This window comes from Choloepus didactylus, chromosome 8 (genome assembly GCF_015220235.1).
Source record: "Choloepus didactylus isolate mChoDid1 chromosome 8, mChoDid1.pri, whole genome shotgun sequence".
Taxonomy (NCBI): Eukaryota; Metazoa; Chordata; class Mammalia; order Pilosa; family Megalonychidae; genus Choloepus; species Choloepus didactylus.
The window spans coordinates 12276376-12393597 of record NC_051314.1 but is presented as its reverse complement, the minus strand read 5'-3'; the positions used below and the strand labels follow the sequence as shown (position 1 = coordinate 12393597).

Here is a 117222-nt window from a genome sequence, read left to right as displayed (position 1 = left end):
CTTTTCTCTCTTTGAGTCAGCTCATTTATATAGCTCCACCAATCAAGGCCCACCCCGAATGGGTGGGGCCACACCTCCATGGGAACAGCTCATCAAAATTATCTCCCACAGCTGGGTGGGGCACACTCCAAGCAAATCTAACCAGCACCAAAATGTCTGCCCCACACAAGACTACAAAGATAATGGCATTTGGGGGACACAATACACTCAAACTGGCACACATGCCATACTCTTTATTTGGATTTTCTTGTAAAAGCACTTGTCCTCTTTCAATAATTGATAGCCAGCTTCAAATAAGGTCTCGTCTTTTGATCATGACTTGGAAACCATTCCAGGCATAAATGAATTCCATAATGGGCTGTGCTGTAAACCAGCCTGAGGTAGTGTCATAGCACTTACTCTTCTCTGTAACAAACTTTTCTGTTAGCACAGAAGTTGCTAAAATCTTTATTCTCAGGCTATCCACTTTTTTTGTGTGCTTTCATTTTTTTTAAAATACAGTTTGAGATATATTCACACACCCTACAGTCATCCACAGTGTACAATCAGTTATTCACAGCACCATCATACAGTGGTGTGTTCATCACCAGAATCAATTTTTGATCCTTTTCCTTACTCCAAAATGAAAATAAAAGCAAAAAAGAACACCTAAATTTTTCCATCCCCTCCATCTCACCCTATTCTTCATCTAAATTTTGTCCCCATTTTCCCACTCATCTGTCCATACACTGCATAAAGGGAGTGCGAGCCATATGGTTTTCACAATCACAGTTATACAATCATCTTCAAGAATCAAGTTCACTTGGTTGCAGTTCGACAGCTTCAGGTATTTCCCTCTAGCCATTCCAACACACTAAAAACTAAAAAGTGATATCTATATAGCACATAGGAATACCCTCCAGAGTGACCTCTCAACTCCACTTGAAATCTCTCAGCCACTGGAACCTTATTTTGTTTCATCTCTGTTCCCCCATTTGGTCAAGAAGATCCTCTCAATCCCATAGTGCTGGGTCCAGTCTCATCCCCAGGAGTCGTTTCCCGCGTTGCCAGGGAAATTCACACCCCTGGGTGTCATGTACCACGTAGAGGGGAGGGTAGTGAGTTCACCTGCCGAGTGGGCTTAGAAAGAGAGGGGGTCACATCTGAGCAACAAAGAGGCTCTCTGGGGGGACTCCTAGGCACAATTATAAGTAGGCTGCTATAGCCTCTCCTTTGCAGAAACTAGCCTCACAGGGGAAAGCCCCCAGATCAAAGGCTTGGCCCACTAAATTGGCAGTCCTCAGTGTTTGCGGGAAAATCAGCAATAATCCAGGTGGGGAAGTCCAACATTTCTGCATTTCTCCCCAGTTCCTTGGGGGGGCAGGTTGGGGAGCCCCACAAATACACTTTTACTCTCTGCCCATGTCACTGGGTTGTATCAGGATTCCATCCCAGTCAGGCTATCCACTTTTTTAAAAATTAAATTCAGTTTTATTGAGGTATATTCACATACCATGCAATCATCTACGGTGTACAATCAACTGTTCACAGTACCATCATATAGTTATGCATTCATCACACCAATCTATTTTTTAACATCTTCCTCATACCAGAAAGAATCAGAATAAGAGTAAAAAAATAAAAAAGAACACCCAAATCATCCCCCTGGTCCCACCCCATTTTTCATTTAGTTTTTGTTCCCATTTATCTACTCATCCATCCATACACTGGATAAAGGGAGTGCAATCCACACGGTTTTCACAATCACATTGTCACCCCTGGTAATCTACATTGTTATACAATCGTCTTCAAGAGTCAAGGCTACTGGGTTGGAGTTTGGTAGTTTCAGGTATTTACTTCTAGCTATTCCAATACATTAAAACCTAAAAAGTGTTATCTATATAGTATGTAAGAATGTCCACTAGAGTGACCTCTCGACTCCATTTGAAATCTCTCAGCCACTGAAACTTTATTTTGTTTAATTTCATGTCCCCATTTTGGTCAAGATGATGTTCTCAATCCCATGATGTCGGGTCCAGATTCATCCCTGGGAGTCATAACCTGCATTGCCAGGGAGATTTACACCCCTGGGAGTCATAACCTGCATTGCCAGGGAGATTTACACCCCTGGGAGTCAGATCCCACATAGGGGGAAGGGTAGTGAGTTCACGCCAAGTTGACTTAGCTAGAGAGAGGCCACATCTGAGCAACAAAGAGGTTCCCTGGGGGAGACTCTTAGGCACAATTTTAAATAGGCTTAGCCTCTCGTTTGCAGTAACAAGCTTCATAAGTGCAAGCAAAATCAAGGGCTTGGGATACTAATTGGCAGTCCTCAGTGTTTGTGAGAATTATCAGTAATAACCCAGGCAGGGACACTCAACATTTCTGCATTTCCCCACCAGCTCCTCGGGAGGGGGGCTGCATATCTATTTTTCTTCTCTGCCCAAATTACTTTGGGATATATCGTTATTTTGCACTAACCTGTACAGGCAGACCTACCAGATCTGATTTCCTATTCAAGGTTCCATGTAATTATGGTGTTTGAATAAACTGACTGTACAAGTTAAATTAGTGTGCTGTAGAAGATATATAACCTGCACCAAATAAACATCTCTTCCCTTGGTCTCACACAGAAGTTGAAGTTTTAAACAGTCAGTATTGTCCTTTACCCTTTGGCCTGATTTGCCTTAGTCCTAACCAGATCTGCTTCCTTCATATCTCTAATTGCAGTCTGGACTCTTTTCAGCTTTTTTAACAGTTGCTGTATGCGCTAATACTGACATTTACATCTGCCAAGCTCTAGCTCTGACTCTAACGTGTCACACAGATACCCAAAGTTCCAGAGACTGACCAGGTCATACACGAACGGATCAGCATCTCAGAATCTGGAGATAGCCATTACAGTTCAGGAACAGATGTGACTGCTATAAGAACTTAGAATCTAGGGACCGTTACAATACGCATTCCCCTGATAAGCTGTTTGCTAAGGTTCAATTCTGAGTTTACACATTGTAGTTCATCCATATTGGTGAGGCATTACAATGTTTGTCTTTTTGTTTCTGGCGTACTTCACTCAAAATGCTGTCTATGGGATCCATTCACCCCGTTGCATGTCTCACAGCTTCATTCCTTCTCACATTTGCTCAATATTCCATTGTCTGCACACACCACAGTTCACTGTTCTGTGCATCAGTCCTGTACCCTTAGGCCACCTCCACCCTTACCTTGTCTTTTAGCTTCATGATTTGGAGGGGGTGGGATAGGGCAGTTTTTCATTTTGATATAAATTTTCTTTATGATTTGAACTTTCTGTGTAAAAAATAAAAAGTTTTTTTTTAAATACGGATCTTAGTTGCATGGATTTGGATCAGTGTTGAGTCATACCACCAGCTCATTCTGTCTCCCCCACCCCACCCTAGGCTAACGCCTACTCTGAATTCTTTTATTGGTAGTAACAGTAGCACACACATGTATGCCCAAGCATGTCCAGTTTACTTGTTTTTGAACTAACGGTATTGTACTGAGACTTTCTTCACTCGGCATGGCTATGGAGTTACCCGTCTCCCATGTAGCTGCAGTTAATTAATGCATTCTCTGTTGTATATCCTGACACTGTGACATTTTATTACATGTTCCTGATGCTGTCTTGAGCATCTGTCACCAGCCATGCTCCCTGGGTTCTTCTAGCCCAGAGTACACACCCTGGAGTGGAACTGGCCTACTGAACTCCCGGTGGTGGGCCCAGCCTTGTGCTGAGACAGGCCCTGCTGCAGGCCCAGGCCGCTGAGAGCCCAGACGTGGTCCCGGGGGACCTGGAGTGGGCACATACAGGGCTGGCTGCTCTTCCCCCCAAACACTCAGAGCCCTAAGGACTTATGTAAACCTGAGTCTGGGGAACATTCCAGAGGCCACTGCTCTGTGAGCAGCAAATCTCGGGTCTCCCAGGCCCGTCTCTCTACCTGGGGCTGGTCAGGAGCCATAACCTGTGGCTCGTCTGAGGGCCCCCTGCAGGCAGAAGCCTCCACTCCTGGGACCAACAGGACCCTCCTCCCTGTGAGGACTCAAGCCAGGCACCGCACGACTGTCAGGGAGTCAAATGAGGGTGCTGCTTCTCTTCTCAGTCCGAGGTGACGCTCACTCCAAGGGAAGGCGCAATTAGGCTGGAGACTCTCCAGGCCTTAGATTTGAACTTCAATACTCAGTTCTTGCATCCCTGGTTCTTGAAGGATTTCTTTACCTCACCACTTCCTACCTCCATGCTGGGCCACAGCTGTTGGCCTCCTGACCAGGAGCTCCCCAAGCGGTGCCTGCAACCCGAGCTCACAACAGGGCCTGGCAAGGGCCAGACACCCACCTGTCCCTTCCTGGCACACCTCACATGGGTGGGAGGGGGCAAGCCCCAGGCATCTGCCCTGCCACCCCAGCCAGGTGCCCTGTTCCTGGGCACCATCTGCCCAGCTGTTAGAGGGGAGCTGCCAGGCCCACAAGGAAACATCCAGGCCAAGAGAGGGAAAGGCCTGCTCAGGTGCTGCTGTGGGGTTGGCACAGGGCCTCTTCTCCAAGACAGACTGTCCTTTGTAGACTGATGGGCGGCTAAGTGCCCAGCTGAGGTGGGGCTCCACGTAACGTGGCCCCAAAAATGTCCCACGCTGGGTGAAAGATGTTTCTTAGTCTCTGTTGCTGCCATACATGACTTTATTTAAGCCTCTGGGCACAGCCCAGACACATAGAGAGCATGAAGGGGAAAGCCTAGGGGGTCTTGGGGCTACTAAAGGAGATCAAATGGCATCTTCAGTCCAGTCCAGCCCCCAGCCCTCCCCGGCCCCAGGAGGGCCTTGGGGAACAACCCTGAGATGCAGCTCAGGCATCAGAGGACCCTGTCCCCCACCACCTGGGCTAGAGAACAGGCCTGGGCAGGCCTGAGAGTCCCAGATACTCTCAGCAGTCAGCAGGGGGCTCCAGTGTATCACCAGCCATTTCCGCTCCCGACCACCTGGAGTCTGCCCGCTGGGTTCTCTTCCTGTGCGCACGCCAAGGGGCCCAGGGCCGCAAACTTGGCTGACAACCCTCACATCTCCATCCATATCAATCTCTGTTCCAGACGCTGAGCCGCCTGCATAGCAGGGACGGATGGTGGGGATGGCGGTCGCTGAGTACACGGCCCCAGGTAGGGTGGGAAACACGGCCGGACCACGGCCCAGAGGGAAGGGACAGCACTCCCCGCAGCTTTGGTACAGCCCACGAGGAGGGGAAGGCAGGCAAGGTGGGTCCACCAGGGCCTGGACCCTGAGCCACAGATCAGCAGAGCGCCCTCAGGTGGCGGCAAGTTTAATGGCAGAGCAGCTTTTACCCTCTCCGCTGGGGGCCAGCTCCCCAAAGTGGGACCAGGGCCAGTCCGGCAAGGAGACACTAAGAACCCAAATCCAGTCAGGAAGCACACATCTGCACATGCACCCACACCGGCACACACACTCACGGACCACACGACACATGAAACAAAGACCCTCCCTGCCTCTGGCCAGAGTCCCACCCACAGGGACTGCGGGATGGGCTGCAGCTCAGTTCATCCAAGGCCCTGCCTCCAGCCACTGGTCCAGGCCGAGGACAGGGAAGAGCCAGTTTCACGTCTAGACCTTGTACAGCGTCTGCAGCAGATTGTGGCGGGCGAAGGAGCAGGATTCCAGGGCGCCATTGGGCCTGTGAGGAGAAAAGAGCCACTGGGTCGGAGAGAGACCGCCGGGGCACTGGGAGCCTGGCTCTGGCTGCGCCTGTTTCCCATCCGGGAAGCAGCAGGTGAGGGCCATTTTTGAGGCTTGAAACATGTCAGACCCTAATCCTAACCCTAATTCTCTAGTCCTCACAACCCTCACTCTGCAAACAGCAGGTGAGCCGCCCACCTTTTGTGCAGTGGGGGGGTGGGGAGAGGGGGAAGGCAGTGCAGGAGGCTCAGCAAGATGGGTAACACCCCCCAAGGCCCAACAGCCAGGGTCAACCTAGAGCTGGGACCTTTGCTTTCCACCAGACAGGCCGGGGCCAGAAGCCCCCAGTGGCTACTGGTGGCTGTGTGAGACTGGACCACTGGAGTGCGGGGCTCAGTGGACATGTGGACAGGCAGAGCCCTTGGAGACAATCCTCCCCAATCCTGGAGCAGGCAAATGGGGAGACGGAAGCCTGAGGAAGACCAGGAGTCAGCTGGGGATCATGCAGCACTTCAGTGAGGGTACAGGAACAGCTTCCTGACCCATCCCTGCTGGGGCCCCAGGGTCTGGAGGCTTCTGCTACTCAACTGTTGCCACTGCCCACTAATGCCCAGAACCCTCCAGGACAAGGCCACAGTTCACAGGTCTCTGGGTACCTTGGCAGCTCTCACAGCAAAGCACCTACCAAGGGAAGGCCTGTGGCCATGGAAGTCCAGCAGAACCAGGCCCCTCAGGCCATGGTGGCTGTGGGGAATGCTGAGAACACAACTGCTCCCAGAAACCACGCCAAGTGCAGGACCTAGACCAGCAGACTTGGACTTGGACACTGGCCTGATCTCTACTGTCTGACCCTGAACAAAATGCCTTAACTGACCCAGGAGCTAGTTTCCTCATCTGGAAGATGGGGACCACTGCGTGTCTTCTGTCCTTCAAAGGAACAATGCTGTCCCTGAGCCCCATGTCTTCGGGTGGGCCAAGGGGACATGGGTGCCGAGAAGTCCCGGTGGTGTGAAGGCCTCTCACAAGTCTGAGCAGGCATCCAGGTCAGCAGGGAGAGGACTCCTGGGGCAGGCCCCTCTTGCCAGGGCCAAGGGCCCACTTACTTGGTCACGAATGCCAGCAGCAGGGGTGCAAGGGCCTTGGGGAAATAGTCCTGCTGCACCATGTGGTTCAGAGCCATCAGGGGGCCGTACAGGTTGGCAATGGCCTTAATCTTGTCTTCACTCTGCAAGAGGAACAGAGCAGAGCTTCAAGGTCAACAGGGCCCCTGGGTCTCTATCACTCAGACCTGCTGAGAGTGCCCCAGTGCCGAGGCCCAGTCGAGTCGGTGGCAACCCAGTGTGAAGACGAAGGCTGCGTAAGCAGACCTGAGTATTGGGGACCCATGAGTGACTGGCCCAGGACCTCAGGTGGGATGGGGGAGGTAGGAGTGAACAGAGCAGCTTCAGGCCCGGGCATGTGCCCCTGCCCTGGGTCTGCCGCTCCTTCCAGACTCACCTTGAGCAGACCCATGTGGATGAGGAGCCTGGTGAGAAAGACGTTGGAGTTGAAGGAAGACGAGCTGAAGGCCTTCTTCATCAAGGCATCTGCAAGAGCAGAAGCAGTGATGGGGCAGGAGGAGTGCTGCAGTGGGGGGCCGGTCAGGGGTTGGGGTACCCAGAGCCCTCCTGCAGACTCAGCCCCAGCCTCCCTGCTCCTCAAGAGGTGGACGGAGGGAGGTAAGACGCGGGCCCAGGGACCAGCTAGCCCAGGGAGGAGGGCTCAGTACATCTACTGCGGTGACACTCGGCCCTTCCCTGTTCTGGCCTCCGTTTCCTCACGCACACAGTGGGCTTATGACGATACCGCTGTGGCCATCTCGGCTGTGGGTTAAGAGAGGCCGACCACCACTGCGGGCGTCTTCAGGTGTTTTAGCAAGTTGGGGGGGAGTGAATGGGGGAAGAGCAGGGAGAGGAGCCGTCGAGGGCCTGCAGGGACTGGCTGTGGACACTGGCTGCTGTCCTAGGCTGTTCTGGAAAACAGAATTCAGGCCACTTGTTCCCACAATTGTCCATGGGAGGGGATCTCGGAGCAGACCCAGAGCCGCCAACCTGACCCTCACCCACCTACCCAGCTTCACTTCCCACCAAACCTCCCTCCCGCCAATGCTGCCAATCCAGGCAAGAGCATCACGCGTTTCTACCCTCTTCCACCCCCTTCTATGTACTGGGCCCCTCACCTGGGCCCTCACCCCGCAGGGCCCCTCCTTGCCCCTCTGCCTAGCCAATCTGATCTACACTTCAAGACTCAGACAAATGTAGTTGAGGAGATAGAGGGTGGGGGGTGCTGGGATGGAGGCAGCCAAGGGAAAAGACAGGGAAAAAGGATCATGATGAGGTTTGCGGAGGGACCAGAGATCCTTGTGAAAGACACGGGCAAAGGAGGTGCCCCAGGCAGGGGGTGCCTCCTGGTGGAGGGGACTGCAGGTGCAGAGGCTCAGATACAGGATGAAGGCTCAGCTCTTCCCCACCCCCACTGGAGCTCTGGCTCCTCAGATCCAGGACTGTGTGCATGGGGGTGGGGGGGTGGGGGCTCATCGATATGAACATCTGGTCTCCCCAGGGTCACTCCTCTCAGCTTAGAACCACACCTGACACCTCCTGCCCACTGCATGATGAGGTCAGAAAGGCCTAAGTTCCAAGTGCATACAGCTGTATGACTTTGGGAAAAGCCCTTACCCTCTCTGAGCCTGTTTCCCCATCTGCCAAAAATGGAGGAGAGCACCCAGGCTGCTCCATTGCAGGGCCATGGCAAGAATCCAAGAGAAGAACAAGTGGGAGGGTCTGGACCAGAGGGGTTATAGTCCTTCATAATAAATGTCATCTGTGGGGGAATAAGAACCTGACCCCTGGAGGGGCAAGAAGGGCTGAGACATTCAGGCCCCACCCAACCCACACTACCTACTGCATCCTGCACAGCTGTCCTCACTATGGCTTCATCTTTGAAGACTGAAGACACCTTCAGGAAGGCAGAGACCACATTCTCAGGATCAGAAGTGTCAGTCTGAGGAGAAAAGAGACAGTGGTTGTGCCCAAGTTTGGGCACACAGGGGAGCTGTGCCCTGGGTTCTGCTGCTGGCTACAAGAGGCCTAGGCAATACATGGGCTTCTGGTGGAAAGGGCAGGTCCTGCTCGCCCATGCTGGCAGGAGACAGGTACAGAGTGGGTGGGTGGGTGAGTGAATGAACATTAAAAATAATTCTCCAGGAAGAATAGTCACTTCAACAAACGGTGCTGAGAAAACTGGATCTCCGCATGCAAAAAAGTGAAAGTGGACCCCAACCTCACACCGTACACAAAAATGAACTCAGAATCAATTAAAGACCTAAATATAAGAACTAAAACTATAAAATTCCTGGAAGAAAACACAGGAAAATATCTTCAGGACTTTGCAGTAGGTAATAAACTTTTAGATTTTACAGCAAAACCACAAGCCAGAAAAGAAAAAATAGACAAAATGGACTTCATCAAAATTAAAACCTTCTGTACATCAAAGGATTATCAAGACAGTGAAAAGAGAACCTACAGAATGGGAGAAAATATATCTGATAAGGGCTTACTATCCAGAAATCCTACAACTCAACAACAGAAAGACAACCCAATTTAAAAAAGGGCAAGGGATTTGAATAGATTTTTCTCCAAAGAAGATACATAGGAAAATGGCCAATAAGCACAGGAAAAAATGCTCAAAACCATTAGCTGTTAAGGAAATGCAAATCAAACCCACAAAATACCACCTCATACCCACTAGGATGGGAATTATTAAAACAAAACAAAATACAGAAAATAAGTGTTGGCAAGGTGATGAAGAAACAGGAATCCTGGTGCATTGTTGGGAATGCAAATTGGTGCAGCTCCAAACTGTGGAGAGTAGTTTGGTGGTTCCTCAAAAAGTTAAACAATTATCATATGACCCAACAATCCAACTTCTAGGTATATATCCCCCAAAAGAATTGAAAGTAGGAACATCAGACCCTAATGTTCACAGCAGCATTATTCACAAGTGACAAAAGGTAGAAGCAACCCAAGTGTCCATCAACAGATGAATGGATAAACAAATGTGACACGTCTGTAATTAAAGGGAGTATTATTCAGCCATAAAAAGGAATGAAGTTGTGATACAGACTATATGAACCTCGAAGACATCATGTTGAATGAAATAAGCCAGATACAAAAGGTCAAATGTTTTACGAACTCACTTATACAAAATAATTAGAACATGCATCTTCATAGTCTCTTAACCAGAGAGCTTTATTTCTTCATCTGGCTTCAGTCAATTGTCTACAGCCCTTTCTTTCAACCTGCAGAGCTTTCCTTTAGCATCTTTTGCAGGGCCAGTCTCGTGGTGACAGTCTCTCAGCTTTTTTGATTCCTCCCTCATTTCTGAGGGACAGCTTTATCAGATAACAGAATTCTTGGTTGGCAATTTTTGCATTCAGCACTTTAAATACGCCACCCCACTGCCTTCTTGCTTCCATGGTTTCAGTGCACTATCAACACTTAATCTGTGTATGTGACACATTGTTTCTCTCTTGTGGCTTTTAGAATTCTCTCCTTATCTTTAGCTTCCAACAATTTGAGTATAACAAGGCACAGTATGGGTCTATTTGGGTTTATCCACTTTGGAGTTTGTTGAGTATATTCCAAGTGTTTGCTCATGTCTTTCATTAAATTTGGGAAGTTGTCAGCCATTATTTCTTTGAATGTTCCCTGTGCCCCTTTCTCTTCCTTCTCCTTCTGGGCCTCCCACTATGCATTTATTGGTACACACGATGGTGCCCACAGGTTCCTCAGGCTCTGTTCACTTTTCTTCATTCTTTTCTCTTTCTACTCCTCAGACTGGATGATTTTTCTTGTTATCTTCAAGTTCATGGATTCTTTCTTCTGTGGCTTCAATCTGCTGTTGACCTCTTCCAGGGAATTCTAAATTTCAGTTACTGTGGTCTTCAAGCTCTGTTTTATTACTTTTTATACTTTCCATCTCTATTGATACTCTTTACATTCATCTATTGGTTGCCTGATTTCCTTTAGCTCTTTTGAGTATTATTTAGGACTGTTTTTAAAAAGCTGTTGGAATGTCCCAGGTCTGCTGCCCTTCACTGATGGCTTCTAACTTTAATCTCTCCTCTGCCTGGGCCACTGTTTCGTGTTTCTTTGTATGTTTTGTAATTTTTGGTTAAAACCTGGAGATTTTGATATTTTAGTGTATTGTCACTGGATTTTAGACTCAGGGGCATCTGTTCCTTAAGCTTGTATCCAGATAGTGTTATGACAGAGCTTTCTTGAATGGCAGGATCTCACAACAAAAAAAGATAAAAGGAAAAAAGAAAACACCTTACCCAGTCTTTGCAGTTTGACCTGCGTGCGTGCTTGCTTCTTCTCTGGCGCTCATCCATCCAGTGAGTCCAGAGAATAGCTCCAGGCCCAAGCACAGGGGCCCGTCCTCATCCCTTCTGAACCCACCTCTCATCTTGGGCATGTACAGGTAGCCCTAGGAATTCCCCCATTCAGGTGGCTCCAAAGGTCTCCTCTTGGCTAAGAAACAGATTCCTCACGGTCCAGGCACTGCACTGTGTGTCCTCCAGCCAGCAACCCCTTGCCCAGGCAGCCTCACTTGACTGCTCTCCCACAGCTTCCTGAAGGAGCTTAGGGAGATGCCTTCTACAAGCAGGGCAAGTTCTGGGTCAGCGAGTCCCTCAGGCCACCACCAGACAGACTGGGCCTGACACACATGCTCCAGGATGTGCACTAGGGCTACTTTGCTCCCTCCAGAACTGGGACCAGGGATCTGCACCGGGAATGTGGGCCAGCTTCATGCTGAGCTGCTGAGGGATGAGGGAAGGGCCAGCCAGGGCACCATGAACGCTTACTGCTTTAAGTAACCTTTTTCTTGATTCTTGATTCAGTGCTTGCTCTACTGCTGCAGTTCTCTAATTGTTTTCTGGAGTTATTTCTCTTCCATCTTGATAGGGGCGGGGCCTTATGTCACCCACACACACTACCAGAACAAATATTAAAGACAAAAAACCATAGAAGTGTACAACACAGAGAGGGAACCCTAATGGAAACTCTGGTCTATAGTTAATAATACATAATTTTGGTTTATCAGTTGTAACAAAGGTGCCACACTAATACAAAATGTTCATAATAGGGAAAACTGTGTGTTGGTGGGGGGCTGTATATATGGGGACTCTACTTTCTGCATGATATTTCTGTAAACCTACAACTGCTCTAATAAAAATAAAAAGTTATCCCTTGCCAAAACATCCGTGAAGACAGGGAAAGTGATTGAACTAGAGAAAGGGGTAGTAATGAACAAGATGGAATTTGACAAAGGATTATGAATACTGAATTTTCATATAATTTTCTTGTCCTTAGTTGTTAGGGTATTAGAATAGTTAGAAGGAAAAAATTGAAATGGAGGAACTGTAACTCATAGCATCCTTTGAAATTCATTATATAGCTACTTGTTAAATTGTAATGTGAAAGCTATACCTATGTGTATATGTTAGATTCCACAATAAGAAAATGACTGAAACTATGGTACTATAACTCATAATCACTTTGGAAACACCCTATATATCCACTAGTTAAATCATACTTTGAATGACATAACCTTTTTTGTATATGTTATATTTCATAATAAGGGAATAACTGAAACTGTGGAATTGTAACCTACGATATTCTTTGAAATTTGCTAACTACTTGTTAAATTGCACTTGGAAAGTTACCACTTTTATGTATATCTGTCATAGTCTACAATAAAAAATATGATAAATTTAAAAAAAAGTTATCCTGTGAACCAGTGATTGCTCCCCTTCTCGTAGTCAAACCTGAAGAAATAATCTAGAATGTAGACAATACTCCATGTAAGGAGGTTTACCTTAACTTTACTCGCAACAGAAAATAGGGTTGGAAAACTATGAAAGGCCATGAGCAGTGGACGTCTACAAGCTCCATCCACTTGTTAAAGGACCTAAGAGTTTTACTGACACAAGAGACTAACAAATGGTGTTAAATGAAAACAGAACACAAAAACATTTATATAAGATAACCTCACTTATCAGGTTAAAAAAAAAGCACAGGAAAAACACATAAAAGGCAATCAGCCAATGAGAGATTTCAAATGGTGTCGAGAGGTCATTTTGGTGGGCATTCTTGTGCACTATACAGGTAACCATTTTTAGGTTTTAATGTATTGGAACAGCTAGAAGTAAATACTTGAAACGATCAAATTGCAACCTAGTAGCCTTGACTCTTGAAGATGATTATATAACAATGTAGCTTATGAGAGGTGACAGTGTGATTGTGAAAGCCTTATGGATCACACTCCCTTTATCCAGTGTATGGATGGATGAGTAGAATAATGGGGACAAAAAACTAAATGAAAAATAGGGTGGGAGGGGGGTGTTTTGGGTGTTTTCTTTACTTTTATTTTTTATTCTTATTTTAACTTTTTCTGGTACAAGGAAAATGTTCAAAAAATAGATTGGGGTGATGATGCCCAATATATGATGGTACTGTGAATAATAACTGATTGTACACTTTGGATGACTGTATGGTTTGTGAATATATCTAATAAAATTGAATTAAAAAAAAAAACTCAACAACAACAGCAAAAGAATAAAGCCTCATATTTGTGGGGGAAAAAAAAAGGCAATCAGCCAAAATGTCAAGCCAACTCTGAGAGCAGGGCCCTGAGCGACTTTCTTCCATTTTATTTCTCTTTATTCATCATTTAACCTCTTCTAGGTTTTCTCATCTGTAAAGTGAGAGTAATAGGGCTGTCAAGAGGATTAAAGAAAAATCATGCCCGAGCACTCAGATCAGCCCCTGGAAGACAGTAGGTGCTTGATAATCAGAATCAATGAATTAATGAATCACCCAACCCAACAAGTAAGACTGGAGCAAGGGCAGCTTCTCGGTGATTAGCAGGTGTCTTCCCAAAGGCAGGACGGCCATTGTTTAGACTGTAATTCCACTAGGAAACAACTCTTCCGCTCACTCACACCATGGGTTGAATGGGGGCTGCTGCCTTCCCAAGGAGATGCTCGCAGCCATGGTGATTAGCCCTGGGCTGGCCCCACCCCACAGACCCAAGCTGGGCCAATGAAAATTCTTCCCTGGAATTTTGGACTTGGGGATCAGAGACTAAAACCTCAGTTCCTCTCTGGAGATGAATACTACAGCCGAGCCCCCAGCTGTTCTAGAAGCAGATGTTCCCACAGAACATGCAGAGAGAAGCCAAGGTGTGTGCATACAGGTGCAAAAAAGTCTCAAGAATATCCTCCAATTCCCATAGAGATGTGGCCAAGCCTGTGCTTCCTGCAGCCTAAGCTCATTCGTGGTGGGGTGTAGTCATCTTCAACCACAGAAGTCTGACAGATGTGCTGGTCACACCCTTTACATGTTCCCTTATTTTAAAAGCAACCACCAGTGGCAGACCAGTCCCCCAGGGGACAGCCTCCTCTCCCAACCCCGTGCTCTACTTGCCCCTTTCTCTGCCAACTTCAGAAGCCATGCCATGGATAGATGTGGGGTCAGAAGTGCTATTACCTGCTGGGCTATCAGCACAGAACTCTTGGGCCCAAGGTGCAGCAGCTTCTCGGGAGAAGGGAAGGCAAGAAAAGTAGAGACGTCTGCGGGAGGTGGGGAGGACAGCACGGGAGCTGGGTCCTGAGGAAAGGGGAGCATGAGTGGCTCCGCAGAGCTCCAAACCCCAACTCCTCACCCCCACTGTGCCCACTCTCACACCCAGAAGTCCACTCCTCACTCTATCCAATCAAGGTGCTAAGTCCAGAATTCTTCCTTCCACTCAGGTGCAGTCCCCAAAAGGGGTGGGGGGTGGGGCGTGCATAGATGCTCCCTGGCTGGCTCCTCGTCCAGGAGCCTTTGGGTGGGGGGTGAGAGGAGCCACCTCTCCAGGACTCCAAGAACCTGGCGCTGTCAAGAGGGTCCTCACCACGACATGCCGTGCCCCAGAAATGACTCAGGACATGGGGCTGAACTGGCATTCCCCAAGGACTAGAGCCCAGCCTGATAAGCACTGCCGACAAGCACCAGAGGCACCCAGAGAAACATTTAAAGTTGAGAAACACCTAGACACGGCCATTTGCTTAACTACTTCCATAAACTAGAAAGGAAGCCAAGTTCAACATGAGTATGGAGACTCTTCAGTCCAACCAAAGTTCCCCAGGAGCTTTATTTGGGAACCTATACGGGAGAATATGAACGAATAAACTGGAGACAACGGCCCTGATGCCACCAGCCATCCTGGCCAAGCAAAGGACCCCAAGTGCCCATGGTGCGTCACAGGCCCAGCCACAGTATCCAGATTGGGGGACTGTCCCTAAGGGTCACCAAGATACTCTGTTGCTGGGAAAAACAAATCTGAACTTTCATTTATGTTTATTTTTATTTTTTTACTCTATTCTTTCAGAAATATTTAGGTATGTTTTATAATACACATTATGCAACTATATTATGTATATCATGGTTGTATAATAACTTATAAAGAGCCCATCCATACCCGGGTAAGTATAGGTTAAACAATTATTCTGGGCTCATTTCCTTTTTCTATTCATCGGAGTGTGCAGCCAAAAACAAGCTTGAGACCACTGCCCCGTGGAGCCCGTGCCTCCCACCTCCCGTGAAGAGGCTCAGGGTTTCCCCGCAGGGACCGGGGTCTGATCCTGGCAAATGATAAGGAGCTCACCCCACGGTTCGGGTCCAAAATCTTCCTTGAGGGTGCAGCCAACTCCTCTCCTTGCCCTCGCTGCTGTGGCTCCTTTTCCTCCTCCTCCTCTTCCTCCTCCTCCTCTTCCTCCTCCTCTTCTCCTTCTCCTTCCTCTTCTTCCTCCTCCTCCTCTCCTTCCTCCTCCTCATCATCCTCACCCTCGTCATCACTGTGGAGGGGAGCCGGCTCGAGCAGACCATCCCCGCCCAGTAGCCACATGGGCTCGGGCCTGGCTTGTGAGTCCCCAGACCCCAGCCAGGCAGAAGGGCATCTGGGGTCGGGAGTGGGCAGCAGCCCCCAGGGTGGGGATAAGGGCTGCCAGGGAGCACTTCATCTGTTTCTCATCACCCAGGGAAGCCCATGCTGTGGGCACACTGGAAACAGGCCCTGACCCTCCTGTCCCTGTTCCATGGAGTTAAAAGAGAAAATCAAGAAAATTCTGCCTTTCACCGTTGGGGTCCAGGGAGAGAATAGTTGTGTTCAGGCAGAGATGCCTGGGGCTGTGCACCCACACCTCACTGACCACAGGAAGCTATGGTTGGCAGGGTTGGGGGGGTAGAGCTGGGGTGCCCCATCCCCCAGAAAAATGCCATTCCATTTCCATTTCCCTGGACTGTGAGCCTCCTGAGGCTCAACCCATCTGTGAACCCCAAGCAGTTCACAGCAGCAGCCCAGGTTGAAGCCCTGAAGAGAGAAGACTGGGCAGCTGGCAGGAGAGGGAGGCTGACGCGGAGGTCAGAGGGGCAGGGAGACGGGTGCCGACTGACTCCCATCGGGCAGAAGCGTGGCTCCCCAGCCACCCTAACCCCTGCCTCCACGTAGGGTCTGCAAACCCAGGAATCCCTGCCCCCTAGCATCCATCTGTCCTTTCCACTGGATTACTCCCATCAGCTGCATCATAAAAGCTCTAGAGCCAGTATGAATTTCGGGAAACAATCCTGAGCCCCACCTCCTCACACATGCGCCCACCTCACACCCCTGTCACTACCCTCCAGCCACACTGGCCTGGCACGTGACAGGGCCTCAACCAACATGCCCTGAAGAAACGAGTGAAGGAATGGCCTGGAGCCAGCGACCCCCTGGGCCACCCAGCCGGAGCTCCCCTACCTGAGGGAGGCCAACACCTCGGCCATGTTGCAGCTGTCCAGCACCTCCTGCAGCTGCTCACAGCCTTCTTCACCCAGGGCGTTGCCTGCACCCGGGGGCAGAAGGGAGGGTCAGGTGGAGGCCTTCTGGAGTTTCCCACCACACAGCGTCTGCGCTCAGCCACCCCCTCCCCGCCCCCGACTACCATTGAGATCCAGCTTCTGCAGCTCGGCCTTGTCCCCCATGGCCTCGGCCACGACCAGGGCAGCATCCCTCCTGATCTCACAGAAGGACAGGTTCAGCTCCTGAAACACGAGAGCAAGGGGTGGGGGCGAACAGAAACCCAGGCCCAGAGACCAGGGCCCACTCTCAAGCCCTGCCATCAACTTTCAGGTCTCAGTTTCCCCAAGTGAGGGCAAGATAGGCTCTGTCCTCCAGCAAAGGGGGTAGGGAAAATAACACAAATGATAAAAATAACAGTATCTACCCAAAGATAGGCCAGGTACAAAGTACCTTTCCTTACTCTGTACTGTAAAAATGTACATCACTCTTCTCCTCCCATTTTAAGTGAGGAAACTAAGGCTCAGAAAAATGAAGAGACTTGCACAAAATCACAGGGCCAGGAATGGAAGGACTGAGATATGAACCTAGACCCACCTGTGTTTAGGCATGCACACATACGCGCACGCACACACACAGTCTCTACCACCCACGGGCCGTGACCCGAGCACACGGGAAGCATGGACCCCAGAGGGCGGACAGGCAGCAGCTGGCCAGGCCCGGGTACCTTCAGTTTGGGCAGGCCCCTGCGGACTGCATCTGCAATGGCCACGGCACCCTTGGAGCGCACCAGGCAGTCCCCGAAGTTGATCACCTCCACCTGCCGCAGAGTCTTCAGGGTCTGCAAGGAGGAAGCAAGGGCCCAGGGTGAGGCAGCAGGCCTGACCTCAGCCCCATCCCAAGCCACCCCACCCTCCACACCCAGTCTTCTTAACTGCCCTGGCTTCCTCCGCCCTCCCTGCCACCCCCTTCCTGACCCTGTGTCCTCTGCCCAAACCTCCCATACCCCATTCCTCAGGGTACAGCCAGAGCCCTTTCCCTGAAGCACAAATCTGACCTGTCACACCCTCCTTAAAATACTCTATGGCTTTTACAGGACAAAGTCTCAAGGAGTTAGCAAGGCTTCAGGGCCTTGCCCGCCCTTCCCTCACCGCCTTCAACCCTCAGTTTGAATCCTGCTAATTCCAAACCAGAACCAATCGAGCAAGGCTGCCTCCTGAGGTTCTGGGCCTCCCCACATGCTGCCCCTCCCTCTGCCCAGAACACCCCTCCCCACCCTCTCTGTTCCAGAGAAAGCCTGCGTGGCCTGCACTGCTCGGCCACAGTGTGCCCTCTTCCAGGAAGCCTGCCTGGAGGCTGAGTGCACGCCCATCCTGTGTGCTCCCAATTCCATGCTCAGCAACCTGCTAACAGCCCACAGCAGCGGGTCCAGCCTTCTGGGGTCACTAGAGGTTCTAACAGAAGCTGGGGGGCCCACCCCACCTGGAAGCCCTGATACACAGCCAGCCATGGCACTCAGAGCCCTGCAGTGTCACTGATTTAGCGCTTCCTTCCCTCCTCGAACTAGGATCTCCTTGAAGGTGGAGACTTCGACTCAACTCTGTGTGGCCTGCTCTTGGTGCAAGACAGGTATTGGTGTTGAACGAATGAATGAGGAAAAGAGACCACAGTCTTGTCCTGTGTAGCCGCTGAGAAAACCAGCATCAACAGCTGGGGTTACGAGGAGGCAGCTCAGGAAAATGGCCGTTCGAACACTCAGAGCTGCCCCAGAAGGGTCAAGACGACCTCATGACATATGACCCTGCTCTGGGAATGTTCAAGTGGGCAGGACGCATGGGGTATACCAGGTGGGGCAGGGGAACAGCCACCTGCTAATGAAGCCCCAGGTTCACTGCAGAGGCTGCAAGAGACCCTGTCTATGGGGCCCCAATCTGGCCCTACCACGCCCACCTCACCTTGGCCATGGCCACAGCCCCCTTCTCAGTGAAGGTGTTGTCGTTCAGGTTGATGACCCGCAGCAGAGGGTTGATGGCGAAAGCCTGGGCTAGGGCAGTGATGCCAGGGTGATTGATCCCGTTCTGTGGCATGTGGACCTCCTCAAGGGTCCTGATGATCTGCGAGGGCAGGAGGGCGAGAGCTGTGAGGTGGGTCCCAAGCCCGGGCCAGGCCCCGCGCAGCATAGCCCAGGGCTGCTGCCAGCAGTGGTCAGGGCAGGGCTGCCCGTGATCCTCTCCACACCCTCAGGAGGGAACCCTACCCAGAGCTGGGAGAGCAGGGGTGGACTGAAGACCAGGGATCAGACAGGCTAAGTGACTGGCTCAGGGTCACACAGCTCAGAAGCTGGAACATGGGTTTCTTAGGCTTCTCTACAATGAGGGGTCTTGGGCTCTGGCCAAGTGGGTGGTCATGGCCCTTCTTTGGATAATGCAGCCACACTTGGCCTTTTTTCTTGGGGTCCATTTAAGTGAAGAGAGGGACAAACCCCCAAGTTTCCAGCCCTGTGGTAGGCTGGTGTGGTCTTGGGGCACCTGGCTGGGAGGGGAGCAAAGAGGGGCAGGGACATAGGCAACAAGACACCTGGCCCCGGGGCTGTGCTGCTGCTCCTGCCCATCTCCCCATCTCCCCATCTCAAGGACAAGTGTGACCTGCTCCACTTCTGGACCCCCCAGCAAGCTCTGCTTGGGCCAGACAACAAGCCAGGCAACAGGCAGCATGCCCACTGCTCTGGCACCACCACTCCCCACCCTGAGCCCCGGAGACACAAGGGCTCAGAAGAGCCTGCCTGCCTGGGGCCTTGCACTAACCAGAAGTGGCACTAACAGCAATGGTTGAGCGTGCAACTGCTGGACACACTCAACAGAGATTCTGCCCATGCTAGGAAGAGCTGACAGGCTCAGATGGCTGGAGCCACTTGCCCTCAGTCTCTTGGCTCTGTGCCGGGGCTGGGATTCAGCCCGCTTTGGAGCACTCACCCCAAAAGCTTCTGCCAAAGCAGTGGCTCCGTCGTTCTCCAGACGGTTTCTGCCAGCCACGAAGACCTTCAGGGCCAGCGGCTTGCCCTGGGCACTGGATTTCCGGTGACACTCAGTCAGAGCTGCTGCCAAGATCTGTGGGGGGAAAGACAAGGGGCCCAACCATGGGCAGGAGGCCCTTCTCCCCAGTGCAACATCTCTGAACCAGCCCTCAACTGGTCTTCAACCCAGTGTGGTGGGTAAGGACATGGAGCTGTGCAAAAGCACGAGGGCCATACCTCCTGGGGGCCTGGCACCTTACAGTTCACAAAGAGCTTTTACATCTACCACTTCTCCTGTGGGGCCTGACTTCATTTTAGAGATGGGGAGACTGAGACCTCCTGAGGGAGGGGACAGGCCAACACTGAGGGGACCAAGCCTAAGCCAGGTACACAGGGAGGCACCTCAGTCGGCACATTTCACCCTCACAAGCCCTCTGCTGGGGGGACGGGGGCCAGAACCTAATCTTCCAGTTCTTTTCATACCCCCATGTCCTAGGGGAGCTGGTGAGGAGATCACAGCCCAGCTGCACTTGCCTGGCAGGTGCCTGCACCCAGGCCAGCCAGACACAGCAGGGATTCACCTGCTGGGGAAAAAAAACTAAAATCCAGCTCTTGGTCTGGTGCCAGGAGGAAGCTTCTATCCCAAGTGCACCAAGAGAATGAGTGTTAAAATGCTGACTGGTCAGGGGCTGTCAGAGGGCCCCCAGTGAATGTGACATAAAAGACGCACCAGCAAGTGCATGTGGGAGGGAAATGACATCTGTGGGGCATCTGGTAGGTCCTGAGCATGCTCAGCAAGGTGCTTTCACACCTCCTTCAACTTTCCTGGGAGGCAGGTGGTACGAGCCTAACTTTACAAATGAGGAAGCCGAGGCTCAGAGTGAGTGAATTGGCCAAGGTCACACAGCAAATGTGCAGCAGAGCCACGATTTGCAGCCAGGTTTGCTGGTCTGACCCCTAGGTCATGACTGTGTCCACCACTCTGCCCTTGGGGAACATAAAGGCCACCACCCCTGCCTGACTTGGGGGCAGGGGGCAGACAGGAGGGGTGGGTTGTGCAGATGCGCTCAATGCAGAGGCGGCAGATTTCCACCACAGACCAGCTTCTGGGGGGGGGGGGTCTCCCAAGAGGTGGCAGCAGCCTGTGCTGGCTCACCCCATTCTCCCCAATTCCCCTCTGGAACCACCAGGGTGGGGGGCTCGGTCCAATTTGGGTATAGACTCTAAGTTCCCTGAATACATATTAGCTCGAGGGCTCCCCTGAGGGCCTGACCACAACTCACTCTAAATCCTCTGCCCACCCCACACCCGCCATTCCCATAGTGCTTTGTACACAGAATGCACTTTAGACATCCTGGTTGGAAGGAACAGATTCCAAAGGACCTGGAAGCTTTGGTTCAAGGCCCAGGCCCTGGTGCCTGCAGCTCCTGGGAGGTGCAGAGCAGCAAGGCAGGTTCTCGAAGGCCTCGTCAAATTGGCAGGGAGGGAGGCAGCAATGGGAGGGCCCCATCAAGTCAAATTCCAGAGCTGAGATGGTATTTGACCCATAACTGTAGGGTTTAAAACTATTTGTTTCCAACTCAGCCCACCCCCTCCAGCCGACAGGGATGCTGAAGCACGTTACAAGAACAACTCCTCAGGCTTGCCCACGCATCTCTATTCTGGCTTGGGCTGGACCCATTTTCTGTGCTGATGGAAACGATTTTATGAGGACTCAACACACGGGCAGCTTACTGCCCAACACTGAGATGAGCTGGCCCCTTGCTCAGCCCACCACCCATGCCCCGGGAGCAGTGCTGGCTGAGACGGGCCTCTGCGCTGCCTCCCATGCAGCCACTCTGCTCCTCGGCCTGGGGCACCACGAGCTTCACTCAGGCTCCTCCCGCCGGTCTGATGAAGGCTCAGATGCCACACTCCTCGTACACTGGCTATGTGATCTGGGGCACGCCACCCTACCTTTCTAAGCCAAGTTTACGCGACTGGCAAAATGGGGATAACACCACCCACCTTGCAGTGCAGGTGGGAAAATTAAGCTAATGCATGTAAGAGGCGATGGCCCCACTGATGTTAATCCTCGTGGCCCCAGCTCCCTTTTTTCTCTTCCTGCTGAGCAGTGGCTAGGTGGGGGCAGGGGAGGATTGGGACTCAGTGTTTCTCAACCCTGGGGCTAAAGAGTCAGGATGGAAGAAGAGAAGGATCATAATCGTGGCCGACAGCCCTTGGTGCAGGTTCTGGGAAGGAGAGGCTCCCTTCTACGGTGACTGGCCTGACTTTCTGGCAGGACCCGGGGGTGGGGGTGGCATCCAGGGCAAGGCCCTGTCCTCCTTCCACAATCTCTTCTGTGCTCCCTTGCCTTGCACACGCACCCCAGGCCTTGCCCTGGGCTTGGCCAGCTGTTCTGAAGAGGCCCCAAGTCCTGTGCTTTGCAGAGCCAGCAGGTTGGAGCATGGATGCAGCACTGTCTCCGTGTTGCCAAGGCAACACGAGAACCGTGACCGGTTGCTTGGCAGCCCCACTCTCACTGACTCCACTGCCTCTCCCCACTGGCCACCAGTTGCTGCCCTGGAGGCCTTTCCCCTTTGAAAAGAAACACTGACAAGCCAGTCATCCCAGATGGTGGGTAGCTAAGGGGCCCACAGGAGGTGCTGGAGCACATTCTTCAGGCAGGTTTCAGGCAGATATGAGTGCAGCAGGGGACTGAGCAGGGAGGTTGTGGACAAGGAGGATGGGGAGGAGAGAGGCCAAGCACCCACCTTGCCACCGCCGATGCCCATGCCACAGTTGTTGAGCCTGAGCTCATGCAGGGTGAAGCAGGCCGAGCTCTTGAGCAGGGACTCGAAGCCTCGCACGCCATCGGGCCCGAATGCGTTGTCACTCAGGTCCAGCTCCACCAGCTGGGCCCCAGCTGTGATGAGTCCCTCCCCGAGTGAGATCTGGGCACAGAGGGAGTGCATGTCAGTTTCACAGACACTTGCTAGGTGCTACTTCAGTGGCAGGTCCAGGGCCCTGTGTTCAGAGGGCACCCAGGCTAGTGGAGGACGGCACACAGACCATTTCAGTTCAGAGTTGTCCATATTACAGACCCACGATGGGGAAACCCTACAGAGAGTGCATAACTCAGCTGGGGTGGGCTGGGGGTTGGAAGACAGGTTATGTGGAGGTGAGGGAGTCAGGGAAGGCTTCCTGAAGGAGGTGGCATTTGAACTCAGTCTGGATGAAAGTCAGCCAAACATTAGGCAATCTCAGGAAGTGGTGAAAACATGAACAAAGAGATGAAAGCAGGAAATAGCATGTGGTGTGCCTGGGAGCAAGCATTCAGCTGACTCCAGGAGAGGCTGAGGTGTGGGGTTTGGCTGGAAGGGATCAAAGCAGGCAAGAGCCTTCAATGCCAGGCCAAGAACTGTGAACTTAAGCATGAGAGCAATGGGCTTTGAGGTGGGAGAGGGATCTGGAGGAAACCTGCCCCTGAACCTGACTGATGGGCCTGGGGAGCCTGGAGGCCATGTCCCACCCAGGGGTGTAATGCATCAACCCACACGATAGGAGAGTGCCGGCCAAGCAGTGGTGGTGGAAGAGGCACGGGGCAGCCTGGACAGATGGGTGGGAAACCTGCACAGGCTGGGGGTTCATGGGATATGCAGGAGGAGGGGGGACACTGCAAATGCCTCCAGGGTTATAGTGGTGACTGGGCAGGTGAGGGTGCCCCTCTCATGCCACAGCCCAGGAGTGGATTTGGGGGATGATGCCTAGGTCTCCTGAGAGTATAGTGTATGGATGAGTATGGTGTATGGATGAGTGGAGGAATGGGGATAAAAACTAAAGGACAAACGGGGTGGGATGGGGGGATGATTTGGGTGTTCTTTTTTCACTTTTATTTTTTATTCTTGTTCTGGTTCTTTCTGATGTAAGGAAAATGTTCAGAGATAGACTGTGGTGATGAACGCATAACTATGTTATCATACTGTGGACAGTGGATTGTATACCATGGATGATTGTATGGTGTGTGAATGTATTTCAATAAAACTGAATTTAATTAAAAAAAAAAAAAAAGAATACCTCCCTCAAAGCTTGAAGAAATGAACTGCAAAAATTCAGGTAAAACAATTTGCACGGTAAGACTCCTATAGCAAATATCCAACAAGAAAGTTTCCTTCATCCCTTTTCCAGCTTGAAGTCTTCCAGGCTGGATGTTAACCTCACCTCCTTTCCAGGGACTTCCTTAATATCCCCATGTTCACCCCCATTGCCACCTCACCCAAGGAGCCCTGCCTCAGGGCCCCCACCATGACCCCCGTGACACCAGATGACCCCAATAGTGCGCTTGGGACTGGGGGCTCCCGCTGCGAGGCTATGTGCAGGCATCTCTGGAACCGCAGTGCTGGTGGCCCAGCTTGAGCAGGGCAAGGGACTCAATGACCAGGCTAATGGCACCCAAGAACCTGCAGCGTGGAACCTGCCACATGCCAGGCCCACCCACTCCTCTTCAGCCCCGAGCAGGCCGTGTTCTGTTCCATGTGATTCCCTCCCACCCCCTTCCACACACACATGTACCCTGAGGGGCTGGGAGCCTGACATAAGCCACCTGAGGCCCAGGAATGTGGGAAGGGGAAACTGAGGCAGAGGGAAGGCACCCATGGGGGGAACCACAGCAGAAAGAGAGATACAGAGAAAGGGAGGGTCCAGAGAAAGATGGGGGCAGCCCCACGGGCTATCTGCAGACGGAACAGAAACCCCAGGGCACAGGGCAGGTGGGTGCCAGGAAAAGGAAGGAGAGTCACGGAGTGGATGAAACCCAAGTGGGTGTAAACCACACAGCTCAGGAGTGAACCCTGGGAAGCCTCAGTCCCCGCTGTCCTTCCTCCCATTTGGGCCATCAATCTCACAGGGTCCCCAAGTCCTTACCCTGCCCCCAATCTGTACCCTCCCTGCTGCCCATCAGGACACAGGACAGATGCCATGCTCGCCCACCTCCTGTTTCAGCAGAGCCCCTCAGGGCTTAGCTTAAGTCACCAAAAAGAACAAGGAGTGAGAAACGTCCCAGAAAGTGCCCAAGGTGGGGGCCTGTGCCTGGGGGAGGGGAGCACCCACCTTGTCCACTTACCAGGGCTGGGGGGATCTCAGACCTCAGTCTCCCAGTGAACATGTCACTCCAGTGGCACCGCTTTGGAAGGAACAAGGAAAAGGCGAGTCAGACAGAGGTTCTTCACTACCCCCTCAATGGCCGGTGGACAGCACACCAACCTTGCGGACTTGGAAATACCAATTCACCTTGGGCCATCAGTGAACAGCTGGTGGGACCTGGAGGCCCATCCTCAAGTCAGGCAGCCCCCAAGGCTGTGTCCTGGGGTGGACTCAGCTGAAATGTCTGGAAAACCCTAATCTGCCTCACCATCTGATATTCCAGGAGGGAAATCAGACTCAGACAGAAAAGACCAGTCCAGGCCCCAAGGCAAAGCAGTGGTGGAATAGGGACCAAGAGACCAGACCCCTGGACTGGAGCTCCTTTTCTACACCAGAGTCCCTTGGGGGTGGGCAGAGGGGGCATGTGACATGATTTGGGGTCTCAGGGGGACATGAAGATAGACAACACAGGATCCAGAGAGGACATGACTCTCTTTTTAAGTTTCTTTTCAACCCTCTGACCACAGCAGGAGCCAGCCTCCACTCGGAGCCACTGGCCTTTCCCACCTCTCCACTTCTTGCTCATTTGCTTTTTAACAAAGGGAGAGCAGGCAATGGCATCAAACTAGAGAGTAACAATATTTTATTTCATTTAGTTTTAGTCACTTGGAATTTATGATAAGGGATATTTGCTTTCCATTTATAAGAGTGATGGTGTTTGCTTTTAAATTAAATTATTTGAAAATGATCTGATTTACAGAAAATATTAGGTAATAAAAGGTGGTAGCCATGGGATGGGATTGTGCACCACACTGACCAGCCAAGTGTGGTCAACAAGCAAAGTCCCACCCCCTGACTCTGGTTGCTCTCTTCACCCCCGAAATACAAACTCTGGCAGCTCCGGCCTTCTCTGAGCCAGACCTAGGAAAGATGGGAGACAGGAAAAACAACTTTCCTCTGAAGATCGAGGGATTGAAGATCGACTCCCTAAAATTTATTAATGAAATGCAACCTTAAACATCAGGAAAGTTGGTTTTTGTAAAAGAATTCTAGCCTCTTCCTATAAAGGAAATCTCTTTAACAGACCTCGGGCCTCGGCTGGATGCTCTCACATCCACATCCAGGGGCTCAGGGCCATGAAGAGGTGGCCACGTCCTGTACACCAGAGTCCTTGTACCTGCCACTGGCGCCTCACCCCGAAGCCTTCCAGACCCATCTCAAGTGAGCTGAAGGGCCAGCTGGTGGATGGAGGTATCGGGGCTCTGGGTCGCGAAGCCTGGGTGCCAATTCCAACTTGAACCTGCCCTAGCTGACCTGAGCCCATGACTGCTCCCTGGTATCCTAAGCTGCAAGGATCCCTAAGCCAGCAGCAGAGCAGTTAAGAACCTGGGCTCCCATATGGCTCCAATCCCAGCCCACTCCTTATAAGACATATAAGCCTGGGCAAGTTGTGTCTCCCCATGGGCCTCATCCTGCCTGCCAAGACCTAACCTGTGCCTGTGCTGTGACACAGGGAGGCAACATCTCAGCCTGCACCAGCACCGTGCCCAGAACACAAGGGGCCATCCATCAAAGGCAGCTTGCACCGTGCCCCAGGCTCCTTTCCGCACAGAGTGCAGAGGCAGGCCCGAGGTGCTGGGCACAGCGGATGATTCACTCAAGGTGCTGGGTCTGTTGGGCGACAGTAACTAATGCACACAGCACTACCACCAGCTAAATTCTCTCACCACACAAGCCCTCCTCTGGCCCTCGCAGTAGCCTCTGAGGGAGGAGGAAGAGCGCCATGCCACAAGGGAGCCTGGGCTCAGGGCTGAGCTTAGTACAAGGCCACACACCATGCAGATATGGTGGTGGTGCTAAGCCTGACCCCAGGCCCCACGACACTGAAGACCCTGCTCCGTGTCCTCCAGTCGACAGGCCAAGGCCACGTCTCCCCCAGTCCTTCAGGGGAGGGCTGACGGCTGTGGAGAGCTGGATGCTTTCTTGGAAAACATCCCAGCTTAGGCTCAGGGAAAGGACAGACCCGGGGCAGGTGAGCAGAAACAACCGCGACCTTGGCTGTTAACCCAACTGCCGTCTTCCTGAGGAAACACCTCGGGGGCCACAACACAAACCACCTCACGACGAGGGTCTTCCCCAGGTTCACAGGGAAGGTCCTTCCCAGGGCAGCTGCTCTTCATTTCCTCTCAGAAGCTACCAGCAAAAGGCCCTGGACTTGAGAGTGTACAGTGTGGCATCAGGGACCCGGGCTATTTAATCAGCCCGTTAGCCTCAGTTCCCTTCACTTATAAAACGGAGACCCAGTTTCTGTTACCTGGGTTGTTGTGAGGATTAAATGGCACATGCAGAAGAGCCTAGCAGGAGCCTAGTCTGTGCATATTGAGAGAAATGTTTGGGTCTCCTTCCTGCATGTGCTTCAGAGACTCTGATACACTAATGTACACTGGGAAGCCCAGAGGAAGGGGACATCCAGTGATACCCACCCCCAGACATTTTGAACACGTGACCCTTTTCTCATGGGGCATCTTGAAGGACTGGAGTTCAATGGAACCTGCCTGGGAGATGCTGGGATAGAGGGATCGGAATCCCCCGTGGTGTCGGCCATGGAGCGGCACCACTTGGAAACAACCTCCAAGAAAGAACATGCTGGTCAGCTGTGGGGAGAGCAGGTAGCTGGTAGCCTCCAGCAGCAGCACCTTCTCAATCTGCTGCAGCCCTCGAGATGAGGCCATGTTCTCCCCGGACAGTGCAGCTAATGACACAGCATGGCAGGGGCCATTTCTGCCCAGCATGAGGCTCCTCTAAAGGGTAATCTTTGCTCCGGAGCTCCCCGCTGGGTGGGCTGAGAGCCTGTCAGAACTGCTTCAGAGTCTGAGGCCCTTGTTGCCAATTTTGCCTCCTTCCCTCCTCACAGGTGCCAGATGTGCATCAGGAGCTGAAGGCTCTCCCTGCCAGTTCTGCTCCCCCTACCCCCATTACAGTACCTTCTTCCTGGGACACCCGGATGGACATACCTCGCAGGGGAAACAGAAGAAGCGGAGCCATTCGCAGGGACTGCCAACATGGCAGGGGCTTGGGAAGGAGCTGGACCCAGACCAGGGGGCTGGTGGTGTGGGCCAAAGCCCAGCCATTTCAGGTCCGCCTGTCCTGCAGATCTTACCTTCAACTCTGATTTTTTCTCCAAGGCCTTGGCGATGACCTTGGCCGCTTCCACACCCACCGTGTTGCCCTCCAGGCGCAGAGCCTCTAAACCATCAAATTCTTCAATCTCTTTAATCACTTCTTTAGCTGCCCAGGACCAAAAAACAGAGACTTAGGCTGAGGCCAGAGAGCGCTGTGCAACCAGCTTGTCATTCACACACGTCCATGGTCATGGGTACACCTGTCATGTGCCAGACCCTGGCCTACAAAGGAGAATCACACAGGCTCACTGTCTAGCAGGGGGCACAGCTCCACACAGAATTCCTCTATAATGGGCGTTAAGACAAGGGATGAACAAGATGCTTGGGAGCCAAGTGAATAGGGCAACTGGCTGCTTGGGACTGTCAGAGAAGACTGCCAAGTGGGTGGTGGGTATGGCACTTCCAAGGCTGAGGCGCGCGGTGGGCTGGGTGGGGGAAAGGGCAGCCCTGAGAGGACAAGCACATATAATGGCACAAAGGCTTCTGTTGTCAGATCATCCATCTAATGGGTGCCAGGGATGCAAAACTCCAAACCACCTAAACATCCATCACTAGAGGATAGGTTAATTCACTGTGGACCATTATACAGACAACTATACTGAAACCATTATGAGTGATGACGGGTCTTACTGGATTCGGGAAATATTCATGTTATAGTGACAAGTGGAAAATGACATTATCACTGGTCTGAACACACTTTAAAAATGTTATATGTATTCACACACACACAACACCAAATGTTAAAGCAGATACCTCCATGTAGTAGGGTTTTGGGTGATTCCGTAATTTTTCCCCATCTGCAGTAAAATGTTCTCAATGCACCAGGGTTATGAAGCAGCTTTTAAAGGCTCTATTACATGATCCCAACAGAAAAAAAGGGGGCGGGGTTCATTGATGTATGGGGGAAAAAGGTTAGAAGGAAATTGCACCAAAACGAGCAACAATTATATCCCTAGGCTGTGTGATAATAAAGATAAAGTTTTTTTCCTTCTCTCAACTTTTCAGTATTCTTTAATGAACATGAATTACTTTTAGAATCTTAAAAAAAACTCACAAGTTGTACAAAACAAAAAAAAATCTGTCTGGCTGAAACAGGATGGAGTGGGGATGATGTGTGATAAAGATGTGTGATAAAGAGACAGAGCTGTGTACGGGTAACACCCAGGAAGCAAGGTCCACGGAAGGGTCTTGAGAAAGGCTGGGGGTGGCAGTTAAGGGGCAGGCTAGGAAGCCATCCAGGAGATCCCTGGATCAAGATATGGAGTGAACCCCATAGAAGCTTTGAACAACCAGCAAGCTGGCAGAAGCATCTTTCTCAAAGCTCCAGAAAAGAGTTAAAGGACTGCAGCAGCAGGACAAAGACCAAATAAAAAAAAAGGTTACTTAAAAGCAGTGGGATCCTGTGGGACCCAGGCTGGCCCCTCCCCCAACCCTGACCTGCTTGTCTGGGAAGTGTACACACAGCTCCCAGAGCCGGTCCTTGGTCCCAGTTCTGGAGGGAGCAGTGTAGCCCTCATGCACTTACTTATATGCCTGGCCCAGTTGTCTGGTGGTGGCCTGAGAGACTCACCAGCCCAGACCTTGCCCTACGTGCAGAAGGCAGCCCACTGAGCTCTCCTACAGAACGATGTGGTTGAGTAGCCAAGTCAAGCTGCATGGGGCGAGGGATTGCTGGCTGTAGGACATCACTGCAGTGCCTAGCACAGCGAAGAAATGGTTTCCTAAGGAAAAGGGGACACTTGCAACCATATAAACAGGGGAATTCCTAGGGCCACTTATGCCCAACACAAGATGTATATGCAGAAAGAACCAGGATTTGGCCTGGAGCTATTCTCTAAACTCACTGTACAGATAAGCTCTGAAGGAGAGCACTTGCACAGGTCAATCTGCAAAGACTGGGAAAAGTGCTTTTTTCCTTCTCTCTCTTTTTTTTTTTTTTTTGATTAGCTCCTGGCACTCAAGAAAAGCTCCATCATAACACAAGCTGGGTACAAGCTTAAGGAACAGCTACCTCTTAAGAGTCTAAATTCCAGTGACAACACACTGAAATATCAAAATGTCCAGGTTTCATCAAAGGTTACAAAACATACAAAGAAACAGGAAGCAATGGCCCAGGCAAAGGAGAAGATTAAAGCATTAGAAACCATCAGTGAGAAGCACAAGACCTAGAACATTCCAGAAAAAAAAAGATCCTAAATAATGTGCAAAGAGCTAAAGGAAAACATGGACAAAGAACTAAAGGAAATCAGGCAAACAATAGAAGAAATTATGAAAAGGAACCCAGCAGAGCTGAAGACCTCAGTAACAGAAATTTAGAATTCTCCGGAGGAGTTCAACAGCAGATTGAAGCCAGCAGAAGAAACAGTGAACCTAAAGATAACAAGACACTTGAAATCGCTGAGCAGAAAGAGGAGAGAATGAAGAAAAGTGAACGGAGCCTGAGGAACCTGTAGGACACCAACAAGCACCAATAAGCACAGAAGGAGAAAGGGGCACAGAGAATATTCAAAGAAATAGTGATTGAAAACTTCCCAAATTTAATGAAAGCCATGAATGTACACATTCAACTCCAAATAGGATAAACCCAAACAGACCCATGCTGTGGCATATTATAATCAAACTGTCAAATGCCAAAGACAGAGAATTCTGAAAGCTGCAAGACAGAAGCAATGTGTCACATACAAAGGAGCCTCAATAAGATGAAGTGCCAGTTTCACATTGGCAGTTACGGAGGCAAAAAGGCAGTGGAATGATACATTTAAAGTGCTGAAAGCAAAAAACTGCCACTGAATAATTCTATATTTGGCAAAATTGCCTTTCAAAAATGAGAGTTTGAGACATTCCCCGATAAACAACAGCTAAAGAGAGTTCTACAGGTTGAAAGGAAAGGACAATAGACAACAGATGAAGAAATAAAGATCTTCAGCGAGGATAAAGAGATGAGTAAACATACGTGCCAGTACTACTGTATTTTTGGTTTGCAGGTCTACTTTTTGCTTTCCATAGGATCTTAAGGCAAATGCAGAAAAATGATATGCATTTTTCATGATAAATCAATAGTTGTGACTCGATGTATAAATATCTAATCTGTAACAAGAACCACATAAAAGGGGGGACAGAAGGGTATAGGAACACTTCCTGAAGTGAAGTTGGTATCAAAGCAAACAAGATTATTACAGATTTAGATTGTTAACTTTAAGCCCCATGGTAACTACAAAGAAAATATCAGAGAATATGAAAGCTCATAGAGTACAGGTTGCCAAGGGTTGAGGGGCAGAGGCAACAGGGAGTCAATGCATAAAGGGTGCAGGGTTTCTGTTTGGGGAGAAAGTTTTAGTACTGGATGGGGATGACGGTACCACAATATTGTGAATGTGATCAATCCCACTGAATGGTATGCTTGGAGTGGTTGAGGTGGAAAGTTTAGGTTGGATACATGTTCCCACAATTAAAAAAAAGAGCAACTAAAGAGATAATGAAAACTAAATGCAATACCTGATCTTGGATGGGATCTAACAAGGGAGGAGAAAAGGCTCAAAGGGACATTATTGGGACATAAGAAAATACTGGAATACAGACTATAATCTTTATATCAATGTTAAATTTCTTGAACTTGATAATTCCACTTAAGATGGTTACATCAGTGAATATCCTTGCTCTTAGGAAATGTACATGTGAATATTAAGTGTTCAAGGAGCATGATGAATACAACCTACAATCAAGCATTCAGAAATTAAACTGATAGATAAATTAATAGAATATGGCAAATATAGCAAAATGTTAAAATTGGTGGATCTAGGTATCCGGCAGCGGAGGTAGAGGTGTGCCGGAGCTCTCTGTATGGGGTCTGTATTATTTTTGTCACAGTATTATTTTTGTAAGCTTGAAAGTATTTAAAAATTAAAAGTTACAAGAGAGAGAAAAAAAAAAAAGCAGCAGCTCTCGGGGCTGGGTGCCTACGCACTCCAACCTGGAGCACCCTCTGCCGCTGCAGCTGTTCTCAGACGCCGCCGCCCAACCTCCCGAACCAGGTCAGGTCTCTGCCTCACAGGCTTCACGCCCGATCTCTCACGCATGGCCTGAGACGTGGCTACAATCTTACACCTGTTAAATGATTACTTTGTTATCATATAGTAACTTCGTTAGTAACTGTCCTCCTCTGTAGGCCTGTGCTCCTGGAGGGAGGGCGCTGGGCTCTGCTGAAATGAGCACACAATACTAATCACACCCAAGCCCAAGTCAACAGCAGTCCCCCAACCTTAAAGAATACCTGGATCCCTATCTGAGACTATAAAGGTTTCACTCACTAAGCTTATTCTTCAAAAATGAAAATTCTTCAGAGTGCTCCTATGCCAGCTAAGTCCCAAAACCCAGAGGCCAAGAGCCTCTTCAAGAACATCAACTAGCTGTGCCCCCTATTCTCATAAAGTTGACACCCCTTTTCAACATGAACAACTTTGGGTGGTCACTGCCTAGACATCCCTGAAGATTGGGAAAGTGATTCAACTAGAGAAAGGGGTAGCAACAGACAAGATGGACTTTAACAAAGGATTACGAATACAGAATCTTTACATAATTTTCTTTGTGGGAAACTGAGTCTTCCATGTTGCCTGAGGCATATCTAGGGTGGTGACTTGGAATGCTGAGCCGCAGGCCTGCACAGAATGCCATGCAGGCCCGCCCTGTAAAGAGGTGTGTCTTGTGACTACCATTAGCTTAAACCTAGATTGGATACACCTGATGGGCTCTCCCCCACCTGAGCACCTTTAGCATATACACCTAATCTTCTGAAATAAATAGCTGGAGCAAGGCTGCATTGTCGTCCACTTAGCATGAGATGCAAGTGGGCCCCCTGCTCCCTAATTCTTAGCTTTGTGTCCGTGTCTCATTCCTGCGTCGCCCTGTCAGCAATAAGTGGCGCCCGAACAGGGACTCAAGAACCGGACCTGGTTCCTGACAGAAGAATCGCTTGAACGAAGGAGGTACAGCGGCGCTGGAACTCGGGTGGAGGTAACGGCCGTGTTTGTATGCGTTCCATTGTAGAACGACCCCGAGCATTATAAGCAGGGTAATGGGTAATGTTGAAGGACACAATAAATATGTTTCCTATATTTTCCTCTTACGGCAGCTACTGCGGGCCAGCGGTGTCAAGATGGGGGAGTCACAAATCTTAGAATTGCTACAGGTTATTGAAAAATACTGCTCTTGGTTCCCTACCCTTGGCTCCCTTGAACTGCATGACTGGGAGCGGGTAGGTAAGGAAATGAAACAAAAACATATGCAAGGAGTTGATTTACCTGTTACTGTTTGGTCTACATGGTCTTTAATTAAGTCTGTTCTTAAAGCTTTAAAAACTGATGATGATGAGGAAGAATATGAGTCTGATGACAATACTGGTCCCAATCCTATTTCTGATGATGATAAAGGTAAAAAAGATCCAGTAAAATCTCAGGTTTTTTATTCTTGTCAATGCCCCAAACCTCCTTCTGCGCCTTGCTGGGAGGAATGGCCCCCGCCTCCTCCGCCGCCTCTTCCTGCACATAGCTGTACCCCGGTAGTTAAACCTGCCCGCCTCTCTGGTGTACAGCAGGGTCTGGCAGAAGCCAGGCGGCAAGGAGATTTAGAGGCCATATGTTGTCCTGTTGCCTTCCCTGTTAAGGTTCGTGAGGAAGTGCCTCCTGGACAAGACGCTAATTATCCTGATGGAGTTTATACTTACTTCCATGAGCATGTCCCATTTGCAGTTCTTAAAGAATTGAAAAAAGCTGTACAAACGTATGGGGTTCATTCCCCTTTTTCAGTTGGCATATTGCAAAGTTTAGCTGAAGGTTCTCGTCTAATTCCCATAGATTGGACCACATTAGCCCGTACAGTCCTTAGCCCAGGAGAATATGTACAATTTAGGACTTGGTGGACTGAGCATGCAGAACGACAGGCTGCACATAATCAGCAACAGAAAGTAAATATAAATTTAGATCAATTACTGGGCCAAGGAGTTTATTCCACTGTTGAAAATCAGTCTGTTTATAATGATCAGGCAATCGAGCAGATTTGCCGTTGTCGTTTGCAAGCTTGGAACAAAATTGAATCTAAGGGTAAAGCTGCACAATCCTTTCAAAAGGTTTTACAAGGACCAAAAGAATCGTATCCAGATTTCATTGCCCGGCTCCAAGAGGCAATACACCGGCAGGTTACTAGTTCAGAGGCTGCCGATACTATTCTGTATTCATAACAAAGGATTATGAATACAGAATCTTTACATAATTTTCTTCTTTTTAGTTGCTGAGACATTACAATAGCTACAAGGAAAGAATTGAAATGGTGGAACTGTAACCCTTTGCATCCTTTGAAATTTGTTCTATAGCTACTTGTTAAATTGTAATTTGAAAGCTATCACCTTTTTGAATATATGTTATATTTCACAATAAGGAAATAACTGAAACTGTGGAACTGCAACCCATAACAACTTTGGAAATTTCCTATATAGCTACTTGTTAAAGCATACTTTGAAAGATATTACCTTTTTTGTATATATGTTATATTTTACAATAAGGAAATAACCTGAAACTGTGGAACTGTAACCTATAGTAATCTCTGAAATTTGTTCTCTAACTACTTGTTAAATTTCACTTGGAAACATGTCACTTTCATGTATATATGTTATATTCTACAATTTAAAAAAATGATAAAAAAATACTAATCACACCAATAATTTTACAGTTGAAAAGCACTTTACCTGTATTATATGTTAACGTGTACGTTCCCCAGTACAACCTAACAAGGGAGTCACTATTATATCTATGTCAGAACTGAGTAAACAGACATGGCAGGGGGTGGAGGTGGTAAATGCCACTAAGATCAAATAGCCAGAAAGTACTGACTGGCACCACCTTTTCCAATTCTCATTTCATGACAAGGAAGGCTGGGTGCATGTAAGCCTCCCCATTTTCTAGACGGAAAAACTGAAGTTTCAAGGAATGAAGCAACTCTGCCCAGGAGGTGTGGAAAAATGGCACAGCCAGGCTTCAGGCTAGTTTTCCAAAAGTGAACCTACATGCTCCTCCCCAAACCAACCCTTCTGTGCCCAAAGACTTTATGAGCCCCTCATGCTGGTAGAGTTGCCTCTAAACCTCCCACCATCACCCCTTCCTGGGGGCCACTCTGGACCTGCAACTCCAGGGTCCTGGCTGCCTGGGCCTCCTCTGCAGCTGCTACCCAGGGCAAGGCTGGGATGACCTCTCAACCCCTTAGGAGACCCACCCCTGATCCCGGTCAGGTCACAAGGGAAAAGTATGGCTGCTCAAGAGAATGTTTATGCAGCCCTCAAAGGCAAGGTGTCAGATGCCAGGGCCCCAAGAAAAGAGTTGAGCTGTGTAAGTGACTTCTTCACACACATGCACAATTACTGTGCTTCCACAACTGCAGCCGGGGGCAGTCACAAGCACGGACCCAGCCTGGAAGGAAACGTACCAAAATGGGAAGAGCAGGGTCAGGAGAACAATAGTTCTCCTGGTTTGCTTGCCTTCTTTGGTTTTCACTCCAAACAGAATTATGCATAACTTAAAGACTCTATGACTTATGCAATAAGTTAGGGATGGGCCCCAGTCACCCCTGAACAACCAATTGTTATGAGGCTGCCTAGCAGGAATTTCTCTTTTCAGCCTGCACCACATCACAGACTAACAAGCTCCTGATGACTGTTACCTTGACGGGTAAAATAGAAAACCTCTTTGGTCCTTCCATGAATTACTGGAGAATAGGGCCTTGGTTCTAATCCTCAAGCTTCGTGGTCTCTTCATGAAGGGCCTTGCACTTGCCCTCCTGGACTACCCCAACTCACTTCACTGCTCGCCAAGATCAGTGTCAAGGCCACTTCTGGGCCTTGCCTGGACAGAATTCTCCTTCAAATCATCCATCCAGGGCAGTTCAAATTCTACCTCATCCACGGAGACTTTCCAGACCCTCCTAAGCTAAAAGTGATCCCTCTCCCCAGCCTTAGCTTCCAGAGCCCTTTGTTCACATCTCTTAGAGTATGTTTCATTTCTGCCTCCTGTTAGTTACTTCCATACCTCATTCCCTTTCCAAGTTGAGGGCAACCTGGGCACCTATGAAAGGAGGTACCATGTCCAGTCTGTGTTGGTGAAGTGCAGAGGGTACCTGCATAGAGTTCAGAGCCAGGAAAATGAGTACTAACCCCAGCTCCACCACTATGTGCCCTCAGGCAAGTCAGAGCACCTCTTTGAGCCTGTTTTCCAATGTACAAACCGGAGATGAACCCACCTCAAGAGCTTTTGTGAGCATATGGTCCCGAACACCCGCCTGACACAGAGTAAGTGTTCAATAGATGGCATTTCATAGCAAGACCATGGGTACTGAACTGAGCTCAACGTCCACTTAGAAGCACAGGACCAATGTTAAAACCCTGGCTCTGCTATTTACCAGCTGTGGGGCCTTGGGCAACTTACTTCAGTCTCCCAAGTCTTTTTTCCTCATTTATAACACAGCATTTCCTCTTACCTCCCACAGGGACAATGAGAGAATCAAAAGCGATGAAAGCACAGAGTGACACCTGCTATATTATAAGGCCCTATAGAGATGTTAGGAATGTAATGTGCATCACCACGCTCCCAGCAACCCAAGGACTCTGACTCTGGGGAGGTGAGCAAGCCTGCCTGCTCACTGTGACAACCAGCAAGTCCAGGCCAGTTTCCCTGGTTGAGTCGGAAACCCAAGAGGCCTCACAAGCACTGACATCAGCACTTTCACTTCCAGACGCCAGGGAATTCTGGTTGGTCAGTGCCAGCTATGTCTTGGCCAGGCATGGAAAGACAAGATCTGTGTTCTCTGCAGTCCCAGTGCCCTGCACAGAGACAGGGACACCCGTGCCTCTATCAACACATCTGGGTGCACGGACCAGAATTTCCCAGGAGGGCCTGCGTTGCTGTTTGTTTGCAGCTCCACATGGACTACAGCTGATATTCCCAGGGAGTGAAGGTGAGGGTGGAAAGAACAGCAGATATGAAGTCAGAAGTCAGGGGCTAAATCTTGGGACTACCACTTATTACCCCCATTACCTACCATCCCTCCCTCTGAGAGGTAAAGAGGCCCTGCCCATCTGGTAGCTTGAGCTGTCACTGACGGGGATGTCCACTGCAAGCATGCAGAGAGCAGGGCAGCCTGCATGTGCTCAAGGGCAAATCATTAATGTTTCATTATTAGAATAGGCCTGATGGGCACATAAGAGAGATGCTGCAGCCAAAAGCGCCTGACAAGCAGGAAGAGTTGAGTCAATGTACATTCACACACTCCCTCTCCTCCCCGGGGCCAGTCCACCCAGGCACTCACCATCTTCTGCAGTGTTGAGTTTGAGGCTCTTGCCCTTGAAGCTCAGCTGTCCTCCAGCCACCTGGGTTTTGGCCAGCGACTCTGCCAGCTTGGCAATGTCTTCGGAGGCCATGTTGGTGGAGTCCCCTGGAGATGTGCAATCTAAGGAGGCAGAAGTAGCATTAAGAGAGCAAAGTCTCCTTGGCTCCCTAGTTGTGGGGGGACAGGGTGGAATATCAGCCATCTCCAAGGTCTGACCTCACTTCCCCTTGCTATCAAGACCCCAAGAGGAAAACCATTGGGAGAAATGAAAACAGTCTTACGGAAGGAACAGTTCCAGAAAAGTGAAAAGAGGTAGCAAAGCAGTAGAAAAACCATGTTTTAGTCCCTAAAGAGTTACTTTCTCACCACAAGGAGCACCTCACAAAGCCATATGATTTGCCCATTTCTTGGGACCCCAGAATGCAAAGAGTCTATCCCAAGCACACACCTGCCTGAACATCTTGGCTGCTCTCTGTTTGAAGGTCCCATTCCTCAAACAGAACATAGATGGCTACGGGGTCCAGGTCATCCATCCCAGGGAATGCCTCACCGCCCACGGTGGCATGACTCTGGGGGTGGGGCACAGAGGTCGGCCCACTGCATGGCTGGTTTCAACCTTGCAGCCCATGGTGGCCTGACCTCAGGGCTCCTAGGAGACTGGAGGTGTCTACATCACAACAGCCACCATCACAATAGGTCAGGGGCAGAGTTGCCAGAAAAAGGAGCTTCCTGCCTGGAGCTCAGCAGACAGGCAGAAAGGACAACTCCACTTCACCAAAGGGGAAAAGACAGGTAATCAGGGGAGCCCAAGGAAGACAGCTGATATGGGGCACAGAACTAGGAGGTGCCCAGAGACTCCTTTTACCCAGAATGCCTCCTCCCCCCAAGCCACTCATTTTCTAGACACAGCTATGACAGCTCCCCATTCTCCGACCCCTCCAGGCTTTCTCTAGGCTCAAACAACCAACTGCCCACCCCCTTCATCACTTCTAACCCTGGTTTGTTTATGTCTGTTTTTCTTGATCAATAAGCATGACTTACTATCTTGGGGGTAAGCGTCCATTCAATCAACAAACGTTTATTGACTATGACTATATGTTGGACGTTTTTCCAGGTACCAAGAGTATAGCAGAGAATAAGAGACAAAAATCCTGTCCTCATGAAGCATTTATTCTAAATGAGATATTTAGTACATTAGTGGTAAGAAAAATAAATGGGGAAGACAGTAAAGGAGAGTTTTGGGGGTTGCAATTTAAAGCAGAATGGTTAGAGAAAGTATTATTAGGAAGGAGATAACTAATAAAGACCTGAAGCATATTAAGGATTGGGGCACACAGCCATCCGAGGAAGAGCATTCCTGCAAAAGCTCTTGCAGGCAGAGAGGGAGTTGGAGAACTGCAAGGAGGCCAGTGGGGGCTGAGAACAGTGCACAGGGTAGGAGGGGGAAGGAGGCAAGGAAAAAACAGAGAGCTAAGGGGGGGCCAGGCATCACAAAGGCCATTTTAAGGACTGTGGCTTCTTCTCTGAATGACAAGAAGAGTCAGTGGAGGATTTCTAGCAGAGATCTGTGACCTGGGGAATGTTTTGACAGGATCACTCTATCTGCAGCACAAAGCCTGGGATTTAGAAGGTGCTCAAAGAATGAAAATGAAATTAAATAAAAATTAACCTAAAGCCCCACCATCTCTTGCAGTTCTGGCGTCGGACAATTTGAGACTACACAAGTGGTCGTGGGGCCTCCAGATGGAACAGGGACACAGCTTCTGGGCTGAAGGGGGCCCACTCCTCAGTCCGGTCTAACCCCACCCCACTCCACCCCCCAAATTAATTACAAAGGTAAAAAAAAACAAAGCACAGAGAGATAAACTGATTTGTCCTAGGTCAGCAAGGGGTCAGCGGCAGAGCCAAGACAGGCCCCTTCTTCTCCGCAGAGCATCGGGGTCTGCGGCGCCAGCCCAGGCCCTCCGCAGGTGCGTGCCTACTGGGAACAGGCGACCGGAGAGCTACGCGCGAATGCACGCAGTAGTTGACAGGAGGGCAGCGCTGGAGCCCCATCCGGGATTCCCGGCAGACTCGCACCGCCTCCAGGCGCCACAGATGCCAAAAGGAGACGCCACGGCTGGCAGGTACAGGCTGGGCGGCTGCGGTAAATCTGAGGTCCTCCCTGAGCCTCGATTTCTCCATTTGTGAAAGGCGCCCACGCCTCCCATCACCTCCCCCCCCGACCGACCCCTGCGCTTCGCCACTGCAGGCGCGGGGGAAATCGCCTAGGGGGCACGCAGGGGACGCTCAGGAGCGCCACAGCTTCCCTGCCCAGTTCTAGGGCCGCCCCCTCCGCCCCCAGGCAGGTGACGGGCAAAGGAAAGGGACCCCGACCCTACCGTAAACAGGCGGCGCCGCCGCGTGGGGCGACCCGAACGCACGCGACTGCTCGGCTGGACGGGGACCGATTTAGGGTCCGGGTCAGGTCAAGTCGGGGTCGCTCCTCCGGGCCCAGCAGTCTTGATGCCCAGCCCGTTCGTCTCTCCGCTCTCCCGCCGCTTCTAGTCACTCACGTCGCACACACCACCTGCTCCCCACACCGCGACGGATGATGGCGGAGAAGGAGGATTTTGAAAGCCGGCAGTTTCTTTTCTTCGATTTGATTTGTTCGAAGCCCACAGCCGGCTTCCCCTGGCCTCGCGCGCATGGCCTATCGGGTATGGTAGTCCGGTTATCCTGCGCGGGCGCGGAGGTACATGGCGGAGGCGCCCACTGTGAACTACAAGTTCCGTGACCCAGCGATTCCGGATTGCTGCCCCCGTCTTCCTCTTCGCCCCCCCATTTCGGCTTCCGGCCCTTTCTCGGCGAGACCACAGGGTGGCGCGTAGCCGGGAGCGTCCAGGGAGACTACAATCCCTCTAATGCCTTGCGGCACGGCCTTCTTAGCCCTTCCGGAAAGTTCATCTTGAACGTAACTTTATTGACAAAGTCTGATACAGCCAAAACCACGCTTCTAGATCTCTTCAGCAAGAATTAGGTATCCATTTCCTGAAAGAAAAGACTTGCGTTTTTAGTCTCATAAAATTTAAAGGGAATTCGAAGTCTTCTTCATAAATAGCCATAAATTACTTGGTAATCAAAAAGGGGAAAATGTAATTCTATATTTAGAGAAACTTTGCGGACACCACATTAACCAATAGTCAACGTTATCAATAATAGGACAAACCGACACCCCACACCTCCTGATGTGATGCACTTACAGGCACAAGGCATCATCACCTGTCAACGATGCATAAAAATTAATCTAATCGTGAGAAAACATGTTACAGAATAACTGTCCTGTACTCCTCCAAAAACACACCATGAAAGGCAGAAAGACAGGAACCCTTGCAGATTAGACTGAAAAGACACAACTAAATGCAATGCGCGATCCTGGATTGGATCCTGGGAAGACTGCGCTAAGGAACAATATTGATACGATTAGCAAAATCTTATTGTATATTAGATAATAGTATTGCATCAATGTTAAATATCCTGACTTTGAGTATTGTACTGGGTTGTATTAGAGAATGTCTTTGCTCTTGGGAAATAGATGCTGAAATAACTAGGGCCAAGGCATGATGCCCACAACTTATTCTCAAATGGTTCAGAAAAAAATGTATCTATATTAGGGAGCGAGAGAGACAGAGACAATGATAAACAAATGTGGCAAACTATTAATAATAAATGAAAATGACAGGTATATGGGAGTTCTTTGAATATTTTTGCAACTTTATTTTTAAAGTTATTTTAAAAATACAAGTAATTTTTTTTTTACAAATAGTTTTTTAACCATTATATAAATAACATGTGTTCACTATAAACAATTCAACCAGTATAGAATGGAATAAAGAAAAAGTAAACCTCCCCTGAAACATCAGCACCTGGAGATAATCGCTGTCAACACATACAACCTTCTTTTCCAGTCACCTCTCACAACCCAGCCCACAGCATGGCTTTTGCTTTACCTGCAATTCAGAGTTAAGATTATTATGTGCCAGATTCTTGCACACACAGCTACAACCACCAAGGAAATGGGCATCTTCCCAGCCTTCCCAGCATCAGGATGAGAAAGCTGACTCTCCAGACCTGATGTGACTTCCCAGGCTCACATAGCTGCTTAGAGGTGGCACCTGCCCCACGGGTCCTTTATCACCACACTGCATTGCCTGCCCTCCCTCTCTTCTGCCTGCAAGGTCCATGTCAAATGTCACCTGATCCAGGAAGCCTTCCTGAACCACTCCAACCAGAATTAGTCTCACCTGGCTCTGAGCACTTTCCCGCAGTCAGAATCAGCCTCCTTCCCAGCCTGGGAGGGTCTCTGAGGACAGCCACTGTATCCACCTGGGCAGCAGCCCCTTTGGGCCTGGCCCATCATTGGTGTTTCAGGTTTCTTCATTTGAACTGATGCCTGTCAGGGTCATCTGATGGATGTTTGCCATCAGAGAAGACACTCCCAGTTAGGTCTGATGTTAGTCCAGTGCTGATTCCAGCTGAGACTGATCAAATCAGTCTGGATTTTCCTTGGGGTGATCCCCAGTCTTCCTTTTCCAGTTTTATTCCTTGAGACTTGACTTGGCCTCAAGACAGACTTCCCCAAGAGAAGAAGAAGGTGGGCAATAGAACATTTTAGGTGCTTAGGTGAACTCTCCCTTCCTCATCTAGCTGACAGATGATGGGGTTATCAGAACTGGAAGAGAATTCTTAGCAGAAACTCAACAGGCTTCAAGGGTCAAGCAGGTGATGGGAGGTAATAGGGCCCGGTGGGGCACGTAGGGTCTGGAGAGATGTTCTGCCTGAAGGCGTTCACATGCAAAGCTAAAAATCAAAAACCCAGCATGGCCACACCCCTGAGCAATCCACATTTTTGTTTGTAACTTTTCAATCCAGGGTCTATCTCAAACTCCTTTATTGATGGGGAGACAAGGACTTAGAAGGGGGTTTGTCCGAAGGTACACAGTGAGTCAGAAAAGTTCAGACTCATCACTTGTTTACAAGAAATCACATTTGTCATCTTCCTTTTTCTCACCTTCCCTTTTTCCAACTCTCTTTCAGGGTGTCACTGAGAGCTGGTCAGTTTGCCTGGCCCGAGGAGTGGACTCAGAGCCTTTACGAATGGATGGACAGAGCCTTCCTGAGGACCAGCAAGGTTAAATAACCTACCCAGAGTTACACAGTAATTTTAGACAAGAAACAGAAGCCAGATCTCTGGGGTCCTTTTCAACACACTGCAGAAAGTCACTTTGTAAGTGTGAGGCAAGTATGCGGGGGAGAAAGGGAAGACTGTTCCAGACGTTTCTTTCTGTGGTAAAGCTTTTTTAAAAGATGTTTTCAAGAGAAAAGCAGGCTGCCACTGATTAGTTTACTTTAACTGAGTGTTTTAAATTCCATTCTGGTGCCTGCAAGCGAACTTAATTGCAAATTGTAAATGGAATAAATAACAATATTTATGCTGGTTTCCTGAAGAATTACCAAGGCTGCAGGCTTGCCATTTAGGCTGATCAAAAACAAAAGCCTGAAGTATGCCAGGCACGTGAGGAATGTGGAGGGAAAGTCCCAAGATCCAACTGGGTGCTGGCCTTGGGCTCCTGGGAGAGAGTGGGGTCAACCCACCCTCATTGCAGGGTCACCTCCTCTAGGGGACGTGGAGTGGGGAGGGGGGCAGCTACATCATCTGTTAACAAAATTCAAACCACATTCCCCCTGGGTTCAAGCCTATGGCTCTCCATCAAGCAGTTTTATTTTTTTGTTTGTTTGTTACCTTGCTAAATGACCAAAATTAAAATCATTCATTCATTCCACAAATAGTTATGGAGTCTCTACTATGTGTCAGGCACTGTTCCAGCCAATGAGAATCCAGTGATGACCAAGATAGAAAGGGACAGAGTCCCTGGAGGAGCTTAAATTACTGCCTAAAAAATGTTTATGGAGGGTTTCCAGGTGCCAAGGGCTTTTGGCAGATTATCTTCTCTTTTAATAATTCATTTGTTCCAAAATGGAAATAATTTTTAAAAAATTTTTACAAATGCAAAACATCATAGAGGAAAGGTAATTTTACCCGTATTCCTGTGACCCAGAGGTGGCCACTGTTACTACACTGTTGCATAGCTTTTTAAAAAAAAATATTGGGCAAAAATGTTGTCATGCAGACAGATGGATGGATGGATGGATATGTGATAGAGCAAATACAGCAAGGCATTAATTATAGAATAATCTAGGGCATGTGGGAGTTCACCAGGCACTTCTTTCCGTATGTTTGAACCTTTTCATAATAACATGTTGGGGACAAATGTGACCATGTTTTATCACCTGCATTTCATCCATTGCATTATAATTAACTGGTGGCTGGCCCATCTCACCCTTTAAACTCCTGGTTCCTCCTGTTCTCTTTTTTCTTCTTTATGTCACCCTCACCTTAGAGAAACTGAATTCTCTGGACTGCCTGCCCAGAAGGGGTTTTTAATTTATTTTTTAGTTCACACACCCATATACCAACACTCTGAATACAGTAAACTCACTTCGCTCATGCTGTGCCCCTATGGGGTAAGAACTCCCATGATCCCTGATTCACACATGGGGGCAAAGGAACTGAAGCCTCAAGTTGTGCAGATGTCTTCAGGGCCCTTCTGGAAACCCCAAGTTAAGATCCCTTGGAGGGCTGGGCCATGGGACTGTGCCAGAGCTGAGGGGACATGGGTCCATCTTGCAGTCCCAGCACCCAACACGGCCGGGCAATAAATGTGTGTTAAGCAGGTGAATGAACAGGTATCACGTGTTGTTCCATACTCTTCTCTCAGTGATGCTGGGAGGTGAGGGAGGGACAGGATTACCATCTCAGATTTACAGACTCAGCCCAGGGAAGGTTAAGAAACTTGCCTAAGGTCAGACCCCGGCTGAGTGGTACACCAGGGGCTAGAACCAAGTCCCTGACTCCCGGTTCAGCACTGCCACTACCAGGCTGCCTCTTTCCTGCACTCTGATTGTAGCGGGTTTCAAGTTTAACATCCCCCTATGGGGTATGAAACTTAATTACCACCCCTCAGGCTCTCCCCAGGAGACAAGGAGGCATCTCTGCAGCGCATGGGTGGCCTAAACCTGGCCCAGGAAGTGCTCACTGAAAGGCGGAATAAACGAATGACATACCTGTCAGTTCCTCACAGGTTGGGGGCAGGAGTGCCGACTCCCATTCTCCAGTGACCCACTCAAGTGGCAGGCCCTTGAGGGTAAACAGCCACGGAGCCAGATTTAAGATGCCCAAGTCATCGTGCCGTGGGCAAGCCCGACAGGCAGACTGGGACCGAATCCTCTTCTGTCTCTCTCTTAGCTGTGACTTAACCAGTGTCTCCTTCCTCACCTGGAAACAGGTCAAACCAATACCTACGTCCTGGGACTGTTGCGAGGCTAAGAAAATCAGATTGTGAAAAGTGCTTGGCTTATGGTAAAGAAGTGTTGGTGTTACTGCTCTTTCAACTTGAATGTGTAGACATAGAGTCCTGCTGCCCGCCAACACTGGGGCTTCCCGGAAAAACCACCAGCTGGTGCCAACCTTCTGGCCCTTCATCCATACACTGCCACCTCTGGCTGAGTCCTTAAAAGGCCCCTTTACCATCTCAGATGGCCCAGACACACTAACAAGCTCATGCCAAATTGAAGGTGGGAGGACCATTGTCCAGCTGAACCCCCTTGAACTATGGACAGGCCTCTTTCATTCCACCTGCAGGCCGGGATGGTGGAATCATGGGGCCATTTACCAGGTAGTTCATTTGAGGCAAGACATGCTAATCCAACTGGCCTCAGCATCCTCATCCTTAAAGTGGGGGTGATAATCACAATAGTGTCTAACCTGACAAGCTGTCATAAGTGTTTTTCTGTAAATTGTACAGGGGATGGGGAAACTAACATTTATTCAGCCCCTACTGTGGGCATGGCATTGTTGACCCAGAGGTTGATTTCCTTTTAAGCATCAGAATCCTCAAGGGGTGTTTGTCAGAAATTCTGAATCAGAATCTCAGTGGGCAAGATTGGGGGTATTCATTTTAAATAAGCCCCATGCCACATCATGTCTGAGGGCCACTGGACTCGGCTTTTCATTTCTGGCCATAAATGTCCATCCTCTTTATGCCAGAGGTCGCCTTTTTTGTTTGCTAATCTCAGATTAGGGAGGAGGGAGAAGGTGTCCCCCCACAGAGGGAAAGAGTTAGAGAACTTCTGACTGCATTTTCTTCCTTTCCAAGGCTCCCTTAAAACAGACATGGTGGAAAATGTTGGAGGCCATGTAAAGATCACAGGCTCTGCAGTCATAACCTCCACCCAGGACAAGTTACCTCGAGTCTCAGCCTCAGTTTCCCATCTGTAAAACTGGCACGCTAAAACCAATCTCCCAGGGTTATTGTGAGGATTACATAAATAAACACAGCCCCAGGCTCTTGCCCCTCCTAGCACATATCAGAGTATGTTTCAATGTTTAAAACTGGTCTCACCATTGTATCCTCTGTTCCTAAGATTATGCCTGGCACAAATGTATATGGAAGACATAACGTTTGTAAAGATAATATACGCCAGGCTCACAGCTGATCCTCAATAAATTATATATATGTATGCATGTATGTCTGCATAGCATATATGCATGGGTACATATCCATGCGTATATATGTATAAGCACATGTCATAAATACGTATATACATACATATTTCTTAATGTAAAATGAGGGTAAGAACTAATTGAAAGAGCTCTCAAGGTAACGTGGTGGTCCCCAGGAATCAATGGGGCAGGTAATGTGGTAGGATACGATGAACACAGTATCTGGAGTGAAGTTCTGGATTCTAATACAGCCTGGCCCCTTACCAGCCCCGAGGCAGCTCCACCAATGCTTACAGTGCCGGCTAAGGGGAGATTAACCAGCTTCTACACAGCAACTAGGGTTTTGGGGAGCCTTTGATGAAAGCAGCTGGAAACTCAAGGGCCTTTTCCCATGCATGGGGAAAGGCAAGGGCGCTGGGTTCCACCAGCTTCAGCCCAGAAAGGCAGAATTGCCAAAAGAAAAAAAGCGCTAAAAAGGAAGGACACTTTTAAGGAAAATAAGGGTGTAATTCCAGGCATGAGCTGTCCGTAGGGAAAGGGGGTCTCCCCCCCAACCCGCCCTCCGCTGCCAGGTGCGCAGCCCGCACCGCCCACCCGGGCGCCAGGCGGCGGGAACCGCGCTCTCTAGGACCCGAGGAGGGAGAACTGCAGGGAAGCGGCGTCTCCAGCGGGTGCTGCCGCGACCGGCCGGCCGAGGGGGCTGGAAATGAAAGTAAAGCGCTCCGGAGCCACATGGACGGAGCTGCCGGGGCGGCGGCGCCGGGAGCAGGATGCTGCCGCCCGTAATTAAATAGCATTTACTCTTATTATTACTAATAATAATAACGTAATCATACCTCTAGTCATAGCATACCATTTATCAGGCTCGGCGCAGGCCCGCGGGGGAGCGCAGCCCGGCCGAGGTGAGTGCTTCGCGCGGCCCGAGCCCGGCGGGGCAGGGGCTGGAGGCCCCGACCGCGTCCCGGAGCCGCCCGCGCGGAGGGCCTGGGGGGGCGCCGGGGCCGCGCCGGCGGGGGAGACGCAGAGAACCCTGTCCAGGCCGGAGCCGCGCGCGCGGGGCCACCCGGAAAGTGGATTTTTGCAAAAATAAATAAATAGCCCCCAATCCCCCTTCCCGTGCCCTGCCCCAAAGTTTCAAAGTTATCGTGCGGCGGGGGGCACCTGCCTCTGGAGAGATTCGGCCGCCTCTGCAGCCCCAAGGGGTGTCTTGGAATTTTCTCTTAGGGGCTTATCCTCGGGGAACCGGAGCTTTGGGGGTGCGCGGCGGCTTTGCCGGCCCCCGCGAAAGGGGTCGAGGGGACCGCCCGGGGCGTCGCTCTCAGCGCCCCGCTGCCTTTTGTGTTCGTCTGTGGCTCCGCAGCGCCGGGAGCTGGAGGGGCCGCGGCGAGGGCCGGGGGCACGGCCGCCGTACGGGCCGCCCCTGCCGGCTGCGGCGGCCACGCGAGCCCGGGGATTCGGGGCCTCGGCCGGGCCCGGGAGGCGGGGGGGGCGGCCGGGGAAGGGGGCGCGGTCTGGGCCCGCGGGGCCGGGGGGCATTTCCGTCCGCCGGATCCGCCTCTCGGCCCAGAGGCCTGCGGGGGCCGGTCGCCGCGCCCGGGGCGCACGGGGCTGCGGGGCGCCAGCTCCCCGCGCCTGGCTGGGTGGGTGGGCGCCGACCCCAGCCTCGGACCTTTCCCCTCGTCCCCCAGCCCGCCGCTCCCCCTCAGCGGGCCCCGGCGACCCCTCCGGGTCTGCTCCCTCCTCCGTTTCCAAATTTTTTCCCCTTAAAATCTGTCCGGCTCTGGTGTTCATAAAGTGCTTGGCTTTGGGGTCGTTCACAGAAACAAAGCAGTTTTCTCAGGAAAAAAAAAAAAAAACACAAAACGGTTCACTCTGGGAGACGCTGATGGCTGTGGTACCCACAGGACGTGGGGAAGAGTAGCAGGCGGGGGGCTGGAGAAGGGGCTGGGCCCTAGGGTTTCACAGCAGCGAACCCCCACTTCTTGCCGTTTTCTTCAGCGCCTGCAATTCATGGAGTCTGATGAAAATAGCAGAATGCAGAGCCTTGAATTTTCACACAAATGCGATAATTGTAGTATATTTAGCAACTGTGTTGCACAAAAAATTATAGCGGGATCTTGAGTTCTACTACCAAGACTCCCAGCCCACCCCCACCCCACAACCATACCCAAGATGGTCTTTCTCCACTTTCGCCTCCCATACAGTTGAATTTGGAGCTAGAAATGATGCCTGGCCAAAGGCAGCTGGAACAGGTTTGCTGGCAGCGGTGCTTTGATCTGGGAAAGAGAAACCTGTGCCCAGGGGGTAATATCTGAAGACAGGAGAGAGATTTTTGTAGTCCCTGTGTTGGAATGAGATTTGTGTTCCATGGATACTGTGAGTTCTAAGCTGGTGGTTTTTGTTTAGGTTGGACTGTTAAGAAGGTGGGTTTTGGTGGATTATTTGCAGGAGAAGCAGCTCAGCGGAGAGAGCTGGTCTCTTGAATATTAGGTGTAAAAAAGTTGAGGCCTCAGTGGGCTTAGGTTTGAGAATCTGCAAATAATAATCCTTTAAATAGCATGTTTTATTTTATAACAAAGGGGCTTTCACATATGCTGGCTCATCTGTCCTCCATAACAACCATGTCAGGTCAACATTTTTCAACCCTCATTTTCCAAATGAGAAACCTGAGGCTTAGAGAATTGAGTGTTTTGCTGGAAAGCCACACAGCAGAGCTAGGATTCCTGCCCTGGTTTCTGACTCCAAATCTTCACCCTTGCCCAGAGTCCTGGGCTACCTTAGGAAGTTTGTTTTTAAACACTTCTTGCAGGCGGGGGAGATGCTCTGCGGCATGCTGACGATTTACCATGCTTGGAATTCTTTGTCACTTAGAGTGTGGCTGGAAAGACAAAACTAATTCTAATGAAACCATGAGAAAATTAAGAAATGCCCAATTCAGGGATCAGTGCAGTGGAAGTTGAGAGAAGGGTGAGCTCAGTGTAACCTAGAAAAGTTAGGGGAGGCTTCCTCCAGAAAGTGGAACTTGAGCTCAGAAGAAGAGGAGGCTTGGTCTGAGTGAAGAAGGGGAAAGGGAACTGCTGCTGTGCAGGGAGGTTGATGTATAGTCTCTCTAGTTCATACAGTAGCACTATGACGGGTGGGCATTGTCTCCATTTCACAGATGCGGAAACTGAGGAACCCAGAGTTTATGTGACTGGCCCAAGGTCTCCCAGCTGGATTTGAGCCCAGGCCTGTGTTACTTGAGGGTCCTCATGCCCCCTGCCCCCCCCCGCCCCGGGGCACCTCCGTCTCAAATATGTAGACAAGAACAGGGACCAGGACAGTCTGAAAACACAACCCAGTTGAGAGCTCATGCTGAAAGGTCGGCAGGCTCCCCAAGGCCAGGAAGTTCTACTGAACTAGCCCTGTGTCCCAGGGCCTGTGGTGAAGGCCCAGGAAAGTGCTATTCAGTAGGCTTTTGGAAATTTGATGGAGGAGCCAGGATGGCAACGGAAGGAGGACTGGACCCTGAGGATGTAGCCTGCAGGTTGGGGAAGACACAGACAGATGTGATTAACCCGAGCTTCCCCAGGACAGGGACTGCATCTGATTCACCCTCTGTACCTGAGGTGCCCAGAGGAGGATGGGTTTGGCCATCGTATTATCAAATTGAGTCATGCCCCAGTGTTTTGCCCCCCGGGTGGAAAGTCTTCCTGGAAGTGCCAAGTAAGTGTTTGAAAGGTGGCTTGAGAAAGGCCAGAGAAGGGCTTTCTAAGCAGACACACTCAGGTGAAGGCTGGGAAGTGTAAAGAAGGAAACAGGCCAGTCACCTGGTATAGACACAATATGGGGGCAGATATGAGTTGGGGTTCAAGTCAGGCTCTGCCACCATCTTGCTGTGTGGCCCAGGGCTGTGTGGACTCTTTGGGCTCAATTTCCCTAATAAAAATGAGACCTGAAGTGACTCAGGTGAGAGTCACTTAAAACTGGAGGAGTTTTAAAATTTTTATTAATTTATTGGACACTGATCAAGCAATTACCTAGTGACCAGGTGCTGTTCTGAGTGCTTTCCTCTAGATTAGCCAATTGGGTCTTTATAACAGCCCGCTGGGTAGGCCCTCTAATGATCCCCATTTTGCAGATGAAGAAACCGTGGCACAGAGAGGTTAAGTGACATTGCAGAAGGGGCAGAGCTGGAATGCAAACCCAGGCTGTCTGGCTCTCAAGTTGGCCCCATATGGGACTGGTCATGGCTGGGGAAGGCGGGTAAACCAATGGGGCCGGCAGTGGTAGGCCCAACCAGTGTTCAGACAGCAGAAGGTGGAGATGTCCCCTGTGGAAGTCTGGTTGATGAAGTGACTACTATGTGTCAGCTCCCAGGAGCCCGGGCAGAAGCCAGCTCCTTTCATCACATTTTAACGGCCCATAAAAAAATGGACTCGTTTTCCTTTTTCTGTCATCACCAGCCACGGGGCTCCTTTCTCCTTAATTTATTTCCCCTAGTGAGTCTGTTTCTTTGCAAGTGTCCTGATGGCTTCTGCAGGTGTGTTTGCGCTGCTTCCCTATCAGGCTGTGGAGCCCAGCAGGGAAGGGGCTGCAATGCAACATTTCTGCATTTCTGCATTCAGAACCCACCTGTAGTTCAGCAGCAATTCCTGGGTCCCTAACCAGAGGCCAGGACCCTGGACCCAAGGCTAGTGGTGGAAATCAGGTCCGCAGCCCCCAATTACTTAATGCTGCTGTGGACCGGGCTCTGTGCTTGGCCCCTTCTCTGCAGTCTTGTTCTGAGTCCGCCTCACGACACCTTGAGGCAGGAACAGTTATCAGCAGCCCCATTTTGCGGGTGAGGAGCCCAGGGTTCAGAGAGAGGAAGGAGCATGTCCAAGGTCACCCAGCTGTGGTAGAGCAAGGGTGTGGACAGAGCCACACCTGCTTGACCGCAGCAGGAAAGCTGTCTTCAAGTTCCGTCCAGTCTCCAGGAAGCACTTTCTTAGCTGCCTGGAAATCTCAGTGATCATTTCCATTTGTGTTGTGTTTGTGCCCTCAGCCTCTCATTTAATCCTCATGGCAGTCCTTCCAGGTAAGAGGCAAACCAAGGCCCAGCGGGGTCACCTCAGCAAGTCTAAGACCACGTGGGCCCCTATCTCTTCCTCCCCTGTGTGCCCTGTGACTTGGGAAGGGAACGGAGTGTCAGATTCCCTGACACCAAGAGCTGTGTCTTCTGTCCACATTGTGTTTCTGAAGTGCCGGGGTCAGCCAGCCAGCCCTCGCTGAGCACTTCCCATGAGGGCCGTGAGGAAGACTGAGGCTGTGACCCCCGTGGGGCTTTCAGGCGTCACCGTGGCCCATCTCATGCCCTTGTTCCCTGGAGCATCTGCGTCGGGCCCTATCTCCCATTCAGGTGGAGCGAAGGGCAGGGAGTCCAAAGTCCTACAAGTTCTGCATTCATTCCCAACCCCAGCACACACTGGCCGCGTGATCTGGGGCACAGTCAGTTCGTTGGCCTTAGCCTCGGTCTCCTCCTCTCTAAAATGACCGCGCTGATCCACTCCTGGCTGCCCCAGTCACCTCCTCCTGAATCTGCCAGTTTCCCCTCTCGTCATTCACCCTCTGCACCGCAGCCAAAGGGATCCTCTGCAGGCTTAGTGCACTCAGGTCACACCTCTGATGAAGAAACTCCCAGGGGTTTCCTGGCTTCCAGCATGGCCCATGTGTGGCCCTGTGGCCAGGCTCAGCCTCCCTCCGCACCTGGCTTTCTTCTTGTCCTGTGCTCACCCCAGGGCCGCAGTCACGCTGGCCTCAGACTTTTCCTTGAACATTCTCAGCTTCTTTGCTGGGTCCCCACATGCCATTTCCTCAGAGCGGCCGCTCTAAGCGCCCAGTCCAACGTCTCCATCACACCTGCCACATCCCCTATTCCAGTTTCTTCGTGAGTCTTCTCTCCATCTTTATTTGTCTTCAGTTAACACTGAGCTGTGTGTCTCCCACCCTGGACCAGCAGGTCCACCAGGGCAGGGACTTTATTAACATCATCCCCAAGCACCTGGCAGAGCCCTGGCACAGAAACGTGCTACCTGGGTTTTTGTTGAATAAAGGATTAACAGTATCAGGGTGGCTACAGAGCACTTCGACAAAAAGGAATGACTTAGAGGCAGAAACTGCAAAGAGATCACTGTTGACCGACTGAAAAGCACTTACAGAATAATTTTGGTGTTGCCGGGTGTTCTCTATAGCATCCAGTTCAGCAGAAACATGAGTTTCTGAGCTCCTCTGGGATGGCACACTAGGTAAATCTGCAAAACAGTCTTGCAAGGCAGGTATCGTCAGCCTCATCCTGTAGATGACGAAACTGAGGCTTGGGGTGGGGGGCAGAAAGCGGGTGTGGGATGGTGCTGAGACGGGATCCCAGGTCCTGCTGACCCCACAGCCCTGGGCACACTGCCGCCCCTGCCGGCCTCTGTCGAGCAGTGAAGCAGCAGGGCAGTGGCAGAGTGTCCAGACTCACCGAGAGCAGGGGACTAGTCAACTGCTCAAAAGAAAGACAGTCCTCAGTGCTCCCTGGTCCCTCTGGCCAGTGGGGTTCAGTTTTGTTTTTCATTCTTGCCTGTAATTTCCAAGAGTCCTACAATGAGCTTCTGTTACTTTTCTATTCAGGAAGAAAAAGGGGTTAGTTTTGTTTGTTTTTTTAAATTCAGTTTTATTGAGATATATTCACATACCGTACAGTCATTTGTGGTGTACAATCAACTGTTCACAGTACCATCATATAGTTGTGCATTTATTACCCCAATCTATTTTTTTGAACATTTTCCTTATACCAAAAAAGGTAAAAATAAGAATAAAAAATAAAAGTAAAAAAGAACACCCAAGTCACACACCCCCACCCTATTTTTCATTTAGTTTTTGTCCCCATTTTCTACTCATCCATCCATACACTGGATAAAGGGAGTATGAGCCTCAGGGTTTTTACAATCACACCATCACCCCTTGTAAGCTACATTGTTACACAGTCATCTTCAAGAGTCAAGGCTACTGGGTTGCAGTTTGATAGTTTCAGGTATATACTTATAGCTATTCAAATACATTAAAACCTAAAAAGGGTTATCTGTATAGTGCATAAGAGTGCCCACCAGAGTGACCTCTTGACTCCATTTGAAATCTCTCAACCACTGAAACTTTGTTTCGTTTCATTTTGCATCCCCCTTTTGGTCAAGAAGATGTTCTTAATCCCACAATGCCAGGTCCAGATTCATCCCCAGAAGTTATATCCTGTGTTGCCAGGAAGATTTACACCCTGGGAGTCAGGTCCCACGTAGAGGGGAGGGCAGTGAGTTCAACTGCTGAGATGGCTTAGTTAGAGAGAGAGAGGACCACATCTGAGCAACAAAGAGGCACTCAGGAGGAGACTCTTAGGCACAATTATAAGCAGGTTTAGCCTCTCCTTTGCAGCTACGAGCTCCACAAGGGCAAGCCCCAAGATAGAGGGCTTGGCATTCCAAACTGTCAGTCCTCAATATTTGTGAGAGCATCAGCAACAATCCACGTGAGGAAGTTCAATACTTCTGCATTTTCAAAAGAGGTTAGTTTTTAAAAAATGATTAATGTATTTTTAATTATGGTGAAATGCACATAATAATTTTAACCATTTTTGGTAGACAGTTTTGTTCTAACTTGTGGTTCACTGTTGGTGTTCTGTAGTTCCATGAATGTTTAAAAAACATTTTATTCTAGTAACATATACACAAACTAAAATTTCCCCTTTTAACCACATTCAGATATATAATTCAAAGCTGCTGATTACATTCACAATATTGTGCTACCATCACCACTGTCCATTACCAAAACTTTTCCGTCATCCCAAATAGAGACTGTACATTTTAAACCTTAACTCCCTATTCCTTACCCCCACCCTGACCCCTGGTAACTTATATTCTAGGTTCTGACTCTACAAGTTTGCTTATTCTGATTATTTCATATCAGTGAGATGGATCATATAATACTTGTCCCTTTGCATCTGGCTTGTTTCATGCAATGTGATGTCTTCAGGGTTCACCCATGTTGTCACGTGTATCAGAACCTCATTCCTTTTTATGGCTGGATAATATTCCATTGTATATGTATAACATTTTGTTTACCCTCTTACTAGTTGATAGACACTTGGACTGCTTTCATCTTTTGGCAATTGTGACTAATGCTGCTATGAACATTGGTGTGCAAGTATCTGTCTGAGTCCCTGCTTTCAATTCTTTTGGGTGTATATTTAGTAGTGGGATTGTCTGGTCATATGGTAATTCTACACTTAGCTTCCTGAAGAACTGCCAAACTTGTTTATAGTGCCTACACTGTTTTACATTCCCACCAAAAATGAATGAGTGTTCGTATTTCTTCACATTCTCTCCAACACTTATTTTGTTTTTTTGATAGAAGTCATTCTAGTGGTTGTGAAATGGTATGTCACTGTGGTTTTGATTTGCATTTACTTAATAGCTAGTGATATTGAGCAATTTCCATGTACTTTATACCCATTTATATATCTTCTTTGGAGAAATGTCTATTTAAGTCTTTTGGCCATTTTAAAAATTGGTTTATCTTTTTGTTGAGTTGTAGGATTTCTTTATATATTTTGAATATTAAACCATTCTTGGATATGTGGTTTCCAAATATTTTCTCCCATACTGTAGGTTGTCGTTTTTCTTTCATGATAAAGTCCTTCGATAATTGAAAATAAAAGAAGTCCTTTGATGCACAAATGTTTTTAATTTTGATGAGGTACTATTTATCTATTTTTTCTTTTGTTGCTTGTGCTTTGGTTGTAAAGTCTGAGAAACCATTGCCTAACACCAGGTCCTGAAGATGCTGCCAAATGTTTTCTTCTAGGAGTTTTATAATTCTGGCTCTTATATTTAGGTCTTTGGTCCATTTTGAGTTGATTTTTTTATATGGTGTGAGGTAGGGGTCCACTTTCATTCTTTTGCAAGTGGAGATCCAATTTTGCAAGCACCATTTGTTGAAGAGACTATTCTTTTCCAATTGAGTGGTCTTTGTCTCCTTGTCAAAAATTTGTTGGCCATAAATGTGAGGGCTGATTTCTCGACTCTCAATTTGATTCCATTGGCCTATATGCCTATCCTTGTGCCAGTACCATGCTGTTTTGATTATTACTGTGACTTTGTAATCTTTTTTTTTTTTTTTTCCTGCCACTGTGCCAGTTTGGATCTATTATGTCATGTCCCCCAGAAAAGCCATGTTCTTTAATACAATCTTGTGGGGGCAGACTTATTAGTCTTGATTAGTGTGTGACTTTTTGAGTAGGTTTTTCCATGGAGATGTGACTCACTCAACTGTACGTGAGACATTTTGATTAGATATTTCATGGAGACGTGGTCCTGCCCATTCAGGAGGTCTTAATTAGATTACTGGAGTCCTTTAAGAAACTCTTGGAAGCTGACAGAGATGTTTAGAGATTGTTGGAGATGCAGACAGAAGGAATTTGGAGATGCTAAGCTAAGAGATGAAGCCCAGAGTTTGCCTCAGAGAAGCTAAGAGAGGACTCCCAGATGCTTAGAGAGAAATGTCCTGGGAGAAAGAAGCAATGACGCACAGGAGCTGAGAGAGAGGAGCGAAGACAGAAGCCCAGAGACGTTTTGGAGAAAGCCATTTTGAAATGCAACCCAAGAGCAAAGGACCAGCAGATGCCAGCCACATGCCGTCCCAGCTGACAGAGGTGTTCTGGATGCCATCAGCCGTTCTTCAGTAACGGTATCCTCTAGTTGATGCCTTAGTTTGGACACTTTTATGGTCTCAGAACTGTAAATTTGTAACAAATAAATCCCCTTTATTGAAGCTAATCCATTTCTGGTATTTTGCATGACAGCTTTAGCCGACTGGAACAGCCACCACCTTCTTTTTTTTTTTTATTACATCTTTTATTGTGAAATTTAACATATATACAGAACAGTGATAACTTTCAAAGTACAATTTAACAAGAAGTTACAGAGCCAATTTCAAAGAATGGTATGGGTTAGAGTTCCACAATTTCTTTACAGGCATATATAACATATATACAGAAAGGTGATAACTTTCACAGCATGATTTAACATGATTTAACATGATTAACATGATTAACCCAAAGAATGTTATGGGTTACAGTTACACAGTTTCGGTTATTTCCTTATTGTGAAATGTAACATATATACAGAAGGGTGATAACTTTCAAAGTACAATTTAATGCGTAGCTATATAGCAAATTTCAAAGAATGTTATGAGTTACAGTTTCACCATTTCAGTTATTTCCTTCTAGCTATTCTAATACCCTAACATCTAAAATATATATAAAGATTCAGTATTTGTAATTCTTTGTTAAATCCTATCTTGTATGTTCCTACCCCTTCGTCTCGTTAATCACATTCTCAATCTTCAGGGGTGTCTAGGCAGTGATCACCCTAACTTGTTCATATTAAAAAGGGGTGTTGTATAGACAATATGGGAAGGGGGCTGCATCTGGTTGATGTTCTTAAAGAGGCTATTGCCTCTGGGTTTTAGGATTTGTCTGGCATAGAAAAACTTAGTGAAACTTCTATAGAGTCTCAATTAGGATCCTAGGTATTTCAGGAATACTGTTGGTTAGGGCTTGGCATACTGTGGCCATTTGGATATCTAGCTGGAGCTTACATAAGAGTAACCTCCAGGATAGCCTCTTGACTCTATGTAATAAATTTTTGTGTGTGTGTGTGTATGTGGAGGAGAAAATAATTTATTCAAGATCTTGCAAGAACAGACGCACAACCAAAAACTTGGCAGGCACGCCGAACAATAGAACACAGCAATATTTATGCCCTAAGTGTAACGTGCAGGTCCCTCCTGTTTCTCCATTGACTGGGTACTGCAGAGGTTACAGCCTATCCAAGAGAGCTAACTAGCCCGCCTTCAGGATTTTAAATTGTGCATCCTATCCTAGAGAGCTAACTAGTTTAAATTTTCCTCCAAGAGTTTCCACCTTTGATTATACCTCATATTTACATTCCAGTGATCCCAGTTATTGCTTGTTTTCACCCATATAAGGAGCTGGTGCCAACTCCAGGCTTATGTCAGGGGCCCTTTCCTTCCCTTTAATGGCGGAGCCAGGTTGAGCCAATCTTGTCTAGTTTCTGTTTTCCCTATTCCATGTTGCCTTTATGTGAAAGCTAAACTTAATCATTTCTTACAGAGTTCCCCTCTTTCTTTTTTTTTCCTTTTTTTAAAATTCAATTTTATTGAGATATATTCACATACCATGCAGTCATATAAAGCGTACATTCAATTGTTCACAGTACTGTTATATAGTTGTGTGTTCATCACCAAAATTAATTTTTGAACATTTTCATTAATGTAATAAGTTTTAAGATCAGGAAGTGTGAGTCCTCCAACATGATTCTTCTTTTCAAATTGGGTTTGGCTATTCTGGGCTCCTTACCCTTCCATTTAAATTTGATGATTGGCTTTTCCATTTCTGCAAAGAAGGTTGTTGGAATTTCGATTGTGATTGCATTGAATCTGTAAATCACAATGGGTAGAATTGACATCTTAACAATATTTAGTCTTCCGATCAATGAACCCAGAATGCCCTTCCATTTATTTAGGCCTTTTTTGATTTCTTTTGGCAATGTTTTGTAGTTTTCTGTGTATAAGTCCTTTACATCCTTGGTTAGATTTATTCTTAGATATTTGATTCTTTTATTTGCTATTGTAAGTGGAGTTTTTTTCTTGATTTCTTCTTCCAGTTATTCATTATTAGTAAATGGAAACACTACTGATTTTTGCATGTTGATCTTATACCCCACTACTTTGCTGAATACACTTATTAGCTCTAGGAGCTTTGTTGTGGATTTTTCAGAATTTTCTATATATGTATGATCATGTCACCTGCAAATAGGGAAAGTTTTACTTCTTCCTTTACAATTTGGATGCCTTTTATTTCTTTTTCTTGCCTAATTGCTCTGGCAAGAACTTCCAATATAATGTTGAATAACAGTGGTGACAGTGAGTATCCTTGTCTTATTCCTTATCTTAAAGGGAAGGCTTTCAGTCTTCCACCATTGAGTATAATATTAGCAGTGGGTTTTTGATATATGCCCTTTATCATTTTGAGGAAGTTTCCTTCTATTCCTAGTTTTCTAAGTGTTTTTATCAAGAAGCGGTGCTAGATTTTGTCAAATGTCTTTTCTGCATCAATTGAGAGGGTCACGTGTTTTTTTTTTCCCTTCATTCTGTTAATTGGGTGTATTACTATATTAATTGATTTTCTTATGTCAAATCACCCTTGCACATCTGTGATAAATCCTACTTGATCATGGTGTGTAATCCTTTTAACGGGCTGTTGGATTCAGTTTGCAAGTATTTTGTTGAAAATTTTTGCCTCTGTATTCATAAGAGATTTTATTGGTCAGTAAATTTCTTTTTTTTTGTGGTATCTTTATCTGGCTTTGATATGAGGCTGATGTTAGCCTTGTAGAATGAATTAGGGAGTGTTCCCTCTTCTTCGTTGTTTTTTGAAGAGTTTGAGCAGGATGGTTGTTAATTCTTGGAATGTTTGGTAATATTTCCCTGTGAAGCCATTTGACACTGGACTTTTCCAGGGGAGTGGGGGTTGGTTACTGAATCAATCTCTTTATTAGTTATTGGTTTGCTGAGATTTTCTGTTTTTTTCTAGTCGGTGTAGGTAGTTTGTGGGTTTCCGGGAATTTGTTCATCTTGGTTATCTAATTTGTTGGCATACAGCTGTTCACAGAATCCTCTTATAGCCTTTTTCATTTCCATGGGGTCAGCAGTAAGGTCTCCCTTTTCATTTCTGATTTTCACTATTTGTCTCCTCTCTCTTTTTTCTTTGTCAGTCTAGCTAAAGGTTTGTCAATGATAGTCATCTTTTCAAAGAATCAACTTTTGGTTTTGTTGATACTATTGTGTTGTTTTTTTTTTATTCTCTATTTCATTCAATTTTGCTCGTATCTTTGTTATTTCCTTCCTTCTGCTCACTGTGGGTTCAGTTTGCACTTCTTTTTCAGTTCTTCTGGTTTTAGGTTAGGTCTCTGATTTGAAATCTTTCTTCCTTTTTTAATGTAAGCATTAAGAGCTATAAATTTCCCTCTCAGCACTGCCTTTGCTGCATCCCATAAGTTTTGTTGTATTGTAATTTCATTTCCATTTGCCTCAGGATACTTTCTTATTTCCCTTGTGATTTCCTCTTTAACCAATTGGTTGTTTAGGAGTTCATTGTTTCATTTCCACATATTTGTGAATTTTCCCTTTCTCCTCTGTAATTAATTTCTAGCTTCATTCCATTGTGGTCAGAGAGGATACATTGTATGGTTTCAATATTTTTTAATTTATGGAGACTTGTTTTGTGACCTAAGATACGGTCTATCCTGGAGAATGATCCATGTGCACTAAAGAAGAATGTGTATTCTGTTGTTGTTGGGTGAAGTGTTCTATAAATGTCTATTAGGTCTAGTTGGTTTAGAGTATTGTTCAAGTCTTGTATTTCCTTATTGATCTTCTGTCTAGATGTTCTATCTATTATTGAAAGTGGTGTTTTAAAATCTTCTACTATTGATGTAGAACCATCTATTTCTCCCTACATATCTTTCAGTATTTGCTTCATATATTTTAGAGCTCTGCTGTTAGGTACATATATATTTATAATTGTTTTGTCTTCTTGTTGAGTTGACCCCTGTATCAGTATATAATGATGTCTCTGTCCCTCATAACAGTTTTTGACTTAAAGTCTGTTTTATCTAATATTAGTATAGCTACCCCAGCTCTCTTTTGGTTACTACTTGCATGGTATATATTTTCTATCCTTTCACTTTCAGCCTACTTTTGTCTTTGAATTTAAGGTGAGTCTCTTGTAAACAGTATATATTGGGTCATGCTTTTTAAAATCTATTTTGCCATTCTCTGCCTTTTGACTGGAGAGTTTAACCATTTATGTGTAATGTAACAACTGATAATGTAGGAATTTGTTTGGCCATTTTGCTATTTAATCTTTGTAAGTCTTATACCTGTTTGTCCCTCAATTCTTCCACTAACGCCTACTTTTATATTTATTTGATTTTATTGTACCATAATCAATCCCTTCTCATTTCTATCTGTATATATTTTTCATACATTTTCCTTGTGGCTGCCATGGTATTAAAATTTAACATCATAAATGTATAACAATCATATTTGGTTTGATACTAATTTGACTTCAATAGCATACATCCACACTTTTCCTATACCCTTCCCTCATCTCACCTTTTTTGGTACTTGACACTATTTACATCTTTGTACATTGTTACCATGTATATCTATGTCCAAAACCATAGACTTATCATTACTTGTTATGTATTTTCATTTTAGCACCTGCAGATAGTAAGAAGGTATTTCAACCCACTGCCTTTTTGCCTTCATGGTTTCTGATGAGAAACTGACACCTGATCTCTCTTGTACATGTTGCTTTTCTCTTGCAGCTTTCAGAACTCTTTGTCCTTTGCATTCAGCAGCTTCATCAGTATGTGATGGGGTGTTCCGGTTTGCTAATCCTGCTGTTTTGCAAAACACCAGAAATGGATTGGCTTTTCTAAAGGGGGTTTATTTGGTCACAAAGTTACAGTCTTACTGCCATTAAATGTCCAAGGTAAGGCATCAGCAATCAGGTACCTTCATTGAAGGAAGGCCAGTGGCATCCAGGAAAACCTCTGTACGCTGGGAAGTCACATGGCTGGCGTCCGCTTGCTTCCAGGTTGCATTTCAGAATGGCGTTCTCCAAAATGTTGCTGTTGGGATGTTTTGTCCCCTTAGCTGCAGCTCCTCTTCAAAATGTCACTCTCAGTTGCTCTGCTGAGCTCCTTATGTCTGAGCTTCTATAAGGCTTCAGTAAACTAATCAAGACCCTTGCTGAATGGGTGGGGCCACCCCTCCATGGAAGTTACCTAATCAGAGTTATCACCTACAGCTGGGTGGGTCACATCTTCATAAAAACAACCTAATCCAAAGATTCCTACCTAATCCATTAATGCCCCCACAAGATTGCATCAAAGAATGGAATTTTGGGGGACATAAAACATCCAAACTGGCACATGGGGTATATTTTTCTTCAAATTTATCCTGAGAAGTGGCCTCTGGTCTTCTTGGATTTGCATATTCATGTGTTTTGCTAAGTTTGGAAAGTTTTCTGTCGTTATTTATTTGAATATTCCTTCTGCCCCTTTCTCTCGTCTCCTTTGGGACCCCATAATGCATATATTTGTACATATATTTGTACACTTGATGGTGTCCCAGAGGTCTCTTAGGTTATTTTTGCTTTTTATAATTCTTTTTTCTTTAATTCCTCTGCCTGACTCATTTCAATTGTCTTGTCTTTGAGTTTGATGATTCTGTGTTCTGTTAGCTACAATCTGCTGTTGAAAACCTCCTGGAAATTTTTCATTTCAGTTATTGTGGTCTTCAACTTCAGTAGTTCTGTTTGGTTCCTTTTTTAAATTTCTATCTCTTTATCTAGATTCTTATATTCTTCATTGTTTTCGTCGTATCCTTTAGTTCTTTCTCTGTATTTTCTTTCAACTCCTTGGGCATATTGAGGATCATTTTTTTAAAAGGCTTTTTCCGGTATACGAACAGTCTGGACATTTTTGTTGATGTTTTCTGGATTTTTATCTTCTTCCTTTTGATGGGCCATCATTTCCTGTTTCTTTGTTTGTCTTCAAATATTTTTTGCACATTGTACATTTTTTATTTTAAAGTAATTAACTTTGGTATTTATTTCCTGCAATGTCTGTTTCTTGAGTTTGTAACCAACTGGTGATATGACAGAGATTTTCTTGAGTGTCAGAAACGAACAAAATCAAGCATGTCTAAGTAAACAAACAAACAAATAAACACTTTTCACCATCCTTGCAAGTCAGCGTTGCATTGGCGGGGCTCTGTCCAGTTTAGCCCTCTTATCAGGAAGGTCATCCCAAGGTGAATGCAAACTGCAGGATCCTTTTCTGAGCCTGTGTCTTGTCCTGGTCTCGTTTATTCATGGCCTCAGGAGATCCCCTGTTTACAGGGTTTGAAGCCCCCTCTACCTCCCAGGAAACATCTCCCTCTTCCAGGTCTTCTACTGCAGGACCTAAATAAAGCAGGTAAGCCTTTGCCCCAGGCCATCCACCTCAATTGTTTTGTACATTGCTTAACTTGTCTCAAACTGCTTTTGCCTGGAGGGCAAATGTTGGGGGGAGGGGGGCACCCTGGAGAGGAGTTTCCCAAGTCAGTCTTTCCAGCCGGAATAAGACCAGGGACCCACAAAAGAAGTTCCTGCCGGCTCCAAACTTGCCCTGGGAAGGGGCTGAGGAAGGAGCCAGGAAGGGTCCCAGGAGCTTCTCCCTTTGCCCCACAAAGCTGTGCTTTCTTGACCTGGCCCCTGCCTGGCCAGTGCAGCCCCTCTGCTGTCCTCTGTAGCTCTGAGGACGTGGATGGTCTTTTAGTTGCCTCCACGACTTTGTCTGAGGTGGGTTGGCACAGTGGCTGCCCAGCGATCCAAAGTAGCTGATCAAAGGCGGTGACCAGCAATTGGCCTGCCTACCTCGCCCCCCAGATCTTGGGGAGATGGAGTTTTGTATCCTTCTGTGGTACTAGCAAGCCACGCCAGGGTTCAGACCCACTGCTGCCTGCCGTGAGAGTGGGCGATGGGTGCTGGCCATTTACTGGTTTTTACCACAATTTACCACCTCTTCTTACCCCCCTTCCCTGGGTGCTATACAGTGTTCTATGGACTCTGGAGTTTGAAAATAGTAGGTTCAGACAGTGCCTGCCTGTTTAGTAGTTGTTCTGGTGGAGGGACTGATTCCTGAATCTTCTTACTCTGCCATCTTCCCACAATTCTCTGTATAATTTTTAGTTATTTTCTTAGTGGTTACCTTTGTAATTATAATGAACATCTAAAACTGATAACAAGCTAGTTCTACCTGTACCAACCTAGTTTCTGTAGTATACAAACTCTCTCCTCCTATGTATTTCTCTCCCTCTCTCTTTATATTGTTATTATCTTAGGTTACATCTTTATACATTGTATGTTCACCAACATAGATTTAAAATGTGGTTTTACACATTTGCCTATTAAGTCATATGGGGGTGGGGGAGGAGTTACAAGCCAAAAGTACAATAATACAGGATTTTATATTTACCTATGTAGTAAGCTTTACCGATGTTCTTTATTTCATCTTGTGACTTCGAGTTATTACCTAGTGTCCTTTTATTTCAGCCCGAGGGGCTCCCTTTAGCATTTCTTAGGGCAGGTCTTCTGATAAAGAACTCTTTCAGCTTTTGTTTCTCTAAAAATGTCCTAATTTCTCCTTCATTTTGGAGAATTCATTTCTGCAGTTTTGTTGGATATAGAATTCTTGGCTGATAGTCTTTTCTTTAAGCACTTTAAATATGCTATCCCTTTGTCAACTGCCCTCCATGTTTTCTGATGAGAAATCTGCTGCTAATCTTATTGGGGAATCCCTTGTATGTGACAAGTCTCTTCTCTCTTACTGCTTTCAAAATCCTCTCTGTCTTTGTTTTTGACAATTTTGCTATAACTTGGTGTAGGTCTCAGTCCTTACTGCTTGGAATTTGTTGAGCACACTGGATGTATATATTCATGTGTTTCATCAGATTGGGGAAGTTGTCGGCCATTACTTCTTCAAATACTTTTTCTGCCCCTTTCTTTCTCTCTCTTGTCATTCTGGGACTCCAGTAATGTGAATATTGGCATGCTTGATGGTGTCCCATTAGTCCCTCAAGCTCTGTTCATTTATCTTCATTATTGTTTCGTTCAACTCCTCACACTGAATAATTTCAATTGTTTTATCTTCATGTTTGATGATCGTTTCTTCTGCCTGTTCAAATCTGCTGTTGAATCCATCTAATGAGTTTTCCTTTCAATTACTGTACTTTGCAGCTCCAGAATTTGTGTTTGGTTCTTTTTTATAATTTGTCTCTTTATTTTGTTCATGCAGCATTTTCCTAATTTCCTCTAGATCAATCTTTGTATATGGAATCCTTTAGCTCATTGAACATAGTTAAGATGGTTGATTTAAAGACTTTGATTAATAGATCAAAAGCATAAATTTACTCGGATGGTTTCTTGCAAATTCTTTTTTCTTTTTTTTTCCCTATGGATGTTTTTAAATACTTTGTTGCAAACTGGATACTCTATGTATTAGAATGTTATAACTCTGAAAATCTAGTTCTCTGCTCTACTGAGTTTGCTGGGTTCTGTTGTTGCTGTTGTTGTTGAGGCCGGACCTGTCAATTTGTGACTTTTCCAAAGAATTTTTGCTCCTAAATGGGGAATGGAAAGAGAAAAGTGTGGGGGATGGGGGTGGGGGTTTGGCCTGAGACGGCTTGGAGCAATGGCTCCCCTCCGCTGACCCAGCCACCCAGTGGTCTGAAGTAGCTGATCAAAAGCCATGATCAGTGATGAGACCTCGCACTCCTGGATTTTGGAGGACCTGGTCCTTATAGCACAACTTGGCACCAGCAAGCTGCACCAGGAGCCCAGCTGCAGTCCCCACTGCTGTCTGCAACCTGGCTGGGGAATGGGCGGTAGAGAAATTCACCAACATTTACTGCAATTTATCAGCCTCTTCCTCTAGCAATTCCCTGGATGCTGCACAGTGTTCCAGTACACTCCAGAGTTTCAAAATAGTTGCTTCGGACTGTTTTTCCAGTTCAGTCGATGTTTTAGTGGAGGGACTCATTTCCAGAGCTTCCATCTTCCCACAATCAGAGAGTTACTTTTTAAACATCTCACTTCAGCACCATATCCAGGGGCTTGATGGAGAACCTGGAGACAGAGATGAGGATTTGAACCCAGCTATCTGGGCTGGAGCTGTGTGGCCTAGGGCAGGGCTATTGGCCTCTCTGAGCTCCCTTTCCATTCCTGTGCCGTCTGGCCCTGAGTTGTTTGGAGGTTAGATAAGGTTCTGAAAGTAACCAGATGGGCTACAGGAGGCAGGAGGATTTTACTTTGCCACTGGCTCTCAGTATGACTTATGATGAGAGTGGGGGAGGCCTGGGGAAGCATCCTGAACTTTGGATTTTGTTCAAGGTGGCCAGTTGAAAAGAAAACAAATTGCTGAGGCCGGGGGGCGGGGGGGGGGGGGGGGGGCATTCCGTTTGCAAGCCCAGGGACACTGCCAGGGGTTCAGCCTTCCTCTTTACAACTCTTGGGCAAGTCACAGACCCCTCCAAGCTTCCCTTTTATCTGTGGAAAATGGGGCTAACACCCACCTGTGAGATCATTGTGGGGATAAATAACATGATTCCTTAGAACAGAGCATCTAAATATCTATGCTGTGGACCCCTCAGGCAGCCTGGGGAAGCCAGGGATGCCACTTAGGATGTTTTTAAATACATAAAGTAAAATATACTGGATTACAGAGGAAACCATTCAATTGACCCACAGCTATTCTTCTTTATCAAAGCATCAGCCAAAAAGATCTAGCAGTGAGTCTAATAACCACCATCATTTCAAAGTGATAATGAGAAAAATACCTCTTTATATCTGCAGTAACCAAAATTTGATAGGAAAATAGCTGTGATTTCTAGTGGTGCCCAGGTTGCAGGTAGCTCGTTAACACTATTGTGGGGTTTTGCCTACTTTCACAATCGAAGGAAATGCTAAATATCAGGTAGAGGTAAGTGAAAACAAAGATGTCAATGTTTTCCCCTCCACACTCACAGAACCTTGAATTATATCTGTGGGCCCCACATTCAGAACCTCGGCCATAGAAGGTGCTTGACTCATAGCAAACAGTTGCCAGAAATGAGCTGCGACCCCTCCGTGACCTGCTTGGAGCACAGGGTCCTTGGGGTGGATAGACATGACGGGTAGGGACTTTTGGGACAGAGAAGTGCAGCCCTGGAACGCTGACCAGCGAGGTCAGGGACAGTGCAGGTCAGCCTCTCCCGGTCCCTCCGAGTGAGCCATGGAGGGTGTGGCGGGTATTTTTGGAGAGGAGGCCACCCCACGTGGTGCTCAGGTGGTGGGGAGCACGTCCACAGTCTGGTGGGCATGGAGGGGAGGAACCCTGCTGGGCAGGGCAGGAGAGTGGACTCCAGAGCCAGCCCGCCAGGTGGCCGGGCCCAGATCCCTCATCTGGCCATCTCATCCCTCCTTTGCCTCAGTTTCCTCATCTGTAAAATGGGAGTACTAACAATACTTTCCCATAGGGTGTTGTGAGGATTAAGTAGTGTCCTCAAAGCACTTAGGACAATATCTGATGGGAGAAAGTGCCTATCAGTGACGGGCTGGTGCCGTCATCCCTTCAGCATCTGCGTGCTCTCCTCTGTCCCAGGGTTCACGAGATTCCACTCTACTCACCATAGGTCTCCTGAGCACTTTTTCTCTGTGCTGCTCAGAGCTGAATCAGGTGTAGCTTCTGCGTTCAAGGAAGTCATAGTTTAGGGAGAGACAGGACAGAAACACATAATTTCAATTAAATAGGAGAAGTGCAGTGATTGTGGGGAGCATGGGGTGCTGGGCTTTAGGGTGGGGATCAGGGGAGGAAGTCCTCCTGAGGCAGGCTAGAATAGGGCACCCTGGGCAGGCCGGGGGCGTTGGTCAGTTCATATGGAGGGTCAGCATCAAGCCATGGATAGCCAGATGGAGAGTGAGAAGGAGGAGCCAAGCCAAAGGAGGACCAAACCCGATCAGAACCAGCTGACAGGTGGATAGACAGGCAGAGGAAGAAAGCAGGGGCTGGGTGGAAGGAGAACCCCCAATCCTCAGAATCGGCTGAGATAGCCAGATGGAAGGAAAGGAGGGGTTAAGCCAGGGTGAGGGAGAATGGGAATTTCCACCCCAACCCTAGCCTGAAGCTTAGCAACAGGCTAACATATAAAACCTGGACAGAGCTCAACCCAGTGCCCCCTGTGTCTTGGGTGCCCCCCCACGCTGACCTCTGCAGTGTGTATTCCTTCTTACCAACCTTTGCTATTTCCCCATGCATGCTGGCTTTTTCAAATAAACTTTACTGCCTGCTACTGTTCCTCTTGTCCCTGAATTCTTTCTTGAGACAAGAAAAATGAGCCTGCACCGGCACTCATCTCGGGTGCCAACCGGGCTCCCGTAACACTCCTGGTAGAAGAGCCGCCTGTCTGAGTTTCCTGGGGCCGCTGCTGTAAAGTACTACAAACTAGGAGGCTGAAAACCACAGAATGGTATCCCTTCATAGTCCTGGAGACTGGAGTCTGAATTCTAGGTGTAGGGAGGGCCAGGCTCCCTCGAAGGCACCAGGGAAGAATCCTTCCTGGCCTCTTCCTAGCCTCTGCGGGCTCTGGCGGTGCTCGGCAGTCCTTGGCTTGTAGCTGCACCACTCCCGTCTCTGCCTCTGGGGTCACAGGGCCTTCTCCCCTCTTCTCTTCGTATAAGGACACCAGTCATTGGATTCGGGCTACCCTAATCCAGTATGACCTCATCTTAACTCGATGACATCTGCAAAGACCCTATTTCCAAATAAGGTCATAATCACAGTTACTGGGGCTTAGGCCTTGAACCCATCCTTTTGGGGGGACATGTTTCAACCCACTACACCACCTCCGCTGAGCTTTAAAGAAGTAGTATGCGTCTGCCGGGGTGGAGAGCAGTGGATGCCAAGGATGTTCCAGGTGGAGAGGGCAGCCTGAATGGGAAGCCGGTGGTTCACTGTTGGCAGCGTCTGAGATTCTAGGCTGGGCTCTGGGGCGGGGAGGGAGGCCAGGCCTCGCCATGCAGGGCCTCCTGGCCCGGGGGAGGAACTTGGACTTTGTCCTCCTGGTGATGGGGAGACATGGAAGGCTTGTTTCATTTTGAAGTAATGCTAGACTCACAGGAAGTTGTAAACAGTACAAAGAGTCCCGTTTACCCTTCACCTGGCTTCCCGTAATGGTGACGTCTTAGATAGCAGGAGTACACTATCAAAACCAGGAAATTGGCATTGGTGCATGACTGCTAACCAGACTTCCGAGCTTATTCAGTTTTCTCCATGTTTTTAACCTGGATTCATTTGTGTGTCCTTGTGTGTGTGCACATGGAAGGGTTTTTTTTTTTTTTTAATTCAATTTTATGGAGATATATTCACATACCATACAATCATCCAAAGTGGACAATCAATTGTTCATAGTACCATCATATAGTTTTGCATTCATCACCCCAATCTATTTTTTGATCATTTTTCTTGTACCAGAAAAAGTAGAAATAAGAATAAAAAGAAAAAAAAGTAAAAAAGAACACCCAAATCATCCTACCTCCCTCCCACCCTATTTTTCATTTAGTTATTTGTCCCCATTTTTCTACTCACCAAACATGGAAGAGTTTTGAGCAGGGGTGTGACATACATGTTAGATGACCCTGGCAGCTGATGGGAACAGATTGGAGGGGCTCATGGAGAATGGTGGCAAGAGATGATGAGAGCCTGAGTGAGAGCTGTGGTTGTGGAGATGATCGGAGGGGCTGCAGCATAGAGAAATGTTTAGGAGGTAAAAGTGGAAGGCCTTGGAGAGGGATTGACAACAGGATGACAGTTGGAGCTGTGTACAGACTTGGGGGATAATGGATCAGGGATCAGAGGAGAAGACGCTGAGTTAAGTTAGGAATGTGCCGAGTTGTAGGAACACCCCTCCAGCTGGGATGGGCACCAGGGAGGACTCTCTGGACAGAGCAGCATCCAAGCTGGGTCTGAAAGGCTGAGTAGGAGTTGGCTGGGGCTCTGGGCGAGGGCATTCTAGTGCGAGGGCCCAGGAGAGGAAAGCCATGGAAGCCATGGGAAGGTAAGGGGATGCATCTGAAGTACTGGGGAGGGGGTGGACCTGGGGGGAGGGGTAGATTTGTGAGTCATCAGCATGAGTCGTGAGACCATGAAAGCATAGAATGAGGAGAGCAGGGCTCTGTCCCTTAAGTAGAGCCTGTTGGGAGCTGGGCCGAGGAGAGCAGGGACAGTCAGCGAGGTGTGAGGAGGGCCTGGGGGCACAGCCTTCCAGAGGCCAGGAAGTGGCAGATGAGGCAACAGGAAACTGAAGGTCCTGAGCTGGGTGGGACCCTTGGCAAGCACTACTCCTGAGGAGCGGTAGAAGGGGAGCAGGGTTGCTGTGAGTTGGGGAGTTGTGGGAGATGAGAAAATGGAAGTCAACTAGTGTAGACAACTCTTTTACAAAAGGTGACCGAGAAAGGGAGGGGAGATGGTATGGTAGCCAGAAGGGGCTCTGGGATCAGGGGCGGGAATGATTTAGGGGTTGGGGGAAACGTGAGCGTGACGAAGACTGAGGGGTCCTGGGACTGGGTCTGATGGCTTCATGGGAGACAGTAGTGATGATGAGGTGTGTGGGCTTTGGGGTCGGGCTGCTGGAGTTTGAATCCTAGCTCTACCACCTCCCAGCTGTGTGACCTTGAACAAGTCACTGAATTTCTCTGTTCCTCTGTTCTCTCCATTGCAAAATGGGGATGATAACAGTACTATCTCTTAGGGTTGTTGTTTGAGTATTAAGTAAATTATTGCATGTAAAGCGATCATGAAAGCTTCTGGCACTCACTAGCCAATCAGCAAATGTAAATATTAACTGATTACTCGTTTCTCTAGACGTCAGTTTTCCTCATTTTTTTATTCTTTCAACATTTGTTCATTCTTTCCTATACAACGGCTGGTTGGATGAGTTGACAGTCACTCATTCATGCATTCATCTTACTGCCATTTACTGAGCACATGCTCTGTGCCAAGGACAGGGCCAGGCATTGAGATTTTGAGGAGGCTGGCGTAGTCCCTGCCCAATCTGATGAAGAGCTGAGTCTCGAAAATTCTGTCATCTTTAAACCTTCCCCGAAGTGGAAAAAAATGTGTTTCCTTCATGGTTTTCCAGTCAATAGTTGTGTCTTTTTCTTGGAAGAACAGCCCATTGACATTTTGGCAGACTTGGGGCACTGCATTTAAAATCAGGCCCTCAGGACTGCTGGTTCCCACACAGCCCCTGCCCTACTGGGTTGGCTGCAAGTCTATCATCAACTCATTTTATTTCCAAATTATAAGAGTAATGCTTGCTCAGTGCAGAAAATCCAAACCATGCCAAGGCATAGAAAGCAGAAAGGAAAGTGTTCTATGTCCTGCTCTACCTTGGTGGGTCCCAGTCACCAGAGGGACTCAGTTAAATTGGAAAATATTCTTTCAAGGCCCTTGTTTGGTATATAAACACGTATGGCACATAGATATGCTCATATGACATGATGTGTGCTCTCCTGGTTGTTTTTGTTTGTTTCTCAGCCATGTACCAGAGGCATCTCCAAGATAATGCATATACATTTAGTAGCTGTATCACATCTGTGGTATGGATAGACCATTAACTAACTAATTAACTCATTAAATCCTTTACCAATGGACATTAAGGTTTTTTTTTCCATTTTTTCACTCTTAAAAATAATGCATCCCTGTGCAAATATAACTGAGTAATACAAAGATTTTCGCACATTAAATTCTTGGAAGTGAAATTTGGGGGTCAAAGAGAAAGGACATTTTATCATTTGGAAGGCTTTTGGCTGCAGGTAGCGGAATTCCCACCTCAAAATGGGAGTTTATTACCTCGCATAAGAAGCGAGGCAAGGCAGGGTCAGATGTGTCATTAAACACCTTCAGTCTTTCTATCTTTCTGCCCTGCTATCCTGGGTTTGTTCATCTTATTATCATCCAGCATTCAGCACTGGCAGAAAGAGGGATTGTTTCTTCTGTCTCCTTTTAAGAGTGAAGGAAACCTTTCCCAGAATCCCCTGGGCAGGCATGTCCTCCTAGCTCATTGGCCAAGACTATGTCACATGCCCATGCTTAAGCTAATTGCTGGCAAGGGGAAAGGACCATTATGATTGGCTTAGACCAGTGAAGCTTCCCCCTATTGGGTGGGAAAGGGGTCTCCTGGGGCTGTACCCGGGGATGAAGGGGCACTGGCCTAGGGTAGGCAGCCAACAGGGCTGTCTTGCTTATTTTGGGAATTGTTGTAAACTGCCCCACAAAGATGATGCCAGTTCACACTCTCGGTGTCCTCGCTATGTTTGAGAGTTCGTGTCTCTCCACTCTTATCCACCAGGCTTTGTCTCAAAGGTGAAGAGTGACATCTTGTTTCAACATGCAGTTCTTAAATCAGGGAGTTTGAGTAGCTTTTCCTAATGATTTGTAATTCCTGGGTATTTCCTGTTTATATTCTTTGCCCATCTTTTGAAATAATAATAATGATCATAAAATAATAATTGTTCATTTTAATTATATGCTTATCATGTGCCAGATATCTCATTTAACCTTCACAACAACCCTATAAAGTAGATATAATTATTTCTATTTTAGAGATGAGGAAAGGGAAACCTAGAGAAATTAATTAACTTGTATATAGTTAATAAGGAACAGATCTTGGGTTTGAACCCAGGGGTATAGACACCAAGACCTACTGTCCTTAATCACTGCATTATACACTGTCATTTAGGAGCTCTTTTTACTTATTGATTTGTAGGCACTCTTTACATATCATGGTTACATGGGCAAATATTTTTCTCACTTTGTCATTTCTAATAACTTCATTGATGGTCTTTTGTTTCATAGAAGTTTATCGTCGTATGTGGTGACTTATTGTGCTGACGTGTGGAGGGAATGGTTTCCTGTTGGTTCCTTTACATGGTTACATTTCTGGGAAGAGCCCATTTAAGGCAGGTCCAGCATGAAATGCCTAAATTATGAGAACCTAGACCTGGAGTTGGAGGAAGGGAATCACCCAGCCTGTCTGATCCTGGGCAGATCTGGGCCTCAGTTTTCTCCTTGAATTGTTTTCTCTAAAAGTTAATGAGTTGCGAGCATGGGACTTGCCCTTATGAAGCTCATTACCACAAAGGAGAGTCTAAACTTGCATGTAATGGTGCCTAAGAGTCTCCCCCCTGAGTACCTCTTTGTTGCTCAGATGTGGCCCTCTCTCTCTCTAACTGAGCCATCTCGACAGGTGAACTTGCTGCCCTCCCCTCTACCTGGGACCCGACTCCCAGGGGTGTAAATCTCCCTGGCAATGCAGAATATGACTCCCGGGGATGAGAGTCATATGGACCCGGCATCGTGGGACTGAGAGTATCTTCTTGACCAAAAGGGGGATGCAAAATGAGACGAAATAATTTCAGTGGCTGAGAGATTTCAAATGGAGTCGAGAGGTCACTCTGGTGGACATTCTTATGCACTATATAGATAACACCTCTTAGGCTTTAATGTATTGGAATAGCTAGAAGTAAATACCTGAAACTACCAAACTCCAACCCAGCAGTCTGGACTCCTGAAGACAATTATATAATAATGTAGATTACAAGGGGTGACAGTGTGATTGTGAAGACCTTGTGGATCACACCCCCTTTATCTAGTGTATGGATGAGTAGAAAAATGGGGATAAAAACTAAAGGACAAATGGGGTGGGATGGGGGGATGATTTGGGTGTTCTTTTTTCACTTCTACTTTTTATTCTTGTTCTGGTTCTTTCTGATGTAAGGAAAATGTTCAGAGATAGATTGTGGTGATGAACACATAACTATGTTATACTGTGGACAGTGGATTGTATACCATGGATGATTGTATGGTGTGTGAATGTATTTCAATAAAACTGAATTTAAAAAAAAAAAAAGTTAACGAGTTGATCCTGCAGGTTTGTTTGGCCCACGTCCTCTTCTCCACCAGACGTCCACCAGCTGCCTGTGCCCTCTGGTCTGCTCAGTGTCTGCGCAGCCACTGGGGCGAGATGAGTCAGGCCTAGCTCTCACCTTCCCAGTTCACGTCCCTCTTCAGCTGAGAATAAATGACCTTTTAACCACCTATAAAATCCTCCTCCCAGAAGAGGGAGATTGAGGAGGAGGAGGGAGGGTGTGGGGCATTAGGTGGAGCAGGGCTGCCTGCCCGGGTCAGGGACTTTGCTCCTCTGGCACGTGGCTAACCAGGCTGTCAGATGCTCGGCTGCCCGGTCCCTTTAAATCCAGGTACACACTCGCTAACTGTGTGGCCTTGGACAACTTGCCTAGCCTGTCAGAATACTATTTCCCTACTATCGTGGTAACATTTAAATAAGTCTCATTCATTTAATGACAACATAGTTTCATGTAAGGCAAAGCCAGTTGTAGGGCCACCCTTTTGTTCAAAGCCTCCCATGACTTCCTACCTCACTTAGGATAGAAGCCACAGGCCTTGCCCTACCTACGAGGCCCTCTACTAAAATCCTTCTCTGTTAATCTGTCATTTACTCGCCAGTTCGCCTCTCCCCACTACCCACTCTGCAACAGCCACACTGGCCTCGTAGCTCTTGCTCGCATACATCAAGTAGGCTCCTACCTCAGGACCTTTGCACTTGCTGTTCCCACTACCGGGAACACTTTTCCCCCAGGTATCCACCTGGCTCACCCCCTCACTTCATTTCGGTTCTCAAATGTCAAAGAGGCCTTCCCTGGCTACCTTGTACAATTCTAGCACCCCTGCCACTCTATCCTCTTATTTTATTTTTCCTCATTGTGCATATCCCTCCTGTATTACATTAATATTTATTGTGTTCCTCTCCCTCTAGATCATAAGCTCCAAAACAAGAGAGACTTTCTCAGCTTTGTTAATTCCTAAATCCCCAATAGATCTAGAATATTTAAGGTGTTCCTTAAGTGCTTGTTGCATGATGGATAGACGGGTGGATGGGGGATGGATGAGAGATGCCTCTTTTGAAGTTTCTCTTGTCGAGTTATAACTGTCCCTACAGCCTCTTTTCCCCACTAGACTGTGAGCACTTTGAGGGCAGAGGTCTTGTCTCGGTCGCGGCTGGGTCCCCCGTACAGGACAGGGCTTGGTCCAATGGAAGTGCCTGCCTGTGGTTAATGAGTGTGTGAGCCGGGGGGGTGATCGTGGTCTCCCTCCATTTCCCCCACCTCACGGAGGCTAACTGTCCTCACACCCTCTCAAGTTTTCTCTTCACAGCTGTGTGCTTTATACCTTGGTTGCCCCTACATCCCCAGGGCCTGGCATGTGTTGAGGATTTTGCTTTTTTGTGACAGGGTGAGGTCAGGGATTGGTGACTCATCCCCATGTAGGGCAAGGCCAGACGTAGAGCCACACCGAACACCTCTCGGGGTGGTCTGTGCACCCTCGTGCCTCAGCGGGTCATGGGGAGCTGCCAGCAGAAGGCCCTGCATTGGGGTGGGTCAACTCAGTATCTGCGGGGTGAGTTGTCACCTGACCCTTGACCTTTCTCCTAGTCGTGGGCCAGGCCTCGTGGCCGACCCCTGTTTGCAACCCTGGAGAAGAGGGAAGCCTGAGCTCTCTATTGTCACCGCTTTGCAGATTGTGGGGTGCTGTGGGGAATTGAGGTGTCCAGGACAAACATGGGTCACATCTTTCTGGGCACATAACCCGTTAGGAGTGTCCTTCCCTCCCAGCCTGCCCCAGAAACCTGTCATTCACCTTCACCACCAGCCCCAGGGCCACATTCTCTGTGGCAACTTCCCCAGCCCGCCCCTGGGACTCCACCTCCCCTTCCTCTCAGGTCCCAGGCCCCTTGCACCCACAGCTAGCTCGCACCATAGCAGGTGGCACCCGCTGGCTCCCTGGTCCGTCCCTCCCACTGACCAGGACTACTCCGAGGGCAGGGCTGGACTGAGTGGCTGATTCATTCTGTGCACCCAGAGGTGGCCCCCCTGTTGGCGCCACGATGGAAGGGCAGAAACGTTGGTTGAACTGAATTAAATCTTCCCTTCCTCTTGGCATTTAGGATTCTAACTCACCAGCATGGTTGGGGGAGTCAGAAACCTTTCCAGAAGGAGGTGGCCTGGCAGTTCCCTTTCTCCTGCTACATCCTGCCACCACTACCCCCCACCCCTACCCCTGGCAGAGGCCTTGGCAGCTGACTTTGCGTTACTTTGTGATACTGTGACTTTTGGCAATATCTGTGCTCTAACTGGGGAGGGTGGGGTGTGAAGGCCCATGGCAGATGTGCCCCACTCGCATGCCTTGCTCAGGCAGACACTGCATATGGCGGCACTTGCCAAGTGCGGCTGGGGCCTCGGAAGCCTTCCCAACCCAGCCCCGCCTCCCGCCGCCTGGCACTGTCAGCCTAGGAGGTGAAACCTGTTTGCCAGCCCTGGCCTTCCTGGGCCCTTTACCCAACTCTCAGTAGTGCTTGATACATAGACCCTGAGACGGGAAATTGGGAGACACATCATACCTTTGTACAGTAAATAGCCTTCCTCCAAATCACACCTCAGAGGCCAAGTGTGGGCTCAGGTGCCAGGGAAGTGTGTCAGATGGTTCCACCTCTGCAGTTTGAGGAGGGGAGAGCATCACAGGCCCTGCTGGCCTGAGGTCACTCGTCCCAGGCCTGTCCCCTACTCACTGGCTGCAGGTCTCGTGACCCCTCTGAGCCCCCCTTTCCTCAGGGTCATCAGTGAGGAGCTGGTGAGGTGTGGAAGATGGCAGTGATTTCATGAATCTTCACATGCAGGCTTCCAAAGGCCTCCCCTCCCTGAGGCCAACAAGCCAACTCCTACTTATCCTTCAAAGCCCAATTCTAGTGATGCCCCTTCTGAGGAGTTTCTACTTTCTTTGTGCGTCATCCTAGCCTAGGTTTACCATAGAAGTATGATTAGGGGTAGAGCTTCTGGGACATCTGTCCCTGTTTCTGACTGAGTTGTGAGTCCTGGGTGAGGGGTGGGGGGTGTGTGGGAATCCTGGCCTTCTCATCTGCATATACCAGGCACATAACAAATGTTGAATTAAATGTCCAGCATAATGATTCTGATTTAATAGCCACCATTTATTAAGTGCCTGTCCAGTCCCCAGCACTAAAACAAGTGCCTTCTGCATCTTCATCCTGTCAGTGGGAGCTGTTTGTAATTCCCGTTTTACAGAGGAGGAGGCAGAGTCACTTGCCTAGGGTCACACAGCAGGCAGCTGAGGAGCTGGGGCTTGAGCCCTTCTCCATGGCTCACACACACAGCTGCACTGCTGCTTTGGGCCTTTGCTTGTCAAAGAAGCGGTCCCCAGCCGGGCTGTGCGAGGCGCCCTCACACCTCCTGAGGCAACTGACGTCTCTTCCCCAGTGCTGGATTCAGGACTTCTCGGGAGTTCCCGTTTGGGATCATGGTGGGCAGTTTTAGTAGCTAGGTCTGCTCAGACTTCTATACCAAAACATTGACCCGAAAGCCTTTCCCTGACCCTTGTGGTTTTCTGAGAGAATGACAGGGCCGAGCAGGGCAGGGCTGGACCGGGACCCAGGTGGAAGTGGCCATGGTGGATTGGCCACGGCCTGCCTGCGGCATTGGTGTGCCCAGCCCTGCCCGGGGCAGTCAAGCCCTCCCTTGGTCCACCGCCAGATTAGCATCTCTCTGGGGGCCCCAGGCTCCCAGCGAATGTTGGACAAGTGAGTGTGATGGGACCCAAGGCTTCATGGTGGAGCTGGACTTGGATGGAATTTCATTCACTGGACGGAGAGGACATGACTGCAGAGGCGGGAGGGACAGCAGGAGCTAAGTCCAGGAGGCAGGAAAGCCATGGGTGTGGGAAGCCCCCAGGTGGCCTTTTCTGGGTGGGGACACAGATGGACCAGAGGGACTAACCTAGAGACCCCTCAGCAAGGGGCGGCGGCCCAGGGCCATGACCGCCTGCCCCCTGCTTAGAAACAGGAGCAGCAGGGAGGAGCAGCTATTCTGCCATCTGGGACTGTGCAGTGCTCTGCCTGCGGTGTCCCCTGAGTCTTCACAGCAGCCAGCGCAGCGGGTGCTGCCACGAGCCCCCTGTTCCCATAGGGAAGCTGAGGCCCAGAGAGGGTAAGTGATCCACAGTCACAGTCAGTGCAAATGCTGGATTCGAACTTGGGTGTGTGCCTTGGAGCCCTGACCCAGAGCCCCTTGCAGGGTGAGCAGCTGTGCAGTGGGCAGGATAAAGCCTCATAAATGCAAGGGCTGGTTTACCTGCTGGACTGAAAGCCCCGTGAGGGCAGCGACCCTGTCAGAATCCTCTCTGCCATCCCAAACCTGGCCCAGTGCAGCCTCACGATGGGCTGCGTGGTGAGGACTGGCCAGTAGGCAGGTGTGGCTGGATGGAGGGAGGGAGTCAGGGCCAGGATGGGGCCCCCTCAGGCCAGGCCGTTCGTCCTGCCTGGGGCTGGCCAGGTGTGTCCTGAGGGGCCATCTGCCTGGCGTTCCTCCCCAGGGACTCATTGCTAAGGGTCATCAGCAGTGCCCCGGTGAGCCGGATGCTGTGCCAGCCTGGCGCCACCGGTCCTGTGGCCATCCCCTGACCCCGGCTGAGGCGAGGATCTGTCATGCAGCACTGGGCTGGGATTCTGAAGCCTCGGTTATGGCTTCCCCCCTTCCTGGGAAGGACAAGCGGGTGGAGGGAGGTTCAGGTCAGCCCAACTCCTTGCCCCCACCCTCTTCTCTCCTTGAAGCCGCCCAGCTGCCCTTCCAGGTGGGCATTTTCCACCTACACAGTGTACAGATGCAGAGAGGAAGGCACAGAGAAGCAAGGTGGCCTGCAAAGCAGGGTTCAAATCCGGGTCTGCCCATGCTGGACCGGTGGCTTCAGGAAAGATCCTTCACTTCTTTGTGCCCCATTTTCTTTATCTGTACAAAGCAACCCCTGCCTCACTTACCTTATGGCTGGTTCTGAGCTATGGTGTTGAGCACTGGTGGAAACAATAAAGAACAAGGAAGTAAAGGATTCTTAGAAGGTATTTTCATGCCTGCCCCTCCCCAGGGAAGTTGGATATTTGTTTCCGTTTCCATCTTGGCGCCAGCTAAGCAAAGAGGATCCGCTTCCTGTGCCCCCACAGTGTGTCCATGCCCCAGACCCGTGGCTGGGTGCTCTGTGGATGGGGCAGGCCGTTCCCACTCACAGTCTCAGCTCAGCAAGGGTTTGATGGAGGAGCGATGGGGCCACGCTGCTGGGGCAAGGAAAGTGCTGACAGGGCCAGGGCAGGGCCCAACAGGCTCAGGGAAGGCCCATCGCGCTCTGGGCCCCCCTTCATTTGGACAAGCCCACCCCCCACGGGCCTTCCCACCCACGCATGGAGGGGAAGCCAGGTGGGCTGCTGGGATCTGACTGTGAGCCCCTGGTCCCCCGGGGGTTGCCCTGCAGGTGCCAGGCCCCTGGCTGCTCTGCCCCTGAGCCACCCCTCTCCTTAAGCCCCCATCCTCAATTTGTAATTCCTTCATCTGCCAAGCACCACCCCTCACCCTCCCCCACCCCCGGTGCCATCCACCCTCTGCGCAGCTCTGGGCCAGCCGCCGTCTCCCTCACCCACCACGCAGGGGAGTAACAGCACCTGGCTGCAGTGGAGCTCCATGGGGGGTGCCCGTGCGTGCTCAGCCCCATCCTGGTCCGGAGCAGGCCAGCCCCAAGTGTGGGGTGGCTGTGCAGGGGGCTGTGGGGAGGGTGAAAGGAAAAGCAGCCGAGTTCAAATCCACCTCAGCCATGTGCCCACTCATGATGGGGACTCCCTGCGCTGGTCTCCCCATGGGTGAAGTGGGGTCAGAAATGACACCCGCTGGGTGACGCTGCTCCAAGAATCCAGTGGATCCTTTTAGAGCGTGCCAGCCCAGCACCTGGTGCCACACTGTAGCTACAATCATCAGCCATCTTTTTTTTTTTTTTTTTTTTTGCCTCTCCTCCCTGGCAAGGATAGCTGAGTTTCATGTTAAAACAGTTTTTTCTTTGAACTTGAGGGTGCCCCATGCAATATCGCAGCCCACACCACGTATAGGGAAAGGGCAGAGCTTCTCTCTGTAGCCTCTCACCCCCAGAGGGCACTGGACAAACTTGGAGGCGAGTAGGACATGGGTGTGGAGGGCAGGGGCCTGGGGCCTGATTCGGGAGCCCGTGTAGACCTGAGACCCGGGCCCGGCCCTCAGTGATGCCCCTTCCACCTGCACAGTAGGGGTGAGAGTGGGAATGAGGGGTGCCCCTCACCCACCCTGCACAGGGGCGTGGGGTGGACGACCACCTCCAGGCTGATTCACCGATCTGCTGTGTTGTCTCCCCAGAGACTGATGGAGAGGCAGAAACGGAAAGCGGATATTGAGAAGGGGCTGCAGTTCATTCAGTAAGTGCGCGGGGCCAGGCCGGGCCCCCCAAAGCCTCCTCTGCTCAGGCCTGTGTGTGCTGGGGGGAGGCAGGTGGGAGCTACTAGGGGGCTGCATGAGCCACGAACCCCACACCCATGTGTGAACCCCACTGACACGCGCACCCCTCAGTCCTGCGTGAACCCCTCCCTCATGCATGTCCCCCGACCCTGTTCACACTTCGTCTTGTCCAGTGTGCCATTTTACCGTCACCATCCACACGGGCACAAGCACTCCCCGTTCATTCTTGTTTGTCGAGCGCTTCCTCTCTGTCCTTCACCACAACCCAGTGAAGACGCTGGTCTCATCTGCATTCTGCATCTGGAGAAGCTGAGGCGCAGCGAGGTTAAGAGACTTGTAAAAGGTCACATGGCTATTGAATGGCACATTTAAACCCGTCTGTCTGACTCCAAAACCCCTGATTCTAACGTGCGCTCCCTGCCTCCCAAGCACCCACATGCCATGTTTGTTTGTTTGTTTTACCCCCTTTTTCATTTATCTTTCTTAAGTGAACTCTGGAGGCATATTTATTGTGATGCTAGTAGAGTGTAAACTTACTACCACTCCCAGGTCTCTGAGGTCCTGGAAGGCACCTGGCACTTCTGAGTTCATAATTTTGTGCTTCCCTAATTGTATCGTTTAGGCAACACCCCCCCCCCCCACCAAAAAAAAAAACAGGTACTTGCCTCTACATACTCCTCTTACATAGAACTCCCCAGTTTCGCTCTGGCACAGAACAACAGTCACCCCTGCCTTTTCTGCCCCGCTGGCGGGGCCCCTCCCCAGACACCCCTCCCCCTCCCCAGCTCACAGCACCCACTTTCCCGGCTGCCCCCCAGGGGTGTACCGAGCGGGCTAATTCTGTTAGGGAGCTTTGGGAGCACCTGGGGTTTGGCCCCGTGTCAGCTGCTCCCTTGGTCCCCTGCACCTCCAGGTTCTTCCCTGGGAAGGGAAGGCTCAGCCCTCCTCAGCCTGCTCGCCAGCGCTGCGGCTCTTTATTTGGAAAGTGCTCGGACCCTATTCAGAGACTGGTGAACAAGGTCAACCCCGTGAATTCTGTTTTCCCTGCGAATTCTGCGTCTTTAACTTAAGTCGCTGATTTTTGTGGTGTTGGAGTGCACTCTGATTTTCCCACTTCCCGGGTGATCTCCTTTCCTGGGAAAGGGGTCTGCGTGGACTGGACGCTTCGTGCCTCCCGTGGGCCTGCAGCTGGGGAAGGAAGTCATGTCCCCGCCATTCCCCCTCCACTCCTGTCCCCACCCCTGGTGCAGGAGCCACGTGTGCTGTCCTCTCCTTCTGGACCCTGAGTTGTGGCCGGAGGCTCCATCAGCCCTGCCTTGGCCAGAGACATTTTCCTCTTCTGGCCCTGTTCCAGCCTGGGGGTCCTCCTGTTTCCCCTGTCCTGCTCTCACGTTGGGGGGGTATTGATTTCTTAGAGGACGGCCAGCTGGATCTGCAGCTGCTCTGCTCTTTCTCAGCTTCTGCACCTGGAGGCCCTGGGGCCTGCCCGAGGCCTGGCCTTCCCACAGCCCTTCTGGAACTGGACGGCCCGCATGGTGGTGTTCTTGGGGAGGACACTGCCCCTCAGCCCAGTCCCCAAGGTCACACCCGAGCCCGTCCCTGGCTCTGTGGCTCCGGCTCCAGGGACCTCCACGAGGTTGGGGGAGGAGGCTGGGATCCCTGGGCTCACCCAGACCTCATGTCCCCTCCTTTCCCCCTAGGTCGACACTACCCCTAAAGCAAGAAGAATATGAGGTGAGTGACTGCCACCGGGCAGGGGGAGGCAAAGGCAGGGGTTTCTGAGGAGGGGCTTGCAGGGGCCAGTGCCCAGGCACCCCCTGAGCCCCCTCTGCACCCCACGCCCGGCAGGCCTTTCTGCTCAAGCTGGTGCAGAATCTGTTTGCCGAGGGCAATGACCTGTTCCGGGAGAAGGACCACAAGCAGGCCCTGGTGCAGTACATGGAGGGGCTGAACGTGGCCGACTACGCTGCCTCTGACCAGGTGGCCCTGCCCCGGGAGCTGCTGTGCAAGCTATACGTCAACAGGGCTGCCTGCTACTTCACCATGGTGAGCCCGGAGCCCCCCTTCCACCGCTGATCTGCTCGCTGCTCCCCGCAGGAAGCCCACTCCAGCCAGGCCGGGCCCCAGAGAGCCCAGAGCCGGCCTCCTTCACCTCTGCCCCATCGCCTCTGACCCTGGAGGCACAGCTTGGCCTGGCCCAGGGCCAGCTTCCCCCACCTCCTCTGTCTACAGCTCACCTGTGTCTCCTGCAGCAGCTTTCGATCCTCGAGAGCATTTAAAAAGTACTGTAATAGTTTTTTTTTTTAATAGAACTGATGCTCAGATGAATGAAGTCAGAATCTCAGCACAGTCCCCGGGCACTGGTGTTTTTTAAACACTCCGCTGTGAGCCTGTGGGCAGTCAGGGCTGAGAACCGCTGCGCTTTCTGCTGACCTCTGACCTCCTGCACTCCTTCCTCCTGACCTCCCCTGCCTCCAACCCCATGCCTCCATTTCTCCTCCCTTCTCTCCCTGTGTGTCCTCAGGCCTCTGTGGGGGACTAGTAATGCCTCCAGAGTCCAGAGCAGACTTCCAGATCATACTCTGCTGTGTGCACAGAGCTGCCTTCAGGGTTTCGCTTCCTCTTGGAGGTGACATTATTATTCTCAGACCATGAAGTTCTGACCTGAAGGCAGAGATGAAGCAGCCGTGTTGCAGGGGCCAGGCTTGTGTCTGGGGCGCTCGAAGGCTGCTCCCGCCCAGTGTCCTGCCGGTGCCCGCCGAGCCCCTTCAGCTGGGTGCCCGGGGTCAGAGGCCTGAACGCCAGGGCTGTTTCCTGCCCTCTCTGCAGCTCCCGAGCCCCGGCCCTGACCCTGGTCCTCCCACGTGCTCCGTGTCCTCAGGGCAGGGGGCCTGGGAGGAAGGTGACAGGCTGCCCGCTCCTCTTGGCAGGGCCTGTATGAGAAGGCGCTGGAGGACAGCGAGAAGGCGCTGGGCCTGGACGGCGAGAACATCCGGGCACTGTTCCGCAAGGCGCGGGCGCTCAACGAGCTGGGCCGCCACAAGGAGGCCTACGAGTGCAGCAGCCGGTGCTCCCTCGCCCTGCCCCACGTGAGTGCTGCCGTCACGGGGGCCCAGGCTCCAGGCTCGCCCGGGCCAAGCCACGTCTCCCCCTCTGTGCCGGCACTGGCAGATACTGATATTAATACTCCCTGTCTTCCGAGCTCTGGCTGTGTTCTGGGTGCTGCTAAAAGTGCATCCTGGGGATCAGCTCACTTGATCCTGGCCCCAGCCCACGAGCAGGTGCTCTGCTTGTTCCCACTTGAAAGGTGGAGACTGAGGACAGAGAGAAAGTAGCTCACAAGGTCGCAAGAGCCAGGAGGTGGGAGAGCAGGATTGAGCCCAGGAAGCTCCCCGACCTCTGTGCCCTAAGAGACGGGTACAGTGAGGATTATGAGGGTGACGTGTGTGTCCGGGCATTGTGTTGGGATGGCCGCGGGCGGGGATGGGAACACACCAGTAGAGAGCCCTGCTTGCCCACAGCCGGGCACATGACACCACTCCCCCCGCCCCATTTATTCACCACCCAACAGGTATTTGCAGATGCCCAGATCTGTGCCCTTCAGGGCTCCACAGACCCCTGGGAGACACGGAAACAGCCCCAGGGTCTGAGCCTGGCTCCACCACCACCCTTTTGTGACTGTGTACAAAGCTCTTGCCCTCTGTGCACATCAGCTCCATGTCTATAAAATGTTCTTCCAGCTTCATCCCTGGAAGAATGGGCGTGAGAGGGCTCCGAGAAGGAGGGCGGAAAGGTCTTGGATTGGGCAGGGTCCTAGGAAGCTTCCTGGAGGGCTGGAGTGGGGCAGGGTCCTGGGAGTGCTGTGGAGTGGGGCTGGAGCGAGCAAGGAGAGGCAAGAGGGGTTTGGGTGGCAGAGCAGAGGGGAGGCAGTGGCCACAGCGGTCACCGATGTCGGCACCGGAGAGCTGGCCGGGGTTTAAGTTCCAGTCTTGGGCCTGCCCTCTATGAGCTCTGTGACTTTGTGCAGATGGCTTAGCCTCTCTGAGCCCTGGCTTGGTGATAGATGACCATGTGTCGTGAAGCTGCGCTGAGGATGGAATCAGAAAGTTCATATGGGCAGTTGGCAGAGGGGCCAGACAGAGCAAGCACTGAGAAAACCTCAGCTATTATTGTATTTACTGTTTCATATTCTCACTTCCCTAATGCAGCTTAGTTCACAGCTCAGAAACTTTATTTATGAGAATGTAGCATTTGACAGCATTCCCAGAAGGTCCATGTCCAAGTCTCGCTGGATCCTCACTTACGGGAGGGCAGTGTGGCTTCCATCCCCACGGCACAGCTTGGGAAGCCAAGGCTCAGAAGGAAGGGCGGAATTATCTGGAGGAAGTGTCCAACCCAAGGCCTTCTGAGTTTGGCAATTCCCCATTTTCCAGTCTTGGTTGACAGCACCTGCTCCGGGCCAAGCCCGTGCTGGCACTGGGAGCCGGAGGTGACTCAGGGCCAGGCCCTGGCCTCCAGGAACGAGTTGGGAGCTGGACAGACGCACCGGCCGTTACAGATCCCCATCGGCCTCTGCTGGCCTGGCACAGGTGGTGTCTCCTGTGAGTTCTCTTTCTCGCCTCCCCACTGGACGGCATCTCCGTAAGGTCAGCCCACTGCCCATTTGCTGAGTGGTCCACTGCTTCAGGCCTGGCACGGGGACCACGTTCCGTGATAGCCTGGAGGGAGGGATGGCTGGCAGTTTCTCTTTTCTGAGTGCTGACCCAAGGCCAGGCTCAGTTCTAAACCAGATGTGCACTTTCTCCACCTTCTGTCCTCACTTCCAAAGAGCTCCAAGACAGTGCTCTGTGAAAGAAGCAAGTTGGAGAACAATAGGTATAGAATGATCCCACGTAATGCAAACAAGCAAAGGAAAAGCCCACAAAAAGCACGACAGCCTTTATAGACCCATATACACGTATGTAGATTTCTAAAACAGATCTGTAAGGAATCTCATTGGACCCACCAAGCCTGGTTCCCTCCGGGGAGGAGCCAAGGGCGGGGGTCACCCCGGGGAGCACTTGCTCTACCTGTAACATTTCAGCCTTCCCCAGCAATGCTATCACCTGCTGAATTTTATTTTATTTATTTTTTTTGCTGTTTTTTTTACATCCATCTTTATTGAGATATATTCACATACCATGCATCATACAAAGCGTACATTCAGGTGTTCACAGTACCATTATATAGTTGTGCGTTCATCACCAAAATTGATTTTTGAACATTTTCATTACCACACACACAAAAATAATAAGAAAAATTAAAGTGAAAAAGAACAATTAAAGTAAAAAAGAACACTGGGTGCCTTTTTTTTTTTTGCCCTCATTTTTCTACTCATCCATCCATACACTGGACAAAGGGGAGTGTGGTCCATATGGCTTTCCCAATTACACTGTCACCCCTCATAGGCTACATTTTTATACAGTCGTCTTCAAGATTCATGGGTTCTGGGTTGAAGTTTGATAGTTTCAGGTATCTACCACCAGCTACCCCAATTCATTAGAACCTAAAAAGGGTTGTCTATATTGTGCATAAAAGTGCCCACCAGAGTGACCTCTAGGCTCCTTTTGGAATCTCTCTGCCACTGTAGCTTATTTCATTTCCTTTCACATCCCCCTTTTGGTCAAGAAGATGTTCTCCATCCCATGATGCCGGGTCTAGATTCCTCCCTGGGAGTCATATTCCATGTAGCCAGGGAGATTCACTCCCCTGGGTGTCTGATCCCACATAGTGGGAAGGGCAGTGATTTCACCTGCCAAGTTGCCTTAGCTAGACAGAGAGGGCCACATCTGACCTGCTGAATTTCAGAATTAAGAAGTTAATTGTTCTAGTTTTCTAATGCTGCAGAATGCAAAACACCAGAGATGGATTGGCTTTTATAAAAAGGGGGTTTATTTGGCTACACAGTTAAAGTCTTAAGGCCATAAAGTGTCCAAGGTAATACATCAGTAATCGGGTACCTTCACTGGAGGATGGCCAATGGCGTCCAGAAAACTCTCTTAGCTGGGAAGACATGTGGCTGGCGTCTGATCCAAAGTTCTGGTTTCAAAATGGCTTTCTCCCAGGACGTTCCTCTCTAGCAAGCTTGCTCCGCTTCAGAACGTCACTCACAGCTGCGCTGAGTTCCTTCTCTTTGAGTCAGCTCATTTACATGGCTCCACTGATCACCTGAATGGGTGGGGCCATGCCTCCATGGGAATATCTCAGCAGAGTCATCACCCACAGCTGGGTGGGGTACATTCCAAGCAAATATAATCAGCACCAAAACATCTGCCCCACAAGACTACATCAAAGATGATGGCGTTTGGGGGACACAATACATTCAAACTGGCACATTAATATTAAAATCAAAACCAGAAGTTATTCCTTCCTTTCCCAAAAAATAAAAGAAAGGGAAAACAAAAGCCTGGCTTCCTGATCCCAGCCCAGCAGGGCCTTCCTGTGAGGTCCTAGCGGCCTGGTTGTGAGATTGGGCAAGTCAGTGTCGCCTCCCAAGGCATCATCCCCTCGGCACTGTGGGGGTGACATAGCACCCCTTTGCAGAGCTGCCCAAGAATTCTGGGAGCAGTGCTTCGTGAGCCCAGCTGGCTAACCCCCCCAACCCGTCTTGCCTTCCCAGGATGAAAGCGTCACTCAGCTTGGCCAGGAGCTGGCTCAGAAGCTTGGGCTGCGAGTCCGGAAGGCATATAAGAGGCCCCAGGTAGGTGGGCTCAGGGCTCGGAACGGGGGTGGCCAGTAGAGATGGGGGGATCTAAGGGGAGGGTCCCAGTGACCTTGGGAGAGGTTGTGGAGGGAGTGGCGGCAGGTGGCTCTGCCCTTTCTGCTGCCTGAGAGCCCCGGAATGACCTCCAGGACCTTTGGGAGAGGAAAGAACAGCCAAAGTTTCCAGCTCGCCTTAGACGCCAGCTGTTAACTCCCCCGACCGGCCACTGGAGTTGACAGCGGCGTCCTGCAGCCGTGTGCTCCCAGATCCCCCCATGTGGTGCACAGAGATGGTGGGGTCTATTTGGCTTATTCAGCTCATGTGTATTCGTCCGGCGCCTACTGTGTGCCAGGAAGCTGCACGGAGGGAAGACTGTGACTCTGGGGTCGGCTGGGCCTGGAGCAAGTTCACCTCGTTCTGCCTTGGTTTCCATGTCAGGAAAATGGGGATAACCATGCCCACCTTGGGGGGCTGATGGGGGATTCAAACGATAGAACGAGACAGCACCTCACACAGCGCCTGGCACACAGCTGGAGCACGGACGCCTCTGCCCAGGTCAGGGGTAGAGGCAGAAAAGACCTAGCTGACCCCGCTCCTGCCCTTGGGTTCCACATCTGGGGAGACAGGTCAGGGAACTCGCAGCAGGCCTGGGCCAGGGAGACTTGGGGGACCTGTGTCAGGCTCCCCTGCAGCTCTGGCTGATGGGACCCTGGGCGTCCTAGAATCTTCATCTCTCCCCACCTCTCTCCGATTTCTGGCAGGAATTGGAAACCTTTTCTCTGCTCAGTAATGGCACTGCGGCTGGTGCGGCAGATCAGGTAGGAGGGGGCTGGGGCCTGAGCCCCCCTCCCCATCCCGAACCAAGCCCATCTTGGTTCTTCCATCGTGAGGGCTTCAGATTCACTCCCTGGGGTATAAATGACCTCAGGGTGGGTCAGGGGCGTCGGGCTGTAGGGCTGGGCTCAGTGCTGTCCTTGTCCCCATTGCTGTGAGCCAGCCATTGTCCCCGGCAGAGGGGGTGACTCCCAAGGATGGCTGTGCCACACCAGCTCCCACCTCCCCGGGAGATGCCTCCCGTGACCCAGCAGCAAAGCTGGGGATAGGCCGAGGCTGCTGGGGTGGCAATGGTTGCTGGGGGGAAACCGCCAGGGGCTCACTCAGTCATGGACCCTTGGTCAGGACAAGGCCTGGGCAGTCTGGTCTCGTCTGCCTTCTCTCTCCCCCCTCACGCCCCGCCCTCCTGTCCCGCCGTGGCCACCTTCCCGCAGGGCCAGCCTTTATTCCCGCTCACTCGGCCTCGAAGCTCTTCCCTACTCGAGCCTTTCTTTCCTCTACCTTTTCAGTTCCCAAGGCCCAGCTCAAGCACACCTCCTCACGGAGGCCTTTCCTAGCGCCCCCCACCCTGCCAAATGACCCTGACCCGTGCTGGCCCCACAACCTCTCTGAGCCTCTGCTTCTGAATCCGTGATATGGGGGAGTTTGGCCCTTCAGCCAGGGAAGGGGGGGAGCCTTGACAACCCGAGAAGGAGGGGCCCAGAGGAAGGGGAGAGGGGAAGCAGCCGCGACAGCTGCAGCAACCTCCTGGGTTAAGCTTCTCGGACCCCCCCTCAGCCAGCTCCCCTAGGGTGGGCCCCCCGCACACATTAGCCCACCCTCTCGGACAGGGAGGAGACTGGGGAGGTGAGAGACAGGCTACGGAGCGGAGCCTGGTATCTGGCTGCTTCGTTGTACATGGGGGAAACTGAGGCACGGTGGGAGGGGATTTGGCTGGTGTCACACAGCAAGGCAGTGGGGGCCTCCTTCTGCTGGAAGCTTTCCAGTGCCTTCCCTAGTTCGTCAACAAACTCCCACAGAAACCCTCAGAGGCCCTGGGCCGGGTGCTGGGACAGTCAGGTTGGTTGTCGCCTCACCAGCAGGGACCTCCCAGCCTGAAGGGGAGACAGCTGCCAAGACCTGGGTGCACAGCAGCCTGGGGGAGCCTTTGGAGACAGCCCAGGTTCACATCCTGGCTCCGCTGTCTACCATTGCTGCCCTCAGACAAGTCACCTAACTCTGCTGTGCCTCGGTTTCTCCTTTGTCATGGGGGATAAATGTACCTCCCTCAAGGAGCTATGAAATTACATGAGCTCATTCATTGCTTCATTCACTTAGTACTTTTTTTGTGTGGCACTAACCTTGGTGCCAAATACGTATAAATGTGGGCCTGGCCCTTGGGGGAGCAACTTGTCCAGGGCCCATATCTGGTTACGAACCACAACGAGAGCTACAAAGGCAGGGCAGAGGGAGCCATGGGCCATTGTCACCAATTTCAACCGGGCATTAAAGCTACGACCCAAAGGTTGAGGAGTTAGCCGGGGAGAGGGTGGGGGTTGAAACAGCATTCCAGACAGCGGGGAAATGCGGGCAGAGGCCCTGTGGCTGGGACGTGCCCTGAGTGTGGAAGGGACAAGAGGGGGACAGGCTTTGGTGGGCTGGAACAGTAGCTAGAAGCCAGGCCACCTGGCCCCTGGGGAGGAGCGGGGTCTTTATCATAACAGCATGCAGAGGGCATTGAAGGGGGTGGCATTGGTCTTATTCACCAAGTCAGTAGATATTTAGAGAGCATCTGTGAGCCCAGTGTGGTTCTAGGCACTGGGGATACAGCAAAGGCAAAAACTGCCAAAGAGCCCCTCCCTCAAAGAACTTACAGTCCATTTGGGGGGGGGGGTCAACAATAAACAAAAGGTGAAATATAAGGCGATGAGTGCTCTGGAGAGAACTAAATCAGGGCCGGGACCGGGGGGTACTGGGGTGCGGGTGGGCTTGCCATTTTGCACAGTGAGTGGGAGGCCCTCAGCAAGAAGGAGACACGAGCAAAGACCTGCAGGAGATGAGGGATGAGCCACGAGGAGGTTGGGGGGAGACAGCCAGTGCAAAGGCCCTGAGGCGGCAGTGTGCCCGGCGTGTGTGGGGAGCAGCCAGGGGTGCTGGAAGTGCTGGTGCAGGGCCCAGCAGTGACGGGGAGGCAGGGAGGGTCAGTCAGACCTCAAGTTCCCAGCTCTCAGGAACTCCCGCCTCACTGCTGCTGGTGGCGTGATCATGGCTTATGAGGCAACTTGGGTGACCCTGGCTGTGCATAGGATGGGGTGCTTTAGAAAGAGGCCCAGGAAGACAAGGGCAGTACCCCCATTTCTTCCTTCTCTTCCCACAATGACTGTCCTGGTTTGGGCCACAGCCCACCCACATTCCACCTCTGGATGCCCCGGCCTGTCCCCCAGCACTGCTGTGAGGTGAGCCCTGAAAGCCGGGCCTTGGGGCCTCTCCCCTGCTCAGAGACCGTCAGTGGTTGCTAGCACAGCCCATATCCAATGCTCCTGTTTGAAGCCCCTGCTTCCACTGCTCCTGGGCTCTGGGACCTCGAGTGTGTTTCCTGTCTCTGAGCCTTGGCCCCCCCATCTGAAATCAGGCAGCCCAAGGCCGTCTTGTTGCGCTGGTGGGAGGGATGAATGTCAGATGACTGTGAAGGCACTGGCTACGCTCACTACCTGTGCGTGTTATCGGTCAGCTGCCCGGTCCTCGGCCCGGCGCTCACGGCCTCCACGGCCTGGCCCCAGCCTCCCTATCCTGTCTCACCTCCTTGCACTCACCCGTCACGTGACATGTGTGCGTGTGTCTCGTCTCCTTGATTCGGCCACGAGCTCACTCGAGAGCGAGCACTGTGCGTTGTTCCGTTCTGGGCTCCACCCTGGAGTCAACGGGCCTGGTCTCCAGTCGTGGCCTCTCCACTCACTGTGTCCTGACCTGGAAGAACAGCTTCTGTCAAATGGAGATAATTCTCGTGCCCGGTTCCCAGAGAGGTGTCCCGGGTGGAAGGGGAGCAGGGCTGGGAGTCCATGCGGCTCCCCGTCGTGTTTCAGCCCAGCTCACCACGTCTCGGCCAGGCTGGGGGACAGAGCACCCCAGGCCCAGCCCCCGAAGCCCTGGCTGGTCCTGGGAGAGGAGGTCAGAGAAGCCCAAGCAGAGTGGCCTCCATGAGGGGGGACCAGGTCAGACTCGGCCCCAGGGCCTCATGGTGCCCAGCTGGTGGGTGCCTGCACACACACACGTGCACACACACGTGCAGTCCCATGTACACGTGCAGAGAGGGCCTGAGGACACGGGGTGTGGGCTGGTCCTGCCAGCTCCCCCGACGCAGACATTGTGTGGGAGCTCTGGCTGCGGGGATCCCTGTGGAATTCTCCAGCATGGCAGTCTTTTTTTTTTTTTTTCTTTTGAGAGAAAGAAAAGGAAAAACTTTAGTTAAAATCTTTACAATAAAATAATGGTGATTATAAATCTCTTTATAATTAAATATCTACACATTACATGGTATTTTATGAAAGAATGGAACTGGGTAAAGTTTTTCAGGCAAATTTGATGATGCACAAATACATCATCTTTTAGAGTATAATGTCAGTTAAACATTCCTAAATAGCTGTGTCAGACAGTGGCTCTGCTTTGGGCAAACAATGATAAGCAAAAGTAAGAAAAATTGTGCAAAATTCATTAGTTCACTAAGGAAATTACTTAAAATAGTCAAAGAAGTAAAGGTTGTACACGTGAGCTTGATTGTAGACAGAAGTGAGAATGCCCCACACTAACGGAACCCCCACGTCTGCTAGAAATAAGTCCTTGGGTAACTTTAGTTTGGAGTAAAAAGTTGAAAGTTGTTACAAGTCTTAGCAATTGTGCTTTTATGCAGCCACTGGCCAGTAAGGTAGATGTCATGTTTTGAGTAGCATGACGGGTATTTCGAATCAATTCTCTTTTTGACATTTTATTCTTACACGAAGGCTGGTGAGGTGGGTGGAAAGTAGAATCAAGAGTAGCACAGGACAAAGACTGCAGCAGGACTGAGGCCCAGTTCTTGCATTAAATCAGGGTTACAAGCGCAGAACCTGTGTGAGAACTCCGTTATGAGAGTTTCAAGATATTCCCCACGCTCTTTGGGGACATGGATATGACAAAAACTTCTCTCCGTGCATTTGGCAAGAAATGATTTCTAAAATTATGCAGTGTTCCAGGGTCATCCAAGACAGTCTCTGCTTTCAAGATAGAGTCTCAGTTTCTTCCAGTTTAGTGTCCTTGTACAGAAAAGAAACTGCCGTTTCCTTTGGGGAATCATCCAGGGCACCCTTGGGTGTTAAGTAGCCACTCCCTTGTCTGGGCTGGCCTTGAAGGTGAGGCTGCCTCTGTCCAGCTGCATATACAGTTTTCTCAAAGGAGATCGGCCTGGGCATCTCCCTCCCTCAGCCATCCTGGCATTCCACGTGCTCCTGGAAATGGAGAAGGCAGGGGCAGCTGCGATGATCCTAGAGGCAGGCAAGGGCCCTGTGCCCTCGAGAGGCCTGCGGGGCGTCATAAGGCTGTGCAACCCCGGCAGCGTGGGGAGCCAGAGGCGAGCTAGGTGCTGGGTGCTGGGGACAGAGAGCGAGCCGGAGGAGCCTGGGACCTGGAGGGCCGCATGGAGCCCGGGGCGCAGATTCCGGCAGGTGGGAGGAGGGGAGGGGCCCATGAGGCATGGCCTGGAGGCAGGAGAGAGGTTATGCTCAGCTCCAGGCCACTTCCCACCTTGCGGGTCCAGAGGAACCCAGGCCCTGCAGCGGGTGCGTTTTGATTCGGATCCCAAGTGTGCCCTGTACCTGAGCCAGCCACTCTACCTCCCAGAGCCTCGGTTCCTCGTCTTGAAAAGGATTCCAGGACCTGCCCTTTGGGGGCCGTGGTGAGGATTACAGTTGGTGATACCTGAAGCACCCGGGAGCGTGTGCTCCATAAACATTCGGATGAATGTTATCACCAGGAATTCCAGGCAACAGGGCAGGCGACAGGAGCCTAAAGAGAGGCTGCTGGTGGGCTGGGGGCCCTGGGAGTGCGGGCAGCACTGAGCGGGCAGACGCACATTTGTCCCCAGAGATGTTCACCTGGCCCCTCTTCTGTTCCCTCTGATGTTGTCTGTCCGTACCCAAGATGGCAGCTCTCTGCCCCAGCCTGATGGCCTTGGTTGGTGCAGCTTCTCTGTGAGGGCCAAACACAGCCTGGAGACAACTGCCCATCCTTGCTGTGGGATGGGCAGGGGTGCCCATGCCCAGAGGACAGGGGCAGGGGCAGCCCCGAGTCAGACAGAGCCTGCGAGTGGCCGGCATCTCCGGGCCTTGGGACTCCTGACCGGGGTGCCCAGACTTAGGGCTGACCAGGCAGTGGCCTGGGCCCACGTTGGTTGTGCTGCCGTTACCATGGTGACCCGCAGCGGCCTGACCGCCTTCTCCTCCTCTCCACAGGGGACGTCCAATGGATTGGGGTCCATAGACGACATCGAGACAGGTAGAGTTCCTGGCGTGAGGAGACGAGGGTGGGGATACGGCCCAGGGGAGGACTCAGCCCATCACCCCCAAGACCCCGGGGGGGTCAGGTGAGGCAAGCCCCTCCTTGCCCTGGGGACTCCCTGCCACTTGGAAAACAATCAGTGGGCTTCTGGTAGGGTTGAGGAAACCCCGACTTCGCTGCAGGGAGGGAAGTGTATTCTCCAGCCTGGCTGGAGCAGCTGCCCATAAGGGCCTGGCACTGGTCCTTGGGTCCCCCTCTCCAGGCTGGCTCCCTTTTGAGCAGGAAACCCACTTCTGAAAGCCCCTCTTCTCTTCCTCACTGACTGCCAGGAAGGCCTAGCGATTTCAAAGGTCCCCTGGAGAGGGCGGTGTTGACCCCAGGGTGAGAGGCTCCTGCCGGGGCCGGTTGACAAGGGACCCCTCCCATCAGACCAGTCCCTGCAGAAGCAGAGGAGAAGGACACAGGGCTGCCTGAGGACCCCAGGGCCCTGGGACGCCTGCTCCGCTCCCACCAGGCAGGCCCCCCATGGCTGCTGAGCCCGTGCCCCCTCCACAGACTGCTTCGTGGACCTGCGCGGCTGCCCGGCCCCCATCCACTCGGCCCCCATGATGCCCCTGTTCCCTCATGTTCTGGACCTGCTGGCCCCCCTGGACAGCGGCAGCAGGGCCCTGCCCGGCCCTGAGAGCCTGGACGACTTCCCAGATGGGGACGTCTTTGGTCCAGAGCTGGACACCCTCCTGGACTCGCTGGTGAGTGATGCCACCGCCCCTCCTTCCTCTCCCATCTGGGACTGGGACCCCGTCACATGCAAACTCAGGTCCCTTCAGGGGTGGGGGCAGCCCCTGTCTGCACATCACAGTTGGGGAAACTGAGACCTAGGGAGGGAAAGGGACTTGCTCGGGATAGAAACGTGGAGCTACAGGATGCTAGAACCAGAAGGGGACCACCTCACGGACAGCTCGGGGGCTGAGGCTCAGAGAGGGGTCGGCTTGCCTGCTGCCCAGAGTCCCCGAAGCTGCCCCGGCCCGGGCGGCCGAGTTCCCCTCTGAGCCGCCCTCTCTGTGCCCCACCTCCCAGTCTCTGGTCCAGGGCGGCCTGCCCGGCAGCGGCATGCCCAGTGAGGTGCCCCAGCTGATCCCCGTGTTCCCCGGCGGGACCCCGCTGCTGCCGCCTGTGGTGGGCGGCTCCATCCCCGTCTCCAGCCCGCTGCCCCCTGCCTCCTTCGGCCTCGTCATGGACCCCTCCAAGAAGCTGGCCACCTCCATGCTGGATGCCCTCGACCCCCCAGGCTCCGCACTGGACCCCCTGGGCCTGCTGCCGTATTCCGAGACCCGGCTGGATGCCCTCGACAGCTTCGGGTCCACCCGCAGCTCCCTGGACAAGCCTGACTCCTTCTCCCTGGGTGAGAGCCGGGTGGGCATGTTCACGTTGCCCCTCCCTCAACAGTGGGGGAACTGCTGTCACGTCCACAGTCTTCGGGGCTTCCCATGGGAGGCGGCAGTATCCCTGTTTAACAAATGAGGTTCAGAGAGGGCAGGTGACTTGCCCAAGTCACTCAGCTAGCGAGCATGGCATCGGGATCACGACCCTGTCTGCATGCACCAGAGCCCAGGGCCTTCCGCCCCTCGGTGGTCCAGTGCTACCCCTTAAGCATTGCGGGGTCTCCTGCTTTGCTCAGCACGGATGGGGTGGGGCTGAGATTAGAGAAGCTGGTGTCATATCTAAGACCCGGAGCAGAGCTGGGAGCATCCAGGATGCCAGACGCCGCCTGTGCACTGTGCCCAGCCTCACTGGGCACAGAGGATCCCACAGGATGACCCTGAGGCTGTGGGAAGGACGCGAGGCCATGTGCTTCCTCTGGGCTGGGGGCCAGGGCCCCCGAGAGGAAACAGACCAGGCTGGGCCCTTGAGGGACTTGCTTCCCAACAGTCAGACATGCTGGGGCACTCATGACTGAGGGAGTCACGGGGCTGCAGGAGCACAGAGGAGGCCTCACTCGGCCTCAGCTCAGGGAGGCTGCCTGGAGGAGGTGACGGCCAAGCAGGGTCTTGGAGGAGAGGTCCATGGCCAGGCTGAGGGGCAGTGTGAGCAAGGCCTGTCCTGGCAGAGGGACTGGCAGACGAATAGAGCAAGTGGCCAGAGGGGAGGAGAGGGGGGAGCCGCAAGATACAAGGCTGATCTCAGAGGTGCCATGAACAAAGCTAAGGAGCTGGGCTTGGTCCTGAGGGCAGTGGGGAGCTGTGGAGGGTTTTAAGCAACAAGTGAGCAAGCTCAGGCCAGGAGGCTTATCTGTCCTGGGTCAATGGCCATGGGAGTGGAGAGGAGGGGACAGAGTCAAGCAATCGGCACGAGCAGGAGAGCATGTGTGACCTCGGCTGGCTTTTCGGAGTTAGAAATATGTAAGGAAAACCCCAGGATGTCCTCGTGCCCTACAGAGCCAGGGCGGGTGACCCCTGTATCTTCTTCCTGCCCAGAGGAGACCAACTCGCAGGACCATCGCCCCCCAAGCGGTGCTCAGAAACCAGCCCCCTCGGTGAGCAACTGGGTGGGGATTCGTGATTGGGCACCTCATGCCCTCCTGGGTGGGGGGAGAATGACTGAGGGCTCTGGTGGGGGGTGGGGGGCAGAATGAGCCCACGCATGGGGCAAAGTGTCACTTCCCCCAGTGGGGAGGCCAGGGAGGGTCACCCAGAGTGGCCGGGCCGGAGTAGCCCTGTCCCAGCCCTTCCTCACCCTTGCCTGACGGAAGGCTCAGGGGGGTTAAGTGGCTTCCCCAGGGTGAGTAACATCCTTGGACTCTGGACTCAGCTGGGTTCCGAGTTTAAAAGAGCACTTGGCTGTGAGTTTGCTGGCCTAGACTCTGGCCTCAGCCCAGACACTAGCTGTGTGGCCCTGGAGAAGCCGCCTAACCTCTCTGAGCCTTGCCTTCCCCGCCCCTCTGCTGATGGCTTGGCTCAGAGGTGTTTGGGGATAGAGGCTGGGGGAGGGGGCCCCTATCAGAGCCACTACTGCTTTCACGTTGGGCTTTCATTCAAGGAAGGTTCTGGACCAAGATCACTGCTACCCCCACCCCCGCCTAGAGGCTCCCCAAGGCTGGTCAGTCCTGGTGGTCCAGGTTCTTGGACAGTACCACAAGGAGCTCCCCAGCTGGGAGGGTAGAAGAAGAAGGCAGGTCCTGGGCTTCATTCTGCCCCTGGGTGGGATGGGGGTGGGGTCATCCAGGCCCCCACCCAGCTCTGGTGCCCCAGCCATGCTCCAGTGCCCCAGATGGCCATCCTTCTCCTGGAACAGCCAGAGCCCTCCATGCCCAACACCGCCTTGCTCGTCAAGAACCCCTTGGCTGCCACCCACGAGTTCAAGCAGGCCTGCCAGCTCTGCTACCCCAAGACAGGTAAGGTCACACCCTCTGACCCACCGCCCTCTGCCCCAGTGATGCCAAGAGTCTCAGGAGCTGAGAATTCCAGAGTCAAAGAATCCTGGTCTATCAGCCAGAGAAAGTACAGGTTTTGTGAGCAGAAAAGGATGGAATACAGGGGTTAGGGGCTTTCAGAGGAGCAAAAGCCAGTAAGTTCTGCTGGGCCTTTAGGCTACTTCTCCACAAGCTGAGGACCAGGAGGTCGGCTATTCTGCTCTCAGGCAGAGTCAGGAAGTGGCAAGGAACCCCAGCCGGCATCTGGCTGCCCCACGGACTGTACCTGGCAGTGTAGGGCAGAGTCCAGCTGGCTGTTATAAACACTTTCCATCTGCTGGGGCCCTTACTCTACCCGAGGAAAGGAGCCCCTTCCACAGTCTACCTCCCTCACAAGTGCACGTCAGTGGGTGAGATGCAAGCTCACCCAGAGCCCAGGGGGCAAAGGAGTCTGGGAAGCATCGCTCCTGGGCTCCCTGCAATACAGGGGAGCATAGAAGAGTTCAGCATTGATGCCAAGGGTCGGCAGATGGCAGCCAACACACCAGGATCTCAGAACTCCACCCACTGAGATGCATAGCAGCACTCCATTTGCCAGAACCCCGCAATCCCAGCACTGGAGAACGATAGCCCCTTGGCACTGCAGGGTTAAAAATCTTAGCAGTCTGCAATTCTAAATCTTGGAGTGTTGGAGTTGATGGGACCTTGGAGGTTGTCTAGTTGCTATTCCCAGCCATTCTAGGACCCCCCACACACACAATCCACCAGACACACATACAAACATGTCACCCCTGTCTGGGAGCAGCCACCAAAGCTCCTGAGGGGATGGGGAGCAGCCCATCGGCCTGAGGAAGCTCTTCCCCATGTGCACCCCAGTCGGAAGGTCCCTGCTCCCCGGCAGCTGGTGCACACCTAGTGCTGGCAAAGCCCAAATCACAGGGATCCTCCCGGGGCCATCGGCTTTTGGTCTTTTTGAGGATTCCGGCTCCTCCCTCACCCCTACCTGTTGTTCTGGGAGAGGAGGCCACTGGTCAGAAGATTTGAGGAGATCAGGGAAAAGAAAGGGGAGCGGGAGAAGGGGGTGAGTTCTAGAGCAGGCAGGCAAAGCGGGGGCTCTCAGGGCTGCTGCCGGACAGGCACTGCCTTCCCAGTTCTTTCTAGAGAAACCCTGAAGGTCAGGCTCCCGGGCGAGTCAGGGTGTGGGAGAAAGGGGGTGGGTGCCGCGAGAGGACTCCTTGGAAGGAGCCCCCCCAACATGGGCCCAGTGACCTCTGGGAACAATGAGCAGGGCAGGAGGCGGCGGGAGCTGGCGGGAGGCCCACGTGAGGGGCGGCTGTTGGCAGGCGCCGATTGCCACCCCCTGCCTGGGCCCGCCCGCTGCCACCCTTCAGTTCTGCTTCCGGAATCACCGCCCCATCCTCCCTGCACCCACAGGCCCCAGGGCGGGAGACTACACGTACCGGGAGGGCCTGGAGCACAAGTGCAAGCGGGACATCCTGCTGGGCCGCCTGCGGAGCGCCGAGGATCAGACCTGGAAGCGGATCCGGCCCCGGCCCACCAAGACCAGCTTCGTGGGCTCCTACTACCTGTGCAAAGGTGGGTGGGCTGTGGCAGGCTGGATGCCGGTGCCCCCGCTCCCCCCAGGCCCAGCCCTCTGCTCTTATCACAGCCTCTGAGGCGGGTGGAGCAGGCAGGGGCCCCACGACCACTTGAGAGGAGGAGGCTGAGGATGGGGGCTCCTGGTGGTACTGGAGGGGCCTCAAGGCCCATTGGCAATGGCCCCTCATCCCGATGAGCATGTCCTGTCCTCTGACTGGCCCCCATGGCTGCGGTGACTGAGCAGAACGCCCAACGTGCCTGCTCTCTCCCGCACGTGATCCCTTTGCCCACCGCCGGGGCTGCTGTGAGAATGGGAGGGAACCCAGAGCAGCCCCTAGGACCCCCCGGCGTAGGGGCTCGGCCATTGGTGGCTCTTTTAAACGATTGCATTGTTGTCACTGTCCTCACTCCGGCCTCATGTCCATGTGGTCAGCACTTGGGGGACGCTCGTCATGCACCCTCCTCTGGTTTCTTTCCCCCGACCAAGAGACTGTCCAGTCCACGTGGCCACACGGAGGAGTCATGGTGCTGCTGTGTGCTGTGCAGCGTGGCCCCATGTGCCCACCTCGTGCATCCTCATGACCCTGACGAGGAGCCCGGGGCTTCAAGCCTGTCACAGGCCCCGCCCAGACCCTTCTCTCCTGACCCAGCCCACAGCCATGGGCCACCCTGGCCTTCTTGGGCCGGCTCACTGACCTCCCAGTGGCCAGTCTTGAGGGTACTGGTGCTCCTGGGCTCGAAGGCCTCCGTCTGCCATGGCCTCCAGCCCGTGGGATGCAGCCCAAACTTGACACTGGCCTCCAAGTCCCCCTCCACCCATCACTACACGCCCTCCCGATGCCCTTGCACATGCTGTGCTCTCGACCTGGCCTCCGTCAGGCCGCCACTTGCATCTTGGGAAGCTCTTTCCGTGCAGCGTGGCCCCCTGGGTGCAGAGCCGTGGTCTGGGTGATTTACCTGTGGGTCCAGCCAGAGCCTCCAGGCAGCAGATGGAGAGGCAGACTCAGAGAGAGGGGGGTAGGGAAAGAAAGCAAATATCCCACCACTGGAAATGGCAGGTCTCCCAATCCTGAGCCTCCTTCCCTCACTCCAAACTCCCTGGCACCCAGGAGTTTTCATTACCTCATTTAATCCCCTGCCACAGCGCAGTGTCTCCAGTTTCTGGAAAAGGCAGCCAAGGCTCGGGGTCTCCCGGCTGGGGAAGCCTCGAGCTGGGATCCAAGCCCAAGTCCCTCTGTTGGGAATAGAGTATTATTTTCTTGATGAGTAATAATGAAGGAATGAAAAAAGAACAACTCTCAGATTTATTTGGCAGCTTGTTTACTTTTCCCGAGCCCTTTTCGTGCCTTTTCTCTGGCTGGATCCCCAGAAGGCACCCCCGTGGGGTGGGCAGAGTGGGAATGACGATGGCATTTGGCGGGTGAAGGTGCAGCAGTCTCCCCAGCGCACGCACACCCGGGCAGAGGGCAAAGCAGGGAGCCCCGCGTGCCAAAGGGCTTTCGCTGCCCTGGCTGCCTCGCTCCCGCCGTCCCCGCCTGGCGGAACGTGTGTCCTGTTGCCTCTTTGCAGACATGATTAACAAGCAGGACTGTAAGTACGGGGATAACTGCACCTTCGCCTACCATCAGGAGGAGATCGCCGTGTGGACGGAGGAGAGGAAGGGCACCCTCAACCGCGACCTGCTCTTCGACCCGCTGGGGGGCGTCACACGCAGCAGCCTCACCATCGCCAAGCTCCTAAAGGAGCACCAGGGCATCTTCACCTTCCTCTGCGAGGTACCCGCCCGGTGTCCCAGCTGCCCCCTCCGCAGTCCACGGCACCCACAGGGCCTGGGGGTGGGTGGGGTGCTCCCTGGTGCCCTCCGTCGTGGGACACCAACCTGGAGCCTGGTTCTGGGAGGCCAGCGCCTTAGTCTGGAGGACCCTGGCTGTGGGGAGTGTTAGCTCCATAGGATCCCCTCATGCTAAGTCCAGAGTCCATGCAGCCCCCTCATTCCCGCAGGCTGTGTGCCCGGCTCAGTGTCAGGGGCTTTGGCTCCTTGTTCTTAGCCTCACGGCAGCTCTGCCAAGTGAATGTTGTTGTCCACGGTTTACAGGTGATGTGGTGGAGGCTCAGGCAGGTGCAGGGGCTTCCCGGGGGCCACAGCTGTCACCGTGCGGAGCTGAGACACACACACACACACCACACACACCACACACACACACACCACACACACCACAAACACACCATACACACATACACACCACACACACCACATACACCACACACATACACACATACACACCACACACACCACACACACACCACACACACCATACACACATACACACACCACACACACCACACACACACACCACACACATACACATACACACCACACACACATACACACCACACACACCACACACACACACCCACCACACACATACACACACCACACACCACCACACACACACACCACACACACACACACACCACACACATACACACACCACACACCACGCACACACACACACCACAAACACACCATACACACATACACACCACACACACCACACACACAACCACACACACCACACACACAACCACACACACCACACACACACATCACACACACACCACACATACACCACACACACCACACACACCACACACACACACCACATACACATACATACCACATACACCACACACACCACACACACACACCACACACACACCACCACACCACACACACACACACAGCCACACACACACAGCCACACACACACACACACACACACACACACATATACACCTTGCCCAGCCGGCCTGGGGTGGTCCAGGGTTGCCCCGAGGCCCACCTGGTGGGTATGGCATGTTTGGCGCCGCTCAGCCACCCCGAGCAAGGTGCCCGCGGCCTCGCTTGCGGCCCTGCCTGTGCACACCCTCCCACCCCATGGCGTTGGCTCCAGTGCCCGCTGCGCTTTCCTGCTGATGGGCAGGCTGTGATCTCTCCCTGGAATTCTCACCCATGTTTCTGTATCTCAGACCCCTCAAGGCTCAGCTCTGGTCCCCCCAGCTCCGCCAAGCTGTTATTAACTCCCAGCTCGGTGGCACGATAGACCCCACCTGAGCTGGGAGGAAACGTGGGCCCTCGCCTCCCTGCCGGCCTTAGTGTGCTGAGGGCAGGCATAGCGTCACCCCGTCTCCAGGTCCTTGGGGTTCTGGGCTGGGCCAGTCTGAACCTTGCTAGCTGGGAACACTGTGTCTCGCTCCCACCCTGGACCATCGCACGGGTCAACATGGGGATCGTGGCTCACAGCCAGGCATCAGGGCCTGGAGTTCCCAGAGCACCCACAGTCCCATACTCTTTATCAGCCTTCACAGGGAACCTGCAGGTGTGATAGCCCCCAGTTTACAGCTGAGGAAACTGAGGCTCAGAGACATGGCATAACCCCCTGCCTGCAGCATTGGGGGTGGTGGGATCAGAGGGAGGGAGGCGGGAGAGGAGGGGAGCCAGGGCCCAGGTCCTACGTGAGTGAAGAAGAGAGGCAGGGGCCACAGACCCTGGGGGTCCCTTCTTCACGCCCCCGACCCAGAGCAGGGCAGGTGGGGTCCCAGCCAGACACCCCCCAGGTGACCCCCTCCCTGGGCAGATCTGCTTTGACAGTAAACCCCGGATCATCAGCAAGGGCACCAAGGACTCTCCGTCCGTCTGCTCCAACCTGGCAGCCAAGCACAGCTTCTACAACAACAAGTGAGTGGGGCCCCAGCGATCAGGGCCAGGGCTGGGGGGCAGAGGGAGAGCCCTCTGGCTGGGGGACAGTGGAGGCTGAGGGTGGGCCCAGGGTGGACTTTGGAAGACTGCTGTCCTCCTGGAGAGGACGGGAGCACCTGTGACATCCCCGGCATTCTCGTGGGTGTTTTCATAATCTCAGCAGTGCTGTGAGGGAGGAATTACTGTGCCTACTTTACAGACGGGAAAGCTGAGGCTCAGAAGCAGCTTCCTCAGCAGGCAGGGCAGGCAGCGGCCACCTGACTCCTGGCCAGTGCTCTCTGCTGTTGGGACACCCGCATCAGGCAGTGGCTGGGAGGGGCTGGATCTGGCCTGTCACCCCCTTTGGAGCTTAGGCCCTGAAATCTGACAGACCTGGCTCTGAATCCCGGCCCAGCCAGTGGTCTGCTTTTAGTCCTCCGGCCACTCTGACCTCACTCTTCTCCCCTGCCTAGGAGATGACCCTCCCAATAGCCTAGGGTTGCTGTGAGGTAGTCGGGGCTCCTGGCCTGGACAAGGCACTCAGTTATTTTTCCTCTGGGTTCAGGGCCAGCTCCGGAGCTCGGAGGCAGGGAACCAGTGGGACATGCCCCTCCCCTCCCCCTACGGCACCCCCTTCTCCCGGCCCCCTAGGTCCGGGTGCCCTTCTCCTGTGGACGCAGTCTTTGAGCTGGCCCCAGATGGGGGCCCGAGGGGAGGGGCACACAGCTCACAGAGCCGGGACCCAAACCCAGGACTGCCCGAGTGTACAGCACCCACCTCTAACCCACCCTGCCTTCCACGTTCTAGAAGAGGCTCCTAGGGCGGGAGGCGCCCGGGGAGGAGCTCGCCCAGCCCTGGCAGGTGGTCCTCCCATGAGTGACCGGGGGCGGGGCCACGAGGCTGCAGCTGCATTGTGCCCTCCCCGCCCCCCTGCCCATCCCACCCCCGCCAGGTGCCTGGTGCACATCGTCCGCTCCACCTCCCTCAAGTACTCCAAGATCCGCCAGTTCCAGGAGCACTTCCAGTTTGACGTGTGCCGCCACGAGGTGCGCTACGGCTGCCTGCGGGAAGACAGCTGCCACTTCGCCCACAGCTTCATCGAGCTCAAGGTCTGGCTGCTGCAGCAGTACTCAGGTGAGTGGGTGGGCATGGCGGGGGGCGGGAGGCACAGAGTTGGCTGGAAGCAGGGAGGGAGCCAGGGCCCGATGGCAGGCGGAGGGCGGCCTCAGAGGAGGGCGGTTGTGGTGGCACCTGGGAGGGCTCCCTGGAGGAGGTGATGCTCCCTAGACCTCACAGAGGAGACAAAGGTCCAGCCCTCAGGGAGCTTATGGGCTGGGAGGCTCCTGGGGGCCTTCCTGTGTGAGCACTGCCAGGGGAGCACACCTGGAGACGGGAGAGGGGGAGCCAGAGCATGGGCTCTGGAGCCAGGGGAGCACACCTGGAGACGGGAGAGGGAGCCAGAGCATGGGCTCTGGAGCCAGGCAGACTTGGGCCCCTGTTCCAGTCTCCTCCTGCTGCCAAGCGACCAAGTGACCCTTGGGAAGTCACTTCCCCTCTCTGAGCCTCTGGTTGCTCATCTGAAAAACTGATTGTCATGTCTGCCCCTCAGAGCTGTTGTGGGTTTAAAAGCTATTCACCCACTCAGTCACTCGGTCATTGCACTGAGCCCCTTCTCTGGGTCGGGGGATTCAGCAGTGGACAGGTGGAGGTCCTTGCTCTCAGGAAACTTATGGAGGCAGGAAGGCAGCACCCAACAGGCCAACAAATCCTCTGTTCCATTGAGCTGAGATTCCATTTTCCCCCTTCGCATGTCATCATTTAATTAGCAGCTTTTTTGTGGGACATAATATAATGGTGCATCAACAGTTGATGTCTTTGATGACATGTTTTCAGACATGCTTTGGTGCTGAGAGGAGAGTAAAGCAGAGCAGTAGGAGAGACTCAGGGTAGAGGCATTTTGGGTAAGATGGTGGAGCAGGGAAGAGCATGTTCCAGGCAGAGGGAACAGCAAAGCTGGAGGCCCTGAGGCAGGAGCAAGCATGGTACAGAAAGACTGTCCACGTACATAGAGCAGCTTAGTAAATGTGGAGGGTGTGCCAGGGAGTATAAGGTAAGAGTGTCTGGGATCATTCTAAGTATGATGCTTAGTGTCTGGAGGGCTCTAAGGGGGTGGAGTTGCATGATCTGGCTGTGGGGTAGAGAACAGAATAGGGAGTGAGGGCAGAAGCTGGGGGCTGAGGAGGCCATTGCATCCTCCAAGCCAGAGAGAATGGTGGCTGAAGCCAGGGAGGTGGCAGGAGAGGTGGAAGTGGTCAAATTCTGGGTGTATTTTGATGGACCAGATATGACATTTGTTGATGGACCAGCTAAGAGACAAAGGAAGGCATCAAGGTCGAGCCCAAGGTTTTTAGCCTGAGTACCTGGAACGGTGGGGTTGCCACATTCTGGGAAGGAAGGGCTGTGGGCGGAGCAGGCTTGGGGGTACGGTCAAGCTCAGCTGTGGACACGGGGGTGGGGAGCTGCACATTGGAGTTCGAGGGGAAATGCTGAGCAGGCAGCCAGATTCCTGCATGTTCACAGGAAAGGTCTGGGCTGCGGATACAAATTTGGGAACCGTCAGCACGATAGTAGATGTCAAGCACATTGTCTGGTCCAGAAAAAACTCCTGATGAAGCACGGCTGCTGTGCAGCAGTATCCACGGGACGAGGGAGAAAGCGAAGCCAGTGTGGGAAGGGAACCGGAAAGAGGAGGGAATGGGAGCAGGGCAGGCTTCACGGAAGAGGTGCTGAGGTGGACCTCCACGGGTGGGCTCAGTTTCAACAGTTGGAGTCTGGCAGGATCAGCTGGGGGGATCTGAGCCTCCAGCCCAGGGTGTCTGCCCTTTGCTGTGTGGCAGGGAAGAGCCGAGGTGGGCACGGGGCCCGAAGTACGGCGGGCTAGAGGCCGCCAAGCAGGGGTCAGGCTTGAGGCCCCACGGAGGGGTCAAGGAAGGGTGCTGAGCAGCTGGCCCCAGAGACGGGACACTGGCAAACAGGGGGCTATTCCCAGACCACGGGCAGGGCCAGCGTCTCCCTTTCTGGCTGCATTTTATTCTAAAGCCCTGTGAGGGGTCAGAGCAGGTCTCTGTTCCCGTTTTGCTGATGAACAAACAGGCCCAGAGAGGCTGACAGGCTTCCCTGGGCCCCAAGCCTTACCCTGGAAAAGGGGCCCTGCCTGGGAATGGGGCTAACCCGGGACTGGGGCCAACCTGGGACTGGGGCCTTAGCTGGGATTGGAGGATTCTCCACTTGGGGCCATGGTGCTGGCACCGCCCGTGTTCCCTGCCTCTCACCTGCTGAGTTCCCCAGGGATGTGTGTCTGCCCCCCACCCTCCCCAGGCATGACCCACGAGGACATCGTCCAGGAATCTAAGAAATACTGGCAGCAGATGGAGGCCCACGCGGGGAAGGCTGGCAGCAGCTTGGTAAGGGCCCAGGCAGGCACTGGGGGTGGGAAGGGGCACGGGCGGCTGCCAGCCCCGCCAGACCTCCCGCCCCACAAGGGCTATCTCCCGTTCCTCTACTTGAACATAACTTCAGATTTACTAGGAAGTTGCAAGAATAGTACAAAGACTTCATGTATATCATAAACACATACATTTTTTCCTGAACCATTCGCGAGTAAGTTGCAGACATGAAGCCCCATCACCCCTAACTACTTCCGTGTGTATTTCCTCTCTTACATACCGTTATCCAAAACCAGGAAACTGAAACAATAAATATTGATACAATACTGTTATCCTTTCATGAATTGTCCCCAAATCCCAGATAATGCCCTGCACTCAGGTGTTGGTCTCTTTAGTCACCTTAGTTGTAGAACAGCTCCTGAGTCTTTGTATGTCACGACTTTGGCCTTTTTGAAGCATCTGGGCCAATTACTGTAAAGTGCATCTACTTGGGATTGTCTGGTGCTTCCTCCCTTCCCAGGGGCAGTGTTGTGTTCTCCTCAGTCCATCCTCAGGAGGCACAGCCCCCCAGGCCTCCTGTCACCGTGATATTAACTGGAGGCTGCCACTGTGAAGTGTCCTCCCCTCTAAAGCTGTGTCTTTCCTTTGGTAGTAAATATCTGCTGGGGAGATACTTTGAGACCATGAGAATACCCTGTTTCTCCTCAAGCATGCACCCACTGATGGTGTCATCTCCTGTCCTTCCAGTCCTTGCCCTGGCCCTGAAATAAGCTGTGGCAGGTGGCATTTTGCAGATGGGGAAACTGAGGCTCAAAGCATGGAGACTTGCCATGGTCTTAGTGGAGCAAACCCAGGCTCTCTGGAGTCTCGTCCAGAGCTCACTCTGCTCCCTCCCCACCCGCACATTCCTGTCACCCTGTCGCCCCCACTTTCCCTCTGGCAGCCTCCAATTCCTCATTGGTAAAGTGCCCATCCCTGGGGTAGGGGTGAGGCCTGCAGAAGCTGAACAAGGCTGCAGCTTCTCAAGCCCCTGCTGTGCACCTGGGCCCTGGGCCCTCCTCTATCCTCACACCCAGGAGGTGGGGTCACCCCAACCGTGAGATGGCAGGAGAGACCCTGAGGCTCGGGCTTGGCCTGGGGCCCAGGCCATTCTGGACATGGTGAGTGACTGAAGCGAGGTTTCCATGCCAACCACACATGAGGGATGACCCCTTGCCCATGCCAGGCCCACCTGCTGGTCAGCTGGGGAACAGTGGGGCCCCCTCAGCCCCTCAGGAGGCGGGCAGGGGTGCTGCAGTGGCCCGGGGAGCAGGGCAGGCTGGTTGGGGATACCGCAGCAGAGACTGCCCTGTCCCCTTGGGCCTGCTCTCTCTCCCCTCTCTCCCCTCTTCCAGCTCCCTCCCTCCTCTGTCCCTCTCCCTTACCGTCCTCTCTTTCTGTCCCCCCCTCTTCAGTCCCCCATGTGGTTTATTTTTGCTTCCAGCCAGGAGCCTGGCTGGGAAGCCGTGAGGGGCTCAGACTGGATCTACAGCATCATCCTCTAAAGAGAGAACCCCAAGTCCTCACCTTCCCCATCCTTCCCCCCTCCCCCTCCCCCACTCTTTCTCAGCTGCTTCAGGGTCACCCAAGGACAGGGAAGGCTGAGCGGGAGGGGCGGCCCCAGTGCCCTCGCAACTGCTTGAGGGTGTTGTGGGGCCTCGCCCCCTTGTGTTGCCAGGGCCCTGCCCTGCCCACCGCCTTTGCCCCACCCAGGCCTGGCCCGGGAACAGGGCCTTGGAGCCAGGCTGGAGCAGAGCGCCACAGGAGCCACCTGCTTGCTTGCCTTCCAGAGGGTGGGGCCGGAGGAATGGCGAGGCCAGGGCACGGATGCCAGGGTAGAAGCTGCTCAGGCTGCTCCACCCCAGGCCCCAAGGGTGGGTGAGCAGCCTCCCCAAGCCTGTGTCTGCCCCAGTCACGTGGCGGTGATCCTGCCCACTGCCAAGGGTGCTGCAAGAAGGGGAACTGGCGTGGCTGGTTCCCCCGCCCCCCACGGCCCCCAGAATAACAGAACATACCCCTCACGCTTCTTGTGAGAATCAGAGGATGCAAATTATCCTGCCCACTCCAGCACAGGCCATGTCCCAGCTTTACAAAGACCCCGTTTTGTCTCATCATGGGAAGATGAGTGCATTATCCTGGGGCCAAGCTAGGCCGCCAGTCTCCCAGCTCCAGGCCAGGGGTCAGGCAACAAGCAACATGGGCAGAGCTCCCTCCTGCTCCAGGGCAGGCCCTGGGCTGGGTAGTACTGGGAACCAGGGACTCGGCCACATCTCGTGCCCAGGAGCTCCTGTGGCAGGAGATTTGCACACACCAGTCTGGAGGAGAGAGGGCTGCACAGACGGGTGGCCCCGCACCAGAGGCTCCAGGAGGAGCCCGGAAGGCTCTAGCTAACAGGAGAGGAAAGGGAGGCTGGGAGGAGTGAGGGTTGGTGCAGCAAGGTGTCCACCGTGGCTGGGCAAGGCATCGAGGGTGGAGGAGACACGGCTGGGGGGACCTTTTCCTGCCTCTCAGCCCCAACCTGTCCCAGGTGTGCAGCAGAGCAGGCCCTCCTGCCCGCAAAGAAAAGGCTGGGCCAGAGGGCTGGTGGGGAGCATGGTGGGGCCTTAAGGACTAGCTGGGGTTTGGCCTGGAGGGAGAACCAGAACCCAGGGTGGCCCAGATGTGAGTCCCCGGACCCCTTGCCCACAGGGGGCCTCCTCCTCCCCAGCCCCTGCAGGGAATCCCACCATCCAGGTCCCTGTGACAGAGAGCTCAGGGAAGGCTTCCTGAAGGAGGCAGGCTGGAGCTGAGCCCTGAAAGGCAGTGCAGAATGTGCTTGACGAAGAAGGGAGGAAGAGGGTCCCAGGAAGAGGGATCAGCGGCTGCAAAGGCAGGGAGGTGTGACGGGGCATGCTGGGCCCAAGGAAATGCAGGGAGATCCACATAGCAGGCACCCAAGAGAGTGGGCCGTAGTGGGAGCCAGTGGAGAAGGCACACCGAGCCCTCGCTGAGGGGTCCAAACCCAGACCCAGGCCAGTGCCCACACCAGGATGCTGTGAGGCCTGCGGGTGGGAGTCACTTCCCTCCAGTAGAACCGGGGAGGAGACCAACCCATTCCAAGGCTGATGGCAGCCCGCACCCTCTCGGAAGCTGCCTGCAGAACCCACCCTGGGGCTCCCGGCCTGGTGCCTGTGGCTGCACCAACCTACCCTCCCCCAGCAGGGCGCCCCCCGGACCCACGGGCCCAGCACATTTGACCTGCAGATGAAGTTTGTGTGTGGGCAGTGCTGGAGGAACGGGCAGGTGGTGGAGCCTGACAAGGACCTCAAGTACTGCAGTGCCAAGGCCCGGCACTGGTGAGTAGCACCGGGCAGGGGGCGGCAGGGTGGGAACCTGGAGGTCACGACCCGGAGAGGCTGGGGCTCTGCCCTGAGCCCGCCCCACCCAGCCCCCCACTCTGTCCTGCAGCTGGACCAAGGAGCGGCGGGTCCTCCTGGTGATGTCCAAGGCCAAGAGGAAATGGGTGTCGGTGCGGCCGCTGCCGTCCATCCGCAACTTCCCGCAGCAATATGACGTGAGTGCGGGGGGCGGAGCTGCGGGGGGCACCCGGGGCTGGGGGGGTGAGGCTGTAGGTCCCGGGGGGGCTCGCCCAGCGACCAGCTCTCCCCACACCCCCCTTGCAGCTCTGCATCCACGCACAGAACGGCCGCAAGTGCCAGTACGTGGGCAACTGCTCGTTCGCACACAGCCCCGAGGAGCGGGACATGTGGACCTTCATGAAGGAGAACAAGAGTGAGTGTGTGGGCCAGGCCTCCACCCCCCAAATCGCTCACCACCCCAACTTGGCCCCCAGCCCCAAGAGCATGCTCTGCCCCTCCCTTTGCCACCGGGGCCCTCTCGGGGTCTTCGGTGGCTGGCTGGATGCTGGGGCCCGTGGCTCCCAATTAAAATGGGGCCACAGGGTAGAACCGATGGAGAAGCCACCCTCACGGGCCCTCTGTCCCCTGCCCAGTCCTGGACATGCAGCAGACCTATGACATGTGGCTGAAGAAACACAACCCAGGGAAGCCCGGGGAGGGGACCCCCATTGGCTCTCGGGAAGGGGAGAAGCAGATCCAGATGCCCACGGACTACGCGGACATCATGGTAACACCCCAGCCCTGCCCCCCACACCTGGCGGGGGGACTGTGGGCCGCGCCTGACCAGGCGGGGACAGCTGGCCCGGGCTCAGACCCCTGGGGGAGGTGGTCCAGGCCAGGGTGCAGGGACGCGGGCGCCCATGGCAGCTGGGTCCCCACGGTGGCTCTACCCCTAGATGGGCTACCACTGCTGGCTCTGCGGCAAGAACAGCAACAGCAAGAAGCAGTGGCAGCAACACATCCAGTCCGAAAAGCACAAAGAGAAGGTCTTCACGTCCGACAGCGATGCCAGTGGCTGGGCCTACCGCTTCCCCATGGGCGAGTTCCGGCTCTGCGACAGGTGCTCGTGGAGGGCAGGGGCCCGGGGGGCACAGCGGGGCATGGCGGTGGGGGGCCAGCTGGGCCTGGTGGGATGTGGGGTGGCTCTGAAGAGATGGAGCCCATGCAAGGCCCTGGCTCCTCTGGGGCCTGGCGGTGGAGTCTGGGGGAGAGACAACTGCCCCTGGGTGTGAGCAGGGCCATGGGGGGCCAGGGCCGATGTGGAGGGGTAGGCCCAGACCCTGGCTTCACAGCCCTGGGTCAGGTCCCGAGTTGGGTTTCACCTGGGACCCGGGCCTGAGCCTCCTTCCACCCGCAGGCTCCAGAAGGGCAAGGCCTGTCCGGACGGGGACAAGTGCCGCTGCGCCCACGGGCAGGAGGAGCTCAACGAGTGGCTGGACCGGCGCGAGGTGCTGAAGCAGAAGCTGGCCAAGGCCCGCAAGGACATGCTGCTGTGCTCCCGGGACGACGACTTTGGCAAATACAACTTCCTGCTGCAAGAGGACGGGGACGCTGCTGGGGCTGCCCCAGAAGCCCCTGCCGCCACTGCTGCTGCCACCACCGGGGATTAGGGCCAGGTCTTGGCCACGGGCAAAGTCCTGGGGACAGGGGGCAGGGGTGAGGACACAGGGCCTGACAGAGGGGCCAGGGCTGGCCAAGGAAGGGGTGGGCTTGCCCTCCTCAGGCAGCCCCCAGCCCCCCAGGTTCCCGTCCTCCTCTCTGTCCCCACTGCCCCAGGTGTGCGTACCCAGGTGCACGAGCTGCAGCTCCGAGCGTTCCCAGGGGCCTCCCACCCCCCACCCCCATGGCTCTCCTGGTTGGGGAGGGACAGGCCTGGCTGCCCCTCCAGCCTCAGCCTTCAGCTTTAACTTCGGTCTGCTCCTAAAGGGGGCCCAAGCTCAGGGCTGGGGAGCCTGGGGTCCCCACTTGAATCTGCAGCGGGAGGGCCCTTCTCCCTGCCCTACCCCACCCCAGCCCCTCCCTGGAGGGAGATCAGGACGCAACAGAGTGCAGGAGGCCCCACTTAGCTTTAAAATGCAGCCCCAGGATGGAGCTGGGGACCCTGTACTGGTCGCCCGCCCTCCGGGGCTCAGTTTCCCCTCTGGTTGGGAGGCATGGAGCCTGACCGAGGAGCCTGGGTTCTGTAAGGGCACCACCCAGCCCCTGTCCCTCCTGGGCCATAGGATGGAGATGGCCGAGCCATGGAGCCTTTGGAGGTGACTCAGCCCAGAGCCCTGTTTCTTGTCTGGGAACCCTGAGGCCGGGAGGGGAACAGCCCCCTGCCCAGGGTCTCCAGCCCCCGGCATAAGGCAGCACTGAGGTGAAAACAGTGGTCAAATGACTTACCCAGTTACCGGCTGAAGCCTCCAGGCTGCTCGTTAGAGACGTGACGGTCCCCAAGTCGGTGTGTGACGGGGTTGGGGGGTGCAGGGGGAGGTTGGTCGTGACACCCCTCCGGGGGTGGCTGTGGGGGGCAGCAGAGGTCACCTGCCTGCCAAGAATCCCAGTGCTGACTGCCTGCCTCGGGGGAGGTGGCGGAGGGCAGGGCACCTGGGAGCTCAGGTTCTGCACGGGGAGGGGGCGAGGAGAGAAGGGTCAGCCCTGGGTGTCGTGGGCCGCCCTGGGAGAGGACACAGCCCCTCCTTCTTGGGGCTCCAGTATGGTCCTCTCCCTTTTCTCCCCTAGACCCAGACAAACAATTAAGACTCCCTACCCCAGCCCCTCCTTAGTCCCTGGCCCCACCAGCTGCCTGGGACCCCAGCTGACCCCCAGCCCCTGCCCCCCTCAACGAGCCCTCTCCCATCCCTCTCGTCTGACATGTCTGCGTGCACCCCCTCCTCTCCATTCCACCCCCATGGGCAGATCCGGCCTCCCCTGGTTCCCCAGACATTCCAGAACGTCCCGCGCTATTGGCACAAGGAGTGGGGCACCCCCAGAAGGAACCATGGACTGAGGCTGGGTGGAGGGAGTGAGATGGAGAGAACGGAATACCCCTTACTTCTCCTCCAGCAAGGGTTGGCACCATGTTGATGACAAAATGACGGGCTTCCAGGCTGCAGGGAACCTGTTCCTCTTGCCGCCACTGCCCGGCCTTTCCCCGATAATCATGGCATGCACCCTGTCCTCTCCCCAGCACCCCCCAGCCGGCCAGCACCGCAGCCTTCGGGTGCTGGTGGCGTGGCTGGTGAGGAGGAGAGCCCACACCCAGGCGGAGCCGTGGCCGTGAATGTCAGTGACACTTGTTCCCCAACCCGTGGTGTTGCAGTCTGTCGTCACCAGCCTTGTTCTTAGTGTGTATATATGTCGCCCCCGTGATGCATATATACACAGGTATTAAATATATCACTCTATATAATATTATATATGTGTGTGGTATCCAAGAGATCACTTCTACTGAGGGCTAAAGATTAAGGACTTGGCCAGGAAATGCAGCCATCCTGGTGTGATTCGGAGGTTTTTTGGGGGGTCACCAGCAGGCCATATGCAAGGAGACTGGAACCAGAGCTGTGGGTCAGAGGTGAATTGGGCAGTGGGATGGGCACGGCTCCCGCCTGGGTCCAGCTCTGCCTGAAAGCCCCCAGCTCTCCCCAGCCTGGCAGGGCGAGAGTGCAAGTGCTCAGGGAAAGAAAATGACTTGTTGGCTCCCACGCTATGGGACAAGTTTGGAGTCCAGGTTTTTCTTCTCCAGTCTGTTATCTGTCTGTGGTCCCTTGGGATCCAGGGGTGCCTGGTCTGACCAAAGCTGGTTCACCCCCAGGACTGGGAAGAGCGAGAGAGGCAGGGAGTGTCTGGGGGTGGGTGGGAGGAAAACAAGAAAACGTTTTTAATGATGAGGTTATTTTGGCTGTGACCCCCCCCAAGGCCCCTGGCTGGGAGGCTCTGGGATTTGAATCAGGGGCCTGTGCCCACTCCTAGCAGGCAGGGACAAGATGGCAGTGGGATTGGGGTGCCCCTAATGGGGGTGTCCCTTTGTGGTGGGGGGCCCGGGGAAGGATGCTGCATTTCTCATCTGGACAGTAATGGATTCAACAGTCCTTTAAAAATGTCTGTGTATTAAAATTTTAAGAATACCACACTTTAATATTAAATATTCAAAAGGTCTAGTATCTTGATAATAATGTAGATGTTTTAATAACAATTTTTGTCCTTCTTAAAATAAAATGAAAGAAACTTGCTCCTCTTAGCCTCTGTTCTAGAAAATAAACATGCACTCAGGCCTCTGCCCCCGAGGTGTCGCCCCTGTCCCTCCCTTGTGCCCGGGCACCCGGGCTGCTCTGGGCTCAGTGCTCGTGGGCGGGGCAGGCGGGTGCTGGGCACGCCCAAGGCAGGCTTTCCGGGGCTGAGGGGCTGGAGGCCTGTGTCCCGGCAAGCAGACACGCCAGCCCAGCTGGCCCCAGCACAGGCAGCGCCTCGGCTGGCAGCACAAGCTGTGCCCGCACCCGAGCCTCCACATGGGGCCATCCAGGGGACCCCTGCCCTCGTGGGCGCCATCCTGGGTTCCAGAGTGCTGGCCTCTGTGCCCTTTCTGGGTATGGCTTTTCCTGAAACAGAGGGTGCCAGGCTATGCCAGGCTGTGAAACATGCAGCCCTGACTCCACCAGACCCAAAGGAGATGGAAGTCACCCAGGCCCAGTTCCCTCATCTTTAAAAGGAGGGTGTATTAGAGCGGGAATCTCATTCTGGGGACAACTGGCTCTGCAGGGCAGGGGGAGGGGAATATTTTTCCAAACGCTTGGACTGTGCATGGCTACAGGGGAGGGAGGTCGTCCTGGGAGGTGTTCAAGAGCCAGCTCTCACCCAACACCTGTAGGCAGCAGTACGGGGTGGCCCTAGGGACAGATGTCCAAGGCCTGTGAATCCTGGGCTGGGACCTCCTTGGGCCAGTTCGCTACCCGCATTTTATAGCTCAGAGACATCCAGTGAAGGTTCCAAGGACCATTGGACTGGGTGATCAGCCAAGGTCCCTTCAGCTCTGATGCCCTGTGGTTCTCTGCACCCATGGCCCACCCCAAAGCAGCACGGCCAGGTCCAGCTCCTGAAAGAAAAATGCAGCCCCATTCTCCGGCTGTTGAGATCATGAGCCTGCATCGGCACCATCCTTGAGCTCAGAGAAGTGACAGGTACACAGGACTTCAGTGGACAGAAATTCCTAAGTTCTCATAAATTCCCTTAAATTCTCTTCTGGTCCTCATTTGGCTCAGGCTAATAAGCATTAACTGTACCTACTGCATCTCTGACCCTGGAGATATAAGATTACTGAAGAAACTAAGATCCGTTGAATCTGCAGTCTGCTGGGGGGAAAGCTACCTAAACAAGTTTGCAGGCTGATGTGACAGACATTCAGAGTAGGAAGCCAGGGAGGGCTTCCTGAAGGAGGTGAACCTGGAGTTGGGGCTTTAGAAATATTTTATATCATTGCAGTCAGTGTGCACATACATCTCTCTTTCTTTTAATTTTATTTCACATGTGCATTTCCACATACCAGTGTATCCTGGATATTTACAGGTAGTGGCTCATACATCATCTCACCAATGGGCCAGCGCTGGCTTGAGCAGCCCCCAAGTATTGAACGCAGCCATTTCTGGTCTTAGATCCCATGGGTAGGGCTGCGGTGAGCTCCATCAGCCATGGTGCACCAGCCTGCGCTTCCTCCCTGCCTCCATTCTGGGAAAGCTGCTTCCATGGAAAGGCTGGGGCAGGTGGGGAGACCCTCAGGGACTTCCAGGTGGGGGTAGGAGGCAGCTCTGTACCTCCTCTAGAGAAAAAAGCTGCACCCACATATATGCCTCACCAAGGATCCCTTTGCAGCCTCCAGGGACCTCAGCCTTGGCCCATAAGGAGCTGTCTTCGGTGAGACCAGAGGAGATAACACCTCTAGGGCCTTGGACAAGGGCAGCACTAGCCACTGGACCTGATGATCAGACAATCTGATGACTGAGGATCAGTACATTTGTGTCAGCCCCTTCCCGTGGCATCGTTTCCTGGCCTGGAATTTAAATGAGCCCTGCTGGTCGAGGAGGAGGGCAAGGCAAAGTGTAAGTGCTCTTGATCGAGTCCTTCCCCAACGCCGGCCTCAGTATCCCCAAGTGAATGATACATGAAATGCTCTTATGGGACCTTTTCTACTCTGACTCTGGCCTCTTGCCTGTTAAGGGCTCCTCCTTGGCCAACACACAGCAAGCAGGAAGATCACAGCTTCCCAGGGAAGAGACCAGCCATCAGCACTAAAGGACACCCACCCAGTTCCCAGCAAATTGGGAGCAAATAACAGTCGGTGAAAGCCCAAGGGAAGGAGACGGGATCGGGTTTAATGGCATCAGTAAGGGTCCCCACAGGACCCAAGACCATCTACAATGGGCATCAGACCCCTGAGCCAGGAAACCCAAGAAGTGCAGGCAATCCCAACACCTGCCATGTGGCCCCTCCAAATGTCTCCAGGTATGAAGGTTGCCTCCCCTCACCCAGGTGTGGCCAGTGTGCTCCTACGTGCTGCCCTCCCCAGCCCTGTGACCCCACAACCTGCTGATGTGACACCTGCTGGACCACTGCTGCCGCCTGAACATCCTGAGGGCAGAATAGGGTGACCCACGTGGACCGACTTTCAGTGGCATGAAAATTCCTTAAGGGCAGGGAGCTGCCTGGCCTAGTATGTTACTAATTTTGAATTCCAAACAGGGACAAGCCTGGTGCCAGGTAGGCAGCAAGCACCAATTCAGGGTCTTCCAAGCTTAATACTTTTGTATATTAAAAGCAGTCTGCGGCAAGCTCACAAGAATGACTCTCCAAGAATGAAATGTCATGCAACAGGTGGGTATTTTTGAGAGATGTGAGGTACTTCCTGATCCCTCAGAAATCTTGCTCTGGGATCATGTGCACATTCCACCTTTATGTTAAGCCAGTCTTCAACTCAAGAGAGTTCCTGGGCCAGGGAATGGTTGAGTCAGGGACCCCTCGAGGCAGCCCACCATCACTCTCACACCCTGTGTTCACAGAAGCCAGGACTCTAGCTGGGAACAGAAGAGTAGGGGACCCTCCACTAGTAATTATGAAATATTTCCAGCTGGCCAAAACATGCATACAACATTTCAAAAATGTAATTAAAAATTATATACATACCACATGAATATAAATGCAAAAATCCTCAACAAAATACTGGCAAACAGAATGCAACAACATATTAATAGGATTATATACCATGACCAAGTAGGATTTATTCCAGGAATGCAAGGGTGGTTCAACATAAGAAACTCAATCAATGAATTCACCACATTAATAGATTGAAGGAGAAAACCACATGATCATTTCAACTGATGCAGCAAAGCATTTGGTAAAATTCAACTTCTTTCATGATAAAAACACTCAGAAAACTGGAACTAGAAGGGCACTTTCTCAATATGATAAAAAGCATTTATGAAAAACCCACAGCAAATATCATATTCAATACTAAAAACTTTCCCCCTAAAATCAGGAACAAGACAAGGATGCCTATAGTCACCATAGTTGTTCCACAATGTAGAGTAGTTCTAGCCAGAGCAATCAGGCAAGAGAAAGAAAACACATACAACATGGAAAGGAAGAAGTCAAATTCGCAGATGACATGATCCTCTATATAGGAAGTCCCAAAGGATCCACAAGAAAGCTATGAGAACTTATAAACGAATTCAACAAAGTTGCAGAATACAAGATAAACATGCAGAAGTCAGTTCAGTTCCTATATTCTAGTAATGAACAATCTGAAAAGGAAATCAAGAAAACAATTTCATTTACAATAACATCTAAAAAAATAAAATACCTAGAAATAAATTTAACCAAGGAGACAAAAGACTTATACACTGAAAATTACAAAACATCACTGAAAGAAATGAAAGAAAACCTAAATAAATGGAAAGACATCCCATCCCATTTCATGGATTGAAAGACCTAATATTAAGATGTCAATACTGCCTAAAGCAATCTACAAATTCAATGCAATCCCTATCAAAATTCTAGCAGCCTTTTTTGCAGAAATGGAAAAGCTGATCTTCAAATTCATATGGAATTGCAAGGGGCCCCGAATAGCCAAAACAATTTTTAAAAAGAAGAACAAAGTGGGAGGACTCACACTTTCTGATTTCAAAGCAATGACAAAGCTTCTGTAATTAAAACAGTGTGGTATTAGCGTAAGGATAGACAGACAAAAGGAAAATTTGAGAATCTGGAGAGAAATCCACACATCTGTGGTCAGTTGATTTTCAGCAAGGGTGCCAAGTCCACTCAATGGGGAAAGAAAAGTCTCTTCAACAAATGGGCTGGAGCAACTGGAAATCCACATGCAAAAGAATGAACATTGACTCCTACTATATACACTATATACAAAATTAATTCAGAATGGATCAGTGACCTAAATATAAGAGCTAACACTGTAAACTCTTACAAGAAAACATAGGGAAATATCTTCAGGGATTTGTAACAGGCAATGGACTTTTAAATTTTACACCAAAACCACAGGCAACAAAAGAAAAAATAGACAAAATGGACTTCAAAAAATTAAAAATGTTTGAGCATCAATGAACATTATCAAGAATTTGAAAAGACAACCTACAGATCAGAAGAAGATATTCAGAAACTACATAAAGGTTTAATAACCAGGATGTATAAAGAACTCATACAACTCAACAACAAAAAGACAACCCAATTTAAAAATGGGCCAAGGATTTGAATAGACATTTCTCCAAATAACATGTTCAAATGGCCAGTAAGTATATGAAAAGATGATCAATATCATTAGCCATTAAAGAAATGCAAATTAAAACTACAGTGCGATACCACTTCACACCCACTAGGATGGCTATTATTTAAAAAATCTGAAAACAAAATGTGTTGGTGAGGTTATGGAGAAATAGGAACCCTTGTACATTGTCGGTGGAATGTAAAATGGTGCAGCCGCTGTGGAAAATAGTTTTCATTTCCTCAGGAAGTTAAATATAGAGTTAATGTATGACTCGGGAATTCCACTCATAGGTATAGACCACAAAGGACTGAAAGCAGGAACTCAGATGGATATTTGTACATCAACGTTCATCACAGCATTACTCACAACAGCCAAAAGATGGAAGCAACCCAAGTGTCCATCAACAGATGAATGGATGAACAAAATGTTGTATGTCCTCATCGTAAAAAGCAATGAAGTTCTGATACCTGCTACAGCATGGAGGAAGCTTGAAGGCACCAGTTTTAATGAAATAAGCCAGAGACTAAAGGACAAATATTATATGATTTCACTTATATGAAATACATAGACTAAGCAAATACATAGAAACAGGTTACCAGGTTACCAGGGGCTGGAGGTGTGAAGGGTTGGGGGGGAGTTATTTTCCTTAATGGGTATAGAATTGCTGCATGGATGATGAAAAAGTTTTGGTAATGGATTGTGACGAAGGCGGCCCAACACTGTGAATGTAACTCTGACTTGTCACATTAAAGTGGTTGAAAT

General features: G+C 51.6%; 2 protein-coding genes and 1 pseudogene across 5 annotated transcripts; 1 reads left to right on the top strand and 2 right to left on the bottom strand.

Moving 5' to 3' along the window:
* Positions 1 to 3082: 3082 nt before the first annotated feature.
* Positions 3083 to 40258, bottom strand: RANGAP1 (Ran GTPase activating protein 1). The gene is made up of 16 exons (XM_037845000.1): positions 39662 to 40258; positions 37260 to 37400; positions 27893 to 28020; positions 24713 to 24772; positions 22365 to 22544; positions 19571 to 19705; positions 18554 to 18712; positions 17326 to 17439; positions 16744 to 16843; positions 16560 to 16644; positions 15432 to 15621; positions 14273 to 14392; positions 8618 to 8720; positions 7176 to 7264; positions 6782 to 6903; positions 3083 to 5676 (listed from the first exon to the last, which is right to left on the bottom strand). Exons 2-16 carry the CDS (start codon positions 37369 to 37371, stop codon positions 5607 to 5609), a joined length of 1767 nt encoding a protein of 588 aa, XP_037700928.1. The 5' UTR covers positions 37372 to 37400; positions 39662 to 40258; the 3' UTR covers positions 3083 to 5606.
* A 6272-nt stretch (positions 40259 to 46530) lies between these two features.
* Positions 46531 to 111925, top strand: ZC3H7B (zinc finger CCCH-type containing 7B). 4 transcript variants are annotated; one of them, XM_037844997.1, is made up of 23 exons: positions 46531 to 46784; positions 78899 to 78957; positions 80698 to 80731; positions 80846 to 81043; positions 81928 to 82086; positions 85656 to 85736; positions 86501 to 86557; positions 92036 to 92078; positions 92637 to 92830; positions 93159 to 93483; positions 94517 to 94614; positions 95373 to 95472; positions 96925 to 97086; positions 98659 to 98864; positions 100728 to 100828; positions 101781 to 101962; positions 104207 to 104292; positions 107515 to 107648; positions 107761 to 107866; positions 107976 to 108084; positions 108305 to 108438; positions 108608 to 108771; positions 109069 to 111925. In XM_037844997.1, exons 2-23 carry the CDS (start codon positions 78905 to 78907, stop codon positions 109319 to 109321), a joined length of 2979 nt encoding a protein of 992 aa, XP_037700925.1. In that variant the 5' UTR covers positions 46531 to 46784; positions 78899 to 78904; the 3' UTR covers positions 109322 to 111925. The 4 variants fall into 4 exon arrangements, with proteins under 4 accessions (XP_037700925.1, XP_037700924.1, XP_037700927.1 ...); XM_037844996.1 differs by having other exon boundaries at positions 107512 to 107648; XM_037844999.1 differs by having other exon boundaries at positions 46532 to 46784; positions 94556 to 94614.
* LOC119541531 lies at positions 86674 to 91272 on the bottom strand (annotated as a pseudogene).
* Positions 111926 to 117222: the final 5297 nt, after the last annotated feature.

Bases quoted from the DNA above. Each gene is read 5' to 3' on its own strand.
- RANGAP1 (XM_037845000.1), bottom strand. From the start codon at position 37,371: ATGGCCTCCGAAGACATTGCCAAGCTGGCAGAGTCGCTGGCCAAAACC. The intron at 28,021-37,259 runs GTGAGTGCCTGG...GGTCCTGGGCAG, and splicing joins ACTCAACACTGCAGAAGATG to CTAAAGAAGTGATTAAAGAG. The intron at 22,545-24,712 runs GTAAGTGGACAA...CTCTGTGCCCAG, and splicing joins CTGAGATCCCCCCAGCCCTG to ATCTCACTCGGGGAGGGACT.
- ZC3H7B (XM_037844996.1), top strand. From the start codon at position 78,905: ATGGAGAGGCAGAAACGGAAAGCGGATATTGAGAAGGGGCTGCAGTTC. The intron at 81,044-81,927 runs GTGAGCCCGGAG...TCCTCTTGGCAG, and splicing joins CTGCCTGCTACTTCACCATG to GGCCTGTATGAGAAGGCGCT. The intron at 107,867-107,975 runs GTGAGTGCGGGG...CCCCCCTTGCAG, and splicing joins ACTTCCCGCAGCAATATGAC to CTCTGCATCCACGCACAGAA.